General features: G+C 44.1%; 1 protein-coding gene across 2 annotated transcripts; it reads right to left on the bottom strand.

The window, feature by feature from the left end:
* Positions 1-25,723: 25,723 nt before the first annotated feature.
* On the bottom strand, positions 25,724-84,976 carry ERG (ETS transcription factor ERG). Of its 2 annotated transcripts, XM_021527469.2 has the most exons (10): positions 84,848-84,976; positions 53,986-54,206; positions 41,792-41,943; positions 40,227-40,430; positions 39,278-39,358; positions 37,337-37,408; positions 31,986-32,054; positions 31,595-31,651; positions 29,954-30,001; positions 25,724-27,247 (listed from the first exon to the last, which is right to left on the bottom strand). In XM_021527469.2, the coding sequence occupies exons 1-10, from the start codon at positions 84,863-84,865 to the stop codon at positions 26,727-26,729; spliced, it is 1,443 nt and encodes a 480-aa protein (XP_021383144.1). In that variant the 5' UTR covers positions 84,866-84,976; the 3' UTR covers positions 25,724-26,726. The 2 variants fall into 2 exon arrangements, with proteins under 2 accessions (XP_021383144.1, XP_021383145.1); XM_021527470.2 differs by lacking the exon at positions 39,278-39,358.
* Positions 84,977-144,179: the final 59,203 nt, after the last annotated feature.

Raw genomic sequence — 144,179 nt, 5'->3', positions numbered from 1 at the left:
TGGGCAGGGTCACCTTCCATTAGATCAGATTGCTCCACATCCCATATGGGGTTGAACTACCTCCAGGTGCAAACTGTGGGATTTGTGGGCATTTCAGACAAAACTCCAGGTATTTACAAGAGGATAGAGTGACAGGACAAGGGGAATGGCTTCAAACTGACCGAGGGCAAGGTTAGATTGGATCTAAGGTGAGAAATCTTTGTGATGGCAGGGAGGCCCTGGCACAGGATGCCCAGAGCTGCCCCTGGATCCCTGGCAGAGCCCAAGGCCAGGCTGGACACTGGGGCTTGGAGCAGCCTGGGACAGTGAAAGGTGGTGTCCCTGCCCATGACAGGGGTGGCACTGAATGGGCTTTGAGGTCCCTTCCAGCCCAAACCATTCTGGGATCCTGTGAAAACCATCAGACCCATGGGAACACCAGCTGCAAGAGAAAGCTGTGGCAACTCTGCTTTGCAGTATTGGGGGGCTACTCACTTGCCATAGGTCTTAGCCCAGTATCTCTGAGTTCTGCCTCAAGTTTTGAGGTGGAGAATGACCTCACTGCTGCCAGTAACTTCCCCTATAAATTTAATATTCCTCTGTTCAGGAGAAAATGGAACTCTGGGAGCTGGTCCTGCACCATGAAATCATCTGGACACATGAGTTGTGAGCCCTTGTCACCCTCTAATATACACACCAAGAGGAATGAAAATATTAAAAAATCCCAAAGTGAATCCTGGAAACCCTGAAAGCACAAAATCAACACACAACATTGCACAAGTCATTTTTCCCCTGGGAAAGGAAGGCCATATGCCCCATATGTTAATTATGTGATATAATTTACTTCTGGAGTCACATATGGCTCCTGAGCAGACAAAAAGCAGGATAATAAGATTAATCCCCAAACTGTGGATAATAGAACAGCCTGAACAGAACTGCTGACTAAATTCAGAGGGTCATTTCCATTGACCTGAAGTAGGAATGGGTGAGACACACAGAGAGGTTTTTCTGTGTTGGTGTTTTTGTTTGGTTGGGCTTTGTTTTTTAATCCAGAAGAAAAAATCAAACCTTTGGTCAACAGGAAAAGCTGAATGAGGGGTCTGTGGAGGGCATGGCTGAGAAGCAAGTCACATAGACAAACTCACAGTAAAACACATGGTCTTTGAAGCAGAGGTTAAAATAAAAGATCCCATGGGGTTTTTGACCTGCAAAAGAGGCTCAGTGCACCATGGGCACCAGCAGGAGAGAGGACTTAGGGATGGAAGCTTCCTGCTCCTCCAAGACAACAGGATGAGAGTCCCAGCACGGCCCCAGGCATGGCCAGCACTGAGATAATGTCACTGCTGCAGCCCCTGAGCCCTCCCACTTCCTCCAGAGGATAAACACCTCTGCTTCCTCTTGATTCTCCCAACAGATATTTGGCAATGCAGCTTCTCAATTTCCTCAGGAGAGATGAAGGAAAGTCTAGGTTCTTCCCAGTTGCGTAAATCCCCCCCCCCCCAACCTCGATTATAACCTTGGCATGCAGCAAGAAATTATTTCCTTTTTCATCAGTGAAACCTTTGCACAAGCATTCCCCGGCTCCTCAGTGGGCAGGAAAGGCACAGGAGAGGGCACAGCATGCTCTGGGTCGGTGCAGCCTTATCAGTAACTAAATATAAGCAGCAGGAGGATATTTCCTGGCATTTACGCCATTCGTACTCCCGATGACTCCGCTGCGATTCGTTGCAGCCCACCACCTCTGCCCCCTTCTCCAAAAAGGCTGGACACAGAGTCATTTCCAAGGCCTTTGCCACAGCAAACCTAGAGCAGGATGCCAGTAAAGGCTGCAGAGTGAAGGACAGTGTGACTGTGTTTTTTGGAAGGTTGGTGAGGCAGTCTGCCGGGAGGAATCGCCATAAATCATCAGCATCTCTCTTCCCTTCAGCTCAGCAGGCCGTGCAGCCCTTGTGCAAGAAAATCATTCAACATCCCATTTCCCTCTTTTTCAGGGCAGGGAGGGATATTTCAGCCCCGTGAGCTGCTCTGTTTTCCACGTGCTCCTCTCTGGTGCAGGACTCATCCTTGGGGATGTGACTCCACTGCGCCGGCCCAGGCACCTGCGCGTGTCCCACGGGCCCCTCAGCACCTCGTGGAGCGAGAGAAGGACTCTGCTTTAGGAACAGCAAGGACAGGATGCTGTGCAGTTTTTAGCCTTTTGTGTATTGAATCTCTGCTCTGCACAATGATGTGTTTGGGAGCTCGCAGTCCCTCAGGAGGAAAACACACCGGAGGAAGCATTTCCTGCTGCGGGCAGATGACAGCTGGCGTTGGGAAAGGGCGTCTCGAGTGATGGCGAGGAGGCTATTTTGGGGTGGTTTTGGTAAAATATTGTTCTACTTCTCTTGTCAACAGCGCTGGTGGTTGCCATAACACAAGTGCAGTGACAGATCAAAGGGGGAAGGTGACAGCAGAAGGGCCTCAGGTCAGCGTGTGTGTCCCAGGCAAGCAGAGTTATCCCCACTCAACTCTTGTCCTTATAGGGTAGGTTGGGTTCCTCCATCACCTGCCAGTCCTATTTGCTGAGCAGGGGTGGAGATGATGAGCACAGAGGTGCCACAAACCCTCAGGTACAGAATGCCTAGCATGGATTATGTCTCTGAAGAGCTGGGATTGCTTGGGGGGGTGCTCACAGTGACAATGCAGAAGAGCATGGGGTGAATTCAAGCCACTTATATGTCCTGGAAATGTCCCAGACCAGGTTGGACAAGACCCTGAGCAACCTGGTCTAGTGGGAGGTGTCCCTGCCCATGGCAAGGGAGGTTGGGACTGGAGGATCTCTAAGATCCCTTCCATTCCCTTCCCTGATATTGCATAATTCTATTTCTGTGGTTCAGTCAGCTCTTAAAAGAGAAGAGATTTCATAGTCCTTATTTTCTGCAATGACACAAGGACAAGTTGGAACATACAGGTCAGGATGAGGATGATTTTGCTGAAGTCCTAAAAAAAAATGACCATTTCAGTTGGTAGTGGGAGTATGAGAGGAAGAAACAAAGGAGTGGGCAAAGAAACACATCCTCTGAGCTCTGAGGGCAACAGAATTGCAGAGCTGGAGGAGCTGGGGAATCTGAGGGATGTGAAAAGAAATGATAAATTCTATTAACTGGCAACAAAATGTTTTATGAGCAAACCAAGGTTGTACATCTAGTACAATCACATGTTTCTAGCCAGTAACAGCCTCCACAAAACCCATGGCACAGCTCAGCCAGGCAGTAATATAATTTATTTCTGGGAGAAGGAATTTGAAATAAAAATCATCTAAATATGAAAAAAAATTGTTTTGGATAGTCATAGTTTCCATGAGTGAAAGTGCCTGAAACAATTTCTAAAAAAAGGGTATAACTAAGAAAAATACTTATTTTAATTGACCAAATATTTTGTTGAATTCCTATCAAATTCATTGAACTACTTCAACCAGAAAGGGCTGAGAAGACAAAATGTTAACCAACAAAATATTTAACTTCAAGATTCTCAAAAAAAAATATTTAGTTTTCCACTTTGAATGTGAGGGTAGCTTTCCAAAACAAATCTTTGTATAAATGTATTTTTAAGATTAAGGCAGGTGGGCGAGTGTTTGTCTCTGAAGTCATTTATTTGCAGATTGGGGCAGCTTTGCTGGAGATGCAAAAGGGCTCCTGCTCCAACCTCCTGGCATGTCACACACCACATTTTCCAGGACAGCTGCACAATCCTCTTTTGTCCATCCATCCCCTGGCATCGTGACTGTCATCACTTCTCGTGGCTTCAGCTGACAAAAGGAACTTTATAACACAGATGGGCTCATCCTTTGTGCTGCTGATGGGCTCACCCATGGCTACCCCGGCATGTCCCTTGTGCCACCACCCCTGGAGGTGTCCAAGGAAGGCCTGGAGGTGACACTCAGAGCTCTGGGCTGGAGACAAGGTGGGGATGGGTCACAGGTTGCACTTGATGACCTTGGAGAACTTTTCCAGCCTCGGTGATTGTGGGATTCTAGGATTCTGTCACCCCATGGGTCACAGATCCCCTTTCCCCGTAGCGCTGTCAGAGCACAACTGGTTGCCTTTACTCCTTTTCTTCGTAGCACTTCCTTTATTATTAAAAAAAATCTAAAATAATAGGCAGCAAGCTGAATGTTTACTTAATTATTGGTCAGGAGTTGGCCTCTGTGGAAATGTTGGCTAAAGGCACTGCTGTACAACACAGTCCCTTCCAGGAGAGTGCCAGAAAACCCAGGGGCAGGTGGCAGCTCTTGAACAATGGTTAATTAGACTTTTTAGGCAAATATTTGCTCATGTGTCCAGACAATAATGTCTTGTGGAAATGTGTTTGCACAATGTCCTTGACAAAGGCTTGTCTATTAACCTGCACACAATCAGCTGCAGCCCTGGAACAGCGTTTTAACACATGAACTTCTCAGTTCAAGCAACAACAAAACGTCACGAGTCCAGCCCTGAACAAAATAATCAGCCCAAATCACCTTCATATAGGAGGAAAAAAAGTCTTTTAAAGACTATTTACTTTTAACCTATAAAAGCATCCAGAATGTGCTGGGATCTGTGACTCAGTTCCCATAATTTCATGTGCTTCCAGTATAACCTTGGCCAGGCTGCTCATGAATGGAGTTTCCAGAGCCTCTGCAGGGTACCTATGTTGAGTTGTGCTATCAGAAAGGGATTTTTGGGTGGTCTATAGGGTTTTACAGAATAATCCTTTATGGTTAATGCTCATAGGACTTATAATATCTATTATTATATTTATTATTTTAATATTTTAGCCCAATAATGCCCAGATTTGGAGTGTGGACTGTTCAGGAGGGTCTCTGGACTGCAGCTAGATAAAGCCAAGCCGACTTTTCTATATTTCTCTGAGTTTGGGGGCACACAAAATGAACAGCCTCTTACAGGGGTGACAGCCAAGAAGCATTTGGGAATTGTTAGCTTAGCCCTTTGGGCTACAAATAATCCCTCAGGAGCTGCTGCTCTTTGTGAATTCCCTAATTTGTAGCAGTGCTTTCTGAATGTTTTGGCTGAAAACTTTGCACACCACATGTTCACCTCATCCCAATGGTGATTCAGTATCCACGAGGTGTGTGAGTCACCTCAGGGATGTGGGATTGTGTCTCGTTCCCTGACTGACGTGTGGACAACTTTTACAGGGCAGAGCACATCTTTTGTGATAGACAGAAAACAAATAAACCAACGAAACAGCAACAAACACAGTAGTGGCTGAACTTTGGCAGGAACACACGTTTGGGCTAAAGCTGATGAAAGTGGCAGAATTCCTGTAGTTTTTTTTCTGGATATTAATGAAGAAGTATGAACCTGTTCCCTTAGTTCATTGCAGGAATAACTGGATGAAATGGTGAGGTTTGTGTTGTTGAAGGAGGTCAGGCAAGGTAAAGATCCGGGCTCTGCTGACCTCCAAGCTGAATGAAGGAGTCACAGCAAACTCAGCTTGACTTGTTTGTTCCTAAAAAGTATTCCTGACCCGATTGTTTAGGCTTTGTCCCTCTTGACAAATGATAAAAAAAATCTCAAATTCCTACTGCAGCATTCCTGATGGTGAAATCACACTCACAATCATTTTATTGTGATCATTATCTTATCCCTCTTTCCCTCCCCAAGGTTATCATTTTCCTGTATTTTTTCAATGCTTATTTTTCCATAGGCTTTTAAAAAATCCTTCATGTGCTAAAAGTAACTTTATTCTTTTAGGAAGGTAAGCTTAGGTTTGCATTGTGGGCACCACAGAAGGAGACACTTAATGAACAACAGTTATGATGGATTCAGTTCCTATAATGCATCACTTTTTCTTTCTTTTCAGTTGAGAGTTATAAAGCAATGCCTCGACTGGAGGCACATTTGGTTCTCCTGTGGTGCCCCAGTTTTGACCACTAATGCATATAATTGAAGAGGATCTAAGCAGATAAGTATCAAACACCAGGACTGGTTTAAACTGCACTCAGAATATGTCTTGGGGTCGTGGGAGAGTGGCCAAAACTGCTGAAATGGCCCAAAAACTGGAGTCAGGAGTGGTACAGGCTGGTAGGATTTCATGTGCCTTAATCCATGGTGGCACAAAGGAAATCTCCCAAGGAGTTCTTGTTCGGCCTCCCAGTCTGCTGCAGGCACATGATGAAAAGTAAACCATCACTTCAGAAGAGTTAAAAAATCATGCTTTGAAAAACCACAATTAATGGCTTATCGCAGAATCTCAGATTTCCTGGGGCTGGAAAAGCCCTCCCAGCCCATGGAGTCCCAGCTGGGCCCACCTTGTCCCCAGCCCAGAGCACTCAGTGCCACCTCCAGGGGACACCTGCAGGGATGGGCACTCCAAAGCTCCCTGGGCAGCCCCTGCCAGGGCCTGAGCACCCTTTCCATGGGGAAATTCCTGCTGCTGTCCCAGCTGAGCCTGCCCTGGCCCAGCCTGAGGCCGTTCCCTCTCCTCCTCTCCCTGTTTCCTGGAGCAGAGCCCGACCCCCCAGCTGTCCCCTCCTGTCAGGGGGTACAGAAGGATTGTTCCTTTCTTAGGCCCTCTCCTCCTGATCTCTTCTTTCCAAAACTAAAAAGGAATCACTGAAGGATGACAAATCCCACACGAATATTTGGGACTGGATGTTGGCTCATTTCTTGTGTCCACAGGGACAACCAAGTGTCTCCCTCCTCCTGTGCCCAAAATCCAACAGCAGAAAGTTCCTTGGCCAGCATCCTCTGTTGGAGGAGCCAGAGGCAAGTTTGACGACTTCTGCAGCTCATGTGAGAGGGAAAGGCAGGAATTCTCCTTTCTTTCTGTCTTTTCCACACCAAAGCAGACTCCTGCAATGGGAAAAGGAATTGTTCATGCTGGAGCTGCCCCGTGGGGCTCGAGCCCACAGGAGAGGCCTGGGGCGAAGCCAGGCTCCTCATAAGACAGGAAAGCTGGACAGGACAAACGCACGGCAAACTAATATGGTTAATTAAACGTTCTCCGTTTATTACTGAGAAGATGGCACTTTATATACACTTCTATATAGTTTACAGTTTACAAAGGCACTCTCATTGGCAAACTAACATTGTTTGTCTTTGTTTTAAGGTGGACTAAACTTCACATTATAAACCTATACTCCTTCACATCCAGACAGCCCAGTGCTTCCCATCACACCTTAACAGAATTTCTAACTGTGCCACAAACTCTTAATTTCTAACTGTGTCCCAGGCTGGAAGGCCTCACAAGGCCCAGATCTGACGCCTGGACTGGAGTAGCTCAAATCTCATTCCAGACATAAATCTTCCCTCTCTCTCTCAGAAATGCTGCAACATTGGGGGACATCAGGTGTGCTCCCACCTGCAGCTTGGCACTTCATAGCTGTGCCAGGAGTGGAAAAATTGGAGAGAAAACAGATTGTCCAGAACCACACTTGATCTGTGTCCTCTCACTCCCTGCACTTGGAGAAGGTGCTGGATAAATGATGGAGGGCGAGTATAGGAAATCAGGAGGAATTCTGATTTTACTCCCCGTGTGCTGCCGTGCAGCCTCGGAAAGGAGAGGAGCTTTTGTGCACGGCTGAAGCGTGCGAGTCCTCCGGGAGTTCCAAAACCATTCTGAAGCCTTGGACCCAGCTGGTGGTTTTTCCCTGATGCTGCTCAGTTTTGCTTCAATGTTCCCAAAAGGAAGAGGAGCACAGGAAACAAATTTAAAAGTTGCAAAAGACAAGAGCAACAAGTGACGGGACTGTGTAAATTTTTGATAGCCCAGCAGGAGGCTCTGGCGGTGCCGCTTCTCCAGCTCGGCCCGGTGCCCGGGCACGGCCCCGGCCTCGGGGCTGCCCCTGCCCCGCTCGGCTGCCCGCGCCCTGCCCGGCCGCCGAGGCCGCGCTCGCTGCCCCCGGGTGCCGCTGCTGCGGGCAGGGCCGAGCCCCGGGGCCCGGGCACAGCCCTGAGGGACACCCCTGCTCCCCGGGCTGCCGCGGCTCCTGGAGCCGCTGCCCACGAGCCCCCGGCACGGCCGTGCGGCCAATTCCTCGTGCCCTGGGCAGCGCAGCCCGCACGGCCAGGGCTCGGCACTGCGGGGCCGGGCTGCCGTGGGCCAGCGGGGCCAAAGCCTCGCAGGGCTCGGGGCACAGCAGGGCCCGCCAGGACACCGCTCCGGGGATGCTCCCGGCCGGCTCCTGCCCGAGCCCCCGGAACCCGGGCTGGCTCTGTGCGCTCCGGCAGCCACGGCGGGACCGGCCAACAGCCGGGGACTGGGCTTTGCCCACGGCTGAACCTGCAGAGCTGCAAGCTCTGCCCTGCACGCTGTTACAGCCACGGCAGGGACCAGGCCAGGGAGGAAGGAGGAGCCTCTTTGCCTTCAGCTTCCAAGAAAAGTTTATTCGAGGTGCAGAGAGCAGGATAACAAAGAGCCCCTCACCCTCGTTTGCAAGGGGTTTTGCTCAGATCCAAGTCAGGCGGTGGGCACAAACAGCGAAGCAACAGGGAATCCTCAGGGCAGGAGTGAGGGGATTGCATCAACACTGTGGGACCATCAGGATCAGGGGAGCAGAGGGAAAGGCACAGGGGCCAATGGGGCATCCTGGATTAGGGGATTTCCAAGTGGGAGTTTCAATCAGGGGTTGGCCGTGGGGCTGAGTGGCAGGGAACATTCAGGAAAAAGGGGCAGGGCTACCTGGATAGGCAGGGAAGGGACTGGGACAAATAGAGGGGAATAACTTGAGGGACACCTTTAAAGAGAGTGTACAACTTAGGGAAAAAAACAGCTTGGGGAAAATGTGGGGGGGATAACAGAATGAACAATTTAACAATAAATTAATGAAATAAACATAAACCACAACAGGTTCCTGTCTGCTCCAGTGCCGTTCGGGTGCCGGGGGTGGCCCTTTGTGACACGGCACATGGTGTCACGGCCCTTTGTGATGTGGGCCGTGATGGTGGCCAGAGACCTTTGTGACATCAGGGAGCCCCGCCCAGGCTGAGGGTCTTAAAAGGGCGCAGAGCCCTGGGGTGCCCAGTCCCAGGAGAGCCGCTCTCTGAGGAGGACGCAGCTCCCTGGCTCTGTCTGCGCCAGACGCCAGCAGCGACAGCGGCCGACAGCGACAGAGAGTGACAACAGCGAGGAGAAAGCCAACTCCACCTCCCGGTCCCACAGCACCTTGCCCATCTGGCAGGAAGCACCAGCGAGCCGTGGTCGAGGGCAGTGGGCAGCTCAGTCCTGCCACTGTCACAGACTGAGGAGGAGGAGAGGCCCTTCGCTGAGATGGACTGTGAACTTCCCCGGAATGAAGATGTGGAAGCGACCCACCAGAGAGAAGTTCCAGGACACCAAGAAGTGTCCTGGCGGGGAGCCTGGAGCAGCCAAGAGCTGTACCAAGGCCAGGTTCGTTTGAGAGTTTGGGAAGTTTCCCAGTACAGAGGTGGGACACACCAAGATCTCTATGAACGGGAAGAAACCATCAGAGCTCTGGAGCTGTCCCAGTGGGAGGAGGACAGTGAGATGTACCAAGAGGGGTGGGAGAGGGAAGAACGTGTGACAACCCAAGATATTTCCCGGTGGGAAATAAATGTGAGTGGGCGGCAGGAGATGGGATGGGGAGAAGACGAGAGGTGCCACGAGCTGTCCCTGCAGAGAGATCTGAGTGTACCAGAGGATTCCCAACAGGATGATGCCCAAGAGCATTCCCAGAGGGAAGGTGAGAGGTACCCAGACCTCTCAGCATGGGGACAAGGTGTGCACTCCCACATGTCCCAGTGGGAAGACAGGAGAGAGCTGGAATTGTCCCAAGCGAGAGACAGCAGTGTCAGGGAGCTGTGCCAAGGACCAGACGCTGCAGCCCAAGAGCTGCCCCAGTGGGACGATGTGAGTGAGCGAAAGCTGTCCCAAAGGGAGGAAGATGTGAGCAGGCAGGAGCTGTCCCAATGGGGACACAACATCAGCTCTGAGATCTGGGACAGACCCTTGTGCCCAGTGAGGGACGAGGAGCCTCAGCCTTGTCCCCCAGAGGGGCCCAGCTCTGCCAGCCCCGTGGGCACAGAGGCAGCAGCAGAGGCAGCGCCTGTCCTAACCAGCCTCTCTCCTGCCCCACAGAGTCCCACGGAGCAGAACATCTACTGGGACATCCTGAGCCAGGTGCTGCAGGAGGTCCAGGCACTGAAGCAGCAGCTGACTGACCTTCAAGAGGTGTTGGCTGGGAACAAATCCCTAGTCACAGCCAAAAATGAAGAGAGCTCAGTGCTTTCCCCACAGAGCACCCCCAGCCCCTTGCCTGCCCAGCTGAGTTCCCAAGCCCCCAGGGAGCAGCAGCAGGAGGGGGCAGCATCAGCATCTGTGCGGGCAGAGCAGGAGAACGAGAACGGGACCTTGTCTGGGGAGGACACAGACTGGGATGATGACATCGATCCAGAGCTTTACCAGTGGGAAAATAAGGAACAGGCGGAGGTGTCCCACGGGGAAATGAACAACTCCCAAGAAGTGTCCCAGGGGCAAGAGTGCCCTGAGCAGGAGCTGTCCCAGGAAGAGCTTTCTGACTGGGAAGTGAGCACAGAGGAAGATCTGCCCCAGGGAGAGGTCACAAGTGAGCGCAAATGCTGCGCCTGTGAAGGATACGTATCTGATGATGACCTGTCCTTCACGGATGTCACCAGCTGCTCAGACCTCTCAGACTGGGGAGAATGCACTGAGAAGGGGATCAGTGGAGGAGAAGGAGGAGTAGAAGAAAGCAGTTGTGAAGATGAAGAAGAGTGGGATGAGCTGAGCCTCATGGAGCTGCCCCCAGAAGACAGCACAGACAAAAAACAGAAAGTTTGTGTGTCAGAGGGGCTGGCAGTGCCCGTCCCTCGGGAGGCCGGGGCTGAGTGCCCGGCACAGGAGCCGTGCAGCCGAGGGCCGGCGCCTGCCCCGCACAGCCCCCCCAGCCCCCGGCCTGCCCGGCTGGGAGCCCCGGCCCTCCGCGGGCAGCCGGCTGCCCCCAGGAAACGTCCCTCCCGCTTCAGGCGGGCGCTGCGGGCGCTGCGGGGGCTGCTCTGCTGTTCCTGCCTCAGGCCACGCTCTGAGGAGTAAAACAGACACGGAGAAAGGTGAAGGACATGAAGACAAAGAAGGCGAAGACAGTGAAGAAGATGAAGACAAATAGGATGAAGAATATGAAGAAGACAACAAAGAGGAAGAAGACAAAGATGAAGACTAAAAAGACAAGACAGAGAACATTTATTTAAGAATAGATAGAAGAAGTATAGTAATAAGTATTTAGAAATACTTAGAAGAAGACTACTAGGAATAGGAATAAGAATTTCAAAATACATAGAAGAAGAAGAATAGGAATAAGAATTTTAAAATATGTAGAAGAAGAAGAAATAGAAGAATAGGAATAGGAATAAGAATATAAAAGTACGTAGAAGTAGCAAAGAAGAAGAAAAATAGTAAGAAAGAGTAGGAAGAAGAAGAAGAACCATAAGAAGAATAAGAATAGAAAATTGAAGGAATAAGTAAAATTAGCAAATAATTTATTTTTATTACATATTGTATATTTCTATTTCAGTCTATGAAATAAAAAACATTAATCTACAGTATGTTGTAATTACAATATATTTTATTGTCCCCATGCTGTTCCCGTTATTGAAGAATCTGTGTTTTTTTCCCAATAAAGTCTGTAGGGCACCAGAGCAGAGTGCCCGGATCCCATGTCCTGTCTCCCCGAGGTGCCGATGGATTGTCCCAGCCCGAGCCCCGGAGCGCCCCGCGAGCAGCGCGGGCTCAGCCCCGGCGGCAGCGGGAGAGTTCCCGGCCGGGCCGGCGGGGCAGGGCTGTCGCTGCTCTCTGCAGGCAAACGGGAGGCGCAGGCTGAGCCCGGCTGGCAGAGAGCTGTGCCGGGCAGCCCTTTGCAGCAGGGCTGTGCCGCCAGCACAGCCAAGGCAGCAGAGCCCCGCTCTGCCGCTGCCCGTGGCCGGGGAGCCGGGCCGGGGCTGTTCCTGCAGCCCTGCCTGCCTCCAGCAGCCCCGGGCCGGGCGGGAGGGGTTCCCCCGCTGCAGCCCCAGCTGAGGCAGCAGCAGCAGCTCTGTGCTGCTCCTGGCACATCCCTGCGGCAGCAGCTGCACGGGGCTGGGCAGCCGCAGAGCCCAAAGCAGCGCAGCAGCAGCGCAGCAGCAGCGCAGCAGCAGCGCAGCAGCAGCGCAGCAGCAGCGCAGCTCTGGGGCTCTGCTGCTGCTGCTGCTGCTGGGCAGCCCCACAGGGCTCAGGGCTGAGCAGCCGTGCCTGGAGCCCGCTCCTGGCTCCTCCAGCCTCGGGGCTGCTCCTCTGCTGCTCCAGGGCAGGGCCTTTCTCCGGGATTGGCTTTTCTTTCTGCTGGGAGAACTCTCACAAACCCCAGGATCCCCGGGGCTGGAAAAGCCCTCCCAGCCCAGGGAGTCCCAGCTGGGCCCAGTCCCCACCTTGTCCCCCGCCCAGAGCACTCAGTGCCACCTCCAGGGGACACCTTCAGGGATGGGCACTCCAAAGCTCCCTGGGCAGCCCCTGCCAAGGCCTGAGAACCCTTTCCATAGGGAAATTCCTTCCAATGTCCATCATGAGCCTCCCCTGGTGTTGCTTGTTCTGTCCTTGTTCTCTCGGAGCCGAGCCTGACCCTGCTCGGTCTGCACTGTCGTGCCAGAGAGATGTAGAGAGCAAAAAGGTCTTTCCTGATCCTCGTTTTCTCCATGCTGAGCCTCTTTCCCAGCTCCCCCAGCCACTCCCTACTTGCTTTACTCTCTAGACCCTTCCCCAGCTCCGTTGTCCTTCTCTGGACCTACCCCAACACCTCAATGTCTTTCCTGAATTGAAATCCCCCAGCCCTCAAGGTGGGACAATCACTTCCCTGCTCTTGCTGGCCACTCTATTTTCAGTACAGCTTTCCAAAGAAGCAGCTGAAACAGATCCTAAAAAATTCCCTCAACTTTCTGCAGCTAAAATAAATCCCCTGTTAATTACCACTCTCCAGAATGTGCGTTTCACACCACCATGACAAAACACAGGGCACACACAGAGGCAAAAAACATCCATCCCCCTGGGCCAAAAGCTGCTTTCAGCTACACCCAAAAACCACATGAAAGAGTCTTGCTAGGGAGCGAGGTGCCAAGGAATCCTCGGAGCTGCGTGTCCCCTTTGCTGCCATTGACTCCAGCGAGCATGGCGGGCACCCACAGCTCCCCATGGCACCTCAGCCCGTGCCAGCTGTGGCTCCAGTGCCCAGGAATGGCCCCAGATGTGGAATTCAGGATTCCACAGATGTGGAATTCTGCTCCCCTGGCTGGTGGCACTACGAGCTGGACTTGGAAGCTGAAGGAAATCAGCCCCCACGGCAGAGCCAGACTCAACCCAGGGCCTGTTTTGGCACTGGGGCTTGGCTGCTGTCCTCTGGGGATGATTAATTTCGGTAATTAGCGCGGCTTTTCCTGCACTTTCTGGGCAGTGATGCTGTTAATGGAAGCGGAGGAGTGGAGCTGGGGTGGGACCCGGCTGGCAGAGGCAGCTGAGCACCTCTCTGAGCCCTGACCCGAGACCACACGGCTCCTTCAGAGCCCGGTGCCCCTGGAGAGGAGCTGACAAACATGCTCCATCCTGCCAAAGCCCGGGACGAGCCTGGAATGTGCTTCCAGCGGGATCTCCGGCCAGGAGGGATCTCGCTAACCCATCGCTCCATCTAGTGCCAGCGCCTCTTACAGCAGCACCCCGTGCCTCCGCAGCATACCAGACTGATGCTCCTTCACCCTCGGGGGCTGCTTTGGACAGCATTTCCTTGCTGTTATTGGTTTTTTGGGGTTGGTTTTGTTTTGTCAGGGGCCTCCTGAGTTTATAAAAGGCAGCAAACAGCTGTTCTAAGGAAGGGTTATAGGTGAACTCTACCTTCCTGGAGGGATTTGGATGAATCCTGTCCTCCAGAAGGGGTGAATTCTGCCTTAAGGAAGGGTTATGGGTGAATCCAGCCTTCCTGGAGGGATTTGAATAAATCCCGCCCTGTGGAAGGGGTGAATCCTGCCCTAAAGAAAGGTCATGGGTGAATCCTACCCTCCTAGGGGGATTTGGATGAATCCTGCCCTCCAAAGTGTCCATGGATAAATCCAGCCCTCAGAAGGGCTACAAGTGAATCCATCCTGGAGCAGTCCTCTCCTCCAAGTGTGTGCTACCACTTTCCTGCTTAATTAGCAGTTGTGCTGCAATGAGTGGCATTTTGTAAATCACTGAACAGCCCCAAAGACACCAGCAGCAAAAATGGGCTGCAAAGCACAAAAATATGCATGAGTGGGATGTGCAGATCACTGTTAAAACAGGAAAATGGACAGGGATAGAAAAGTGCTGGACAGACACCTCCAAGCTCAGGTGCTTGGAAGAAGCTCTGCACTGCAAGAACATCACCTTCCCCAGCTCTGCCTTGAGGGCTTTCACACCAGGGCTCAGTAGAGTCTTCAGCTGCCTCTCACACTCATGTTTTTAATCACTCTTTAGTGCTGGTAGCACACAGAGGAGAAAAAAAGAACTTTTCTGGCTGCATGCTAAATTTTGGCCTCAAAAAACTTTGGGAGCACGTGGAAATCAGGCACCTCTCTTTCAGGAGACACCAACCTTTGCAAAACAAAAGAGCAAAAAGTGTCACTGCTGCAGTTGTTATTGCTAATGAGCAGGATTTTAGAGCAGCTGTAGGATTCAGTGGTCCTTGGATGCTGCTGAGCTGCCCAGGCAGGTGAATTACTTGGACAAGGTGCTCCCTTCATTATTAAATGCACTGAGACAGCACTTTCAGCCATGGAATTCTGATGTCTTTGGAAATCCTTCATCTGCACACTTTAAGTTATTTTCATTTATACAGCTGTGATCCTATCATTTGCTTTAATGAAAAGAAAATTTCCACTTCTTCAGGTGATAGCTTCATCAGAGATGTTAATGAATACAAAAAGTCCATTATCTTGGAATGGGGGTTGTTTTTCAGGGAAAGAAATGATTGCTTCACTGTCAGATATAAAGCTCTCTTCAATGGGTTATAGAGATTGAAAGGAAAAATAATCTCACCAAAAGTTACTTTCATTAGTTGTATCCTTTTAATCATGGAAATATTTCTATAATTATCTTTATGTAGAGACATTGACTTTAAAAAAACCCTTAAAATGTGATCTAAATTACCAGGCAGATTCTCTGTTCATAAGTTTATGGGCTATGTTGCTCATGTGAAAAAAAAAAAATTAACTTCTGAGTAAAAACCTTAACGTTGTCAATTTTGCTACAGCAAATAATGTCAGCGTGCAAGAAGATTAATTCCAATATTACATATTTGATTTTCTCATTGCCTTGAAAATAAAACACAGGATGTAAAGGGAGGGAGAGTGGGGGAAAGAATATTTGCATCCTAGCAAAAGACATCCCCTCCTGCTGCACACTGAGCGGGTGATAACTCGATTTTCACCCTGCTGTTGTTGCCCATAGCCTTGAGCCCAATTAGGGTCTGCCCAGGGCAGGATGCTCCACAGGGTTATGGGACTGAGGGATTGCACTGCCTGGAGGGTCCTGGTGGGATTTCTCTCAAATATGAAATATTCAGGGAGCCGAGCAGCTCAGTTTTGGTGAATCCTAGTGCCATCTTTTGGGAGAAATGGGAATATGCCTTGGCCAGCAAATGTGACCTGACACATCCGAGGAGAGGAAGCTCTGGGGAGTGCCTGGGGTGAGCACACTGCCACCCTCACCACAGGGACCTGCTGGGGGGACAGGAAAAGGGCAGGATCCTCAGAAGGAGCTGAAGTTGTACCTGCATGACCACAGCAGCAGCAAAAAGCCAGCCCAGGGCACTGAGTGTGGCATTCCCAGCCCTTGCTGCCTTCCTGTCCCACTCCCAGGCACCTCTGCCTCTCCTTCAGCTGCCCTGGGGGACGAGGCTCAGCCCCACAGCCAGGCTGGGAGCAGGGACAGCCCAGACCTTCATGGAGAAGCTGCAGGGAGCATCCTGAAATGTCCTGCTCAGCCAGCCCTCAGCAGCCAGGGGGGAAGAGGTGAGGGGAGAGAGGCTGAATAAGGCCTGTGCTGCAAGACATGGCCCAAAAACACCTCTGAAAAACCACTTGGTAAAACCCTGCAGAGTGCTGGTGTGGGAATCAGGAGATGATGGGTAAAGGAGGGCACTGGGGCATGGAAACTCCACTTGTGTGTGCCAGTGTCACAGGGACATTCTCTCTCAGGATTTTTCCTAAAGGAGCACAGAGAGAAGGAAAACAACTTCTATTTCTGCTCCTTGCTTTTCCCATGTGGAATGTGTTTGGAGAATTGTTTCCCTGGGGTAATTGTTTGGTTGGATTCTGGTGAGGATTGTTTGAGCCTGATGGCCAATCCAACCCACCTGGGGCTGGACTCTGGAGAACAGTAACGAGTTGGGAGTAGTTATATATGGTAGTTAGGAAAAGTATGTTTGTAGATTTAGTATCTCCTTTAAATAGTATATTAATGTATTTTATCATAGTTATAATAAAGAAATCATTCAGCCTTCTGAACTGGAGTCACACATCAGCATTTCTTCCTACCAGATTCGCCTGCATTTTACGATATGCCATGTTTTCCAGACCCTTCCCCAGCTCCATTCCCTTCTCTGGACATGCTCCAGCCCCTCAACCTCCTTTTGGAAGTGAGGAGTCCAAAACTGGACAGGAGAAGTCACGGTGTGGCCTCAGCAGTGCCCAGCACAGAGGGACAATCCCTGCCCTCTCCTGATGGCCACTTGTCCACCCAGGCACACACTGGCTCCTATCCAGCCAGCTGTCAGCCCACCTTTGCAATACCACTCCTGTGCTTTTTAAAATGTATTTTTTTTTATTGTACTTGCTGAATAGAAAAGTTCCTGGTGCCTTGCACAGCCACAGCTCCATGAGAAGCAGGGATTGATGAATCAGGAGCTGACTGATCCCATGGATAGGACAAGAGGACAGAGTCTCAAGCTGTACCAGGAGAAGTTTAGGTTGGACATTAGGAGCCTGTCTGAGGTCAGGAAGCATTTGGACATACTCTCAGGCACATGGTGGGATTCCTGGGGTGTTCTGTGCAGGGCCAGGAGTTGGACTGGATTATCCTGGTGGGTCCCTTCCAGCTCAGCCAATTCTATGACTTTTGATGGTGGCATTTTCCCCCCAGCCCCAAGGCTGCCTTTGCTGGAGGGAGGGTCACCTCAGGGCTGTGCACTGAGCTTCAAGCCCTTCCAAAGGAATGTGACTTTTTAAATGACAAAGCACCAGGGAGGGATTTCTGGAATGTCCCAGGAGCATAAATCTCATCAGTCTATCAGATTTGAGAGCCTAGCTTGCTTTTGGATTATGGAAACTTTATTATCAGGCAGCTCACATTCACTTCACTACATTTTGTCAGGTATTCTGACTAAACACAGCTGCTTTACTTCTTTGAATTTCTCTCCTTTTACATTGTGCCAAAATAGGTGGGGAAATGCATGGTACAATCAATGATTCTGTGTAGCAGAACTCTCCCCCTGTGCCCCACAGGTGAGATCCCACCTGCAGAGCTGCCCCAGCCCTGCCCCAGCCCAGGAGGAGCTGGAGCTGCTGCAGAGAGCCCAGAGGAGGCTCCAGGATGAGCAGAGGGATGGAGCAGCTCTGCTGGCAGGAAAGGCTGGCACAGCTGGGATTGTTCACCTGCACAGGAGAAGCTTTGGGCTGAGCTCAGGGTGGCCTGGCAGGGCCTGGAGGAGCCCCAGGAAAGCTGGAGAGAGACAATTTCCAGGGCATGGAGGGACAGCACACAGGGAATGGCTTCAAACTGAAAAATCCCAAGTTTAAGGTGGGATACTGAGAAAAAATCCTTCCCTGGGAGGGTGGGCAGGCCCTGGAATAGAATTCCCAGAGCAGCTGGGGCTGCCCCTGGATCCCTGGCAGTGCCCAAGGCCAGGTTGGACACTGGGGCTGGAGCAGCCTGGAACAGTGGAAGGTGTCCCTGCCCAGGGTAGAGGGATGGAACAAGATGAACTTTGGGATCCCTTCCCACCCAAACCATTCTGAGGTTTTATTCAGAATAAAGCCCACCAGACATTTTTGAGAAATAGATGTCTGAGTCACAAACCAAATACCTCAGCTTTTGTCCAAAGTAGAGAAATAGAAATCTGGGAGCACCAACCTTGTCTCAGCTCAAGAGCTGTTCCAGTAGTGACAGTGGAATATCAAAAATATTAAAGTAGTGATTGGTTTCCCACCTCAAAGCCTAATGTGCTAAAACCTTCCTCTGTGATCTGCATTAAGTAGGAAAAGGAGAGAATATTGGATTTGGCACAGAGCAGGAGACACACACACACACACAGAGAGTATGAATGAAACTTTCCTTTTTTTTTGGTGTACAATTAAAGGAACAAGAGTGAACAAAGCTGTTTGCAGAGTCCTAAGCCAGCACTTTGTACAGCTCATGACAAAACAAGAGAGATGTATGGTCTGATGCTTTTATACAGTCTGCAGTGACTGATTATATACTACCCATTTAGCACTGCAATACATTTAATTGTTGAGGTAAGTGGTTAAAGAAATGAAAAATGCCAGTTAGCTCGTTCTGCACAGCACTCGGCAGCGACTGGAGCTGGAAATTACATTCCCAGTGCAAATTACCAGCATTGGCAGGGCTATTTTACAGCTGTTCCGTCTGCAGCCTGCATTGTAATGAAGTCGTGACATGAAATGTTTGTGGAAATTGTAATGAAATGTTAGCTGAAAATATATTAAAGTGGTGAGTGCAGAAAGAGAAATGAAGTACATTTACCCGCTCCAACGTCTCCTCGCCCAGGCTGCTGCTTCAGCCCAGATGTGCTGACCTGCCTCCTCCTACTGAACTGCACATCACAGCTGCTCTGCAGCCCATCCTCTGGGCTCACTTTTTGAGCTAACCTGACCTTATATTATTCTAAAGGCTCCTTTTTTGCCCCCTGAACCTCTAAATTCCCTCGGGCTCACAGTCATCTTTCCTTCCACTTTCATCTCTCTTTCTGCAAACCTCTTTGTGGGAATCCAGGGCTTCCCCCTGGCTGCCCTGGCAGGTCTGGGACCCTGGCAGGGGTCAGGAACCCCCCTGGACAGAGCCCCCAGAGACACTGGCTGTGATCTCTGTCCATGGAAATGAGTTTTCAGTCTTACAGGATGAATTACCAGCTCTGAGTGTTTGATAGAAGTAATAATTAAGTGTGGCATGGGTGCAAAAGTAAAATTTTAGGATTCTAGATAAGGGGTCCAAAGGGCACAAGATGGAGGAAATTGGGTGTGCCTTGTCCTTTTTCTCCTTCTTCATGCCCTCCATGTTTCACTGTGGTGTTGGCATTTTTCTGTTGGTTCAGGCTGGGGACACACTGTCCAATGTAGGTGACAGATATTGGCACGTTATTGTAAATGCAGCCCAGGGAGTTTCTGGTATTTAATGTTTGTCACATCCCACTGAGGGCAGAGCCCCACACGTTGCCCTGCAGGACAGAGCTGGGCAGGGCAGCAGAACATGTGAGAGATAAACAGAATAAACAACCTGGAACCAGCACAGACCAATTATGGCTTCTGCTTTGGCAGCGGGGCTGACAGACAGAGACTTTCTACAATCTCGGGATCATCAATACCACAGATTCTGACACCTCTTGATATCCACTTGCTGTTTCCTTCCCCACGTCCCTCAGATCCATCTCACTTTCCAGGTTAGGCAGGAAAATGAGCTGTTTGGGTTTCCCTGGCCATTGGAGCCTCCCTGGCATCCCCTGTCCTGTGGAATTCCCCTTTTCCTACGGATGGGGGAATTTGAGTTAAGCCAAGCCCTTTGGCTGCTGCCCTCATGTTCTCAGCCCGTGTTCTGGTGCTCTGGTTGTCTCCCTGTTTGCTGACAGCTCCGAGCTGACCTCATGTCACCATCACTAAATCAGGTCCAACATCACCAAGCGACCCCTGCAAGGATGACTTAAACTCCACTTCCATCCCCTTCCATAAGTTGTTAATCAGGGTGTCAGTGTCACAGCACTTTGCTACTCCTCTGACAGCACTTCAGAATTCTTTTTCTTCTTCTTTGCATCTCCATTTTTGCCTCTTTCTCCTGTTTTTCCTTCCTCTTCCCAAGCCCTGCTGATAAAAGCTCTTTCATATCTCTGCATCCTTGGCTGTATGTCCCCTCCCCTGTCACCTCCTGGAAGAGCCAAGGTAATTTTCACACTTGTTTTGAGACTCAAACCCTCCTCCAAAGGCTGTGTTCCACTTGCTGTAGTCCTAATTTTCTGGTTTTTCCTTGAAACCTGTGGTAGGAGGTTTACAGCTTGCTCACAGCCATGCAGAGGCACTTGGAATTTTTCCATATTTGTAACCAGCAGCCATTCAGACACTCCAGTCCCTTGGGGAGCCTGGCTATGTGCTGTGCCTCTGTGCCAGGATATGAGCCCATCACAATGTCCAAGGACCTTGCACATATTTCCTGGATTTAGCCTCAGCATATGCTGGAAGAATTAAAAAAGAAATTCCATCTCCCCCCCTCCTTCTTCGAAGAAAGAATGGAAAATGTTCAGCCTAGTCTTGGTAGAAAATACAGAACTTTCCAGCATTTATTAGCCTTGTCTATTTAAAGATAGGAGCACTTCAAAGCAACATCTGTTAGTCATGATCTGTATTTACCCTCTCCAGCACAATGGGATCCGACTCATGGCTGGGTCATCCGAATTCATTCCTATCCCAGAAAACCAAAATGTTTGGATGTACCAGACCAGTTTCTGGGAACTAGGCAGCATGAGGGCATTTTTCAGCCATAAAACAAATGAATATTTTGATTTTCCCCATTTTCCCCCTTGTATTTTGAGTACAATAATGCACACATATCCATCCCCAACTCTCAGGGAAAAGGGACATTATTTCTAAAATTGACCATTTGAGTGTCAGCGTGGTTGCAGAAATACTGGAGAACTTCACAAGGCCTCCAGCTCTTCTCCAAGGGGATGAAGAAAAGTGGTCTTTGAAGCCTTCTCTCATCCCTGTGCTCTTGTGTCAGGTGGCCAAGGGATCTACACAACTGTTTTGTGACACAAACTGGGAATTTTGCAAAAAATATATGAATGAACTGAGTAAAAGACGTGCCTAAAACTTAAAACTTGCCTTTCACATCCTTTTAGACCTGCTTGGAAGCCTAAAAGTATCATGGCAAGCCTTTAGTCCAGGCTCTTCTTCCTGTTTTAGAAGCCTGTATCCAATCAGGCATGTGAATATGGAATTTGGGGGCACGGTTTTGGTGGGACTGGATGAGCTTGAAGGTTTCTTCCAACCTTGATGATTCTGCAACCCTTTGCTTCTCTGCAGAGCAGATTTTAAGTTTTCTGTGGAGAAAAGTGACACCTTCAGCATGAAGAAAATTGGAAATGAAGAAGCACTTTTTTGGGGCAGGATGAGCTGGTGGAACCAGAGCAGCAATTTCACTCCAAGAGTTTGGAAGGACCTTCCCAGTGGTCTGCTGGTGGAGACACCTGAGGAAAGGAGGCTTTTCATCTCTAAAGAAGGGAACTCCAAAGAAAGAACATTTAAATACATCTTTTAGCTGCTCAAGATGCTCACCTTTCATCCAGGTGGGACTAAAAGTGCATCAGACTCCAGTGGGATGGAGGTGCAGTCAAAAAACTCCTAGATGGGAATGGTTTAGACAGGAGGAGTCATTAGGCCTGGCAATGTGCAGGGGAGATGGTGGGGGGGGAAGAAAAGTGAAAAAAAAAAAAAACAAAAGGAAAAGAAGAAGGGCACATTAACAATTGTCAGAGAAGATGAGGGATAGGCTTGTGAAGTGGAATATGCCTAAGCTTGGCAAACACCCAGTCAAAGGGAGCGTGATAACAAACCACAAATATTTGGAAAGCTGTAAACACTGAGGCAGGCAAAGAACTCTGGAGGGTGATGCATGAGGAGTGCAATCACAAGGAATTGCAAAATACAGAAATGGCAGGAAAACAAACAAACAAAAAAAAAACAAAAAAAGATAAAAACAAAAAAAACCACCCACCTCTCTTTGCCAATGAGATATGTTGGGCTCTGTGTAATGGGAATGGGTGGAAATACCCTGGAATTGAGACCTTTTCAAAGGAGGAAATTAAGGAAACATCAGTAAGTATTCTTTAGAAAATAGTTTTGTTATAATGAGTTTTGTTATCATAATATAATAATAATAGTTTTGTTATAATCGTTTTGTTATAATGGATGGATTTGGTTTCCCAAGCAGAATTCCTCACTGCTTCTAGGATCGGGCACAGAAAATTATTCTGCCCCTTAGGTTTTTATAAAATATATATGGAACAATATTCTGGCAGGCAACCCCAAAATTTTCTGAGCCTGGTTTTGAGAAGTCCTCAATCCAGTGATTTTAAAGGACATCTCATCCATTCCTGACCTAAGAACCCTGGGTGTTTTGTTAGTTTTCTTGAAAATATGTGCCCTTTAAAAAAAAATGATGGGGAGGGAGCTGACAAGAAAGATGGAGGGGGACTTTTTGCAAGAGCCTGAAGTACCAGGACAAGAAGAATGGCTTCAAACTGACAGAAAGGAGGGTTGAGTTGGATATTAGGAAGAAATTCTTCCCTGTGAGGGTGGGGAGGCCCTGGTATAGGATGCCCATGAGTCCCTGGAAGAGTCCAAGGCCAGGTTGGACACTGAGGCTTGGAGCACCCTGGGATAGTTGAAGGTGTCCCTGTTGGAATCTTTATCTCCCTTCCAACCCAAACCACTCTGTGATGCTATAAAATGAAATTTTGAAATAATTTCCCTATTTTAATTGCCAAAAATAACCTCCTTAGCCAGCTAAAAATATTCTCATTAACCTTTGTTGAAGCAGAGCTCATGCTGGGTCATGCTCTGATGTCCTTGAAGCTGCCAGTGCCTCCAAGGAGAGGTCACAGCAGCCAGGGGACAGCAGCAGTGCCAGGACACTTTGGAGGATGCAGGCAGGAGCTGCTGCGAAGATATCCAAGCATTCCCACCACTGCCCAGGGAGGAAATGAAGGATTTCATTCACAGGGTAAAATTCAGTCAGGAATTAACCAAACCCTTTGGATGGATGAGGTGCCCTTCTGACTAACCAGCATTGGGACCAAAACTTGAGAATGTGGCACAGAAAAAGATCATGGGATGACTAATCATATGACATAGGTAAAAATGTTTCTTCTACCTTTAATGCACATATAAGAAGAAATTTATTTTAAAATTATATCTTAGCCGGGGCAAGAAAAAGTCTGAGATAGAAAAAAATTCAGAAGAGAAGTCTGAATCCCTGATGGTCTGTAGGCAGTTTAAAAGGCTGGTGGAACTTGAGGTATCAAGTACAAATTCTTTGGAACTGGGTAAGGTTTGCAGCTTGGCTGACCATTGACTTTGAAAGAAACTCTAATTTAAATAAAGGGCTAAAGTTATTAATATTACCAATTTCTGCAAATTTGGGCACATCAGGGCCATGCTGTCCAGGTGCTAAGTGGCAAAGAGAAGATCCAGCCAAGGTCCTGGGTTCTATCTGAGCTTCACTGAGCTGTCTCATGGTGTGGACATGGAATTCCTCAGCTCTGCCTGCACTGGGCTCATCCCTTGCCAAAGTCACAAGGAGACCCTACAAACAACCCCAAGGCAGCAGAAGTAGGGTCTGTCCATCCTTCACTCCCCTCTTGCAAAATCTGTGTTTTCCAAGGCTCCTGGAAGTGAGGGAGCAGGTCCTGAAGGAAGGTGTAACTCTACAATGGGTGACCACAGGTGACAGTGAGCTTCCCAAGGCCAGCTCCAGGATTTTACTCTTCACACCAGGGTGCTCCATCAGGGCATCTGCTCTGGCTCTGTCCCTGTCCCAGGATCTGGAGCCCAGTGCCAGGATGTTGTTCCCATTGCACAGGACAGCAGCCAGGCACCACAATGTGGAAATCCTGCAGGCAGCCCTGTGAGCACTGGGGATGCTTTGGAAACCTCCAGGCACGTCCTTGCCCATCTAAACAAAGACCTTATTTAAATCTGGATTTTTAGTGTTTAGTTAAAAGCTGGATCAAAAATGCACTTGCCATTTTGGGTTGGAAGTAGACATGAAGCAGATAGTGAAGATCTATGGATTTATTTCCATTGAAAGGCAAATTATTATCTTTATAGTTGCACTTAAGTGTGTCTGCCTTAACTCTATAACTTTCTAAAATAGTGACTGACCTTTTCCAATAGTTCATATTTTTCTTTTTCTTTTTATTTTTTTTTTTTAGAAATACAGATTTACACAGCTTATTTCCCTGCTCAGGTCTCACGCATTTGTAACACAATCCTATGCTCATAAACTGCCACCAAAACACTCCTAACACGAAGATTGGTGAGTTGGGACCCATTGCTCCCCAAAAAATGGATATGCAGAATGTTTCCTATAAAACATGAAACCACACCCATTTAGTCTGGGAAAAGGACACAAAAGAACAGCAAAAAGGAGGGATACAGAGGGCTGAGCTGTCTGGGATTCCTGCAGCAAACACTGTGGAGAGCCACTCATAAATGTCAGGGATGATTTTCCAGGCCAGTTCTTCAGATGGTGTTGGGAAAGAATGGATTTATGCCAGTAAGCACCAGATGCAGTTTTGGGGCCCAGGGTACAGAGTGGGAAGCCTCTAAAGCTAGAAGAGAAAAATAAAAACCCCTGCCCTTTGCAAACAGCCAGGATGGGCTGCAGTGCCAAATGAACAAGGCTGCCATACACTCCATTCTGAAGTGGGGAATAATGGAAATTATTCATTATTCACTTTATTTACTAATAATGATACAGAATGTAAGGGGGCAAAGCAATTCAACACATGCTTCAGGAAGAAGGTACATCTCAGGCTGAGATTTTGCAGCATAACTTCAATAAAAGATAATTTCTGAGTATGAATACTCTTCCTTAGATTCCTCCCTTAGGCTTCATTTCCAGCCTTGGGTGTGGAGCTGTTGATGAATTCATTTGGGATTAATTCCAATTAATTCATTGGAATGAAAGAATCTCTGTTGCAATCTCTGGGCCAGAGAAGCTCAGCAGAGGGATGGCAAGGCAGTGTTGAAGAAGGACTGGAAGTGTTTCAGCAGAACTGTCTGGAAAAGAAGATACACAGCACCTGTGCACTTTAAACTTAGGCTCTTTGCTCCTATGTTTTCACAGCCCAAAAGTCCTGTCCTGTTTTAACCTGATGAGTAGCAGATCTGGCATGGGTGTCACACACAAAAAATGCAAACACAAATGCAAACCACAGTGTCAATCTGAAATTGCCATGCTAGGCCAAGCTTATTTTATTACATACATTCTGCAATCTAAGGACTAATATGTTCATAATGTAAACATTAAGCATACAGAGTTAAAATTCAAGGCCACGATAGTTTTTTTGGATTGTCCCTTTTTTTTTTGTTGTTTTTTGTGTGTGTGTGTGTGTCTTTGGTTGGCCGAGATCAACTCGTAGTGTATAAATGCATAAGTTATATAATAATTATATAAAAAGGAAAAAAAAATAACATTGAACTTGTATACTTCATTCTGACAAACGCACAGCGTTCGCGACTCGGTAAGAAAAACTGGCGCCCACCTAACAAAAATATTCAGGTGATTTCTGATTCTGGCAGTCAGGGGTTGTCTCTTGCTCTAACCAATAGAAAACAAACTCCCTTAGTAATGATGAGGTTCTAACTGGTAACTTTTAAATATCAGACACAATTCCAGTTTTGCTTATTTTTTTTCCTAAAAAAAAAAAAAAAAAAAAAAAGAGATGCATATTCTGATTCTGCATATTCTGATTTTTCGCTCATTCTGCTTTTCCCTTTTCCCACTTTTTATTACCACTGAGTCAAGTCTGTTTCTCCTGAAATACTGGGAATGGTATAATACTGAGCAATATGTTTCACAAGTCCAAACAAGTGTTTCTTCATAGTCCCGACACTACAAGGTTTTCAGTCTTTTCAGTCTCTACTGGTCAAGAAGTTTCTTTCCTCCCCTTCTCACCACCTTCATCCACCTCTTTCTCCTTCCTGCTTCCTCTGACAGGTGCAGGCCTCTGATCTAGTCATACACTTGCCCTCCAGCACATTCTCATTTCCCACGTTTGGCTCAGGGTTCCTGTAAAACTGTCAAGGAATTTGAAAGTTTGGGTTGTCTTCACAGTTTGAGTAGCTGATTCGCTCTGATGAGTGGATCTCCTGTGACTTTAACTACAACACTGCTGTTCTATTCCAAATCAGCTTCCACACTAACCAGTCTCTTCTGCTGATATGTTTCTATTTTTTAAATACAGATAGGCTTTTTTCCCCTTTTTTTTTTTCCCTTTTCCCTCTCTTTTGTAATGATCCATATACTGTATGTTAGGTCACTATAGACTTATCCTTATATTGCTGTAGTATAGTCCCAGTTTTGCTCTAGCATGATATCAAACTTTACACACAAGCTTATCAACTTTTTAAGACCAACAGCTTCCATAGGTTTTCCTTATCATTTCATGCTTCTACCTACAATAGTCTATTGTTGTTTGGTCCACAGAGTCGATGCCCATATACATTACATTTTAGTATCTTAATACTTCTTGGGTATTTCCTTTAAATCCCTACTACAAAAAGTCTTTTTGACATCTATTTTTAACGTGGTTTTGGGTTTGTTTTTTTTACCCAGCCAAACCTTCACTTGTCTCTTTAGGCACTTTGAATTCGAGTACTCCAACAGAGTTCATTTCGACTCCTCAGGGACCGAATCCCAGTGAGAAGCGTCTTTGCTTTGCCTGGCGCTTATTTCCCCCGCCCCACTTAGTAGTAGGTGCCAAGATGAGAAGGCATATGAGCAGCTGGCAGCCTGGTGTTGGGGTAAATCCCTCCAGTGGGCGAATTCCAGTACGGATTGGGGGCAGCAAAAAAGCTGGAGGATGTCACGGGCAAGGCAGGGGGGTGGGGAGCCACAAAGTTCATCTTCTGCGGGTGCGCGTGGTACGAGCTCATGTAGGGCAGGTCCGACGGGTATTTGTACATGGACGACTCCGGGGGGTGAGGCTGCAGCGCCTGGGCGATGCCGTGGAAGTCGAATTTGTAGGCGTAGCGCTTGCCGTGCACCTTGGTCATGATGTTCTTGTCGTAGTAGTAGCGCAGGGCGCGGCTGAGCTTGTCGTAGTTCATGTTGGGCTTGCTCTTGCGCTCGCCCCAGCGCCGCGCCACCTCGTCGGGGTCCGTCATCTTGAACTCGCCGTTGGTGCCCTCCCAGGTGATGCAGTTGGAGTTGGAGCTGTCCGACAGCAGCTCCAGCAGGAATTGCCACAGCTGGATCTGCCCGCTCCCTGCGGGGAGGAACACAGAGGGAATGTCAGGGCTGGCATTAATAATGTCAAGGCATCAATTCTGCGGGCTCTCCCCGAGGAGCCCATTAGGAAATGTTGTGATGTTGGCTCCTAATTCTTTCGATTAGCCAGTCCCCCTTCTCCCAGGACTGCTCGCGAAACCCTAAAGAGCAGGGATAATTGTAATGTGTCGTGTTTTCCCTCATGTGAGTGGCAGAATGCCATTCCATGGAGATTTAATTGTTACCTAATGTCATTCAGCGCAGACAATTGATGGGGAAATAATACAGCGCTCATTTAGGAAACTAATCGCTAAAGTTCAGCACAAACAGCTTTCACTTGCGTAACACTCTGCTTGTTCTCACAGCATTATGTTGCAACTAAATGTTCCCTGCTATGGAATGAGCCCACACTAAATGGAGAAGTTTAGAGCAAGCTGGGCCCATGCCAAACCATATCATCCCTTTGCAGCATTTGGGGAAATGCACAACGGAAACTTATTAGCTTGCTGTTACACTGCATACAACCAGAGGGCAAAACAACTGCAAGAACAGTGAAAAGGTCCATAAAATACATCCTTGTCATCATTCTGCTTCAAATGAGTTTAAATGATTATTTTACATTAAGACGTAAAATGTTGCTGTTGTATTTTTCTCACTCTCTGCCAATTCCACCGCAAAAAGAAAATAGTCTGCTGTAAACTTTGCAAAAGTGAAGTAGGGCAACAAAATTTGTCCATTTTAGACAAGTGAAAGTAGATTTCAAAGGGCCTTGCCACTGATAGTCATGTTAGAAGCTTAGCATTTCTTAACAAAGCAACACTGAAATGATGCAAAATGCAGCTGAAGCAGCTTGCGATGCAATCTGTTTCACAAGCACGGTGTCAGCAGAATTTGCCAACCAGCCTGGATGTGCTAACTCTGAACTATGTCTCTGACCAGGAATCGGTTGGGTTTCTTTTTTTTTTTTCTTATCCAAACCAGCTATGTGGGTATAATAACAAGCTTTTCTTTAGAAAGCTTATAGTAGCAATTACAATATCAAGCTAGAACAGCATCTGAAACCCATTAGCAGTTTATACTTCAGTGCAAGTGAAACCCATATTCATTTAAATTGTATTTATCCAAACTGGCCTTAATGAATTTCTTCTGTTCCATTAACATGCATTAAATAAACAAACAAACAAAAGAATCCATGGTATGAGCAAGGCATGCAAGTTTTAATACACGAAACATAACAAGAGGATTAGGCTTTGAAAATCAATAAACAGTTCAGCACTGGACAAAACACAAATTTTTGAATAAGCAATCCAACATATGTTCTAACATAAACACTTGCCTTCCAAATGTAATATATAGTCCTATGAAAATAAATGGTTGCTGTCAATTTCCTTTTAATGAGAGAGTAATTCCACCGATTTATAAACACACAAAACATGTTAAAGCACAGGAATGATGGCGTGGAGGAATTCCATACCCAAATGTTAAAAAAGCATCCCAATCCAGATCGTGTTAATGTCATTCACAGTAATGAAGTCAACCAAATGGACACTTGATAAAATTTGGCAAGGCATGATTTATGTCCAAATTGAAGGGATGTGAGCCCCCACTTCCAGTCAAGACTAGTGTTGCCTGGAAATCTCCACCACCTCAGGCCATTTGGAAAATCCTGTTCTTAACACTTACTTAATTACTTTCCTCTGCCACACAAAACTGTTTAGAGATTCAGCTAATCTAGAACTGTGCTCGATGCCACTTGGGAGAAAGAGAAAGCAAATTGATCAGCATTTTGGCAATTTCAGGCCTTGAAAAGCTGTAATATTATTGTAAAAAGAACCATTGTCACTTAGGGCTGAGAAGATCTGTGTGGAACAAGGAATTTCGTGCCCTGGGACTGTCCAGGCAAGGGACACAAGTGGAACACACAGTGCCAGTCCATTGTGGTGGGCTGTGCTGTTGAGCATGGGGCTGTACAGCCACAGCATCTCCTGCAGACTTGGAGCAGTGAAATCTGCACAATTTCCAAGCAGAGCTACTAAATCACCCAGAAAATCCCTTGTCTTTAGCAAAAACATGCTGGTCCAAGGTTGCACTCGATGATCCTTGAGGTGTTTTCCAACCTGAGTGATTCTGTGAGCCTGTGATTTTGTTCTAAGCTACACATCCCTATCCATAATGCATCCCATTGCCTTCTTTAGGTGGGAGAACATTTTTGAAGTGTTTAACCCAGTTATTATTTGCAAATATATTATACTTTGCCGTTTTTTGTTTTCTTTTTCCTATATATTTCATCCCAAAATTTTGTATTCATCAAGGCCAGCATGATATTGTGCTGTGGATTAACAGAATCTGAGAAACAGCTGATGAAGACTGGTTAAGAGACTTGTACCCTCCTGGAAGGGCAACTAGAGACCAGATGGGGTCTCTTACACCTCTCAACCAAATCCTGATATTCAGAAAGCTGAAGTGAACTCCAGCTTCAAAGGCTGGACTCTTAGGAGGTCCTTTCCAAACTTAATGATTCTAAATTCCTCAGTCCCACCCTTGTGTAATTCAGAAATTCTGCAACACACTGGATATCATCATCTCCCCCTGAGGAGTGGAAAAATCAGGGACAACCCCTTCCAGGTCTGGTCTTAGAGCTGAAGTGGGAAACTCAGCAGTGAAAGGAAGGAAAGCCTTCCAAATCAGCAAAATCCCTTCTCACCTGGATTTGCGAGGCGGCTGCTGGTCGGTCCAAGAATCTGATAAGGATCTACAAAATTGTGAAAGAAAGATTTAAAATCATGCAACAGCATTGTCAAATATTTCAGGTATCATTTCTGAACCTTGTAAGGGGCAGTGTGCACTGCCTGATGGGACAGCAGGTCCAAAACCTGAACAATTTTCTCCCTCTGCATGGCAATATTTGCATGTTTTCTCTTCAAACTCTGTGTGCAAAGACATACGTTTGCTTTTTGTACTGTAATAATGTTCAGATGCATGTATTCAGAATGTAAACTTTGTTCTGAAGCATTCTGGTGGTGGAATCCCTATCCCTGGAAGTGTCCAAGGAAGCCCTGGAGGTGGCACTCAGAACTCTGGGCTGGGAACAAGGTGGGGATGGGGCACAGCTTGGACTCGATGACCTTGGAGGTCTTTTCCAGCCTCAGGGATTCAGTGATTCTCTTTTGTCACTGGACTCCAGTGAGGGATGCCATGGATTAACTGCAACTGGTGTTTTCAGATGAGTCTTTGTCAGCCTTACAATGCCTGTAGCATCTCAGTATTTCCCTCTGGAAATGAAAACTTACTTTGGCCAGAAGTCCAACAGGGAAAAAGGGAGGGCTGTGACAGCAGAACCAAAGCCAAAGCGATGGGCTGCAAGCACTGAGTGACCCTGTGGCTTTTACAGCCAAGAAGACAATCAGGTTACATTCCTTACACATTTGAACAGTCTGTGCAGCTCACACACAGCCATTAAAAGGTCCTCAGGACTTAGATAAATCATTGGTATATTTCTACGAAGATTCTTGTGGTTGGAAGGCCAGATTAGATAAAACACTGTTTGGGCAAAATTCAGTGTAATACTTCCCAGGCAGTCTGTGCATGAGTTAATGAGACCTAGTCATGCACAGTCTTGTTTAGCTCTAACAAAAACCAGAATAATGATTTAAAATCCATGTGATAAAAACTGGCTCAGAGTCTTCTGAGCTAAGAATATCCTCTAAATCTCTTTTATTTCCTCCTTCTAACCTTTTGCTGTTAACAAAAGCCATGAGTGACTCAGGACCTTTGGAGTGCTCTCCAGCTACCTGTCCAAAATACAGCTGAATTTGCAATAAGGGGTTAGGTCCCACCCCATGGATTTGCTGCTCTGAAAACACAAAAGGCACCCATTTTGCTAAACCATTACTTTACAAACCCATAAACTTCTGTTTTCTCCTCAGTTTTCCAACAGACTGATAATCTCTCTAACATTCCTGTTGTGTTTCAGGAGCCAAAATCAGATGGGTTTCTGTAGGCTGTAATCCAGCCCTTTTTTTTTTTTTTTTTTTTTTTTTTTTTTTTGGCTCATGCACATTTTCCAGCTGCTAGCATCTCATCTACTGGGGTCATTTCACATCTCTACCTTCCACCTTCTTACCCAAACTGTAGATGGATTGTTTTAATAGTATTTTTATTCTGGAAGGTTGTCACTGCCTTTAAACATTACACTCATCCTAAATCCAGCTGCAGAGCAAACCCCTTTACATCTGGGGTTTTGATGGTCTCCAGCTGGAGAGGTCTGAACCAGATTGTGCAGTTTGGGTGCCCTTCTCATCATATTCAACAAACCCAGGCAGAATTCAAACCAAATGACACCCACCTAACTGAGGACGCTGGTCTTCTGTTTTGGGAACTGTTGAGGATGATGGCTGAGTAGCTGAAAATGGAAAAAAAAACCCCATGTAGTTATTTTTCCAGTTAGGAAGTTGCTCATCAAACCTATGAGAGCTCCCTAGGCCTGGAGCTCCTGCTGCCCTCTGCTCCAGGATGGACAAAAGAAGATTTAAAGCTCAAAAAAAGCTTTTTAGGGCTCTGTGGTGATGGGCTTGATGAAGTTTGAGTTTAAGGAAGGATGTGGCTGCCCAGTGACACCTCCCAGAATTACCTATACAATTTGCTTTCCAAAAATGCACAGACAAAACCCCTCCAGAGCTCCTGGAGTTCCCTTTGGAGTCTAATCCATGCTTCCCCAGCTGTGCAGATGATTTTACCTTTTGACTGAGGGCTGGGGTGGCTGTGACTTGTCCATGCTGATCTCCTGGCTTGCTCATAAGGCAAATCTGTGAAGGAAAGAGACATTTATCCATTTAGATATGGCCTAAAGTGGTTATGTCCAAAAAGGGCACATTTGAGGGGCTCAGGATTTGGAAAATTACTGAAACAGGCGAGGAATTCTTTGTAAAACCTTTATCACTTTTATTGCCTCTAACAACAACAGTAAAAGCAAGATTTGTGCTCTGCACTGCTCTGCAGAGGTGCCTGTTGTCAGAAGTCTGAGGGGCACTGAAATAGGGGTGCAAAGAATCTTCAGAGACAATACAGAGTTCATCACTTCCAAAGGTTCAGGGAACTCCCTTTAGTCCCCTTCCTCAGCCCAGCACACCAAAGAATGGCACGCACTGGCATCATGAATAATCTGTGCTAGAATCTTGCAGGAAAAGTCCCCCAAGAGCTCATTTTATGAATAAACCCTCCCAAATTCAGCATCTAACCGTGTTCTCCTTTAAAAAGACAGGCTTTCGTTGATTTATTCCTTTCTGCTTCTTGGGACAAGCTCCTTAAATTCACACATCTAAATTTTCATTTCCCTTTCTTTCATTTACTCGTTACTTCTATTTTATTTCAGTGCTTTAGCATATTAAAAAATGAAAAAACTAAACCATAAAAGCTTTATTCATAAAGCAAATGTAGTAAATTCAAATGTTTGGTTTGCCCTTAGAAATCTTTGGCAGTTTCCTGTGCTTTTCCATGGCTGACTTTAACACATTAGCTAAAATTACTGCTAAAATCAGAGACTTCTGTAACTTCCAGTGCCCACCTGGTGGAACTAAGTTGGTGCAGATGCCTTGACTCTCAACACTACTTGTGCTTTATTTCAGAATTCATGTTTGGAAATGAAAACAGAAAGCAAAGAAACAGCCCCAGACTGGCTCTGTGCAAGGCAGATGTATCTGCCCATTTCCAAGCCCTGGGAGAAGCAGCATTGCATGGAAATAAAGTGTAATGTAAAATGCACAACCAAATTGCCTTTAATTTATTTAGTCTGGCACTGCCAGCTCTGCCACCTCTTAGAATCCTACACTTCAAAGCCTTTGCTCTTGCTGAGATTTGCAGCTGATTTTTGTACTGCATTTTCATAATTAATAACCTTATATCCCTGATTTCTTGAGAACTCTTCCACAGCTTCAGAGAAAATAATGTGAATTTTACAGGTGCTCATCTCTGAGCAAAACATGAATCAATGTGACATGCAGATGTCCTACCCAGAAAGGCATTGTCAATTCCACCCTTTTCTTTCTGTTCTTTCTCTTTTTTCTTCCCTTCCCTTCCCTTCCCTTCCCTTCCCTTCCCTTCCCTTCCCTTCCCTTCCCTTCCCTTCCCTTCCCTTCCCTTTTCCTTTCTCTCCTTTTCTTCCTCCTTTCTTTCTTTCTCTCCTTTTCTTCCTTCTTTCTTTCTCTCCTCTCCTCTCCTCTCCTCTCCTCTCCTCTCCTCTCCTCTCCTCTCCTCTCCTCTCCTCTCCTCTCCTCTCCTCTCCTCTCCTCTCCTCTCCTCTCCTCTCCTCTCCTCTCCTCTCCTCTCCTCTCCTCTCCTCTCCTCTCCTCTCCTCTCCTCTCCTCTCCTCTCCTCTCCTCTCCTCTCCTCTCCTCTCCTCTCCTCTCCTCTCCTCTCCTCTCCTCTCCTCTCCTCTCCTCTCCTCTCCTCTCCTCTCCTCTCCTCTCCTCTCCTCTCCTCCCTTTTTTTTCCTCCTATTTTTGGAACCCCCAACCATCAGACACCTGTGCCCTGAGAGCACTGGGAGATGCTGGCTGTGCTTGTACTTGGTGGCACTTGAAACATCCTTGGTACAAATTCAGTACTGCAGGAAATACGTCTTGCCTTTTAACTCATCGCATCACAAGATGGATCTTTTGACTACACCCTCTCCATGAAAAGAAAAATCACATTATCAGCTTTTCTGGAAATAGAGCAAAGCTCCAGCTTCATGCTTGGTTCAGCATCATGCCTTGATAAACACATTGTTATTGCAGATAAGCAGATCTGTTCTTGTCCATGAGACATCAGCACAACATGTCCTTATCTGGGACAGATCCCTGATGGGAATGCTCCTGTTTGGTGAGACAAACCCCAGCCAGGTGTCCCAGAGCTCCTGAGAGCCTCACTGCCACTGAAACCCCACGTTCTGTTGTAAAAGTGACTGAGAAATCCTCCCTTGCACTGCAAGCCCTGCTCATTTCCCATTTTCTATTGTAGTGCCTTAACAATGGCAGTGCTTAATTACTCACTCCAGAACTGCACCCCAGGATTTGGCTGATTCCCACTGAACGTTATTTATTCCCCCTGCTCCTCATTTTTGACCTTTTTCATGTCATCAAGTGGCTGTCCCCAGGGTCTCCTTTCGCTCTCACATGAACAGTGCTTTGTTATGGGAAAGCTTCTTTGCAGTCTGGTTGAAATGTGACATTTAACTCAAAGGAAAACCACAGAATAAGCCAACAAAACAGTTTCCTGAAAGAAAACTGAATTTCTGCAGAAAGCCCTTTTTCTCTGAATAAAAATTCTGACTTTGAAGACATCCGTCAACTTTCAATTGCAGAACATAAAACAAAACAATACTTCCAAAATCACTACAGTTCTTTGAAGAAAATGTTTAGTTCTGCACAGAACAGAGATGCCCTAAAACTAAACTGCAATTCCACAAGTAATTGTGTGAATGCAGAAAGATGCTGACACAAAGCATTTTCTTACGTGCCATTTCAAATATAAGTTAGATAAAAACGCTGAAATGAAGGAGCTCATCATGTCTGATGTGTGGTTTAAGATGTTTTCCTTTAGAGAAAATTTATATTCATTTTCCCATCACACATAGGATGAAACAAATATGGGTATCATACACCTTGTCAGGAACAAAAAAATCCCAATTTTCATTCAAGACCAGAGGAAAACAGACTCATTCCAGCCTTTGCCTGAAATCCTCTCCATTGGCACAGCTTTCCCTGCAGGACACCAGGTCTTTCTGGTCTTATGTTACATGTTCACTACTGCTGGGAATTACCGAGAGTTTGGGGCCTCTGGATTTATGTTTGGTGATTGTTTCCATAATTCTGCTTTGCTTTCTCATCCCTATTTGTGCTGACATTCCCCAGTGTCCCTGACAGCTCCTGGGTGCCCCAGTCTGCTTTAATGCTCCATGAAAATGTTTAATTTATTTGGAATATCCCTGCCTCTTATACTGACACTAAGCAGGTGCTCTGTCACTCTCTTTGTTTTGATAATTATATCACGTTTCCTCAACCCCAGACTGTGATTTGAACAATTTCAAACTTCTGTATGTCTCCACATGCTCCAAAGATTTTTCCATACTCCCATGGCTTTCCCAGGCGTTTCTAAGCACCTCCAAACTCTGCAAAGAGCCTTTTTGATAAGGGGTGATTGACACAGCTTTCCATGCAAGGCCACACTGCTGGGCTGCTCAATGGCACAGCCTCAACTCCCATGGGATTCTCCACCGTGGTTCTTCATTTGCTCACATCTTTCCCTTTGCCCCACGAGCAGAGCAGAGCTAATTTGGAGTCAGTAAGAAATGCAAATGACTTGTGCCTCGCGCTGCATTTATCAGCTCGTGTTTTCAGCTGTTAATAGATTGCCAAGTTGTTTCTCCCTAATGAACTTCCTGGGTACCTGGACAGGAATCCTGTACAGGAATCTCTGGGTTTAAGTAACAACAAAATCATAGAATCATGGAATGGATTGGGTTGGAAGGGAACATAAAAATCATCCACTCCCACTCCTGCCATGGCAGGGACACCTCCCACTGTCCCAGGCTGCTCCAAGCCCCGGTGTCCAACCTGGCCTTGGACAATTCTAGGGATTCAGGGGCAGCCCCAGCTGCTCTGGGCACCCTGTGCTAGGACCTGCCCACCCTCCTAGAGAAGGATTTTTTCCCAATATCCCACCTAAAGCTGGAATTTTTCACTTTGAAGCCATTCTCTGTGTCCTGTCCCTCCATCCCCTGCAAATTGTCTCCCTCCAGGTTTCCTGTGGCTCTTTCAGGCCACAATTCCATCACCCCAAAGCTTCTCTTCCCCAGGCTGAACAATCCCAACTTAACTTAAGATGTCCATTACTGATGACAGGATAATTAGCCAGTCCTTAATTTGTTTCTTATGATACACTGATTTAATTTCTGTTGTAAATAGTTGTGGAATGTTTTGGTGAATGCCTTATGAAAGCCAAATGTATGTACTGGATCAGCAGTTCCCTTTTTAGCCATTAATATAAACAAACAATTCTAACAGAGTTTGATTTCCAAGGATTCAAACAATTTGAATTTGTTGATGTAATGGTCTGGTAGTTGTTTCCCTTTCTCTCTTTTCTAATTATCAATTACCAAATCTACAGACATGCATGTATACATGTATATAAGGCTATATAAAATAATATCTCTAAGTACCCTCCTGCACAGTACCCTAGAGCACAAATAAAATAATTCCTGTTCAAACTCCCCTTTTTAATGTGCCAATATCTCTTTTCACCAGAGCTCAGCCAATTCCAGTGCATGTCTCTTCTAAGAACTTGGAGTTTTGCCTCTGGCTTAGAAATGGATTCCTTTAAATTCAGTATTTGCTGCAACTCCTCTTGATGTCCCTTAGTACTCTGCACTCATTATTGGAAAAGCAAATTACGCATTTTTTCAGCATTTTTTGTGGTGAAGGGTGATAAAAAGAAAATCTTTGGCTTCATAGCCACGTCCTCACCTTCTTTAATTATTACCATCAGCCTTTCAGAAATCAGCACATTCACAAAACTTTCACCCATTTCAAAATTTTGAGCATTAAGAACTTCCTTATGTTTTGATTTTACTTAAGACTCTGAAACTCATAATCAGATTGTTGTGGGTTCTGCTTGCTTCAAACATAAATAAAATGTAGACAGCAGGAAAAGCATATATCCTGCATTTTTAGAGTATTTTTCCATAAAAGACTTCAAATAAAAGGGAATTTTAACCTCATTTTACAGAGAACCGAAGGGCATTGACAAGTGACTGTGCTGGGATAGTGCAACAAAACCAGTGAACACAGCTCAGGTTTCTGATTCCCTGGTGCTTTAAAAAATTGATACAACTGCTTCAAAGACAGAGATTTTTGGAAGAAATGGATGTATTAAACTCTACTTAATTACTTCACTCTACACAATTATATAGACACATATATATGGGACATAAGTATATAATGTGTGTGTTCAAAGTAGAGCCTCATATTTATGGAAAGGGAAAAAGAATGAGATATTTCAAGAGATGAAATCAATAAGATCACAGCACACAAAAAGTGGTCATTGTTCATACCTGGCCTGGTTGCAATTCTTTGTGTTGCTTCTGGATAAACTGATGTGTTTGGGAAAATAAAAGTGGCACCTCCTGAAGAGAAAAGAAGAGGACATAACACCTAAATTCATTTCCACACTAATTAAATCCACCAATATTTTCCCCTCCTGTAAAGTGAACGAGTAAAGAATCTGAATAAATAATTTCTGCCTTTGGACTGTTAGATATAAAAGTTCATTCCAATAATCTTTACATCTACGTAAATCCATTCAAATTACTGGATAAAAGTCTGTGCAAAATCTGTTTTAAGAAGGAGACAGTCAAGCTCAGGAAATCCCTTCTACCACAACCACCTCCACCTGGGAAGGTGGCTTTGTATGCCCTGAAATAAAACCCCTTTGCCTTCATTAGTGCATTCCCAGAAAAGTCCATATTTTCAACTTTTGGGTCAGACCCTCAGATATCTCATTAATCTTTCCCGGAGTGAAACAATGAGAAATATTGAGCTTGATGAAGGAAATGGAATCTCCTTTTTCTCAGGCACTGAAATTGCTCTGACTGCACCAATGGACTTCTCATGATCCTCTCCAGGAACATTAAAATAAGTCAATTACTGCAGATTTCAAGAACTTTTTTCCTAACTCTTTTGTGACCCACTGAAAACTGAAAAATTGACTTCTCATATGCTGATGATCAGTGTGACACTCTTCACACTCCCCAATGACAGATAATCTCATTTTGGTGAAATGAATTTCAGAATATCATTGTCAGTGCACACACAGAGAAAAAGATAACACACAGAACTGCTGAACAACACTTGGATATCTACAAATGGAAGCTGCTTGGCAAATGAGAATCTCTAAAGCCAGAGATGGAAAAGACCATCAGGTCCATCTATTTTTAAAAAAGTATTTAAATCTTATCCAAACCGTATCAAAGTAATGGAAACTTTTTTTGTTGCCTTTGGTGGGGTTTGCAGCAAGCCTAGAGCCCACAGCAGGACTTTGTTTGCCACTATGACCAGTGGCAAAAGATCTTCCAATCCACTGAATTTTGGTACAAAACTCAGAGTGAAAAACAAAATAAAATATGAAAGAAACATTGCCATCCAAGTTTTGTTTTCTTTTTCTTTCGCATTATCCTTTGCATTATCTTTTTCTTTTCTCATAGAGAATTGTTATTTCTGGTCACTGTAGGTAACTAACACCCTCAGGCATGATCATGCAAGATTCCAAACATCTTTTGTGGGGATATAAACCACGTTATTTGTATAATTCCATGCCATCCTCTGCTGCACAACTGTTACAGCAAGTTAAAAGAGATTCTGAATTATTTTCATAAATACTTGAAATTGCATCCTGAAAGACAGATGAGGCATGTGTCATTCTCTGGCCTACACTCAACACTTTCCTGGGCCAAATTAACAGAAGGGTGAATATCAACAAAAATAATTTTAATTTCAGATCAGATTTAGTGTAATTCCCAGCTCAAGTCCCACAGCAGCTAGAAAATGAGATGAACTAACTGCCTAAAGAGCAATTTTATTGATTTCCACATTTATCTCATGGGAGAGGAGACATCCCCATTCCCCAGAGCCCAAAGCACTTTTGAGCTCCGAGAAGCTTCTAGGGATCCATGAAGTAGATCTGACAGCAGAATGGACAGAAGGACCATAAAAATCCTCAGATAAAAGGCCCCAAACCTGCAGTTTTATGCTGTGTCAGGGATCCCATTCTTTTGCAGGACACCAGAAATTTTTGCACCATTTTTTGCACCACCTGGCCCTGCTTGATCTCACCTTTTCTCTGTGTGTCTGTGCAGAAAACACACAGACAGCAGGGAGGGGATTCTCCTGCCTCCCTCCTGATTTACCACTTCCATTTTTTTAGCAAGCAGCCCATGGAAAGGAATCCTGTGCTTTTAGAAGATGACCTACAGCAGTGGGAGCAGTGCCAGCATTACCTGTGTTTCTAGCATGCATTAACCGTGGAGAGTTTTGTAAGGCCTTATCAACATCATCTGAAGTCAAATGTGGAAGAGGAGCTACAAAACAAAACAAAAAGCAACACCAAAATGTAAAAAAAATCGTGAATTATCTTTTTAAACAATATTTTCCCCTGACAGGATTGTCTGAATGCGAATCTATCAACAGCCTGCAGTTTGGAAGGACGTGTGTGGGCTACAGGGTAAATTAGGGCATTCATTTATCCAATCTCATAATTTATTGTTATGAATGCACAAAATTTCTGGCTGATTATTGACAGTGTGCGTGTGGAGGAGACTGCACCGCACTGGTGTTGCAATGCTTGGTGTTTTTTTCTCTAAAAACCATGTTCATTTTAATTTCTTTAAACTTTAAGTTTTCCTCAAGCTTGGGTGAAAGTCCTCAATCCAGGTAATCCCTAGTCCCTTTTTTCCCACTGAAATTCTAGCCATGCACTACAGTTAATTTGCATTTGGATTTCAGGGACTGTTCCTTTTTTTCCATAATTTACAGAATTTTTTTTATTCAATTCAGTTGAATCTTCCCGGTCCTACCCAGAGCACAGCAAACTGCTGCCAGTCCTTAGAATCATGCCTGGAATTCACTTTATGAATCAATATTTGCACTCTCATTTAGTTAAAATGGAAAGAAATGAGCATGTGACCAGAAAAAACATCAGCACTGAACCCCATGTGATTTTTCTTCCTGCTCAATATGCTTCGACTCAATTTTTCTCTGAGATGGATACCTAGAAAGAGTCACTAATCCTTCTCTTTGATAAACACGAGTGAAATTAATGGGAATCTTTCCATCCAACTCAACAGGATTTGGGTTGGCCTCCCTGTTATGCTCTTAGGAACAGCAGCAGACATTTGCAAACCCGATCATTCACGGCGCTAAATTGGGACTGGCGGAGGGCTGGCTTACTCTCTCTGAGGTAGTGTAGGTGTGACAGGAGGATGTCTGCGTTGTAGCTGGGGGTGAGCCTCTGGAAGTCATCCTTGGTCATTTTGCAGAGCTCCTTGCCGTCGATGTTCTGGAAGAGCAGGATGTCCACGTCCGGCAGCCCGTACTCCTTGACCGCCCACTCCAGCCACTGGCGCACGTGGTCGGTGCTCCACAGCGTGGGGTCTGCATAAAGTCAGGCAGGGAAAGGGAAATCTGAGCCACTGGACCCGTGCAAAGTAATCCCCCCTCCTTTACTGACTGCTGGAGGAGTTAATTTGGTGTGCTGAGTGCAAGGGAGAACAATTGTGGAGAGCTGTGAGCTCTGAGTGTCAACAACAAAGCCTCTGCTGCATTTCTTCGAGTGACCTCAAAATGGCAAGCCTGTGACCATCCTGCTCTTTGATAGTCATTCAAACCCACCTCAAAAACACCTCCAGGAATACACTAAATAAAAAAATCCCTTGCTGAGCTAACCATGCTACAAATTACTAAAAGCCTTTTTTAAAGAAGTGCCAAACACCAGGAAGAGAAATGTTTTAGAACATTCAAAAGCTTTGTATTTTAGTGTTGGCAGGACATTTATTATTCAGAGCATCAATTTCCAGAGCAGAATTGACAATACCATTGCAGAGGACACTGCAACAGATTTGTCCACACCTTTCTTGACAAATAACTGAAATAATCACAGCTTGCAAAATTGGCCACAGTCAGTACTCTTGCATGTCTAAGCAACTGAAAAACTGTAATAATATTAAGCAACATGGCAGAGGCAGAAATATTTCACACAAGCACCTCTCTGCTGGAGAGGAACCAGCAGCAAAACATTCCCTCCTGGCTCAGGTGTCGAGTTTACCCTGTGGTTTAGAACACCCAGAGATGCCATGATGCTCTGTTTTGGAAACAAGCACTGCAGAATATTCCAGGTTTATTTGGAGGACAAGGCAGCCAGAAGTGACAAGAAGGCAGCTGCAGCCTTCTTGTCCCATCAACTGTTGAATTCCAGAGCCAAGCCTGTCAAGGCTGACCAAGAATTTCTCAATTGTGCTCTTACATTACAGTGGAGTTGTCAGTTTGCTTATTAAAATGTTTTATGCTGCCCAGACTCAGGGGATAACCCACATAAAAGCTCTTCATGCCTGTTTGATCCCACAGAAGCTACTTTGTGGTGTTTTCAAAGATAACCTGTGCTACAGTGATCCTTTTTCTCTCTCCCACACACCCCGCACCCAGCTTGCCCAAGGGATAAGAAATGGAGGTGCTTCTTCCTTTTGCTCACTTTAGGGTGAAATCCTCCAAGAAGGAGCTACAGGTGTCAGATAAGATCTGAGTGCCTCTTATCAGCCCATTCTGCTGCTGAAATGGGAAGAACAGATTGAGGAGGTGTCCTCACTGATCCTCCTCAGCTCATTCTCTCAATAACCCCTACAAATTACTGCTCTTTTCCTCCTGATCACTACTTTTCTCCAAACCCTCTCAAATAATCTCAGTGTGCTTGAGGGAAATGCAGTTTTTTTAGCTTGCAGTTTTGGTGTAGAGGATCTAACCTGCTGGCACAATGACTCTTCGTTCGTTGGTCGTCATGTTTGGGGGTGGAATGTGCTTCTCCTCCATGTAGTTTCCATAGTTCATCCCAACACTGTCTGAGCTGCTAACCATCTTCCCTCCTTTTGCCACGCTGCAGTCATCTGGAGAATTCCTAGGCAGACAAGAAAGGTGTGCTTCCATTATTATTCCAGTCCTTATTAATATCACTGGCAGAGAATCGCCTGGAATGAAATGGAAAACTGGGAGTGGAGCACCTGGAAAACCCAGCTCCCCCCACCCAGTGACTCTTCAGATTCCTTCACTTGTCTAAAAACACCACCCAGGTTCAATGGACCATCTAGTTATTTCTACCACCGAAGGATCAGGCTCTCATATCTCTCCAGAAATTATAAACACTAATAATTTAACTCCAGATTTGGAATGGAGGCTTGGTCATGAGCTTGTTCAGCCTGGTGGCTGCAAGGAGCTGCATTCCCTCTCCAAGCATCTCACAGACAACTGAGAAACACAGCAATGCACTCATTGCATATTTTCTGGGGGAAAACTATTCTTAGTTGCCATTGTCCAAGCAGTCCAAGGCTTGGAGAGATGCCCACCTCCACTGCCATCACTGTTCCACACTCACTTGCACTTCATGTCATGCAGTGTATTCACATTTCTATGTAAAGCTCACAAAAAAAAAAAAAAAAAAAAAAAAAAAGGAACATTTGCCAAAGCCATGATTTAAAATACCACACGCATGACTGGAAAAACCTTTCAGCTCCTGACTAGCACAGTCTCCATGGTACTGCAGTCAAGACAGGGAAATCTGCAGAGGATCTGCAACCAGACACCTCTTTAATTTTGGCTTTGCTTTCTGAATAGAGTCTTTAGGTTTAACATCCCACAGGGGGCTTCCTAATGGCATTTTAATTGCATCACAGTTTTCTTTCTGGCAGACACAGACATATTTGTCCCTTAATTTAATGTCTACAACGTGTTTCATCAGAGGGAAAAAAATTGTTACAAAAATCAAAAAAAAACTCAGCCACGGGGAATACCTTTAAATGTAAAAAGTTTGTTTGGCAAGGGAAGAAGAGTGTTAGCTGGGGTTTGGTTTCGTTAGCAATACCTCATTACTAACAAACTTTCCTTTAGTCCTGCCATTTAACTCCTGAAATTGTGCTGTGGCCTCACTAAACAAGAGGCAAGTCATAGATCCATGGAATCATGGAATTTCACAATGGGTTGAGTGGGAAGGGAATTTCAAGATCTCTCAGCTCTACCCCTGCCATGGGGACACCTTCACTGTCCCAGGCTGCTCCAGCCCCAGTGTCCAACCTGGCCTTGGGCACTGCCAGGGATCCAGGGAAATCTGGGAATTGCATCCCAGCCCCTGCCCACCCTGCCAGGGAACAATTCCTAATTCCCAATCTCCCACTCAGCCCTGCCTTCCTTCACTTTAAAGCCTTTCCCCCTTGTCCTGTCACTCCAGTCCCTCTCCAAAGTCTTTTTCTGGCTCTCTTGGAGCCTCTTTTAAGCCCTGTGACTCAGTTGTGTTGACTGCCCAGCACCACCATGGTTAGGGAACCAATCCAGTTATAAAACTCACAAGACTGTTTTAAAAAGTAAACCAGCACTTGGAAAGCTGAAAAATTAGTGTGTATCTTAAAGACTAAAAGAAAATATGAAGTATAGCATTTTTTTCTATGCAGTACTTCTACTAATTTTACCCGTCTGTGTTAAGGTAGATATTCAAGAAAAAAAATCAACTGCTGCTGACTTTCAGTTAAAAAATAAAATATATCACAGAAATCATTCAATGGTTGTCAACATCATCTTTAGGAGAAGGAAGAGGGCCTTCAATGTTGTCTGGAAAATGTTGGCTTCACACACTTTTTCCAGGATGCCTCTAAAGGCGTCCCCTATGAAATCTGCCCTGTGTGAAAGCCCTGCAACTGCTCTGTCAGCCCCAGGACTGAAAAACAACCACGAGGGAAAGCACAGCCAGCACCTGCCACTGCCTGGTGGTGAATTCAGCTCTTCCCCTCACAACCAGAGCACTTGGGCAATATTTTCTCAGGTTTACTTTTGCTCTCCTACCACACACCACTAAATATAACCCTGGGGTGCAGCCCATTTCTGTCCAAACAGAGCAAAACAAAGCTGCTTTTTCTTTCAGACATAAACTCTGAAGGAGAGCTTTTGTGATGGTTCCTTGTGAGTGAAATGTTGCTTTTTTCTGCTTCGCTTCCACAAATACAAATGGCATAAATGTGTGAGTGAGTCTGCACTTTAAATTATGGACATTTGGAAACATCCTTCACCACCTGCATTTATACCTGTGCAGATGGGGACCCCGACCCCAAAAGCAATTCTGTTACAAAGAACTATTTGGCCCATACACTGAATTTTTAGGAAACAGAGAGCTAGCAACATCCTTTAGTTTAACTGGCACGGTTATTTAATTTTGGGTTTTTTTTTCTGGGGGAAGAAACTTGGGATAAAGGGACTCCAAAGTAAAATATCCCATCAGTAGCAGCCTACAGCACTTCTACAAGCAATGGTGCATTAAAAACAGCCTTGTAAACACTGAGCAGTAAATGATGTGGAAGATCCAGTAGCACAGAGCTTCTGGCAATCTGACAGGGCTTCTGAGATGGTTTTCTGATCTGAATATAAACACACAGGGGTGGGGAAGAAGATCATAAATAAGTCATAACTTTTCATTGAAATCCAGAAGCAGATGGTCAAGAATTTTGTCCCTTGAGCTCACTGGGTGGACCAGCAAATCCCTCATCCATCAAATCTCCTAAGGCCACGCTTAATTTCAGGCATGGAATCAAGTCCATGGGATTTAACAGGACTACTCTGGTACTTCAAATTGAGTGTGTGCCCTAAACCACTGAGCCAGGGCTTAACTCAACTGCCTGGAACAAACTTCTACAGTACAGAAAGCAAAACTGAAAATGCAAGCAGACGCTAGAAAATGGTGTTTCTAGTGCCCAGAACAACAAGAGAGTGATTGTCTACAAAGGGGTTTTTTAGGACTTTCTGTGTGAGTCTGCTTTATTTCTGTACCACCAGGGGAGCAGGGTGGAAAAGCAGCTTTTGGAAAGGGTCCCCAGAATGAAGGGTGCAGCTCTGCAGTGATTCATCCCCAGCTCCAGGTCTGAAATGAAACCAGAGATGTTTTTCTTCACAGCCGCCTGTTATTTTTTGCCCTTTGTAAATATACTGTGTTACACCTGGAATTTACAAAAAAAAAATATTCAAAAATTAAAAAGAGGTAAGACTACACAGAGTCATGCTACCCAAGAACACTTTGCCCAGAGCTGATAAATGTTAGCTGAGGACATATTTTCTCCTTGGACCTGAAAGCCTCACCTCTGTGCAGGGTTACTTAAAATCAGGCTGATTTGATAGTTAAATTTATCATCCATTCCTATCAAAGCTGACTGGAGTTTTGCCAGTCATTGACTCTGATGAAAGCAGATGTAAGTTCATAAATAAGTGTATGAAACACATTTTTTCCTTTTCACTATGCTACTATTTTCCCCAGGTGACATAAAACACCTGTGTTGTGCTGAAGTGCAAGGTGTCAGAGAAATTCAGATTAGGAATGAGCAAAACCCTACATATGTCATTCCTGTAATATAAACTCTTCTGTTCAATATTTCTGAGTTTCAGAGTGAAATAAATGAGAAAAAAATGTATTTTCCAAATATCTACATGTCTTCAGAAGTTTATTTAGCAAGCACAGCTTGGATTGCAGAGGCTGCTACAAGGTTAGCTCACACTAAGGGCACTGCAAAGCTTCCTCAGCCTCATCCTCATTCACTGCAGCCTCTCAGGGTGTGGTAAATTTGGTCAGTGCTTCCTCCACAAGGAGTTTGTCACTGAAAAAGCGGCCCATAAAATAAAAAACCTGAAACTTCCTCAACATTTATAATTTTAAAGTACACTGGGGACAGCCAGATGATCCCAGGTGAGAAGGAGCCTGTGCTGAGACTCTGAAAAGCATTTCCAGAGTGATTTTGGAGGCCTCAGCACTTGTCAGAGAATCTCAGAATGGGTTGGGTTGGAAGGGAACTTGAAATCACTTATTCCCACCCCTGCCATGGCAGGGACACCTCCCACTGTGCCAGGCTGCTCCAGCCCCAGTGTCCAACCTGGCCTTGGGCACTGCCAGGGATCCAGGGGAATCTGGGAATTCCATCCCAGCCCTGCCCACCCTGCCAGGGAACAATTCCCAATTCCCAATCTCCCACCCAGCCCTGCCCTCTGGCAGTGGGAGCCATTCCCTGTGTGCTGTCCCTCCATCCCTGGAAATTGTCTCTCTCCAGCTTTCCTGGGGCTCCTCCAGGCCCTGCCAGGCCACCCTGAGCTCAGCCCAAAGCTTCTCCTGTGCAGGTGAACAATCCCAGCTGTGCCAGCCTTTCCTGCCAGCAGAGCTGCTCCATCCCTCTGCTCATCCTGGACTCCCTTCCGAGACTTCCTGTGAGAGCAAAATCTCCCACAAAGAACTCCAGTGCAAGAGAGGCATGGAAATGCCAGAAAACTCATTTTGGTTGAAATATCCCTGGGGTGCTCCCACAGGCTCTTGCCCAGCTGCTCAGTGAGCTGGGCTGGGGAGCTGTACACAAAGAATTAAATAAATGGGTGAGTAAGTAACTGGAAAAGGGGTGGCCAGGGTGGGAAAAAGCTGCCAGATCTGTGGACCCAGGGTCCATGGGGTCACTCAGGGTCACTCAGAGATTGGAGGCACCTCTGGCTCCTTTCTCCTGTGACAGAGCTGATGGCTTTCTGTAAACACAACAGAAGGTGCTTTTTCACTGAGCTCCGCACACAGCAGCCACTCATCTCCAATCAAACAATAACTTTGGCTAATCGAATATTTTCATTTTCTTTTTTTATTTTCTTCCCCTTAGCTTTCCCCAGCTATCCTGCAACCCACAGATGCTTCCAGCCTCAAGGCCATGGTGGCAAATGCAGGCAGTCAGAGTCTGGCTCACTAGAGGCCAGTCAAGCTATAAATATTCCCAGCCTGGCTCTTTGTGCTCCCAGAATGGGGAAACAGCTGGTTTAAGTTTGACTGCACGTTGTCATTTCTCCATTAGTGCAAACACTTCAATATTTCTTACGTGTCAGGTTGGAGTGAAGAAAGGGAAAGCAGGGAAGGGGGTCACGAAAAGCCAAAGCTAAGAAATGATGTTCTGTATATACATAATTTACAATTAGATTGCTGCCTGGGACAAGGCTGAGGTTTGACATGGTGATAGCTAGGCCAAAGCCACAACGACTTCCCAGTTGGCCTATAACTTTCAGAACCTATTTTCTCTTGTTTTCCTTTTATTATTTTCATAGAAATTCTATTATGACGGTAATGGATTACATTTCTTAAATTGTATTTCATTTCAAGAGCTTTTAAGGCTGTTGTATTTGTGGTTTGGTAAAATATGAAATACCAGGAGATGGGGCCCTTCCCAAACCACACGTGCCTTCTTTTGTGGGCAGGGATCATATAGAAAGTTAGGAAAATAGAGCATGCCAGGCATAAACAGAAGTGACATCTTGTATGGAAACCATAATCCCCCACGTCTGTGGAATGTCTGCTGATTTTCATGATTAGCACTAAGGGGCTGTGAGGGTGCAAAATGCTAAAGCCCATGATTGGCCACTTTTCCTTACCTTCTGTTTTGTCTTAAAAAGCTATTCCTAAAACTTTAAATACTGAACAATCCCACTGACGCTGCCCTGATCAAAATGAAACACCCACTAATGACAGGGCAGAGGAGAAACCTCACCCCCAGCTCTAAGCACTCTGGACACAGTAAAAAGGAAATAAAAAAGCAAGGATGGCAATAGTCTTAATAATGACAGTAACCACAACTCTTGTGGGGTCCTATATCATTATTTGAAGATTATTTTTATATTTCACTGCCCATCTGAAAGCCTTTGGTTGCTGGGAATTCAGTGGTCAGTCTCAAATGTAGCAATGATAATTATGAATGAGCTCATTATCCCAGACTGGAAAGCTTCTTATTTAGCACCTGCCAGCCCAGCAACCCCTAAAAAACTTCCAAAAAAATAAAATACTTGTAGTATTAGTTATCTGAGTTTGTTTTTCCCCTTGGCAACATGTTTGCCCCAAGAACAGATCCAAACCATGCCCACACACGCATGCAAGTGCTCGTGTTAAGCTGGTAGATTTTCAGAGCAAAGAGAAGCTTCTTGAAGCAGTCACACATCCTGACTTTGCCATTTTTCCAGCTTGGTAGGCAGCCACTCCACCAACCACCCAGTCAGTGGGAAAAAGATTTTCAGTCTGAGATAATCAATGTCTTGTTACCCCAAATTAGTAATATTTTACACAGCAGAATCATCCTTTTAGGGCACATCTCCCAGCTCAGCCAGTAGGAACTGGCTCTGCTGGTGATGCCTTTTCTTTAGTTTTAGTATTGAGAGTTGTATATGGCTAAGGGATAAAAGGTTTTTATTTTGGTATTTAACAAGGATTTTTATGGTGTAATAATTTGTTAAGGTGGAATATGTTGAAATGTATATATATTGTAGATTGCATATACAATAGTATAGATTTTGTAAATTAGCATATTTAACAAAGATATTTTAATGAAAGACTTAAATGAATAGCGTGACATTTTTCTAATGTAAAGGGGTTTTTTTTAAGATAGGCTTAATTTTAGTTTATTTTATATTTTTTAGAGGGGTCTTTGGGAGACAGCATACGTTTTTTGGTTTTTAATTGTGAGGTTTTTAGGATGCTTGGTGTTTTTCCTTAGTAGAATATTAGGGTTATGTTACGATATTAGGTTTAAAGAATTACAAGTATGTATGTTAAGGGTATCAAGAATATATAAAAGATAGATAAAAAGAAAAGGTAAACAATCATCATGGCATCACTGGAGAGAATCCCATGGCCCGATGGGGGCTTTGGGCCAGGCTTATTGTTTAGTCTGAGCTGAGGTTTCCCAGGAATGCCAGGCTGGATGCCACCCGATGGGGAGGGGATGTGGCACTGTGCCCCCACCGTGGGGCTGTGCTCCAGGGCTGGAAAAGCCTTGGGAAAACCAGTGATCTCAGGGGCTGGATGCAGCCAGCCCTGTCCCTCCACTGGCTGGATGCTCACCAGGTGGGGGTCAAGAGGATGGGGCCAGAATTTGCAGTGTCAGGATGAGGAGTGATGGCCATAAAAGGAACCACAAGAAGTTCCATCTCAATGGGGGGAGGAATTTCTTTACTTTGTGGGTGGCAGAGCACTGGAACTGCTGCCCATGGAGAACAAGGAGCATCCCTCTCTGGGGACATTCCAAAGCCACCTGGATGTGTTCCTGTGTGTCCTGCTGAAGGTGACCCTGCCTTGGCAACAGGGATGATCTCCAGAGGTTCTTTCCAATCCCAGCAAATCCATGATTCTGTGATTCTGTGGAGCTGCTTAAATGCTCTGATTAGAACCACCAGTATCACACCATGATGCAGAGGTGCCTCCTACAGCTTTCAAGCCTGCCAGCCTGGATCCTGGGAGCAGGATGGATCTGTTGGAATACACATGGATGGATCTGTTGGAATACAGAGCTCCACATGGATGGGTTCTCCTTCCCCAGTGCCCTGGCACAGCAGCTGTCACACATCCTCATAGCACAACGTACCTCAAGGGTTCCCCATTCCAATTTGCTGGCTTTTATAGCACAAAGAATCTACTTCTTGGGAGACTTTACATCAAGGGAAAAAGAAAAAAAAAACACCAGCAAAGAAACTCAAGTTCACCCTGGACTCTGAAAAGTCCTCCAGTGTGTCAGACGTTCTGAACCCAGAGAGTACAGAGGCTCTTTGATGAAAATTCAGGCACTTACATGCAAAGAAAAATGGTATTTCCCAAAAGAGCCAGCACAAAAGATGTATTAAGTGATAATTTCATTCTCAAATGGTTTTCAAGCAACAACTGGTAGCACTTAAATCAACATTTTGCACATGATTAAATCCTAAGGACAACTAATTATTTCTGGCATTTCTTTAAAACTTCTTTATCAGCCAAGCTGATGTTGGAAGGCTTCTGCTGTGCTCTCAGTGCAGTTAACTTTCAAAATACTTCTTCAATGAAATCATCACGCTGCTCATGGCAAGAGAAATTTATCTGTGGCCTGAATAAGACTCTGTCTTCCACTTCAGCCTGCCTGAAAAAGATGGATTGCCTACAGTAAATGTCATTATTCCAAGCTACCTTTGTGTAGTGCCACCCATGGGCATGGCAAAGCCCCGTGGGTGAGTGTATTCCAAGTTCACTGGGAAATCCATGGATTTATAAATGCTGTTTAAGCAGTACCCAGAGCCTCATGAGAGCATTTCCACGGGGTGAATTTCTCTCCAAATGCATGACATGAATTGCACTCATTGTGGCAGAATTGCTTGTGCCTGATTTGATTGAATACATAAAGAATAATAAAAAACAAAGTACCAGTGTGGCATATGCAACTTCCAGATTTACATTACAGGGTGAATCTTTTGCCTGACCCAGAAGCAATAAATAGCAGCAAACAGGATTGTTTTATTCAGGTGAAAGATTGACTGTAGGGCAGCACAAAAGGTCTCATAAGATTTATGTACCTGGGAGGAACAGAATTAATGTACTTAGAGAAACTCCATTTGATACCACCTGTGAAAACCTGTATTATATCTGCAATAACAGCCAGGTAAATGGCAGCTTTAATTCAAACTTTTCTTGCTTTATTTAATTTAAGGTGAGCCCCCAGGCTGTATTTCGTGGTGCTGGGCTGCAGGGTTTATCTTGAAAAATACTGTTATTGTTAAAGAAAAGTAGGTAGCTAATCCCTGTGCAGCACACTGAAAATAACCCTTTAATTTCATTCTAGTAGCATTTCTCTGGTATTCACAGGAATGCCAGCTCTGAGACTGTTAAATTTTGGAATTTAATGTAGGGCAATTGCAGCCAAAGTGTGTCTGGGGAAAGTCCTAGCAGAGGGGGCACATTCCTTCTCTGAGTGGGTGCTAAACTGGGGATGTCTGAGGGGTTCAGTATGCTCCCAAAATTTTATACCCTCCTCCAAAGCACAGAGCATGTGGCCAGGAAGCACTGACACAGGGAGAAGGGAGAGCTGAACAACAGAGAAATTGCAAAGTTAATTTCTCCTTGGCCACCAGTTTGTGGGATCTCATTCCCTGCTTTGCATCCTGAATTATTCAGCTCTGCCCTGGAGAACCTCGGGGCAGCACTTGCACAGCTCTGCAATGTGAGGGCATATTTGAGATTCTTCTGGGACAACTTGGGTTTTAAAATGGGTCGAAACAGAGCAGGTACAGTTTTAATAAAAATGAAATGCAGTTCCAAGAGCTCCAAGTACTGCTTGTGGCAATATTGAACATAAAAAGCATTTTAAGAAGTGAGGAAATATTATAATTTAATTATATAATTTAGGGAAATATGTTTATGGACTGTAAAGGAGTGAGAATGGGGAAGGCTTCTGCAGAAAAGAAAATGCAAAGTAACTCACAGAAAGGCAAGGTAGCACAATCTGATATACACTTTGTTTTCTCTAAAACTGGCAGGAATACCACATTTCAATTCCCAGAGTGCAATAACATGATATATTACATACCCACATGTACGTGAGATTTAGAAATGCCACAACATATTTATTTTTCCTAATTAATTGGCTGTTAGTTCTCTGTTAAGATCTATTTTTTCAGGCCTGAGTTAGGCCCCATAAAATAAAACTTCTCTGATGAAATAAACAGTGTCTTATAAAGACAATGATTTTTAAAATTGTTTTTTGTTTAGTATGAGCATGCAATATTTTTTTGTTCTTCTGCTAATCTTTTTTATAGCTTGTAAGCAATTTTTTTTTTTTCTCAGCAAGTCATGCCTTAGGACATGTATCAAAGTGAGAATTTTCCTTGCTGCCTCCATTTAGGAACACTGCATTGATCTTTCAACAGGGAAGGCTGTAAAAAAAATCAAGATTAATAAACAAACACCTTCCACTGCCCCAGGCTTCTCCAGCCCCAGTGTCCAACCTGGCCTTGGGCACTGCCAGGGATCCAGGGGCAGCCCCAGCTGCTCTGGGAATTCCATCCCAGCCCTGCCCACCCTGCCAGGGAACAATTCCCAATTCCCAATCTCCCATCCTCTGGCAGTGGGAGCCATTCCCTGGGTCCTGTCCCTCCAGTTGCTGATGAAGGGTCCCTCCCCACAAGCACAAGCATTTCATGAGGATGGTGCAGGCAGTTCTGAAGGAAATGAAGGCACCTTTACTCAAAAAGGGGAATTTTGGGAGCTGAAACTGCAGCCACCTCCTGCTATTGACTGTGCAGGGAGCCACAGCATCCTCCTGAGTGCTTCAGTATGTGCACATACTAATAGAAAATAGCAAAAAGAAGGAGGAAATACAGAATCATGGAATATCCTGAGTTGGAAGGGATCCACAGGGGTCACTCAGTGCCACCCCTGCCCTGCCCAGACCCCAAAATCCCACCCTGGGCATCCCTGGCAGCGCTGCCCAAAGGCTCCTGCAGCTCTGGCAGCCTCGGGGCCGTGCCCATTCCCTGGGCAGTGCCAGCACCTCTGGGGAAGAACCTTTCCCTAAAACCCACCCTAAACCTCTCAGCGACAATTAACTCTGATTATCTGCCCTAATGCACTTTATGGAATTTATACTGAGGGAAACTGTGATCAGTTCTCTTACAGAAATGCCAGCACAAATACTTCAGAGGCAATTTTAGGCATCAAGCAAGACTGATTTTGAATAAATACACAATTTATGATTATACATGTGCATTTGCTTAGCACAAAAATAAAATTAAAAATACGTTGGAATAGATTAAAGACATCGGAACTTCTGAATAAGCAACCTTATAAGAAGACTTCTTCTAATTCTTGGTAACTTCAGCTTCCCATTTATTTCCACATATCTCAAATCTTTGACTACTCACTGGAAATTCTGATTTGACTTCAGCACAGTTTCCATCCTCACCACAGAACAGAGGAGGTGTGATAAGCTGGCAGACCACTTTGCCCTGCCTGTGGTGCTCATCACATCAGCACAGCAAGTGTGAACAGCAACCACAGAGCCCAGGGCTGAGGTTTTCCTGACCAACCGACCCTGGGAGATGAGATTAAAGCTCAGGTGTTTGTGACAGAGAGATGTGAAGCACGGGCTCCACTGGTACATCACCAGCAATTGTCAGCAACTGACTCTTCTGGACCTCTGCCCTCCAGCAACACCAAAGGAAAACTGTTTTGACAGGCAGGCATTTTAAACAGGAAAGCACTTGTTTGGATAGCTTCCTTAAAAATAAAAAATCTTCATTGTGTTTCTTCAGGTGTGCCAAGCTCCTAAGCTTGGGAAAGCCATCAGCCAATATCCAAAAATCCACTGCAATACCTTTGCAGACTAACTGATACAAGCCTCCTTTATGGTGACATTCCCCAAAAAATGTCCTGAGACAACAGCAATGCACAGACTGACTGTGGCTACTGCCTGTTGAGTTATTTATTTTTCTGTTCCTTTCTTCCCCCCTGCCTGCCTCCATATTTATGTTGTTTTTTCAGCATGAGTTCTTAAATTCAACTCCACTTTTTGGCATTGCGTTTACAGTAACTACAAAGGGAAAGATCGACAGTTCTCTCCCTCTGCCATGACAAGATTTTGTTTCCAGTGTTTCCCTATTTGGTTATCTCTGGAGCAAAGACAACTGCCCAAATTGCTGGATTTGACAGCTTCCATGGAGTGTTACATCACACACACCACACCCTTCCATGGATCAATGGTGCAGCTCCAGGCTATAGCAAATCCCCGTTTTATTAACTTTAATATGCGCTCTTTCACCTGGTGTGCAAAGCAAGTTCACATCCAAAATTAAAATTATTAACTTTAATATGTGCTCTTTCACCTGGTGTGCAAAGCAAATTCACATCCCAAAATTATCAGCAGTCAGAGGAAAGGTTTTGCACAAGCTCATGAGAAGTTTGTGCCCGTAGCACCAATTTAGACTCTCTGTAACACCTGAACAAGGCTGGCAGGTCAAGGTAGGGCAACCTGGAGCCTTCTGGGATGGCAGCAGTGGCCAGGTGGGATATCCTGAGGCACCTAAAATGGTGCTAAATACACAGATTTGGACAACTGAGGCACACCCATCACAAAAATCCCTGTTCTTGAGCCACCACCAGCCTCATTACCTTGACCCATTAACCTGGTTGGGGTTACACTCCATCTTGATGGTGACTCTGGCCGGGGGCTGTGACAACCAGTCCTGCTGGGGGACACGTGGGCTCATCTTGGAGGTCTGCCCATATTCACTGGAGGAGGAGGAGGCCGTCATCTCTGTCTTGACGAGGTGGGGTGATCCGTAGGCACACTCGAACAGGGACTGGTCTTCGCTCACCACCGATAACGCTTCCTGCAAACCACAGAAAGGTCAGGGCAGCCACGTCTCAGGGCAGGCATCACAGTGCTCCCTGAGGAAAAAAGGGCTTGTCCATCTCACAGGGAGGTGGACAGCCTCGTGCACCATGTTAAAAATAGGTTAGATGTTAGGGAAAGGGTGATAAAGTACTGGAACAGGAGGTGGTGGAGTCACCATCCCTGGGTGTGTTTAATAAAGCCTGGATGTGGCACTGGGTGCCAGGGCTGAGGCTGGGTTGGACTCGATGATCTCAAAGGTCTCTTCCAACCCAGTGATTCCGTTCTGTTCTTTTAGTTTTCAGGCACTGTTGCCATTGAAGGTGAGGACCTGTGGGGACAGATGTTGCCAGCAAATGACAGGAGGACAGGAGAACTTCTCCCTGGGAGACCCTCCCAGAGCAGCTGAGCAGAAGCACAAATGCTACCAAACATTGGGAACAGAGGAGAGGGCAGGGTGGGCAGCAACGCCCAGGTCTGTGGGGTCTCAGTAGAGATGCAGAGGGTGAGATCTGCTGAATGCAGCAAAAATTGCTGCCCCTGAGAGGAGCAACCGAAAGCCAGGTTCTGCTGACCTGCTGGGATCCTCCTTTCCTTCCTCAGGGACCCAGCCAAATCCTTTCTGGACCAGGAGCCAAGAGATCTGGGCACAAGCTCTAATCCAGGGACACCGTGCCCACCAGCCACTTCCCTCTCATGGCAACTCTTCCTGGTGGAAACCCCACTCTGGAGCTGTGGGAAGGGCTCTTCATGGCAGCACGGGGTCATTGAGGGCAGCAGGATGTCACCACATCTGTCTGGAGGCCACACAGACACCAGAGGGAGGGACAGTGACCCTCTATCCCCGCTGCCAAACGTTCCTGCTGGCACCAGTCCCTTCCCTGAGCTATCTGGAGCTGAGTCTTGTGAGTGAGGCAGTGCCTGTGGCCACCACGTCCATCAGGAAGTGTGGGAAGAGCTGAAACCTTGAAGGGACACATCCCACTTGAGATAACTCCCCAGCCATGAGAGCAGGTCCAGGCTGCCACACTCCTGCTGTCCTCCAGCAGTGCACAGGCTCGAGGGGAACCCTCCAAAAGCAGAATTCAGAGGAAACCCACCTTCTCCAGGGGTCGTTTTGGGGGGACAAGGTGCATAAGTGTGCAAATTCAAGCACTGGAAGTGTGAATACCCCACTGGAAGGGGCTGCCCAGGGAGGTGCTGGAGATCCCATCCCTGGAGGTGTCCAAGGAGCACCTGGACGTGGCACTCAGTGACAAGGAGGGCATCGGGCACAGCTTGGGCTTGGAGGGCTGGGAGGGCTTTTCCAGCCTTGGTGACCCACTGTGTGACTCCATCCTGCCATCCTGGCTGCAGGGGGGCAGCCCAGCACCTCCTCCCTGCCCTTGTGGGGACAATCCCCAGCCCTGGGCCGGCGAGGAGGCTCCGTGTGAGCCCGGGGGATGATGGCAGCTGAGGAGGAGGCTGGGCCAGCTGGCCATGGCTGCGAGCGTGGGGGCCAAGGATCAGGGGGTGGGGGGAATCCTGAGCCAGGCTCGGGGCAGGGAGCTCCGTGAGGCAGCGTGGGTGGGCTGTGCTCCTGCCAGATCTGCTGCTGAAGGCCAGAAATGCATGGTCCTGTCGGCAGAGGAGAAGGGAGAGAGAAAAAGGGATGGGAGTTCCCCAGCTCTGGGAGGACGGGTGGTTGTCTGCAGGCTCCCACCCTCTCTGGCTGCTGGAAAAGGGCTTTGCCGAGCTCCAGCAGTCACACGCTGCCCTAAAAATCAGTGTTTGCTCATTTTGAGACCCATGGGGTGACCCTTGCAGATGTTCTGTGCAGAGGGTAAGAGCTGGACTTCCTCCTTGTGGGTTTCTGTTCTGTGATTCTGCATTCCTCCTTTTCATCCCCCTGGTTTGGGAGCCCCTGGGCTAATATTCATAATTTGCTCTGCATTTGCAAAGGTGAGGACGTCACTTCTAGCTTCTTACTGCTTATGAAAACTGAGATCACCCCTTAATCTCAGGGTTTGGGGAGTGGGATCTCAGGCCCTTCAAGCTCCTTGAGACTCATGATTGAATTACTAACACTAACACAGGGTTCAGGCAGCGATCTGCACCTTTTACTGCTGATTTTCAGACATCACCTGAGTGCAAAGATCAACACTGGGCTGCCACCAGTGACTTCTCAGTTGCCACCTTCTGGGTTCTGCACAGTCTCCCACCAACCTGCAACCAGCTACCTCAGCCTCTTTGTTTCTGTGAGACAAAAAGGATGCCAGGATAACACCTCCCCTTTTTGTCATGCCTCTCATGGCAGAAACCTTTGCTGTTGGTGGGCTGAAGGTTTTCTAAAGAGCCTTTTCTGAGAAAACCTGCAGACCAAGGAGGGGAGATGGCCTTTTGAATAAATACAAAATATGAGGGATGGGAGATGGCCACTGGTACCTTGGTGTTTTAATTTATCTTTTTCTGGTTTTATTATTTCCTTGCTGAGAGGTCTACAGTCCATGATACAGAGAAATGGTCACTGGCAGGTGAAAAGCAATAATGTGGGTTAAGGATGGATTTGAAAGGGGAGGGTCTTGATGGTTGGCACAGTGGTGGTAGAAGGTTGTTTCAAGGACATGGGAAAAGCTCACACAAAGGATAAGGGGAGGAGTGCATAGAAGGAGAAATTAAATAGAAGGCACACTAGTAATAAGAAACCAGAAAGAGGAGGAGAGAAGAATCCAACAATTTGAGCATGAAGAATTTTAATCTTGTAAAAGACAAAGATTTCAAATGAAAATGAAGAAACTTGAACAGTTCTTTAAGGCCTTCAAAAATTGGGATAAAGGGAAAGGAAAATAGGGAGCAGAATACTCTGTAGATAAGACAGGAGTGACCACAGTATCAAGAGGTGAGAAAATATGAGGCAATGTATTTTAGCAAGAGAATTACCAAAAGACTCAATTGAAGAGTTAGGTAGCTAAATTTCAAGAAAATTATTTGTGGGAATTGAGTAGGGATAAATACAAAATATGAGAGATGGGAGATGGCCACTGGTGCCTTGCTCCCCAAGGATTTTTCCCTGGCTCCACTGAGAGACAGCAGTAAACTTAATGTGCTTGGATAGTAAAGTAGCAGGGATCACGTAACAAGAACTAAAGCAAGAAGATATTACACTGGAAGGAAAATAAAGAGTTCTTTCTCAGCAGTCCATGAGATTTTTTCATCAAATAACTCCCCAAAATTAAATATATATGTGTACACAAGCACAGTCTGGCCAGATGATCACAATGCATCCCATGCCTGACACTACTGAAAGCACAGTTCCCTCTTTTCTGCCCCAATCCATGAGATGAAAAACACATAACAAAATGTTAATTTTGAAACAGTTAGCTCCAGTAAATATACTAAAGTGTGAATTATGCAGGAGACAGCTTATACAGATTGCAAATAAAACATTATTTAAATCTGTAAAACAGTTGCTAATGGTCAGGCATCAAGCACTATCTAATTTATTTATTTCTCATTCTCCCCCACAAAAGTGACACAAAGCAAAGTTTTCTGGTTCCTATTAAAAATGACTCCACATAATGGAAGTTAATTTATAGATATTTAGGGTAAGTAAAGATGTAAAAGACAAGTAAAGATGTAAATGTAAAGAACAAGAAAAAAAAGGTTTTCTTTTTATTGCCATTACTAATGACAACAAACACTGCTTGTACTGTGGGTGTCCATTATGCTGCCTGAGAGGGAAAATGCAAACTTCTAAACTTCCTGACGAGCATTGTAAATGCTGGAAATACAAACCCAGTCACCTAGAGCTGTGTGAAAATCTACAACTATGGATACAAAACAAGACAAACATAAATGAGCCCAAGAGACAGACTGAAACTTCACGCTTCAGAGGAGAATTCATGGAGAAAGCAAGCTCAGGCTGAGTTTGGCTGTGGGTTAGCAGCACTCATCTGCTCTCCATCCTGCTGGTTATCAGTCAGTGCTCGCTGACAGGCCTGGGAAGGCTCTGGAGGAATCACGGAGCTCCTGCCAGCTTTGTGTGCTGTGGGTCGGGCGCTGTGTGGAGGCTCATTACTGTGCACTCCACAGCACCCTCTGACATTGGTGGCCGGTCTGGAAGGACAGCAGGACATGGACCATCCTCCCTGGGTGACAATAACTGTACAAATCCTGCATCGAAGCCTTTTTGCAGGATGTTGAGGAGTCAGCACAATTACAGAATGTGGCCCATGCTGGGGTTACCCTCATGTCCTCTTCAACCTCTCTTTCCACTCAGTGATCTTGAATCAGAGAATCAAAGAATGGTTTGGGTAGGAAGGGAACTAAAATGTCACTTCATTACACCCCTGCCATGACAGGGACACTTCCACTGCCCCAGGCTGCTCCAGCCCCAGTGTCCAACCTGGCCCTGGGCACTGCCAGGGATCCAGGGGAATCTGGGAATTCCATCCCAGCCCTGCCCACCCTGCCACGGAACAATTTCCAATTCCCAATTCCCAATCCAGCCCTGCCCTCTGGCAGTGGGAGCCATTCCCTGTGTCCTGTCCCTCCATCCTTGTCCCCAGTCCCTCTCCAGCTCTCCTGAAACCCCTCCAGGCCCTGGTAGGGCTCTGAGCTCTCCCTGGAGCTTCTCCTCTCCAGGTGAGCACCCCCAGCTCTCCCAGCCTACTCCAGAGGGGCTCCAGCCCTGGGATCAACTTAGACCACTTGAAAGGTGAGGATCTGTGGCCCAGGCTGTTCTGAACCCACTGCTAGACCCAGAGATGCTGAACAACCAGAACCCAACCTGGCCGAACCACCCCTGAATCTCATCCTGGAGAAAAGCATGGAAATAGTAGCAACAGGAAGCATTTCCCAGTTCCACAGGAATGTCTGATAATGGGCATAACTTGGTGTCCCCAAACTGTGAGCTCTGAAAGGAAGGCTCCAACAGCAAGCTGCTGTGCTGGAACAGCTGACAGAAAGCAGTGTGGGTTATCTCTTTCCTAAATACAGGGACTTCAAAATCTGTTTTGTGTTATAATCACAGATGCAAGCTCCTGGACCAAATCTAATATAAAAATTGTCAGAACCCACCAGCATGAAAAAAATAGCGGCATGGTCTGGCCACGTGTAAATGTAAACAAAGCTATTAATGCTGACAATGTTTGGCAAGGTTTTATTACATATGGATGCCAGTTCTATTCCTAGTAAATGCTTTTCATTACTCATTTACATGTTAATCTCTTTTTCTCATCCATATTAATGCTGTCTCTGGAGCAGTTTGGCAACATCAAGCCATAAGTGGGATTAAGAAATGTAAACATTAACAATTATTACAAAATAGATGCATTACAGGCTTCTTTCAGTTTTGCAAAGGTTTGGACCTTTTTGACAATAATTTTAGCAGTGAATGGGTCATCTTCCTGGATTTCACATGATGCAACATATTCTCATGACATGTCAGAAATAAAGCCTTTAATTACTAGTACTTAATAATTGGAGTAAAGGGATATGAAGAAAAGAACACATGGAGCTTAAAGGAAAAGGCAGGAAGGGTCTTTCATGGAAGTCTGTGAAGTAGAGCTGTTGGTATTTGAGGTCAATATTGAACATGAATTTTCTTTATTTCATCTTCCTTTCTCCATATATTTCCCCTCATGACATCACAGGAAAAAAAAAAAAACAACCAAAAAAACCCACATAACCCAAACAAACTCGCGTTCCTTCATTATATTCTTTTTATATTTTAATTGCTTGTACTATGGCAAACCTGGCCTCTCCTTTGGACTTTCCGTACTAATGATAAAAGAACAAAACGATTTCTCTGTTTGGTTTTGACTTACACTTCACTGATAAGTTTAAAAAAAGGAAAAGAATAACAGACTGACAAATCTGTAGAACAATAGGTACAGCAACGCCTTTAAAGTAGGCATAAAGTCATTAGGACAAAGGTGTTTACTTAATCAAATGCAAGATTACTTGGCCTAGAAACATGAAGTTACAGGAAATGTGATTGAAGTAGTTCCCATCATGAGAAGCACATGCAAGCTGCCCTCTCCTTCAAGTGCAGTGTCAGGAACTCAGGACAAAGACTTTTTTTTTTCTCTAAAGTTTGGTCAAACTTAGAGAAAAAAACTTAGAAATGGCTACACAAGACAAGAAGGTGTGTGGCTGTGCATTAGGATTTGCTTGGAATGAGGGATATTGGGGAATAAACATGGTAGCAGGATTTTAAAGTATTTTAGAGGCCACTCTAACCCAGGGGTTAGACTGGACAATGGTTTTAAACTGTGATGTGTTTTGTTGGTATTTTTTTCATGAACTGAAGGGGGGCAGGTTTATGTTATATTTTCAGGAGAAATCCTTGGCTGTGAGGGTGGTGAGGCCCTGGGACAGGCCACCCAGATAAATTATGGATTCCCCATCCCTGGGAGTGTCCAAGTCCAGGTTAGATGTGGTCGGGCAAGAACTTCCACCCAAGGAGGAGGATGAATGAGGGGACACAAACACAACAAAACCCCCCATTGTACATCGAGATGCTAGAGAAATAAAATGCATTTTTTGCTTCTTCAGACAGCATTCCCAGACTCCCAAAAGGACTTGTTACCCTTCGCTTACAACAACACTGCAATAAAGAACTTTTAATTAACTTTGCCATGTGCACTGCATTTATACAATCTATTTTTTGACACCAGTTTTATACTATTTCTCCTCAATGATGTAAACACATATTTCTTCTCTAATCTGATTTAATGATAATACATAGGTAAGCACAAGCTTTGACCTCCCCACAGCCACAGTCCATTCAGACATGGGCTGTTTCTTATAATTTCTCAGATGTCCACAGGTCAGAAAACCCTCTCTGTTCTACAAAGAATTCTGACATCCTGCAACTTATTTTCATTCTAAATTAAACCAAAAGCTGTTATACAAAAACTTTCACCAAACTGTTTATTATGAGGATTAATTGTAACGCACCAGCGTGTGTTTTGCAGATGTTAAAACTTTCTAATGAGCAGTCACATTTGGAGAGGACCTGCATTTTCTGAGGGAAGATTGTTCTCATCAAGGCCGTGCAATTAGCTCCTTAAGTGTTTCCATGCTTTAGTGCTCTCAGTGTCCCTTGTATACCTGATACCATTGGTTATTGAAGGTTTGTTGATGGAACTTAGGCTTGGTTTAGGGGTTCTCTGTGGTGGCAAAGTTTCTCTTCTAACATGTGCTTTTAAAGAAAATTTAGCAGTTTTTTGTTGTTTGGTCTTAAGGTAGTTTATTGTAAGCTATCTAAAAGATTATCTTCTTTGGTTACTGTGGTTTGGTTAGCAGCTTAGGCAGAGGCACACACACCTTTGACACTCTTTTTGACTTTTTTTTTTGCTCTTTGGCTGCTGTTATTTTTTTATATGATACATTACGTGATAAATGTTTACAGGTTTTTTTAATACTTATTATTTATATTAAATGGTGCTCTTTTATTCTAAATTAATCTATGAGTGCTAACATTATCAAGAACATGGAGGCAAGGAAGAAGAAAGAGGAGGAACAGGACTGGCTTATATTCTTCCATCTTAAAACTTCTGACCCTTATGTACAAAGTAAAAACCCCCCTGTACAGGTATTAAAACCTCCTTGTATAGTACTAAAATATTCTTCCCTTTACTTTGTAACTACTTTTACTATAATATCTAAACTTTTGTGACTTCTTGTTTTTCCTGTAAAGTTGGTAAATTATTCTATGGCTCAAACTCAAAATCACAGCTGTTTCCAGCTGCCTGCCAGGGTGTCAAATGCTTCTGACCTGGGCCCGGGACCTCCAAAAATGTCTGAGGGACATTTTGATTTCCAACAGTTTGTAAATTGAATTACAGCTGTTGCTGAAAGAAAGGACAGGTGAGAGTGTGGAGGAGAGTACAGAGGGCACACGATTTGAGCAAGTCACTCTTCTTGCTTGCTGCTTTTCTACCCTATCCTCCCTCAGACTGCATCTTCTGATGTAGCTGCTCATCTGGAGTGAAAACCTAATTTCAAACAGGCCAGGAATGCCATTTCCAGGCTGGAGGAGAGGCTGGACACCAGAACCTCCCCGAGCAGTGGGAACTCTTCCAGCCTGAGACTCTGCTCACGTCTGCAACAGGCACCACTGCACGAGGAAACAAGCTGGGGTTGAACTGCTTCAAGAGCCAAAATTTGCAGCCCTGCTCCAAAGCCGAGCCTTTGAGCCTCAGATTCATTGCATCCAGCAGCAACTGGGTGAAACAAAAAGGCAAATGATTGATGTTTTTGCCTTGCTGTAGTTTATTAATCATGATGCTTGTACAAGTCTGTCCTGACCGTTTGCAGAAGAAGGATATTCAATATGGTGTGGGGAACATACTGGAAAAGGTTACTGCTTAAAATGCAGTCACCTGAGTCAGGAATTGCAACACACATCTGGAATATGTTTTCCTTCTAAATCTCCGAGTCTTGGATTCATTAGATCAGACAAAAACCCACATATTATATTCATGAGGAGAGTTCAGGAACAACAAAAAGCCTTGGCAAGTACAAGATAGGAAAGACAGATGTTGTCCTCACCTCCACCCATGAGAATCTGATTGCCAGCTCAGCCAACATCCTCCAGCTCCTTTCAGGGAGCACTTGGAGACTCCGTGTTAATCCAAACACAAGCCTGGTGCTGCCACTTATCAGCTCTCCTCACCTCTTGCTGAGAAAAATACAAGGATGTTTGGAGGCCCACTTGAAAAAAGGAATAATCAAGCATCCATCACACTGATGTTATGGAATTGCAGGCTAGATTAATTTCTGGGAAACGGCAGCAGATGTTTTTGAGGCCTGATCCTGCAGCGCTCTTTGCGTAACTCTGACTTCAGCGCTAACGTGGGCAGAGGCCTCGTGGCTAAGCCCAAAGGCTTAATATCTTCTGTCTTAATGAACAAGTTCTGAAATACTATAAATTTAAATGCAGACCCTGGTGCCTTATCACAATTTCTAATAAACTGTCATTCCTGAAATGTCAGCAAACCATAAGGTAATATTCACAGCATGAGCCATTCAACTCCATGTCTGCAAGTGCTTCAGAAAATAAATTTTAAAAATCACCATTTTGTTATTGCAGATGGTGAAACTGTGGGCAGAATTACTAAAAATTGGTCTTAGAAAACATATCTTCCTCGTGCCAAGCTGTGTGCTGTGTTTGGGACTACCCTGTATTTCACACATTAAAATTATCACACTGAGTAGAGCCCTTTCCAGAGCAGGCAGGAGCACCTGATTTAAAGAGTTACCATTTCACAATCAGTTATTTCATCTACAGTTTTTATCTGTCAGCAAAGTGCAAATAAATAGTTTAGCACCAAGATTTAATATATGGAAGTAGGAAACTCTTTTATAGATGCCACAGAGATGAAAACTTCCACCCTGCACCTATTTCAGCCCTTCTCAACACCTGAGTGGGCTTCAAGCTGCTTGGAAGAATCTCTGCCCATTCACAATGACCAGAGAATTGCAGCAGGCTCCTGAGTGAAAGTGAACCTCAAAAATCTCATCCTGCATGAGCAAAGTGCAGGAAAATTATTTAAAACACTGAGGCAGCAGCAGGTTTTATCAGCTGCACCACGAGCTGAACGAAGAGGGTGCAGGGTTGCAGCAGCACAATGATCAGAATACGTATTCCTGAATGATTGTGTCAACCTTAAATCACCAGGGCTGGAAACAATACAAATATATCCTGCAGATTGTATATTGCATACAATATATTGCATTTTTAAAGAAACTGGAGCTTTGTATGCTTATTTTAGCACTTCCATCCATGGAAAGAGCTCGAGCAGTGATGTTTGAATGACTTTTTTTTCAGTCAATACAATAGACTTCTCATTCTTTTCATCTTGAGAGTATTGTCAATTATAAATGTTGAAAGCTTAAAATTTTTGCTCCTTCATGCTTGGCTGTTGCGTTCTAGGCCTTCAAAATGCCTAGAAAACTGAGGAAAATTTGATATAGAACCCTCGAATTCCTATCTCAGCCCAGGGCTAGTCTGTTTCTGCTACTTTGCTTTTCTAGTACAGGACTGTATCAATCTGAAGGAGCAGCCAATCTTCTACTTAATTTAAAAATAAAAACATCTTGAGTAGTTTTTTTTTTTTTTTAAGTAACCTTTGCAGCAAAAATTTGTTTTGCAAAGCAGATTGCAGGTTTGTAAAGTGGCCCAGAGCCCAACAGGAAGGGAACTGAGGCTGCACACACCTGCTAGGAGCTAACAGATCAAAATTATACCAGGAAAGAACCTTGGGAGAGAGTCTTGGGACCAAGCAGTGCCCAAAACAAGGCACTGATCCCATTCTAGACCATCAGTCTTATCCATTTCTTTATTCCTTTTAATATCCTTTACTGGGGTTTCTTCAAGAATTACTGTGTGTTAATCAGAGTTATTCTCTGTCTAGAATTAAAGCTTTTCCTTGTACACAGTAACTACCCTCAATAAAGTTTGGAAACTTTACTGAGAAAATTTTTAACATTATTTTTTTAGCCTTATTCATAGATCTGCCCAGTATTATGGTACCGTGTGAAACTCTTTTCTCTACTATTTAAAGAAAATTATAAGGTTATATATTACATTTATAATTTGTCCTGCTACATTTAATATTTGTTCATGGTGGTGGGTTGACCCACCACAGATAAATTTTATGTATAATTACATAGTCCTATTTTATATATGTTATATATATATATATACACATTTATATTTGTATGTTTATATATGTTATATATATAAATGTACATGTATATTTGTATGTATATATATTATATATACATATATACACATATATATGTACTATAGATATTACACATATATATACATATGTAATATATATATTACACACATATATAAATATATATGGGTTTTTTTAAAGTATATAATATATATTTATATACACACACTCCTAAGTATATGTACACATGAACATTTTTAGACGATCCCACCCTCAATCTCTAAGGAAATTTTAAAGTAAAAATAACTGAGGCGTTAAAATACATTTCCTTAAAGCATAGCATGCACCAAGGACAAGCTCATCAGCCAAGTGATTAAACATGTATGGGAAGGAATGAAGAGATCTTAACAACCACTGAACTGAGGAAACCTGGGGAAAAAAAAAATGCATCCAAACGAGCTTCCTTTGCAGTGAAGCTTCGTTTTTTAGGAATGGCTGAGAGCATTAGGGAAGCAGCACTTGGATGGGGGCCAGGAGCTGAGCTCCTCGGTGACCCATCACTTCCCTGCGGGGTCTGAGCGTGGTGTTTGTGCACGTGCACACGCCAGGGTGAGCGTGGCTGTGTCACCCGGGGGTCACTCCTCTTCCTGCTGGGAATTCTGCACTTACGGGGCAGCCTCAGCTCCAAATATCCCCTGGCCCAAGGAAATGGCAGGGAAACAAAAGGGGGTCTGCTGGGTGTGGGAGCAAGCCCAAGCAGCTGGCAAAATCTCAGATGGTTCAGGGAATTCACAGAATTACCAAGTTGGAAGAGACCTTAAAAATCACCGAGTCCGGCCCATGCCCTAACACCTTCACTAAACCTGTGTTCACCTTCACATTATTTAAAACTTTCAATTTGCTATTCAGACAGCACTGACCACATTCAACTCTTGTGAATCTCCTTGCTCAAAAGCCTCTGGACATGCTGCTCGAGCCATCTTTATTTTTATGGATGTTTTCGTTCACTTCCAAGTGTATTTTGTCTTGATGTAATTCTTCCCTGGCAGGGTGGGCAGGCCCTGGCACTGGGTGCCCAGAGCAGCTGGGGCTGCCCCTGGATCCCTGGCAGTGCCCAAGGCCAGGTTGGACACTGGGGCTGGAGCAGCCTGGGACAGTGGGAGGTGTCCCTGCCATGGCAGGGGTGGGAAAAAGATGATTTTTAAGATCCCTTCTAACCCAAACCATTCTGATTCTATAATTCTATATATTTTACTGATTTCTCCACATTAGACAAATGGAATTAAACCACAAATTGCTATTGTTTTAAAAAAAATTTACTCTGTTAACAGTGCTCTCCATCTTTGCGCAGCACTGGAACAGAAAATCTTTTGTTTATGTTTTTCTCCCTTGCTTTTCCTCAGACACCTTTTACTCTGGAGCTCCCATGTATACACTGGATATATACATATGTACTATTGGATGCCTCTCATGGTATTCCCCATTTCAGGAGCATATGGAATATTGCTCAGATGGGTAATCCTTTTCAATTCAGAATGAACTTTCCAAATATGCCCACTGTGTATGTAAAATATGACTTCCTGTCACGATAACCTTTGCAGTGTATAGCCCAGCATACTTTCCTATAATTGTTTATAAATGAATATCTTGATTCATACTTCTGCACACATTATTTTAGTCATCTGCCACAAAACATGACTAATGAAATTAAGACAGAGTTGAATGTTGCAGCATTAAGTAATTTCTTTGGGTGCAAACACAGGAGAGTGTTTAGTGAAACAGCAATAAAGTTAAGTGCCTGCTTTTCTTCAAGAGTATTTAATTTACTCTGCTGAACCAGTATAATGTAAGAGTGTCGTTATTTTAGCTCAAACATTAACTACAATCAATCCAAGAAATTGATACTGGTTTTGATATATTGCATTTAGAGAAGTAGCCAAACCAATGGATCAGAAGAAATTGTTTTTTCATATCTAAGGCAGACAAAGTGAACATTCTTTGTTTGTCAAAAATAAATCAAAACAGAACCATCCCAAAAAGAAACTCTCACATACGCGCACAAAACAAATTGCTTTGTGACAGTGTAAAAAAAAATATCTAATCCCATTTACACCTGTGCTTTTGCTTTTAAACTAAGTCCTTATTACTTCATTTAAGCAATGTCTTTCTAAATAAAATCTTCAAAATCACAAACTATAAACAATTACGTCGGAAAAATTTCAACTGTTTCATTCTTTTTCCTTTTTTTTTTAGAGATCTGCCTGGCAAATTTAACCTTTATATTCCAACTCAAACCATTTTATGGTTGTAGGAGCTTGCAGCTCTCTGCTGAATCTCACATGCAGCAGAAACAGCTCGTGGCCCATTTTTAATTTTACATGTGAAGAAGAAAAGGAAAATGCACGTGGCACTATCTTTGATGTGGTGGCAAGAAAAATCCTGCAGCTTTTCCCTGTGGCAATATTTCTTCCAAAGGAGTAATTATCAAAGTTATCAGTCAAACTCCAGACCCTGCAGTTCTGACATTGACTGATTTTTGAAACTGCATCAACATCAGCTCCAGAAAGACAAAAAAAATCAGCTGCTGCCATTGATGGAAAAGTGAACTGAGAACATCAGTGCAAATGAAGGGAATCTCCTGTCCAGAACTGTGATCTGCATTTACCACAGCAATAGAAACCTTCAAGATGGTTTTATAAGGTGGTTTTTCCCCACACCTCACAAACAAGTGTTGAATACACATTGCAACAAGAAATGAAGCTGGGTTGATGCAAAGCTTAAGATACGCTAAAAATATATTTTTTTTATTCGCTTTTCTTTGGGCTGTATTGAAAAATGACCCCAAAAATGTCTTTCCACACTGTAATCCAGGCCTTCCAACATCCAGGAGAGGCAGAGAGGTATGCAGGCTGTTTCTCTTTTATTGTTTCCCCAAACAAACCCATTTCCTACAAGCTGTTCCCATATCTTTCGTGCCACGTCCAGCTTCCCAGAAAAACAGCAGGAAAACAAAGTGTGAACTCCAAACAACCCATTTCCCCAGAACAATGTGCCACACTAAGGGGAGAGAGAGAGATAAAGGGGAGGAGGGCTGGGGGAAGAGCAGGAGGGAGGCAGAGGGGCTGTGGTGATGCTGCCAAGGGACCTAGAGAAAAAAAGGAAGGAGGAACTTTTAGAAGTCACAGAGGGGAAGAGTCGTGAGTTGTGTAACTGTAAATATGCAACAGGCAGGTTGCCAACTATTTCAAAGGATTTGAGGTTTCAAAATCGTCGAGGAGGCTTAACTGATTTGCACTCTGGGTCTGGAGCTTCCAGGAACACCTTTACACGTCTGAGAGCCAGCAACGACCCCATTTTTATAGACTCCTCAAGCCATACTTGGTCAGCATTTCAAGCTGAATCAGTAAGGAATGTAAACAGACACCGTTTATGCTTCTCTGCAATCTAATAAAATCAAAGTATGGACTAAATAAAGCGAAATGATAGATGTTGTTTGGTACAAAGGGAAAACCAGATGAGTTTGTTCATTTAGTTCCTGGCTCACCTGAGCAATCTCCAATGCTCCTGCTATTCAGAAGGCCAAGAAAACTGATGGACTGAGCTCCCACAGGAATAAAACCATTCATTGAGACACGTGTGATAAAAGAAAATGATAAATGTTACCATGACATTTTAAAATCCTGTTCCTGTATTTGAGGGAATAAAAATAAGGAAGGAACAAATAATTTCAGCCTTTCTGGCCATGAGCATTATTCAAGTAAGAAAATAACTAGTGTGGAATCAACGCAATTGGAATGATCTTCCCCAAAGTGTGGCTTGGGCTGATCCCCCAACTGGGGCAGGAGGAAAGGGATGAGGATTCTGTCTCTGTGCTCAGGTGAGAGCCCTGAGACCTGCAGAGCTGCCCCAGCCCTGTCCCAGCACAGGAGGAGCTGGAGCTGCTGCAGAGAGCCCAGAAGAAGTCATGAAGTTGATCCCAGGGCTGGAGCCCCTCTGCTCTGGAGCCAGCTGGGAGAGCTGGAGGTGCTCACCTGGAGAAGAGAAAGCTCCAGGGAGAGCTCAGAGCCCCTTCAGTGCCTAAAGGGAATCCAAGAGAGCTGGAAGATGAAGATATGTAGTGACAGGGCAAAGGGGAATGGCTTCACACTGAAAGAAGGTAAAGTTAGCTTAGATTGGGAAGGAATTGTTCCCTGGCAGGGAGGGCAGGCCCTGGCACAGGGTGCCCAGAGCAGCTGGGGCTGCCCCTGGATCCCTGGCAGTGCCCAAGGCCAGGTTGGACACTGGGGCTGGAGCAGCCTGGGACAGTGGAAGGTGTCCCTGCCCACAGCAGGGAGTTGGAATTGGGTGATCATCAAGGTTTCTTCCATTCCAAACTATTCTCTGAATCCATGAAATCAAGAATCTGACCAGCTTTGAAATCTTTGGGTAGATTTTTTCATTGCTTCTGCAATAAAAGAGAAAAACATGGTTCCTTTCTTCTGTTGATAAAATATGCAAACCCACAGATGTTGCAGTCAGTGCAATGAAAACCCAAACACAACATTTGTCAGTGGGACCTGACCATGAAAGGTGCACTCTGCAGAGAGGGAGATGTGGGGCAACATTCATGTCACAATGTGCTGACTTCCTACTGTGCACTTGCACTTAAACTGCTGCAATTCTGCAGCAAAAAGGACATTTACAGTGCCTCAAAAGTATCTGCTAACCATGAGTTTTATGCAGTGATAAATGCAAGAAATAAATTCTGCTCTCTTGGGCACAGAACTGAGGCAAAGGATTAGACAGACCTTGGCAGAAAAGGCTTACAGCTAACACAGAAGACACACAAGCTGAGGGAAACAGATACAAAGCAGAAGTTCAAGTGTGAGCAGTGTGATTGCCACAGCCATGCCAGAGGTTATTTTTTTCAATTTGAATGACCAGAAAATAATAAATAATGAAAGGCTACTATGCATGACAGGCAAGATGTGGAATGAAGGTAAAGAGAAAAACCTGATCAAAGGGGAAGGAAAAACAAAGTTTCAGGCTGGAATGGATCTTAAAGAACATCTAATTCAAACTCCCTGCTGTGGGCAGGGACACCTTCCACTATCCCAGGGTGCTCCAAGCCCCAGTGTCCAACCTGAGCTTGGACATTGCCAGGGATGTGGCAGCCACAGCTCTGGGCACCCTGTGCTCTCTTGACATGACAGCAGGAAGGGAGCTTTTTGTGTTTTATTTTCCCCCTGAGAACTTGGCAGCCTAAAGTTTGGACTTTGACCAAGAAAAGATTTATTCTTGTATTAAGAGATCATTCAGCTCACCTGGAACACATGCAGGTAATGAGGCTTCTGTAATTGGGTGTGATTGATGCAAGGCAAGGAGTTAATTCTGATGCACATGGAGGTGTCCAGCCTCAGTCCCAGAATGGTTTGGGTTGACAAGGACCTTAAAGTTCATCTCATCTCACCCTGTGCCATGGCAGGGACACCTCCCACTGTCCCAGGCTGCTCCAGCCCCAGTGTCCAACCTGGCCTCGGGCACTGCCAGGGATCCAGGGGCAGCCCCAGCTGATCTGGGAATTCCATCCCAGCCCCTGCCCACCCTGCCAGGGAACAATTCCAGCCCAAAATCTCATCCAGCCCTGCCCTCTGTCAGTTTGAAGCCATTCCCCCTTGTCCTGTCACTCCAGGCCCCAGCAGAGTCCCTCTCCATCTTTCTTGTTGGCATCTGTGTCTGAACTGAGCATCTGTTCAAAGAATCAGTTTTTCAGGACCGTAATTTTTCAGCCAGCCAAACACAGATTGTTGAGGATTTCACATGCCAATTTTACCTAAACAATTAGCAAATTCACTTTGCTCCATCAGAGTTAACAGAAACACTTCACTGGTGTAATCAGGGCAACTCTGACTCTTCAGAACATCTTTTAAGCATATAAAAGCTTTCTTATAAGATACTTCCAGTGAGACTTAAATCTAAAACAGACCTTTAGAAACCAACTCTTTTGTAAGAATATGGAAAACAGATCTAAAGCTTCAGTAAAGTTTTTTGCTTCCTCATGTGGAGTATTTCATCACTGACCACGCGTGTTTTAAAGCTGTTTATGACCCTCTGAAGCTTCAGGCTTCAGACACAACTGTGGAGAAAACATTTGCTAGAAATATTTAACATTCCTGCCACATCTTCTTATATTCTACTTTTTTCTACAGATAGGTTTTGTATGCTGAGTACATTAAATATTGGGGACTGTGCCAATATATAACAAAAAAAAAAAAAACACTATAGTGGCATGTACAAAGAATATTTTTAAGTCAGTTATTTGAAAAATTAGTTCTTATTTATATCAAACTCCCAAGCTCCTGATTCTGTATTTCTAGGAACATCTCTTAGGATATTTTTATAAGCTTTACAGAATTTTTGAAGTGCCAGTGAAATCATCATTCCTTGCAATAAAAACCACACTGCTCATTTTAAAACTTGGTAGCTAAGAAAAATTCTGCATTACAAATTTATCTTTCATATGAGCACCTCTATTGCCATAAGTAGAACTATTTGCAAATAAGAGCTAAGAGCATCTAATTAATAGATATTTCTCAGAGCACTAGAAGAACTTCAGCATTAACTGAGCTTGGTGGCAGCCCATGCAATTTTAGTAGCTGAGCAGAACAGTGTCCCATTTCCAGTTAGATAAAAAGCTCTTAAAGGCCATTAATGAAAATTCTGTGGGAAATAGAAAAGCTTTGAAAATCACAATTAAAGTGTCTCAGATGGAGATATGAAAATAAACCAGCTGTTTCTTAAAATACAGAGTGGTTTATTCACATCACGGTGAAGATGTGTGGATGTAACTGAAAATTGTCTCTCCAGAAAATTGTCTGCCAGAGTCAGCACCCATCACATGGAAATAAAAAAGCCAAAATGTCCCATCCAGCAACAACAGGATCAAACAAGAGGCTGCTGATGGTACATTTGGGACTGTTTCCCCCCTTTATTTTCATTATTCAGAGGGGAAGATTTTCCCTTGTGAGCAAATGTTAGAAATATTTCAACAGGACCAGAATTTGACAAGTTGGGTGAACTGTGTTTCAGCTGGAAAGGGGTGTAAGATGGGTTGTGTGGAGATCATAGAATTATGGAATGGTTTAGGTTGAAAGGGATCTTAAAAATAATCCAATTCCAACCCCTGCCATGGCAGGGACACCTCCCACTGTCCCAGGCTGCTCCAAGCCCAGTGTCCAACCTGGCCTTGGGCACTGCCAGGGATCCAGGGGCAGCCACAGCTGCTCTGGAAATTCCATCCCAGCCCTGCCCACCCTGACAGGGAACAATTCCCAATTCCCAATCTCCCATCCAGCCCTGCCCTCTGGCAGTGGGAGCCATCCCCTGGGTGCTGTCCCTCCATCCCTTGTGAAAATTCCCTTTCCAAGAGAGACAAACTGTGTAAAACCATCTCTGTCCTTCACAAATGTTTGTTTAGAAGTTGAGGGCAGCTGAGGATTAAATGAAGCAAAGTCACTGCAATCAGAGTGAAAAAGAAATCAGAGGAAGAGATGAAGCAGTGCAAAATGAGACTGAAGAACCTGGTGAAGGAAAGACCATGAGTGATGAAAACCAGGCTGAAGTCTGTGATGCCAGGGGGTTCTGGTGGCTGGAGCACGGGGCAGGTGTGGAATTCAACACTCAGCCAGGGAATCTGGGAACCCCAGAGGTAACTGAGGCAATATTACAGAATCACAGAATCCCAGAATAATGAGGTTGGAAGAGACCTCTAAGATCATCAAGTCCAACCTATGCCCCAACACATCGACAATAGCACCAAGTGCCATGTCCAGTCTTTTTTTAAACACATCCAGAAATGGTGATTCCACCACCTCCCTAGGAAGACAATTCCAGTATTTTATTATTCTTTCAGTGAATTTTTTTTCCTAATATCCAACCTAAACCTTCCCTGATGTAGCTTGAGGCTGTGTCCTCTTGTTCTGCCAGTTGCTGCCCAGTGGAAGAGACCAACCCCACCTGTGCACACCCTCCCTTCAGGAAGCTTGTATTTGTATTTTGCATAGCAAATATTTAGCACAACACTTCTCTGTCTGCAAATCCAGACTTGTTTTTGGAAGTTTGGGCCTCTGTTCTCCTCTGCTTGGTCACTTTCTCGTTCATTTAAACAAGCCTGGTGATTGTAAATGATCTCTGGAACACTGGGGATTATACTTTATACTGACTTCCATGAAAATTCACAATATAATGACTTTGGTTTTCTTTTCTGACAGTGTCTGTCTAATACGAAGCTGACAGCTTCAAAAAAATTGAAAACTATGTCTTCCTTAGGACATTTAATTTCTCAAAGAACTTCCTCAACAGATTTTGTTTACCCACCTTTCACATTGGTTTGGGTTTTTTAGCAGCACTGACTGGCACTGATAATTATTGCTTCAGTTGTTCATGGAGTAGTGGGAAATTTATTTAAAATAAAATTTAAATCAAGTCCCTCCTTCTGAGAGTCTAGTTTTACTGTCTTTATCAGGCTTAGAAATTTCATTTTCAGCATCATCCCAATCCTATTTATCTAGGATTTCCAAAGAGTTAATTCTCAGGATTTATCAAGCTTCCTTTTTAACAATGGTGGCTGCCAACTTCCATGATCTTACTGAACCTTATGTTCCTCTGAACCTAAATTCTGGAGTCAGCTAAAAGCACTGTTGGTTTCCATTTTCAGTAAAATATTTGTGAATTAGAAGGCAGATAGGACAAGCAATATACATATTTTTCCCTGAAATTCCATTATTTTTAAAGTCATGTCATTGTGAATTCTGAATATTTTTACAGAAAATTTAGCATTTTTTCTTGTCATCTTAATTACTATATCACATCCCACTGCCTTCTACCTCTACGATGAGACTTTAATATGAAACTTTTTGCAACATTTTAAATCAGCTTTTTACTCAACTTTTTAAATTTCTCTTTTTTTCACTAAGGAAAGAAACAGAGAATTAGGAGGGGAAAAAAAAGCAAAGCAATGCCTTGGGTCTCACAGACCCCACTTAATGCTGACCTTTCTCAAGTAACCTAGAGCATCTTAAATTGATCCTCTGCAGTGTAATAAATGACTTTAAGCCCTAAATTGCAATATTTGGAGGGAAAAATTCTACAAAAATATAAATAGAAATGCATTTTCTTTACTTGTGATTATATAATCATAATTTTGTGATGCAAAATTTGAATATTTTCAAGCTTTTTTAAATATGAGTGAAGCTTTTCACAGTTACTACATAGCAAATACATTTCTCCAAGAGGCTAAACTGCCAACTTTATTTCTTGACACCTTCAGGAATGAGATTTAACCCCATGACAAGAAAACATCTGAATCGCAGCTTACAAATCAGAAACATGACCAGAGAGTTTTGGCTCAGGCCTTGTTAAAAAAAAGTACTTAACCCAATGAGTTTTGGGTCTGTATCTTGGCTTTTAAGGTAAAATTTTTAGAACTGGAGCCTTTTGTCAGTGAACACTGAAGATTTAAAATGTTCATATAATTCAGGAAAGCAACCCTCAGTTGCTAAGTATCACAATATTCCCAATAAAAACGCTGAGAGCTGGTGAGCATTGCATCTTCCAAGAAAGAGATGAGATGGACAGAGGCTGAATTAAAAAATCTACAAAAGAGGCGAACAGTTTTATGAAGACCCAAGCTTGGAAGAGAAACATGTTTGAAACAGAATTTGGTCTGGTCTGAGTCCTAAATGGTTACATTAAGGATGGGATGAAGGTGTAGGGAAAAAGAAGTGAATTTGAAGACATCAAATAAGGGAGACCTTGTGGCTCTCACAGCTCCTGCCAGGAGGGGACAGCCGGGGGGTCGGGCTCTGCTCCAGGAACAGGGACAGGAGGAGAGGGAACGGCCTCAGGCTGGGCCAGGGCAGGCTCAGCTGGGACAGCAGCAGCAATTTCCCCATGGAAAGGGTGCTCAGGCCCTGGCAGGGGCTGCCCAGGGAGCTTTGCAGTGCCCATCCCTGCAGGTGTCCCCTGGAGGTGGCACTGAGTGCTCTGGGATGGGGACAAGGTGGGCATGGGGCCCAGCTGGGACTTGGTTGTTTTGGAAGTCCTGTCCAACCTCAATGATTCTGTAATTCTGTTAAGATTTCACATTCATGCTGATTGAAAAGGATCTGGGCACCATTGCAGAGAGAAAATTCACACAAAATGAGTTTAAAGTCAGTAATTTGCATGTATATTTCACAGATTGTGCTTTAGCTCAACATATTTCCAACATCTATTTAAATGATTTTTTTTTCTTAAGATGTTGCAGTCATCAAATCTGCAACCCACTTGCCCAACAAGCAGCTTTGGAATTCGTAGGTGAATGCCTGGATCTAAAGCTTCCAGTTCTACATGAAAAAACCAAATAATCTCAGAATCATGGAATGGCTGGGGCTAGAAGAGATCTCAAATCCCATCCAGTGCCACCCCTGCCATGGGGACACCTCCCACTGTGCCAGGCTGCTCCAGCCCCAATGTCCAGCCTGGCCTTGGGCACTGCCAGGGATCCAGGGGCAGCCACAGCTGCTCTGGGCACCCTGTGCCAGGGCCTGCCCACCCTCAAATTAAAGATTTCATTATTTTGTTAAACAAAGATCTTTAATTGGAAAGAAAAGACCTGACCACTTAAAATTTCCTTTTTCTAGAAAGGTGGTATTGACAAGGAGGAGTTTTCTCACATCAAGTAAGTGGCATAACAACAATTCCTAATTGTGTGTAAGCTTCCCTCTCCTAAAGCATCTGAATTCTCTCTGAGCACAGGCAACAGGAACTCTCAACTCGATCAGCATCTTGAAAAACAAGATCCTTATTCAGGGCTTTAAGCAGAGATTTAACAACCTCTTAGGGACTCTCTTCTTTTAAAAATAATTCAACCTGGCCCATTAAAAAACTTTCTACTAAACTTGCCTCCTTTGGCACAAAGCACCAGTGATTTAGTTGGCATTGTAAAGATTTACTATGCACTTTTCCTATCTTATTAGAACCAGTAATGGAATTCATTCTCCTGAATTGCTTTGGCTCTGCATGCATAGTGCTGAAGAGGATGACATCCAGAGGTTACATTCCTGTCTACCTTTCATTTCAGCTTTATAACTGGAGCAAGTAAATTTCCCTAAACCCTGTGGATTCTAAATCAAAGGAAAATGCATTTTTAATCTTGCTAGTATGAGAAACCCTAAGAATTCAGCAGTAATGGTATTCAACTACTTGATGATTAAAACAAAATTTAAAAAAGAAAATTAAGAAATTGTCAGAAACTTGCAGATAGATTTTTTTTAAACAAAACTTGGTTTTTTTAATATAATTTATTAATTTTGTTGCATGTTTATAAAACAAAAAGAAAATAAATCATCCAGTGAATGCTGTGCAGCCCAGGACCCTCCACAGAGCTTGGTTTATTGGCTGGGACAACCCAGACCGAATCAAAGTTCACAGAAGTCCATGAAGAGACTCAGCACCATCGACAGGATGGAGCTGATCCCAAGCCAGGACAGGAAACTCGAAGGAAACATCAGAGCTACCTTGTTTGTTGCCTTGAATATTTGTTTAGTGTTTCGGAACTTACTGACTAAAGCTGCGTGGCAGAAACCTGGCAGCCAGAGCCTTCTGCCAAGTTGTGTTATTTTGGTTGTATCAGAACTCCTGAAATAAACCCAAAAACTCCAGCAAGACTTTTGCGTTCGTGCCGCAGCCTCCTTGAACTCAGTCCATCCCAACGCTCAGGATGAGCCTGGACTGGCAGAGCTGCTGCAGCCTTGGCTAGAAAGGCAATATTGTGCTAAGAACATGATGTGCCTGGTTCTCCTCACACTTTACATCCATCTCATACCTCTGCAGCCCAGTGGATCCATCTCTGAATGACTCCAGCTTGGAAAAAGAGGAAAATTCAACAGGTTTGCTTAGAGCCCAAGACAGAACTCCCAAAGTTCGAGATTTTTTTCCAGTGGTCACCAGGGTTTACTGCCTCTCATTTAAGCACAAACTGAAAGCCTCGTCCATCAATCGACTGGACAAAAGCATGTGGATTCCACATCTCACCGGGGGTGCCTTGCTGCCTAAAATTTTCACCAAAAATACTCCTTTGCACCTCAAAAAACAAGTCCAAAGAGATGAGGAGGGGCTCTAAAAAGGAGCCTATGAGTTTGCGTCCACGAGGAGGGTTAACACAAACACTCCTGATTGTTTCTGTTGTTTATGAATCTCGACCTTCAGAAGAGCTCTGAAATGTGCTGTCTCCTAAAGATGTTCCCCGCCGATATGACACACGCTCTTGCATTGTTTCGCTGCTCACAGGCATTAATATCCCAGAGGTAACCCACCCTTCTCTTAACGGCTGGTGACAGGTCCAATGGCTGAGCAAAAATCAGTTGGAGGAAAGGGAAGTCTTGTCGGAAACGAGATTAATCTTGTAACGAGTGTTCAGCCCTGATAACCCATCTGTGCAGAGAACTGCTTTAACTGGAGAGCAATTAACCTTCACCTGACAAGCTCTGTCCAACCGTTATAAACAACATTAAAGGCACAGGACCCCCCTCGTTTTCCCCCTTTTACGTAGACTAAACAATCGGATTCTGAATTCCATGAAAACAGCAGAGGTAACGATGCCTCGATGACAAATCGTGGGGAAATATTTTAAAAGGTAATGCCTGCATGGAAATAATATGAAAAATGTCTCTGCCCACCACTTTAGTGAGTTGATCTGATTAGCAAAAAGCAACAGTTTTGAGCACTTCCAAGGGAATACCTGACGCATGAGGAAAGCTGCCGTGGGTACGCCAAAGATTAACAATAATAAAAATTTATGTGAGCAGATAAGAGTTGACTAAACCACATCTGAGGAACATAACTTTCAGGACAAAGTGTGCATTTCCCCAGCACCCCCGTGAGTCCAAAGCCAAGGGACAACTTCCTAAAGCTTCTTCACCCATGGCCTTGGGAAAGCCACTTGTCATAATCAATCTCCAGCTTGCAGAACCCTCTGTAATATCTGGAGTTTTGGGTCAGGTGCCCACAGGAGCAGCCCTCCTGTCCCACAGCCAAGAAATCTCCAAGGGGTGTGTTCACCATGGTGTCTGGAAAGGCCTGTGAATCCAGCCTCAGATTCCCAGCCTCAGGAAACCCAACCAGATTCTCAGATCCCAGATACAGAGCACAACACGAATTTAGCAACCTGAGGAGATAACTGAATGTGGGACTGCCCATCCCAGATGAAAAGGTGGGGTATAAATGAAGCCACAACAGCAAAGGACTTCTCAGTTCTGCAGGGAAAGGCCAAAATACCCATCTCAGTCACAGTGGCAGAAACCTGGAATAACTCCAGCAGAATCACTGGCAAAAGAACACAGAAATTTTGGGCTGAATTCCTGAATAACTTGAGTGAAAGCCTGGCCCCAGTCAAGTCATACTGTTGACTTCATTTTGGCCAATTTCACTCCAGGTTTCATAAATCCTAATTCATCCTGTTCATGCGCCTGAAACAAGCTACCCTGAAGTTACAATTAGCAATGGAGGTTTTCTGTCTTTATTTCCTTGCCCTTAGCTCTGAGTTTCTCTTTTCCTTAGCAGAGGTTCAAACACACAGGTTAGCCATGGTTTTTATTTCCCAGCACAGTGAGGCAAAATTTCTGTTTCAGTCATTTTGGCTGAATATGTAAAGCACTGTGGATTGCAAAAAATGGCCATGAATCTCCAAGGTCTCCAGAACATGCTCTGAACTCTTTGTTGGTGAAGTCCACCTCAAGTGCTATTGAAATGTGTATTTTACTTGGAGATGTACAGAAATGAGCAAAGGATTCAGGCAACAAGGAGTTTGAGGGAGGGTTATTTTTCATCTGACAGAATGACAGGGGATTTTGGGGCATCCTGATTCCCAATTATGATAAAATGCAGGGGCCCTTTTCCTACCACTGCAGAGAAAACACTGACATTTCATAGTCCAGGATAACAGGTTTGAAATTTATTACAGCAACAGATGCATTAAATAGCATCAGGTAGAGCATTACCTTTAGATGAAACAAGAAGGACTTAGATCTTTTCAGTGAATTAGATATTAACAGATAGGAAGTTCCTATTGAAAGCATTTCCTGTATTGGTAGTCCCTGATTTTGGCAGCTTATCTGGGTAGGAAATGAAGGCAGGAAATATCTGTCTACAGACCCTTTATCATCAAGGTAATTGCTGTGGCAGCATTTTGCTGTTTATCAAGGTAATAAACAGAGAGTCTAAAAAAAGATGTTTTCCAGCTCTGAAGAATGAGGCTTAAAAAAAACCCTCCTGCAGTTATGCAAAACCTTCCACGTAGAATTAACGTGCTGTAAGGAGGGATTTGTCAAACAAAGCGTTTCCAGTCTCCCGGGGGTTTTTTCTCCACTTGTGGCACCGTGCCTTTGTCTGCCCCCATCTCACCCCTGTTAATCAGGCAGGTAGCTTTAAAGAATCCTGCCACTTCCCGAAAATAGGGACCCACCCCTTCCTGCAGGTATTTGCATAAAGCCAGTCCCTGTCATCTGTTGGCAGCGCACACCTTTGACTAAGCAAGTCAGCTCCTCTCTCAGGGTGACGAGGTCACGCCAGCCTGGTGACACCACTTCCCACCCAGGGCTGGAGATGCGCACCGCAAATGAACCGCGGTGCAAGGGGAACACATCACATCCTAGGCATTCCTTCCCCTCAGGATTCCCAAAAGACCATTATTTCCCTTGTCCACTCTGAGTCCCTCAACCTAGCCCTTAAAAAAAAACTTCAGTTACTCATCGTTCTTTTTTAACTTGTAATGTTCAATGACATTCTTGTGACAAATAATTGGCAATTCGTTCGTTTTGCTTTGAAACTAATACTGGGTGATGATAATTACCAGAAGAGGTAATTCACTGCTTCATACACAGCAGTTATTAAAAACCACAGTGAATTTTATTTATTAACCATTCTTTCCTGAAAGAAATGTCCAATCTTTCTCTGTGAATAGTAAAAACTGGTAACCCAGTGCCTAAATACACATTTCAAAAGGTAGTATTTGCAAGCCAGATCTCACCAGATTTCCCAAAACTTCCCCCTCTGTTCATCATTATATATTATTTACAGGATTATACAGTCCTTCTAAGGGAGCAGGAATAAACAGAGGGACACAGCACTCTCCAGCCTCAGGCAGGCTTGGTTACAGCATTTAAAACAACCCCTTCAACCACAGACACACATCCATTCCTTAAGGAAAGGACTGATGCCTTTTTCACATAAGTGCTTCAAAGTTTTCCTATCCTTGTTGATGTTTTCAATGCAGAAATTTCTTCTGTAATACACAAATATATGGATATATACACATATATCAAGGACGGTAGGGTGGCTGTATAATTATCCATACAAAGAAATTAATTTTTCAAAGATGGATCTGATAAAAATCACATTGCAGTCAATGAATTAGTTACCCTGACAAAGTTTTGCACTGTGATATTTTCTACTGCATCACCCTTACTTTGCTAAAAATCGTAACACAAGTGATACAAAATAAAATTTTCTTTTTTTCTTTTTCTGATTTTCTAAGTAATTATCTTGGCTTGATTTAAAAACTTGCATTACAAAGGCTACTTCTTCCTGAGTAAACAGCATTATATATTTTTATTGAATTATAAAGCGTCTCCTGGAAAACAAATATCTTTGTTTTGGCATTCATATTTTGCAAAACTGCTTCTGTGTTTTTCTTCCATCAAGTCATTCTCCAAGAGCACTTGTTTCTTTGAATATTATTTCTGAAAGGCCTTTTGTAACATGGGGAACTTGCCGAAAAACATTTTCTTAAGGGATAATGTAGTTCTTGTTCAGGAAAAACAAACAAACCAACAAACGCAGACAGTCAAACATATGCATTTTCCAGCTGTTGTTCCTTGCCTGGGGACTTAATTCTAGAAAGCAAAAGCCTTACATTTCACTTGGTTTTGGCATATGAAGACAGAAACCAAATTGAGTTAAATGACTGCTGATTAAAAGAAAAAGAAAACAACACAAAAATCCCCCCAGAATAACTTCTGTTCATTTCTGCCTTGAAATTGCTCATTTGTATTTGAGTCAGAAATACTGCTTTACCTGGAAATGATTATAGCTCTGACTCTACCGCCTTTATTGGGATAAAACCTTCATGAAATTGGTGGAAGTTTGGAGAGAGGAGTGGAGGGTCAGGGTAAGTGCTTTAAGGCTCTGTTGCTGCCTCTGGTTCACCAGAGCACTCAGGTGTGTGCTCAGCAAATTTAAATGTTTAAATGTGCAACAGCACCAAAGCCAACGGAAGGATTTACAGCCTTTGATAAAGTTAACGAAGTTAAATCTGTCCAAAAGCTAAACAAGTTAAATATGCCATTGGATCAGCTGCTAACTGAGATGAGGAAGAAAATAAAAGATAATAATCTTCATAATTGTTCTAATGCAAGGAACAAATGTACAAATTACTGTGTCAGCTCGGCTGGACTCAGTGCAGATGCGATCCTCCAAACAAAGCCTTAAACATTTCCATACGCCAAGAACAGATTTATTTCTTAACTGTCTCCAGCTTTCAGAAGCATTTGAGTGACTACTTGGACTTTCTAAAAGAAAGTGAGAGGAAAGTAATACTATAGAGACAAGCACGGCATGAGATTCCTCAAAAGAAAATTAATCTTGTCTCCTATATTCTGCTTTAATGAGTGCATCCACGCCCTCAAGCCTCAGAAACCACAAAGATTCTCCTGTCCTTTATCAAACACACAGACTTTTTCTCCCTGAAATCACAGATTCCATGTGCACATCACTTCAGAAATTAATAATGAAGAGTGGATGTGAATGTATTTGGGTGTAAGTTAAAGAAATATCCACAAATATATCCAATAAATCATTATAAAGTCAACTTACTGAAGAGTTTTTCTAAGAATAAGCATAATGGCACTGGCAGGCAAAGAGAGAAACAGAGCAAGGCTTGAACATAGCCAGGAATTAGTTGTACTTTTCTATTTAATGGGAAAAAACACTAAAATTACCTCCAGGATAACTATTTTTACTGCACGTCAAGGTAACTCTTAAATAATTTTTGCTCCAGTCTATTAAAAAAAAAAAAAAGGCAAAACACAAACAAAAGACTGATGCCTAATTCAGGTATGTTCTAAAATTATATTTACAGTAATTAGTGTGACTAATAAATATAAATAATTGCATTTATTTGATAATGTTCAATGCTCTGTGCTGCTGTGCCACCACAGAGCTGTCAGACACCACCTGAGCCAGAGGGGAACCTGTCAGCACTGAAATCTTCACTCTAAGGGGTCTTTTTCCACTTGAAAAATCATGTTTCATCCTTAAAAATACCAAAAATACCTAACAGAGAGCTCAGTTGAGTGTGCTCCAGGTATTGGGATATGAAATATCAACCCAAAATCCTGGCTGGGCAGGCACCTTCTTGCACCACCTTCCTCTCCACAGCTTCTTGCACTGACCTCTCCCCATCCAAGGGAGAGATCCCTGGCCTGGGCAAGGCTGGTCCAGTGGGGAAGTCAGGATTAATATTATTTATCCATGTCTGAGCTTGGGGAAAAGGTGCTGCTGCCTCATCCTCCTCTTCCTCCTCCTTCTCTTTAGGACCATGGTTCTTTCCCCTTTCCAGGGAAAAAGGAGCAGGGGGCAGCAGGAGGAGGGCACGGGGTGAGGAGAGAGTGATCCCATGGGAAAACCCTGCTCAGGATGCCAAACCCAGCACCCAAAAAACTGAGAGCACCCAAAAAATGACAGCACCTGAAAACTGAGAGCACCCAAAAACTGAGAGCACCCAAAAACTGAGAGCAGGGTTTGCCTGCCCTGACCCCAGTGAACCCAGCCAGGTCCCTGCTGAGCCCCAGTGTCCCACGGGTCTGCTGCAGGGTGCTGAGAGGCAAAGGATGAGAGACACAAGCCTTTATATTAAATACTTATATAATTAAATATATATATGATGTGTAACACTTTAGCAAAAGCTAAACACACACCTGCCTGGCCTTCAAATGGAGGGTCTTTATTTCAGAAACCCTTCAGTTAAAAGGCTTTTTTATCCACTCCCCATAGAAGAGGAATTGAAAATCTTTGAACCGACTCAGCCTCATGTCAGAGCACATTTCCTGCACCTCGAGTACAAAGCACCTGTCATTTCTTTCCAGTCATTTCACATTTTGCACTTGCATAAATAAAATTTTAATTCTTGCTACAGCATGTAAGGCCTTTCCCAGCAGCCTGGGCAGTGAAATCCTCAACATTTTGGTTTGTCTGGGACCTCCTGCAAGATTCACACTCCAGATTAGGAGAGAGAATTTTTCCATTTTGCTGAGTACATTGTATTACCAGGCGGTATAAAACACTTCTCTAAGTGTAAGGAGGAGGTCAAATAACAACAATTAGATCTAATTTAACAATCTTCTAGTCTATTAAAATTCAGTCAATATGAAACATAAAGGAAATAAATAGCAGGAGTTACCTAAAATGCAAACGGCATCCGATCTTGTGGGTGCCATTATTTTTGAAAATAAATCTTGTATCAATATTCTGATTAACAGAAGCAAATGAGGTTTTCATTATGAAAACCTCAGCACACAGCCCTCCTTTAAGCCAAAATTTGACTCCCTGAAACTCAAGATTTTCATTAAGTGCCTGTCATGTCCTGCATGCTCTGAAATGCACGGCAAAACCAAAGGGAATTCAGTTTCAGGAGCTACTTAGCATTTAGCAGATGCTGGCCAGCAATGCAGAGGAGAGTCAGATCTATGTCACTATTGATAGCCCCATGAAAACATCAGTGATTACAAAAACAAAAGGTTCATTCGACTTTTTAATCACACTGCCCTCGGGCACTACTGTCAGATTCCCAAAACTGTAACAAAATGCACCAAATGATCTTTAAAATGTAAACACTGGAGCCAAGTTTACTGAAAAATCCAACTGCAGCCCTACTTATCCAACAGCCAGGCTATTCCATACCCCTCATTAAATCTCTGACATAATTAGAAAAGTGCAGAAACACACAATGCCACGAAGAAAGCAAATACCTCAGTCCTAAATCCGATAATACCTTGATCCCAAATCTGATAAAACAACACCGCAGAGTCCTCCCTGTCCGTGCTCTTTATGTAAAATTAGTTTCACTATCACAAATCGCTTAATTACCGTTACATTCTGCAATTAATCACAGTCATTGCCCTATTGGCAGATGCTGTCCAGAGAAACAAAACGTAGATAGACAGATTTATTCAACCTTATAAGTGACACAGCCACAAAAAACTCAACAAAGCCATTCTTAAAAAAAACCCCAAAAAACCCAAAGCCAACAAACCATGCACCGAGATCAACGTTATGCACCAAGAAGAGATTTTTATTGTCCAAAAAATTAAAAGATTAAAAAGAACACGCCCGTGAGATCTTCCCACCACCATTAAAATAACATTCAGAAAGGTCCCGAGTTTAAGGATACGAGTTTCTAGAAAAGCACATAATTAACACCTGCGTGAGAGAGAGAGAAACAAGAGCTGGTGCCTCTCCTTCCCATTTGTGTCCCCATCCGCAAGAGAAACATTTCAAAGTATCCAAAATTTAGTGCCCTTAGGAGCCCGGTTTTTCCTTCCAGTGCACACCCTCTCCCCTCATGGCAGAGCACAAACACATCCAAGTTGTCCGAGGGATACCTACAAGAAATTTCAGAAGCTCTCACAAAAGGGCTTCGTCTATGCAATCCACACCACTGAAGAGTGAATTTAAAAAACCCAATTTTTTTCCGAGTTTGAAGTTTTTAAGCCTTGCGGATGGTTGGAGTAGGAAAAAGGAAATTTACTAGGCAGTACAAAGGAAATCTTGTTGTCCTCTATTGTGGCAGTGGGGGTGTTGCCCAATTCTAACTTATCTAGGTTGATAAAGGAAACCAAAGAACGCGGCAGTGAGAAAAAAATTCCAGCAAAAAAAGGTACCCCCTCCTTACCTTAATAGTGCTTGCCATAATGTGATCAAGATTATTGATCGCTAATAATTGCTAATAATAATTATTGCTTCGCTCTGACCAGAAAGAAGTTTTGATGAGGTTGTTTAGAGCGGATGAGATTGTGCTAACTCTGGGAAATGAAGTCAGCCAATGGCAGGAAGAGGTTTCTATTGGTCCTGGCCACCGCAGCTCGAAGAAACAGGATATTTGGGAGTGAAGAGATAAGAGTCCTAAAACAATGTTGTTTTTCTTGATGATATGCGACTGAATTTTTTTTTTTTTAATTTTTTGGTTGTTTTTTTGGTGTTTTTTTAAACAAAAAAGTCAATTGCCCGTGGCCGCCTGGGCAGGTGTGATCTGATGTGCAGTAAGTGTGACAGGCCACTTCGAGGCAGGATGCAGATGTCAGATGAAATGGGCCAAATTCAGCAGTGGTTTGATGCAGGCTGTTCACTGGGGAATTGCTGATCCAGGGCCAAAGCCAGGCTGGGTAAAAATGGGTGTAACTCCAAATATGTTAATGAGGACTGGCCCTGCTTACTCCACATCTATATTTGTCCATGAACCTCATTCCTGCATTCCTGAGCTATTGACACTTTCCAGCCTATCTGATTTAGCACATTTTTTCCCTTAGAGAAGAAGCAGATAGGTTGGGGACAATAATTTCTTTTTGATGTCTCTTTCTTAGTGAGGAGAGGAAGTCACAAAATGACATAAAACTTCAAAAGCAGATGCCTGAATGACATAAGCAGTCCTAAATCTTCCATGTTCTTCCCTTAATTCACAGCTCTATCCATGAATGGAAATGAGATGGTTTCACTGGCAATTCCCTTCCTGCTTAGAGTGTGATGACTATTTTTTATTCAATGTTATATTTTTATTTGTTCTTTTGGAGCCCTTGGCAGTCGTGGGGCACCCCAAAATTTCCAGGTGTGCAGAAAAAACACTGTCCCTGTCCTAGGCTTTTGTATAAGAGACCAGAACTTTAAAAAAAAATATATGTAAGAAAGGCAAAGTGCTTCCACAGTACCAGCCAGGGTATTCCACTGAGGATTCAGTGCTGGCACAACCTTTTCACACTTAGGAGCCTCACAGATTTTTATGTTTTCATAAAAGATACAATTCCTGGTGTCAGGAGATTCTGAGCTTTCAGCCTGAAGAGAAAAGCTTGAAAATAGAACCCATAAAAAAGGGAGGAAAAATTAGAGCAAGTCAGAATTCATTCACTTTTTAAAAAACAACTTTATAAAGCTGGTCCTACTCTAACAGGTTTATAATTTCTCATTGCTCCCTGTGACAACACCTAACCATGGACAGGTTGCCTGGAAGATAATTCCAGTTGTAGTAAGGTCCTGACCTCTGACCAGGGACTCTGGTACAATAAAAAGAACAAGAAATAGTGAATGGCTCATTGCAGCATTATTTAGTGGAAGCAGATGACCTCACCCTCTCCCAACACTGCCTTTTCTTGCTTCTTAGGAAAAAAAAAAGGAAATGGGAGCGTTGTTCTGTAGCTGGTGGTGACTGCTGGCATTCAACACACAGTTTTTCTACACAAAGACAGCAGAAAGTCCCAGTTCACTTTTCCCCTCCTATCCTGAGCCAAGAAAGGTGAAATGCATTTTTCCGGAGGTGCACAAAGAGTCCTTCACTCATTTGTCCTGCAGGTGCTGCTCCATCTCCCCCAAAGCAGGGCAGAGCAAAGGCTCATCCACCCTCCCTGCTCGTGGGAACAGCCCTGCCAGATCCAGAAAATTCCCATTTCCAGGTGTCCCGTGGGGAGCACAGAGCTGGGAATCCCTGGATGCAGCAGTGACAAACAGAATCACCAAGGTGGGAAAAAGCTCCAAGATGGTCAAATCCAATCTTTGGGACACGGGATCAACTCCCTGCACAAGATCAGTTTGATTTTAGAGTTCACTTCAAGAAGCTCTGGATTCTTCCACTGTAAAGATTATTTTTCGTGGCTTCAGAGCAATCTGGAGGCAGCACTGCTATACAATATTTTATATTCTCCACTAGCTGGTTCATGTAGAAATGCAGTGTTGCACTGCTGAATGTGCTCTTGCAGTCTATATCCACCAAATTATGGCGCTCCTGCAGAGTAGGTAACTTTCCTATTTTCATTATGAACAGTATGAAAAGAAAGCAATTTATAGTAATTGTATTTCATGGGGATGTTGATTTCCTCCCTTTTCATCTCCAAACAATGAGCAAGACAGCCAAAAGATTAGAACCTTTCTCTTGAAATTTCAAAGCATTGTATAATGTTTCAGTTGGGTGACTTCCACTCCAGTTAAGCCCCTGATATTTTGGGCTTTTCCTCCAATATATCAAGAGGTTGCAAGTATCAGTTCCAGCTCCCCAGTGGAGAGGATCTAACAAATTCATCCACAAGCAGTTTTTAGTAATGATTCTTCTCCATCCCACCTCCATTTACACAAACCTCCTCTTGGTTTACACAAGGATTTTGGAAGCATAAGGAGCACCGCTGAGCTCTATTATTATTATATAAGTATTACAGAGCCCACGGCCCAGTAAGGATTTTGCCATTTTAATCTGGCACACATTTTGTGCCAAAGAATCCAGTGCAGTTTATTTGACTTTCAAACTAATACCCACAGGCAGATTTCTGAGTGCTTACGCTGAGGCTGATCCAATTGCAAGCAGAGCCTTGGTACTGTGAGGCAAGGAAAATATTGGGTTATCAAATCACCATCATCCAGTTGCAAGAGAAAAAAGAGAACAAACACTTCCATAATTTTTATCTTTTCTGATTTTTTTAAGGTTAAATAGAAAGAAAAAATGCTTTTGTTTTGTTAGGCAACTCTGTATTATTGTCTGAAACAACGCTCTGTGAGTTTGAAAAACTTGGTCATCAAACAGAACAAAAACAGGAAAAAAAATCCACACAAATCACCCAATGCTCCCCTCAAATTTCTCTCTGAAGCTTGTCACCCTAATTTGTCCTGCCTCCTTTGAGCTGGAATATTGTCCTACCTTCAGCCTGCACCTGGAAACCATGGAGCAGCAAAATTTCCCAACATGTGTTAACACTGAACATGTGCTTAAGTGTCTTGATCAAAGCAGGGCAGTTGCACATACTTTAGAGTTACAGCTGTGCTTAAACTCTTTCCTGAACACCCTTAAACTCTGCTTGAAGTGTTTTCTACCTTTAGGACTCAAGAGTTCCCTCTTAAGTGCAAGATCTTTTCAAGGAAGGATCCAATCTATGCTGATCTGAGCCTGCTTAAACCAACAGGGCCCTGGACAGACCTGAAGATTTGGTTTGATCATGCAAAAAAAAAAAAAAAAAATCAGACAGAGTTCTAAATGAAGAAGATGGAACTCCAAATAGAAAAGCTGCTTTGCTTGTTGCATCCTTTCTAGGATGTACTAGAAATATGCTCACTATGTGTGTACTCACCTAAACACGTAAAATGCATTTTACATGGGTTCAGATGAGTGACTTGTCACAAAGGCATGGAGTGACAGGAAACAGAGAATGGCTTCAAACTGAGAGCAGGTTTAGATGGGATGTTGGGAATTAGGAATTGTTCCCTGGCAGGGTGGGCAGGGGCTGGGATGGAATTCCCAGATTCCCCTGGATCCCTGGCAGTGCCCAAGGCCAGGCTGGACACTGGGGCTTGGAGCAGTCTGGGACAGTGGGAGGTGTCACTGCCCACAGCAGGGAGTTGAAATTACAAGATCTTTAAGATCCCTTCCAATCCAAACCATTCCAGGATTCCATGAAATATGAAGGAAATACATTGCAATATTCCCTGTGTAAATAGATCTGCAATCCTTCTTGCTGGGAGGTAAAGCAAGAACTCTGCTCTGGGCTAACACACTCTGCTGTGGTAATAAGGTGACCTTCATCCCTTGAACTGTACAAAAATCTTCGGGTAAATAGTTGGAAAACTGGAGACACATTCACCTTTATGTTGTGCTTGGTATGGTACATACCGTGTCTGCAGATGAGGGTATTAAAAGACAAGACAGCAGAGAAAAAAAAAAGAGTTTTGTTCCTCTCACCAACCTTCCACGTAAAAAGAAAAGAACACTCTCCTCAAGGTATAACCAGTCTACAAAGCAGAAAACTGAAGGCAGAATAAAAGAATTTGCACTGCAGCTTTTGGAAGCAGATTTTAAGAAGTCCAAGCAAATTACTGGTACTTCATGGCACATGAAGACACATGTAAAGGTCTCAATCCTCTCAAAAAAAATCAGCATTTTGCTCAAATAAAGCTCCCAACATCAGTTTGGCCCTGCCCAGTTTGCTGTGTGAAGGTCAAGTACACTCTTCAGCCAGGTTGTCTCCCTTTAATTCCCAGTTTTCCATGGGCTCTGATGAAAATATCAGTGAATCTGCTCACAGAGGGGTAAAATCTCCTCTCACCACAAAGAAAAGTCTCACAATCAGAGTTTTAACAGTGAAACAAATGTGTGCCCAAGAGAGAAAGGAATTCCAGTATGGGGCTGCAGGATCCTGGGAAAATTCCATCCTGGGAAAAAAGGGATCAAGCTCTGGGATGGAGGTCAGCTCCAGGAGGAAGGCACTTGAATTCCCCAAAATCCAAACACCACGTGGACATCACCAGCCCATAAAGGCACATCATTAAAATAATTATCACTACCTGATCACGGGGATGACACGACTTGCATCCCACAAAAAAATCTCCTCTGGCACTGCTCCCAAGCTTTTGTGCCTCTCCATTCCCTCCCTGGCAGCACAGAGGAGGGGCAGGGAATGTCCCCATGCCTTTCCCTGTTCCCTGCCCTGTGGGCAGCCCTGTGGTCACTAGATGGTGCTCCCTGCCCCTGAAAGGAGCATCCTCCACTCCAGGCAACGAACAGCTCTTTCCCAAGTCAGCACTGATGTCTTTCAGTAAAGAAAATGCTTTAAAAAAGGATTTTTTTCCTGCTGCCCTGGCACCCCCCATCACTCTGCACCCTGTGCTCAGGGCTGGTTGTCCTTAGTGCATTCCCACTTTTGCTTCCCTTTAACTGCTCCAAACCATGTGGACCATCAATCCCTCCATGACTTTTCCCCCGTCCTCACCTTCCCTCCTCTCACAATGAATTCACTCACCGGCAGAACTGAAAACATGAGAGAGAACATGATCTGGGGACACCTTTTTTATTTAACATGACTTCATTAAATAACAGCAGTCAAGAATGGGTTGTTTTCACACGGAAAAACTTTACAGAAAAGAAACGCTGGGAGTTTTCTGAGTGAAAATCAAAGTATTTTATTTACCAAGTCTTTATCTGTGACCCAAGCTACCTAAGGTTTTACCAGCCAAAATATTTTTGGTGACTACACCACTGCTTGCCCACCTTTTCTGGAGACCAGCTTTAGTGGCTACATGAAACAAACACCACAGAGCTGGGAAATGAAGCAGAAGCTTTGTTTAGATGACACTGGAATTATTTTCAACAACCAGTGCATGTCCTCCATAACAGGGAAGTGCTGAAACTCATTTGCAGATGGGGAATTGAATTCCTCTCTGCTGAAGTGGGATTCACTCCATCAGACTTGAAGGGTTTTAAATGCAGGTGTCAGAAGTACCTTAGCTCTCCAAGATTTCTGCAATTCCCAACACAACAACCTTCATAATTTTGTTCAATCTCACCTACAACTGCTACTTGAAAAAGATTAGATGAAATACACCTTTAAAGTATTTCTCTTCTCTTCCCTACAAAAGGAACCTTTGCTACTCCCAGCTTTTGGATAATTCGGCTTATATGAGATGAATCTCACCTAAACTTTCCTTCCTTTCTTCCTTAATTTCCCACCTCTGAAATAAGTTGTACCACCAAATGCCAAAAGGGTACTGTGTGGATCGATTAATTAATTGATAAATTGAAGTGTACTGAAATTTTCAGCTCAAAGTTGTCACTGATAGGAAAACCTTTACATTTGATGAAAACCTTTATGAAATATGAAATATATATTAAAACCTTTATATCTGATGCTAATCTAAAGCTGGTTAAGTGACAATGATAATGCAGGACAACCAAAAAAATCCCCAAAACAAGACAAAACACCAAACCCAAATACTTTTAAAAAAAGCAACTTCTCTGCATGGAAAAAAGAAGCAATCTCTAGGGCAAAGGTCAACATTTCTCCTCACTTTCTTCCAAATGTTTTAGGTCATTTTAGCTGAACTACACAATGGTTTGAAGTGGTTATTTGTCAGTGTCCTTCAAAGTCCTCCCATCCTTGGATTGATGGCCACTTCACACAGCAAATATGTCTGGAATATTGGATTTCTACCCTGTATTAGTGAGGCTGCTCCAAGATTTTCATCAAGAATGGAACCTATTAAAGTGTCTCTCACACTCTGCTGTTTGGGACTCTCTTGATATTGTACTTCTTTGTTAGTGGCTGTGAACAAGAAACAGATGTGGAATATCAGTGTTTGAAATTCAGTGACCCCGAAAGACCAGGGCTAATCCAGATCATTCTTAAAAACTGAAATCTGCCACTCTTTGAGCACTTTGAGGTCCATGCCCACACTCAGGGCTAAACCCATCCCCACTGCAGCAGACAGAAACAGAAACCCTCAGGACTGTGAAACACCTTTATGCTAATTGTGAATTCAGGTGTAGTCTAAATATTTGCAAAATGACAAAAAAAAAAAAAAGGATTTCCCATCAATCTTTTTCCTCGCTGTCAATCAGCCTTTTTCCACTTAGACAGCTGCCCTCCACCAAAGGGAAATTCTCTATTTTGCCATAAGATTCAATGAGCTCGTTAGAAATTAAGCATTTGGGAAGTGTGATGTTACATCTTCTAGGAATATTCCCAAGACCAGGCTGTGTGATCCAAAAAAGATAAAATTCACACATTTCTGTAGCTGTCTGATACTTCTGTCTCTTGCTAAGACCCACTAATACCATATGCTCTGTGAGGTAAAAAAAAAAAAAAAAGGTAACAAATTCACTTTTAACTAACACTGCTTAGCTACATGGTTTTATAATAGTTACAAAATTAAATTAAAATACTGATCACATTGGATCTGTAAGGCCTGGTGTCAAATACCAACTATTCCAAACACACAAGAAATTCCATGTTAAGTCCTACCTGATCTGATTTCTGTATTTTCAAACCTCAGTACATCTAGAGAAAGATATTTCCAACAGCATATAAGAAAATGAGATTATTATCTTTAAAGTACTACAGTGAAATCAAAGGACTTGGCAATGATGAACGAAAATATTTTCTCCTGGGGACTACTCATTTACTTCAATGGATAAAAACTGTGGGCATTTAGAAAAAGAATACTGAATATAGTTAATTGCCAAGTTAAATCTAACTCAGAGCTTTTACAGACCTGGAATTTGTCACGATCACCACAACCTTTTTACCCATATCTAAAGCACTTAGTAGGTCACACAGTGTTTTAATAAATAGAATAAGAATAAGAATAAGAATAAGAATAAGAATAAGAATAAGAATATAGTATCAAGAAATTAATACATATAAATTAAAAGAAAGACAATGTCCTGCTGCCACCAACATGAATGGCAAAACTTATTTTGCTCCAATGGGAAAAAAGTATCAACCCACTGGGAATTCAACCAAATGACAGAATGTGACAGTTTTCTGCAAATTGGAAATTCAGAGTTTCAAAGGGCTCTAAGCTTTGTTACAAGGTAAAAAAAAAAGTGCTGCCCAATAACAAAAAATGAGCAGAAGTGAAAACAGGGAGGGAACTAATAATTGATAGGATTTAATGCACGATTCATGACTTAAGGCTGGGGAAAGAATCTCTAAAGCCTTCTCCTACTGTGAGAGACTTGCCAGACATGTGTGAAAAGCTTGCTACAACACGTGTGTTGAATTACCTTGGTAGCCCATGACTTTCCCAACAACCACTCACAATTAGCTGGGATCCAGTAGAAAAATAATTAAATTCTGTATGCAGCATTATTCCATGGAATGGGGCACTTACTTTGACAGGATCTGTGTTTTGGGCCTGGCCCTAGGAAAAGCCAAATTTTTCATGGCAGGCACCTGGATGCTGTGTCTGCATCCCATTTTCAAATTAAAGGTGGATTTTCAAATAAGCCAGTCTGGATCTGACTTAGAATCACTGAATTTTACTCACTCCAGAATTAGCCCAGAATTTCTCATACTGCAGGATAGCGACTGGTCTGCAGAAGAGAGGTTAAAACATTTGGATCTAAATTCCTACTGCATTTCCCCAAGAGGAGCAGTGGAAATCTGTACAGGATGTCCTGGAGGAAGGTCTGTCCCAGACTGTCCCTCCAGCAAGATTTGAGGATCTTGATGGAGGGTGATCCTCTTTTCCCCCATGAAGTTGTAACCGGCATCCTACACAATTCCATTTTAACAACCAAGACAGGAGGAAAGGCTGGGAGAATTTGGATTGCTCACCTGGAGAGGAGAGGCTTTGGGCTGAGCTCAGGGTGGCCTTGCAGGGCCTGAAGGAGCCCCAGGAAAGCTGGAGAGAGACAATTTCCAGGGATGGAGGGACAGGACACAGGGAATGGCTCCCACTGCCAGAGGGCAGGGCTGGATGGGAGATTGGGAATTGGGAATTGTTCTCTGGCAGGGTGGGCAGGGCTGGGATGGAATTCCCAGAGCAGCTGGGGCTGCCCCTGGATCCCTGGCAGTGCCCAAGGCCAGGTTGGACACTGGGGTGGAACTGGATGGCTTTAAGGTCCCTTCCAACCCAACCCATTTTGGTTTGTAAGTGGCCAATAGGTTATGGTAGGAGGGCCGAAAAAATATTACTCGTGCCATCGTCATTTTATTTTTATGATATGGCATTAAAAAAATAAAACATAAGAGAACAGGAAAGAAAAAGTAGAAATAAATTTCCTTAGACTTTAAAGAAACTAAGATTTATGTTTTAGTTGAGTGGTAGTATTTCATAGCTTTTCAGTTCCTAGGTTCAACAAAGGACACTGCTGGTACCTGTGATGTGTCACTTGGTGACTGTAACTGCTGGATTTCTTCCTAATGATCTCATTTTGGGTTTGAAAATAACACCATGGACATGAACTGCAGTCCTGCAAAGACTCACAGCTGGCTTATCTTTACACAACGCTACGTTCTCCCTGAGTTCAGTGAAGACTACATAAAATGTAAGGAATGAATTTATGGATGTGGTTTCACAGGTTTGGCGCGCTATTTTTTTTTTAATTTTCACTTTTTATGAGATGCTTCATTGTAGCTGTTACTAAGCCTGGTTAGGTTCCTTCACACGCCACATTCATGAATTATTGAAGCCACTGGTCTTCTGTCCAGTGTGAGTCAGTCACCTGTGAGATTTATCACTGCCATCAGAGCTTCAGGTAATTTAAACAGCAGGTGAAAAAAATGCAGAAAAAAAAATTCAGAAAACCTGGAATTTCCTGCCTGATGTGGAAAACAGACCTTCTACCCTGAGCTGCTGACACTACTGATAGAGCCAGGGCAGCCCCAGGAGTTTCTCAGCAGATCAGCCTATTTTGCCAAATAAACACAGGTATTTAGGGTGGCCAGGTTCAGGTTTAACACCTGAACACTCAAACACAGAGCTCCTTCCCCTCCAAGGTTCCAGACCTCTCACCACTCTGCATCTCTTCCATCACAGCTCAGTGAAACCATATTTAATTATTCATGAGCAATGCAGTTATTTACCAAAGAATGTGGTTTTGGGGACAGCTGAAGACATTTGTTAGCTGAGGACAAACTTGCTGGTCTGAAAAGAAATAACACAGGCTTTGAAAACACCAAGCATTCTCTTGAGCTGATGTTTTTAAGTGGTTTCCACACTTGGTTTTCAGGGTGGAAGAAAAGGAAGGAAAGAGGATGACTCTCAAAGGAAGGAAGGAGGATGACTCTCAAAGGTTTCAAGGAGGAAAGCCCCAATCCTTTGCCCACAGTAGCCCAGGACATGCTCAGGCTCAGCACTGGGATCATCTGCATCCCTGAACTTCCAAGCCAGCAGTGCCAGGAGAAGATTCACCACTCAGTGCCTCCCTCCAGAGCTCAACCTCCCCCTTGCTCCTCAATTCTCCTGGGAGAAGTGGGACAGAAGGAATTGCAAACACCAAAATGACAATATGTTACTTTCTCAGACACTTTCCTGAATCAGAACCTTCAACCCCAAACTTCCCCCGGGTCCTGCAGATCAGCAGCCCCAGGTCTGGGGGTCAGGGAAGCTTTGTTTGCCATTGGAATATCAGCAGCACAGGGGAATAAAGTGATGAAGGAGTGCATTTCTCGCCGAGCTGTGTTTGTGCAGCCTTTGTTCAAGCCAAGCATGTGCAGAACCAAAGCATCTGCCAACATCACAAGCAGGATCCAAGCAAGTCCATGGAGACACTGCCAGCCACACAGCTCTCTCCACGAGGAAAGAATTTGGAATGCCTTATTTGACACAGAATCATATAACTGCAGAGTCAAAAATCGGACTCAGTGGTTCTAATCAACTGCCAAAAAGTGGGGTATTTTTTCTGGCTTGAGCTTCTAATAGGAATATAAAAACACACAGAAAAGTTATAGCAAGGCTGATGTTACTCGGCTGTCATTCCAGAAATTGTCCTTTAAAAGAATTGCAGGGGATAACAAATAAGATGACACAAATTAGTTCAAGTAAGATAGGTAAACATTGCTTTTTCAAGCTTCCTATACCAAACCACAGAATGCTGTGCACCATGAATATCCAAAATCATGTGTAGTGACTTATGTTATTAATCTAAATACTGTAAAAAAAGAACTCAAAGCAATTTACTCTTCAATTATAAAGATTATTTTCCTGTGCTCAGCCCTTAACAAAATGTTCAGCTGCTACAGGTGAAGGCTCATTTGAAGGGATTTTCTCCCTCAGGTTAATTTTCTTATTGAGTGGGATGCCTTTTTTCCTACACTTTAAAAAAAAATTATTTATTTATATATTTTAAGTTATTCAACCATTTTTAAATTGGAACACCTCCAGATTAAAATTAACCTCTTGCACTAAAGTACTTTATGGAAATGATACACATAAATTCATGCTCTAATCACTGTGTTATTTCAGGCTTCAATCACATGGAGATTCCCTGGGCAAGACAATGGGAAGAGCCTCCTTCCCCAAATATTTAGAATATCCAAAGAAGGGGATGCAGAGGATACAGCAGGGTGACAAGCATCTTCATGCCATGGGTAAATCAGGCTGCATAAAACAGATCATTAGGGACAGGACTTCACTGGGGGATGGTTTTGGAGAACTGCTGACCAACGATATCAAAGCAGCAGACTGAAAGTGAAGGAAACTTGTGGTTTCTTTATGACTCGGAGATGAATTCTTTCATCAGATTAACCACTTCTGAGAGCATCCGGCGTGTCTGACACACTCTGGGGACAGCCAGGGCCTATTCTAAGGCACTGCACGCAGGGGCTGAGTCAGGAAAACATCTTTATTCAGGAAGGACATTTAATTTTAGATTTCACTCTAAGCAGATGCTCAAACCCCATTGCACTTGGTGTCTTAGGTTGGAAATGGGGATGTGTGTTCTATTCCCATCTGTCAGAGGTGGGGCAGCTCTCTGCTGCTCACTGGGCAGTTTTTTCTTTATCTCTTCTCCAACCAATGCTCCCCCCAGGAGATCTCTTCTGTCCATGGGCCATTAATTATTAATTATCTTCTGTTCATGGTCAGTGAGTGTCCCTGCATGGCTGAGAAAATTCCATCATCCATGGGGAGATGCTCTGCCCAGGGGAGGAGCCAAGAATTCCTACCTGGATCCAATCTGACCTGGGCACAGCACAGCAGCCATTGCCCCCTGCATTCCCAGAGGAGCAGCTTTCTCCCCACTGCATTCCCAGAGGAGCAGCTTTCTTCCCCCTGCATTCCCAGAGGAGCCCAGGCCCATCTCCCCCAGCCCTGGAGCTCCAGAGGAAAACTCCCCCCTTGTGCAGGATCCTGCTCCAGCAGAAGCACAGCTGGCACTGCAGGAGGGCTGAGCCACCCTGGGATGGGGCTGAGCCACCTCCCTGACACACAGGGTGCCAGGGCATGGTCTAACTCTGGCAGGTTGTTTTTTGTTTGGTTGGGGGTTTTTGGTGTTTTTTTGTTTGTTTGTTTGTTTGTTTTTGTACTATTGCATTTGTATTTTTAATTTTCCTAGTAAAGAACTGTTATTCCTACTCCCATACCTTTGCCTGAGAGCCTCTTAATTTCAAAATTGTAGTAATTCAGAGGAGGGTCTTTATATTTTCCATTTCAAGGGAGGCTCCTGCTTTCCTTAGCAGACACCTGTCTTTTCAAACCAAGACACTTGGTGAAAATTTTAAGCTTATCCTCAAAGTCAAGCACATGCTTTGGCTGCTTTCTGAATCCAAGATTGGTAGGTAAATGCAGGTAAAGGACATGGAACTGCAGGAATCAGTGGAAGAAACAAAAATCTAAGATGGGGAGCTAATAAAATGTTAATTATTATACAGAAAGTTTCCAGAAAATGAGGAGCAGTACCAGCAGAAAAGTAGTCTCCCACCCCAGGTCTTGGGGGACCAGTACCTCTCCAGGTCCAGCCCTGGGAGAATTACAGCTGGGGGCACAGATAAAAGAAAAATCATCTCTGTTTCATAAGAGCCAGGCTTATAAATCAGAACTTTTTGTTTCTGGGAAATGCTCAAATTCAATGCAGGCTTGGATGTGGAATCAAAGAATCATTAAGGCTGGGAAGAAAATCTCCAAGACAAAGTCCAATCTTTGATTGAACACCACCCTGTCAGTTGAACCATATCACTGAGTCCTCCAAAACTCTGAACTTCAAGTAATCAAGTGCATGTATTCAGAAGAAAAACTTCAAACACTCCAATGGTAGAGTTGGAAATTCAGACAAACATTCAGGTTAAGTAGACAAATTCATCAAAAATTGGATATGAAAACATGAAATAGTCATTAGGGAATCAGTAATTAGAGAACAGCCGTAAGATTAAGGATGGGAGACTGGGGATTGGGAATTAGGAATTGTTCCCTGGGAAGGTGGGCAGGGGCTGGGATGGAATTCCCAGAGCAGCTGGGGCTGCCCCTGGATCCCTGGCAGTGGCCAAGGCCAGGTTGGACACTGGGGCTGGAGCAGCCTGGGACAGTGGGAGGTGTCCCTGCCATGGCAGGGGTGGCACTGGGTGGGATTTGAGGTCCCTTCCAACCCAAATTATTCTGGGATTCTATGATTTATGGTATATCAAACATCCACAAGCCAAAGAAATAATAATAAAAAAACAAACCCAAAAAAACCAAAACAGAAGTGTGTTCCCTAAAAAAGGTCATGTCAGATTTCTTTTGCTCTTGAAGACAACTTGGGCTGCAGAGAACCAAAATCCACCCTGACAGTGTGAGAAAAACACTGAGAGGCTCCTCCAAGCTGTGTCAGGGCTGTCTGTGGGTTGTCCCAGCCCAAGTGCAAATGAACCCACCCAGCTGGGCACTAAAGCAAAGTTTATCCTCCAGCATTTCCACACAGGAGCTGTCATCAAGACTGTCTTTTGGTGAAATTTGTGATGGCTGTGTAATCTAATCTAATCTAATAATAGGCAACCTAATATTGTACAAATCTCTCCTTGTGAGACTCAACTTTGATGAACATCTACCACTTGGGAAGGATGTTCCACGTTGTTCTCATTTTCAGTGGCTTCCCAGAGCTTTGCTTTATGGAATAATTACAAAGTGCAAAGATATTTGCCAGGATAAGTCAATGCTACTTTTGAATCAAGCGAAATCAGTTTGGAAAATAATTAAGAAATGATCACACTTTTCTTCTCCAAGCAAGCAGGAAAATGCCTCTAGTCTGCCAAGAGATCCAATTAGCTGAGGGAAACCAGTTTTGCCAGGTTTTGGAGAAGCACAACAGGATTCCCTGGCAAAGAATGGAAACTGGTGGTCAGGAAATCATTTGGGGAAATAATCACAGAAACTACTAAAATTTATTTTAAAGGATTTGCTGGTGGGAAAGAATATTTCTGTGCTGGCACAAGGATACAAATATTTGTGAAAAACTTAGGGCAAAGTTAATGGAGGAGAGCTCAGAGTAAATGTTTTGAAGAAAACACTGTTGGAGGAGGCAGCTTTTTGTATTACAATCTTCATTTCTTTTAACCTCCAGGAAAGGTCATTGATCTAATCAAAAGCTTTCTTTTCCCCCTTTGGTCAGACTCCCAAATGCGCATACCATCAAGATCTGGTGCACAGAAATAATTTGAAGCAAATCTTCTAAAAAAGGTTTTGAAGATGCCTGCCAGTAGAACATTGTGCCTCACAGCTATAATATCAGAAAAAGCCATTCAATTTAAATTAATATATTTGGCCAGACAGCTATATTAAAATTCTTGTTGTTTTTTCACTTATAATGGTAGCCTGTGGTATGACTAGCCCCCCTCAAAAATCTGTGTAGTTATTGCCTTTCTCTTGCCTAGGGTGCATCAGATGTTTTTGATTTGGACGATCTGCATTGCGCTACCTCATTAAAACAAACATTTATGCAAAACAAAGGCCTTGTATCACAGGGCAGGGCTCGGGAGCCAGCTTTGAAGGCTGCAGCCTTCCAAGAGCATCTTCCAAAGCAGAGCTCCCAGCTCCACTTGTGCTGAACATTTGCGGATGATGTCAGCCACGCGCGGAGCCCCCCGAGCCCCCGCCAACGGGGAGGCTTCAAAAGCGATGCTGGGAGCAGCTGTGGAGCAGGGAAGGGTTTGCTGGGAGCATGGTAAAAGTTTCTCCTGTCCCCTCTTGGAGCAGCAGCCCTGCCCTGAGGAGCTGGAGGTGCTGGACAGCTCCGCTTCTCCAGGGCCACCGCCCCGGGACAACCCTGACCTCCTCCCAAAGGCCTCCCACCCCTGCAGGTGGGGAAAAACCAGGGGGAAACCATTGCCAGAGCATCTGTGCAGGAAATCAGGAGGGTTGTTCTGGAGGAATTCTGTTTCCTGGGTCGTTTGCAGCAACTGCTTTCAGCTGAGGTTATTTTGGTCCTTAGAAATGTCAGGTTCCCTCCCTTCAAGTGAGGAGGAAGTCCCTCACTTCCAAGAAAAAAGACATTGAGATGTTGCATGTCCAGAGAAGGGAATGGAGCTGGAGAAGTGGTGGAACACAAATCTGATGAGGAGAGGCTGATGGAGCTGGAAAGGGGCTGAGCCTGGAGCAAAGGAGGCTCAGGGGGACCTTGTGGCTCTCACAGCTCCTGCCAGGAGGGGACAGCCGGGGGGTCGGGCTCTGCTGCCGTGTCCCAAGGGAAAGGAGGAGAGGAAATGGCCTCAAATGGCACCAGGAGAGGCTCAGGCTGGAGATTGGGAAAGAAAATTTCCCTGGCAGAGTGGTCAGGCCTTGGGATGAGCTGCCCAGGGAGGTTTGGAGTCACTGGATGTGGCCTTGGGGACAGGGTTGGGGTGATGCTGGTGGGGCTGAGGTGGCACTGTGTGAGCCTGGAGGGCTCTTCCCACCTCAATGACTCTATGATTCTCCCAAAAGAGCTTCAGATAAAAACTTTAAATGCAGACATTACAGATGTCTGAAGGCAGGTGAAATTAAATGTAACAAAAAATCCCTCTAAGATATATTAATTTGTGTACACATTTTCTTTTAAAAAAAGCAAACAAAAACCCCTGAAAAAAAAAAAAGAAAAAAAAAAAAACCTTAAGTGACAAGGTTAATGCTTTTCATCCAAATCTCCCAAGCCTTCCATATGTCAAACTACATCACTACTAATTCAACAAAGTTTACACATGCTGGATTTTGGTTACAGATGTTACAGAACCTTGGTGATTATAATAGTTTTGTATAATGTATTCTTCACATTAATGCTTTATCATTATGTGTCAAAATATGCAGGCAAGTATTTGCATACTGGAAAAAATATGTACTGTTTGGCATTTCTGACACTTCACAAACTCATTTTTAATCACTTATCTTCATGAGTAAACAAACACTGCTAGTAAAAATTCAGGAGAATTTTCTACATACTCCTTTGAAACGTGGCACAATTAGTGACTGTATTTATAACTCCATACAGAAAGCAATTTCCAGCCTGTGTGCTACCTCAGATTTCCAAAATAAGTACGGCCAACCCATATACTCTACTGTTGTAAAAAAAATAAATATTTTTAGTTTTTGATGTGGCATGTTTTGAAGTGACTGACATGAAATTATGGCAAGGCTTTGATGCTTTGGAGGCTGAGGATACAAATGACTTTTCACTGAGTATTTATTTGTGGGAAATTCTGCACAGAATGATTCCAAAATGAGCCCTGCTGGATTTGTTTCTAGCCCGTAACTTGGACAATTTCAATCATCCATTAACAAAATCTACTACAGGAAATGCAGGGAGCTCACCAGTCCCACAGTTTGAGTACAGGTTTTTAAATCAACTTAGTAAATTCAGGCTGGGGCTTGCTCAAGTCATGAATGGACTGATGCAATGTGTGAATTACTTCAAAATAATATCTGTACATATCTGTACAAATATGCAGAAAAGAACTCCATGTCTATGGATAACTATAGAAGAAAAACAAGACAGTATTTAGAACTTAAACAGCTTGTTAAAGTATACTCAAACACTTGGCCTTAAGAGCTCTATGCACCAGTTTATCTTGTCATCTCCTCTGGATGACTCTATTGCCTCCTTTTTTTTTTTTTTTTTTAATAGACTAATTATGCTTAGAAGTGAGTATTTAATTTCCTTTTACAAAGCTAGCAACTTGACTTTTAAAAATACATGCTATTATCTTGCATTGAAGCCTGCCAAAATAAAATAGCAAGGAGCGATACAGTTCATCACCAATACAAGTATATACAGAGAGCTAAAAAAAAGAGGGTGAGGGTTAAATCCTGTCTGTGTTAAAGCCAGGGGAGTTTTATCACTGTCTTCCTCAGAGCCTGCACTTCATCCTAGCTACTCATAACACTTTTCATATTTGATAGGGGACAATTTAAAGTGATAAACAGCAGCCAAATTGCACGTGTGTGTGAGGAGAGGAAGATTTCAAAACAGCCTCAGTGTTGAAACTGAACTACTTCTGTCAGTTTGAAGATATTTTGGCCTACCAGGCTAAAGCTGAGTTTAGGGGAAATATTTCTGCTCTTGCTGGTTATCTGAAAGCTCCAGGCTGGTCAGACTGGCTCCTTCTGGAGCCACCTGCTCAGATGTGAAGCCCATATTTCAAAAGGGGCTACCAAGCTTCACTCAGAAAATGAATTTATGTCTATTAATGTGTCCATATATCAGTTTAATATCTAGTTTCATGCAGAAAGAAAAGAGGTCTCACACAGCTCTAAAAAAAATATGTTTTTCCCTCATTTCCTGTTGATAAAACTCTATTGCAAAGTCCTGAACCAGAAGCCACATTCATAATGTCTGCAGCTGTGTCCAATCTGAAACATGCTGTAAAATGTCACCTTTGAAATTTTGGTACCCATGGATGCTGAACCAACCATCATCATCATCATCAGCATCATCATCATCATCATCATCAAGGTGGGAAGAGGCTTTCAGAATCATCCACTTCCAGCTTTCAAGGTAATTCTCCTACATTACTTCAATTTTATTCCCTTCAGAGAGCAGAACTCTTCAAAGCAGGGAAGTTTAGGATATTGTATTTCTTTCCTGACAGTGGGTTCATTAATATCTTTGAAACAGCAATATCATATCCTCAGTCTCTTTAAAAGATTTATAATTTTTTTGCTTCTTAGAAAAAAATATCCAAAACTCTTTACAGATATTTCTTAGAGAGTTTTGCTCCCGGATATAAATATACAGAATGGATAAGAAAACATGCTTGGGAGAAAAACAGCCAAGAGACTATTTGAGGATGAATTTCTACTGATTTGCTACCTGAAAATCAAAGTCATTAAAATGCAGGCTGACAGCAATGAAAATTATGTAATTACAGATTCCTTCCGTTCTTTAAAGCACCTCTCCCTTCAAAAATGTTTCCTCTGCTCTGTCTAGTGAAATATTTCAGGAAACTCCCTCACAGCTTATCTCTGGAAGAGGGAGGAATGATTTGTGTGGGCTCTGCCCACATGTGTGAAGCTGATCCTTGTCTCCCACATGCAAGACAATTTTTAGCCAAAACTGTTTGCTGGCCCAGAGGGAATAATGGTTTCATGTTAAAGCCACATGCAGAGCAAGACAGAGAGAAGAGATGCTACCCCCTGTCAAGCCTCTCAGATGTCTGGCTCTAAAAATACTTTTCTCATGTCTGCCATGCCAAAACCAGTAATATTAATAGTGCTGCTATTGCAGCCAGCACTTCCAAAACTGCCTTCTCATTAAAGTCTCTCATCCAAAACAGTTTAAATGCTCTATATCTAAACCACATGAAAGTCTGTAACAGTGGGGACAGGCATTATCTGAGCCTCACCCAGCCTGGTTTGCTCATCAGGAACTAGTAAAGCATCTGAAATCACAGGCCCACTGTCCAGTTTCCTGGAAAAATGCTGTCAGCCACACACTGTCTCTTGCACAGCTCCACCCAGGCTCTCATAGCCCTCATTTTTATCATATTTTTTCCAGAAAGCCCAGCTGACACTGTGGGAAGCCCTGCAGTACCAGATCCCAGTGTTCCCATTAAACCTGTCTAGGAGAGACTCTGCTTAAGGCATGTACTTATAAGATCTGGAGAATTTGCACCCTTTAAAGACAAATCCCATCATTTTGAAACTGCTGGTTCATTTCTTCAGTTTGAGATTTCCCTCTGCTGTGAAGGGCAATGGATGCCAGGCCTGACCCTACATCCCTGACTCAAACATCCTGTAGATTTTAAGAGGGGCATGAAAAAAGAAATTCCTTACAGAAACTTTCACAAAGGAAAATTATTAACTTGATTTATCTTAAATTATGTCAGGAAGCTTTCATCTTTAAAACTGGGCATCCAACAGGGTGCCAAGAGGATGCACCAGGCTCTTGTTAGTGGTGCCCAGCAATGGCCCCAGAGCCCCTGGCAGGGGCTGAGCCCAGCAATTCCCTGCACAGGAGGCACAACTTCTGCCCTGGGCAGTGCCAGCCCTGAGCAGAGCCCAGAGAGGCTCGGGGCTCTCCTCCCTGGGGTATTCCAGAGCCAGCTGGACACAGCCCTGTGCCCTGTGATCTGGGATGGCCCTGCTGGAGCAGGGAGTGGCACCAGTGACCCTCTGTGAGCCTTGCCAACATCCTCCATCCAGTGATTTTGTATTGTTTACCTCAGAAATGTTTCTGGTTCTTTGTTTTTAACTTCTGCATCTGCGTGGCATCTCTTTCCCTGATAAATTCATCCTCCTAAAGGATGCATGAAGTGGGAAAATGCTTCTGCCTCTTTGCTGACCAGCTGCCCTCTCCTCACTGCACAGAAGCTGATTGAAGCAGAGGGAGACCTCAGGATGGAACAGGCAACAAGTAGAGATGTGTGTCTGTCTCAAGATGAAAACTGAGGAGAGGAGAGAGGCCGAGGTCACTTGGTCAGCCCAGCTGGAGCAGAGGACACAAGGCAGATCTCCCTGGATGCTGCAGCTCCTCCTGAGGGACATCTCTGATCTCTGGGACAAGGACAGCACCCAGGGAGGGCTGGAGCTGGGCCAGGAGGGATTTAGGGTGGATTTTAGGGAATGGTTCTTCCCCCAGAGGTGCTGGCACTGCCCAGGGAATGGGCACGGCCCCGAGGCTGCCAGAGCTGCAGGAGCCTTTGGCCAGCGCTGCCAGGGATGCCCAGGGTGGGATTTTGGAGTCTGGGCAGGGCCAGGAGCTGGGACTGGATGGTCCTTGTGGGTCCTTTCTGTGGGAGTCCAGGACATCCCTCTGGCTGCCCTGGCTGTCTCCAGTCCCTGGCAGGGAGATCGGAGACCTTGGCATGAAGTCAAAAACACCTGTGGCTTCTATTTTAACCTGTGGAAAAAACTGCCAACTCTGTGTGAGGAATTACAAGCCACAAGGATTTCAGTAGTGTGATATTTGAGTTAACACAGGGTGGAAAAGTAGAAATTTGGGGATTTTAGAATGTGATTCAGGGGGTCAAGATGGAGGAATTTGGACATGTCTTAGCCTTCTCCTTCTTCTTGTCCTCCATGTCTTGCTGTGATGGTGACACTTTTCTATTGGTTTAAGGTAGAGACTCATTGTCTGACATAGATGATAGGTATTGGCACAGTACCTTAAACAGACTATACAGAACTTTTCATACAAAATGTAAATGTTGCCTGAGAGGGCAGGCAGATGGCCATGGCCTCCTTGCTAGCCAGAGCTCGGCAGGTCAGACAAAGAATGTTATAGATGAGGAAAAATAAACAACCTTGAGAAGCCGACCCTATGCATTTCAGACTCCTTTGGCTGCACAGGCTGGGAAACAAGGACTTTTACACTCCTGGGGTCATCCCAGCACAGCAGACCTGAGACCTTCCAGCTCAGAATATTCCATATTTCTATGGAACAGAGACCATCTGGGTTGGTACCTCCACCTGGTGTTGGCTGCAAGCATAAGCCAAGACCAAACTTGTTTTGTCTTCTCTTCATCCTGAAGTGAGAAGGGTGAGGAGCCTGCCTGGGCTGCAGTTTATTCATGCCTTGTTTATTCACACTGAGAGCCTGGCCTCCTGTGACCACCCATCACAATTACCAACAATTTGCAGAGTGGTCCCAGTTTTCCAGAAGTGCTGCAGACTTTTCCAGAGGCTGTAGGCACATGGCAACCATTTCCTCTGAGTGGTTGCCACATCTTCCCCCAGCACTGGCTCCGCTTCAGCCATGAGTGAAGGGACTCCTATAAAAATTGTCTGAAATGCACTCAGGGATTGCTGCAAGATAAAAGCTGCACTTCTTCACCATATGGTGCAAATGGCCAGGAAAAAAGTACCTCCCTTGTCAGGAAAAGCTGAAACCTTACAGATGCATGGGGATTCTAGCTAGGAATGATACCATGGTTGGAGGGTTGTGCACCTGGACCTATTTTAAAGGACATTTTTTTGTCATGGGGAAAAAATAAAGATAAAATTATTTCATTTTTAGGGAGAGCCAAGCAGACACAAAGTGTTAAAGCAAAATATTTCACTGATCTCCTAGAGAGACACAATTAAATATATATTTTTAAATTATAAGTAATTCTACAAGTACTAGTGAAAGGAAAATTAACATATAGAAGGTAATTATGAAACTTTAAAATATCACAGTCACATGAGAGACTTTGTCCCTCCTAGCTCACATAGAAAATATTAAAAACAAATACTCTGACACCTTTAACTAGATGCTAAAACTACCAAAGACAGCCATTTGAAACATATTTGGTAGAACATTTGTTCCATCTGATTCGTGGTTATAAAGGTGGCATAAAAATTTTATTTTAAGGGAACTCTTCAAGGCTGTGAATGCCCCTTTCCCCTACAGAACCAAGAAACAACAATGCAGCAAATCCTTTAGAGAGATTATCTTTACCTTAGCTGACCAAAAATTTAACATCTAGATTAAAAATTATGGCCTAAAATCCTTTGAAATCTATTTTAAAATGGGATTAAATACCCTCAGGATATGCCAATATTTCTATGAGCTCTCAAGACAGGTTTATCTCTCAGAGTTAGGGGAGATGTATCTTGATCCTAAAGACATAAAGTCTCTTTCCAGTGGTGCCCAGTGACAGGATGAGGAGTACTAGTCATAAACTAAAATTGTAGAAGGTCCTTACCAGCATGAGGAAGAATTTCTTTCTATGGAGGGGGAAAGTCTCCCTCTGAAGACATTCCAAACACACCTGGACACCCTCCTGTGTCACCTGCTGCAGGTGACCCTGCCTTGGCAGGGGGGTTGGACTGGATGTGATGCCTCAGGTTTGAGCTTCTCTATGTTTCACATTCTGTGCTGCTTTACTGTGTGGGTCTGGGTTTCATATAGGGGATGGTGAGCTCTGTGCACAGAGCAGGGAGACAAAACAATTCCTGCTCCAGCTGGGCACCAAGGACAAATGATCCAAACCTCAGCCCAGGAGCACAAACAGCGTGGGCTGGAGAGAGAAAAACAAGCAGGGTGGGACTGCCTGGGCTGAAGCTGGAATGGGACAATGAACTCCAAGGTGCCAATGGAGCAGAATTTATGTAAAAGTGAGAGACCCTGTGACTGGTAATCCATTTTTGTGGCCATTTCGGGTTGTGCCACCCAAGGTGGATCTGTTGAAGCCTCTTAATAAATCCCTATTTTATTCTTTAGCTCTGTCTAGTCTCTGTTCTAGGTCAGCCTTCACAAGATGATCTCCAAAGATCCCTTCCAACCTCAAGTAATTTGGGATTCTGTGACAGTCATGGCATAGAATTTAGAGCAGGGCTTCACTGTCCTCACCTGCAGAAATAATTGGGGATGGGAAGGCAGAAAACACATCCTCCAAAGCACACAGCCCTGGGCAGCCAGTGCAGCTCCTGATCCAAGGGAACTCATGGCACCCTGGGATCTCACTGGCATAACTGAGAATCAGCTTGGCTCCCTCTGCTCAACTGGTACTGATGGAAACTCTCAATGAAGCATGCGGCCACTGCTTTGTGCTGATATATCTGAGAGCTGAGCAAGCTGTAAACAGGAATTGGGACATCCACACCATTGATTTAAATGCAGCTCAGCAGGCAGGTGCTTATTTAATGGTGGGTTTAGGCCAGGCCCAACAAAACAAGGTGTTGTCCACACCTCGGGTCACAGCCGTGCCTTGGCAGTCTCCTCTGGAAAGGAAAAGGCTTCCTCGAGGGACAGGGACCAAACCATTCTCTCACCCTGAGTCAATGTCTGTCTGAGGCTGTGCTGGAGGTGATGCTCACATGGATCCCTCCTGCTCCACACAGTTCTCCCAGGTTAGAGGGATCACCAGTCCCTTCGCAGCACCCAGTCCACAAGCAAATGTAGGCATGGAGCCTGAGCAGAAATTTCACTGCCTAACACAACAACTTGCAGAGGCCACAGCTAACCCTGAGGCTCCCTCTAAGCATTTATCCAAGGACACCACTTGATGCTATGGCCAGAGACCTTTATTGTCACAGTCACTGAACAAATTACATTTCCTTGGCCAGGAGAGACTTAAAAACGGATTTCTAATGCATCACTGACCACCTACTCTTCTGTGGTTTGTTTTTATATTTCATTTATTTATTTCTGGAATCTGTTCACTCTGGAGAGGAGTCCCAACTGACAGGGACCTCAGCCCAGTCTGTCCCAGTCTGTCCCTGTGTATCCCAGTCTGTCCCTGGGTGTCCCTGTGTGTCCCTGGCTGTCCCAGTCTGTCCCAGTCTGTCCCTGTGTGTCCCTGGCTGTGCCTGTGTATCCCAGTCTGTCCCTGGGTGTCCCTGTGTGTCCCTGTGTATCTCTGTGTTCCCTGTGTGTCCCAGTCTGTCCCTGGCTGTCCCAGTGTGTCCCAGTCTGTCCCTGTGTGTCCCAGTCTGTCCCTGTGTGTCCCTGTGTGTCCCAGTGTGTCCCAGTCTGTCCCAGTCTGTCCCTGTGTGTCCCAGTGTGTCCCAGTGTGTCCCAGTCTGTCCCAGTCTGTCCCAGTCTGTCCCAGTGTGTCCCAGTCTGTCCCAGTCTGTCCCAGTCTGTCCCTGTGTGCAGGAGGTCAGAGCAGCCCCAGGCTCTGCTCCAGGCCCAGCGATGGCCCCAGAGCCCCGGGCAGGGGCTGAGCCCAGCAATTCCCTGCACAGGAGGCACAACTCCTGCCCTGGGCAGTGCCAGCCCTGAGCAGAGCCCAGAGAGGCTCGGGGCTCTCCTCCCTGGGGTATTCCAGAGCCAGCTGGACACAGCCCTGTGCCCTGTGCTCTGGGATGGCCCTGCTGGAGCAGGGAGTGGCACCAGTGACCCTCCGGGGTCCCTTTACCCATTCTGTGATTGTCTGATTCTAATACAAATCAAACCCCCCAAGCATTTTTACTCCATCACAGCAGCTCCAAAACCTGATTATGGTATTAATTACAATCCCTGCCATTTATCAGCCACTGCACCACATGGATCACTGCCTGGCCCAGACAGAATACAAGTGTACCACAAGCTTAGGACTTTGTGCAGAAAAACTTTTAAGATGGTTATCAAAGAGAAATGGTTGTCATAGGATGCAGGTTCATATTTCACTATAAATTAGAACCTGATAAACAGAGAACTAAAGACCAGTTTTCAGCATGAGAGAAGATGAATGTAGTGTCTCAAAATGCTTTTCAGTGATTTTTAATTGCAGTGATAGTTATTCAATAGCACAGGTTTTTTTTTACATTACTTTCTCAGATGGATTTGTCAGAGCACAGCGCTTTCTGCTTGGCTTGGTGAAACATTCTGTATTTCCTTCAGTTTGTCCTGAATAACCTAAAAAATACATGACCATGGATATAATCTCCAATCTGACTGGGGTCTCACTTCCAGTTTTCCAGCTCATTATCAAATGGATTAAACAATGCCAGACTTAGGATGCGATTTGAGACACCCTGCTACTGATCTTGACTGCCAGCCTGAAAAATCAGTTTTGACTATTTTTTCATGGCTTCTCCTCGTTATTTTTTCTTGTTTCTTTCCTATCCATTTTTAATGGCTGACCAAATGTCACTTTTTATTTTGACCAGAAAGCTTTTTGAGCTGTTTTTTTAAAAAATAAACCTGTTCTTTCAAATCGGCTTTTTTTTTTTTTTGGTACGGCCTAAAAAATGTGCTACAACAAAGACTTCCCATTTTCCTTTAGAAAATACATCCCACTTCATATGGTTGATGGAGGAGGTATATTTATAACTCTGCCATTGTTTATTATTGCGACTGGTTAGGTGTTATTTTTGCCCTGCAGTCAGGCTTGGAGGTGCTTCCCAGCTCTGCTCTCGTGTTTGTTTTTAGAAGTAAGTACAAAGACTGTCACTCTTAAGTTCCCCACTTCCCCTGAGTCCATACATTTGTGTTGTGAGCAGCTCAGGCACTTCATTCTTCAGGCCTTTCAAAACTCCTGAATTAATACCATTAGGTCTGGGTAACTTGTTGCTATTTAATTTATCAGTTTGTCCCAGCGCTTTGTCTGTTGATCCTGGCAACAGAACCAAAATGCTTTCAGGGCACCCTTAGAGCAGATATCTAAAGAAAGTCACACACACATATCCCTAAAAAAACTCCTCCCTCCAGCAGGCAGAATTGGAGATTAGAGCCTGGTTCATGGATGTGAGCCACACCAAACCAAACGGGGGACCCAAATAATTTGGGTCTTTCTGCTGCTGAAGTATGGAACCACGTCAAGGCTCTTTATAATTAGCGCAATTCGTAACAGATTTGTTTTTTCTCACAAGTAGTAAACATTCTCATGCTTTATTCAGCTGAGGTGGCTGCTGCTCTGCTCCCAGCTGTGTGTGTGTGTGCAGGCACACGTATCCCAGAGAGTAAGCACAGTGTGCTACAGCTGAGAGACAATCCTGATCCACAGCGCGGAATCACGGAACCGTGGAATCACTCACGGTGGGAAACACCTCCAAAATCATCAAGCCCAACCTGTGAAGATCCTCACCTTGGCAAACAGAGCACTGAGTACCATGTCTAGGTGTTCCTTGGATCTCCATCACCTCCCTGGCAGACCCACCAAGGCCTGAGCACCCTTTCCATGGGGAAATTGCTGCTGCTGTCCAAGCTGAGCCTGCCCTGGCCCAGCCTGAGGCCGTTCCCTCTCCTCCTGTCCCTGTTCCTGGAGCAGAGCCCGACCCCCCGGCTGTCCCCTCCTGGCAGGAGCTGTGAGAGCCACAAGGTCCCCCTGAGCCTCCTTTGCTCCAGCTCAGCCCCTTCCCAGCTCCCTCAGGAACTCTCCATTCCCTTCCCAGCTCCCTCAGGAACTCTCCAGCCCCTTCCCAGCTCCCTCAGGAACTCTCCATTCCCTTCCCAGCTCCCTCAGGAACTCTCCAGCCCCTTCCCAGCTCCCTCAGGGATTCTCCAGCCCCTTCCCAGCTCCCTCAGGAACTCTCCAGCCCCTTCCCAGCTCCCTCAGGAATTCTCCAGCCCCTTCCCAGCTCCGTTCCCTGCCCTGGACACGCTCCAGCCCCTCCAGGTCTCTCCTGCAGGACCAGAACTGGGCACAGCCCTGGAGGGGCCTCTCCGAGCCAGCCCAGAGGGACAATCCCTGCCCTGCTCCTGCTGGACACACAATTCCTCATCCAGCCCAGCTGCCAGCGGCCTCTTGCCCACTTGGGCACCTCTGGGCTCGTGTCCAGTCCCTGTCACAGCAGCCCCAGGTCCAAACCCTATTCCAGAAGGACTTTAGGTGACACAGTCACCATCCTGGAGACAGATGAACCAGGGAGGGAGCTGACCTGGCAGCAGCCCCTCATCCCTCTCTCCCCATCCCAGCATCATTAGGGCTGCAATGGGATCCATGTGTGACCGCCCCACATGTGCACGGTGCTTCCTGCGCTCCCAGCCCTGCCGGGGCTGGGTTGAAATGACAGCATTTTATTTATAAATCTGCTGCCAGAGGCCTGCAAAGGCTGGGCTAATTCTGGACACCTGCAGGGTCCATTCAGGGAGCAGCCAGTCGGGAAAAGAAACAGGAGACACAGTGGGAACAGAGCACTGGAGGTGTGAGCACTGGGAGCAAGGAGAGCTGCTCCCCACATTTGCTTTGGAGTATGTTTTTTGAGACCAGACAAAAACCCCATTAAATTTGGGAGTTGTTTGAGCCGCATGAGCACATCCCATGGTGTGGGGGCTGCAGGTCACATTGTCCAGGCGTGAAGCAGTGACCAACTCCCAGGCTCCACAAAAACTCTGGGATTTGGTTCCTTTCTATCTTGAGCACATTAAACCAAGCACAGCCAAAAACAAAGGTGGGGGAGGATCAAATCTGTGCTACAGCAAACCAACAGAAATGCTTACTCCAAAGCCTGCCTGGTAGATTTAATACTACTGGTTTTTAGAGGCTATCTATCATTTTCATTTGGTGTGAATATAAATCTGAAAATCCCTTGATCCCAAGAAGGCACTGAGGAGACTCAGTCAAGATTTCAGAAGGGATGTGCTCCTTAACTTGGAAAGTTGGCAGATGATTTAATTTTGTTAGCAGATTTGACAGTGCTGTAGGAAATTTCCAAAATCAAAGAGCCCTTTCATAGGCTTCCCTACCCAGTACTCAATCCAGTGTCTAAGAATAACATCCAGCCCTCATTAATTAATGATATCAGTCCGAATAATGTCAGATTGCCTCAGAGGCCTTGCCGGGAGGGATGAATCACACCCAGCCAGCTCCAAGGCTCTCCCTGTGACAAACTCCAGTGTGTGACGATGGAAAGCTCAGCCTGGAAAGCTCTCACCCACGGAGCCCCAGCAGCCCTCACATCATCTGAGGTGTGTGGGGCACACCTGGAGATGTCACCTGTCTGTATCACAAATGAAAATATTATTTTCACCCTGGTTAAATGGTGCTGCACCATCTCATGCACTTGTGTGGTGGATGCAAGAAAGGACTGCAGAGGTCCACTCATTTTTGGGATTTCCACCAGACTCAAGATCATATCCAACAGCAAAATACCACTAATAAATCTCTATCTGTGATTCTGTCTTTTACCAAAACTACAAACTGGGATTTCTCACAAGCCCTACTCAGCTGATCCTATTCCAACTCGGGAAAAGGCACACCAGCTGTCTCTGTAAATGTACAATTTTACTGAAGCCATGATTATGTATGAAAACATCCAGACTGCTTCCAGAGTGCTCTGTCCTAATATTGACATAAAATTGCCTCGTTTCTATTTGCAACACGATTGCAAATCCATGATTGGAGTTTTCGTATATCCACACTCCTGCAACAGCTGAACGCAGTGACTCTGTATGTCATGAACGTGAAATTTGGTAATATTTGTGTATCACCATCTTTTCACGTCAGTGTTGCATTCCTGAGCCTCATGAAAGATCTTCAGGCAAGAACAATCACATGTTTAACGCATTCACATAAATATTTACCCACAGACATTCTCCCTTTCCCTTCACAATGGCCACGGCTGGCCGGGCACAAAACTCATCCCCAGTGTCCCATGGAACACCCCAGTCCTGCCACAAGGACAAGCCCAGGGTTGAGCCTGGCTCAACCTAAACACGAGCTCAGCAGAAAGGCACATGTGGCCCTGGTTGTGGGACCCTGGTCACAGAGGTGAAGTGTCAGGCAGACAAAGCTGGGACTTGTCTTTTTTTTTGTGCAGTGTTTGTTTATCTGCCGCACACGTCGTGCCCGGTAACACGAAGCCACCAGTTTCGGATTACAAATATACCATAAATGCCATAAGTGATTTATTTTTCTGCCGCGCCTGGGAAAGCAAATTTGGCGTTTTTTAAAAAAAAATCTTAACTTGACACTGATGTATTCTGATTGCCACTGCAAATATAGATGTTTTTGTTATGCACAAGCACCGTTTTGATGTGACGGCCAAAGCTCTCAGAGGGTTGGATTCGGAGAGATTGAGCCTTGAGAAAGATCCATCAGATTTTGGGACCCCCGCCACAAACAATTTTCAGTTCAGTAGGCCTGGTCTGAGAACAACTTTAATGTGCTTTTTACTCTGAGGCATGTTGGTTCTAAAAGCCACTGACAAGTTTCGCACACAAACATTTGTGTTTGGAGGAGGCGCTGCCAAGCAAGCCTGTAAAAACCATTAAATTTAAAATTTGTTATTTAGCTAAGGCATTCTGAAAAATCACACCGAGCGGCTACATTTTGCAAAACCCAGAGCAGTTAATTTCACCCCTGAAATGTGATTTGCTTTAAAATCCTTTTTTTCCTCTGTAGTCCCTGCCATAGGATCCACCTCAACATCTGGAGAGCAGAATCCAGGCTGACAGACTAATGCACATGTGGAGCAGTGTGTTTGCTCCTTTGCTGCTTCTCAGGACAGACACATTGTCTCCCTCTCCTCCTGCCTGTCCCCTCCTTTTCTTTTCCTCAATTTTTTTTTTCCACCCTTCCTTTAATAAGGCTCCACATGTCTTGCAGCTCTCTGCTGTGAATGTGACCAGGATGTGATATTGCCTCGCACCAACACACAACGTCTGGCTTAGGTGATACCAAGTTACTGCCCTGGCTTTGAATGCCTGCAAGGTTATTAACCAGCACATCTGGCTCTCTCCCTAGGAGGGTGAGTTCTGCAGTGCCCCAGGAATTTCTTTCATACACCACTTTTATTAGCTTTTCAAAAGAATACGGATTACCAGTGGAAGGGAAGACTTAGGTCGTTTGCGAGCATATTGGTCGCCAACCTGCTTGCCATGTTTGAAAAGCAACAATAACCACAGCTCGTTATTTGATTTTCAGAAGTAATCCTCTGTCGTTTTAGCACACTCTTGTTGCTCTTGGTCTGCATTAATGAAAAATGGCTGGTGATTTGTGATAAATATAATCTAAAAAAAATATATATTACAGAAAGCCACAAGGATAAATTAGTTTGGAAACACAGCCCCCAAAACATGAATTTTTAATCCTATTTTTCCTGCAGACCTCACTCCATGATCACAGAAAGGGAAGAGAAATGTGTTTCAGGCTTAATCAAAAGAGAGAAACACACGTGTAGCTCCAGAAAGCAAATTTATCTCCTTTGCCCACACATGGAAGTTGCACAGGACGTGAAGTCTGAATGCACAAGTGATATTACTGTAATTTCCCATCTGGACATCCCTATTTCAGTAATACCAGAGAGGCCTTTTCTGGTTTCATTTATGTCACTTCCGAAGCAGTTTAAGACAAATGGGAAAACTACGGAAAAAAAAAAAATCCATGTAGGGTTGTTACAGAGGGAGCTCCCCAGGGTTTTCCTTCTACCTGCCCAGCAAAGTTCAACACTCCTGAAAGTTCAAGGCCGAAGTTCTCCTGAATAAAAACTCTGGAAACACCTGCCCAGCTCCCTGCCTGCCTCCCAACCCACCTGGAACTCCACCTTCCCAGGAGAAACCTCCACCACCTGCCACTGCTGAGCACACTTCAAGTGCAATATTCTCTATGCAGAATTAAGTAAGACCAGAAAAAAAAAATAGCTGGACTTGCTAATTTATCTCCTTTTGAAGCCACGTGAGGGCAGATTTTCAGAAGCTGCACTCAGCAGCTCCCATTGTTCCAAGTGGGAGCTGTTTGGCACTCCCAGCTTTTGAAGGGCTGCTCCTCCACGTAGGTGTTTAAATGGGAGCTCTGCTCTCCTCTAACCTTTCTCAACTGCTTTTGGTCAGGCTGATCCTCCAGAAATATCCCACTGCAAAGAGCAGTGCAAGCACTCCCAGAAAAGTCTATTTTAAAACCAAGCATAAATAGCCCATATTCCTCCAGCCAGGGAAAAGAAACAACATTCTGTGATTTCCCCAACCAAGGGAGACGGCCAGGCAAAAAGTTCACAAACTCCACTAAATTCATACAATGAAAACAAAACAAAGATTTCTAATTATGCAAATGAAAACAGTGAATGTTTTCAAGAATGTCACAACCTTACGCGGGGATTTCTGCCAAACAGAGCAAGAATTTAAATCCATCAGATAAAAACCTGATTTCTTTAGGTTAATATCCAAACAAAAGGCATGCCCGGTTGAAACTCTAACCATAAATTCTAGTATCAGATAAATTACAGCCAACAGAACATAAAGATCTTCTCACCTCCTCAGGTTTGTATCTTTTGAAAAGCCCACCTTGGCAGCCTTAGACTTGGCATTATTCAGTCAGCTCCAGCCTTCAAAAGAACCACGACTCGTTTGGTCCACTAAGGCTCATGGAAATCCTTACAGGGATTTTTGTTGCGCCTGCCTATAAATTGCATTGTCTTCTAAAGGCTTCCTGTCCTGTAAACAGAGGCACCAGCACAGAGATTCAACTGAGATCGTTTTCCCCTTCTTCTGCTGCTTTTATTTAACACAAAAAAAAAAAAAAAAAAAAAGGGTGGGGGGAGAGAGAGAACTGGTAGAAGTTCCTTACAGGAGTTGGAAGAGGACATCTGCAGGCAATTTAACATGAGGGTTTGTTTCTGTGTCAGCTGGCAACCCCTGGATAACTCTGTCATGTAACTTATATGCTAAAACATGATGTAGGACAACCAGTGAGACTGGGTAAATATGGCAGCACATCAGTTTTATTTGATTAAGATTTATACTTTTTTGAAGGGAGCAGCCTTGCCATAAACTCTGAAAACAAATACAACCCTGGAGCTGTGAGAGTGTCCCACCCTGATCTTCAAACCCACCTTCTGCTGCAGCTCAGGCACAGAAAACAGGTTTTTTTCAGGTGAAAATGGGAATTTTTCCATTCCCTCCCAGCTCAGGAGTGATCCAGCTCATCCTCCTCTGCAGGTGACAGCAGCAGAATGTGGAAGGGCTCAGGCAAACACGAGGCTGAGCCCACAGTTTGTGCCTCAGTTCTTTGCTCCCTGCCCATTCCAAAAGGAACACAGATCAGGATCCAAAGGGAGCTCTGGAGATAACCCAGCTCCCCAAGTTTCCCCACCCCATGTGTTTAACTTCCTCCCAGCCAGAAGGATCTGGTCAAGTGAGGAAAGCTCATCCATCCTGGTTCCACTTCTGCTCTTGCATCAGATCTTACGTATTTTGACATTTATAGCCACACATTTGAAGGGAGGCCCTGATTAGATTCAATTGGTAAAATTACCTTCCTCCTCCCCCTCCCTCCCCCTTCCTCTTTGTGTGTGTGCACGCTTTGGTTTAGATTATTAGTAATTTAAAAATCAATCTTACAGTTAAATGTTTAATGGCATAATTGCTCCTGTTGCCTAAATTTGTTTAGTTTGTGCTTTATTAGCATGTAATAACTGAAAGTATATTTTCCTCTGTCTCAATTAATAACATCTCTGCCATGGCTGATGCACTGTGAGCTGGCTGTCTGCAGTTCTGGGACAGCTCTGGGGGAACTGGAGAGATTTCCTGAAGCTTTAACTCAGGAGTCAGTGGCTTCCCTTAACTGAATCCTCAGTTGGCCTCCACTTGGGTTTTAAAGCAAATTTTGTTCATTCTGAGTTCATTTTGAGGACCTTTTAGTCCAACTGTTGGGCAGGGAAGCTCTGTTGTCCCTGACCTGGACAGATGTGCCAGCTGTGTCCCACAGGATGGGTCAGGCTGGAAGGGACCCCAGAGGGTCACTGGTGCCACCTCCCTGCTCCAGCAGGGCCATCCCAGAGCACAGGGCACAGGGCTGTGTCCAGCTGGCTCTGGAATACCCCAGGGAGGAGAGCCCAGATATTGCTCAAAGTAATTGAATGGGTTGGGAAGGAACTGGATTACAGACCATCCAGTTCCAACCATGGGCATGGGCAGAGACACTTTTCACTGTCCCAGTTGCTCCAAACCCATCCATCCAACCTGGCCTTGGGTATTTCCAAGAACTGGGCAGCCACAGCTTCTCTGGGCAAGCTATGCCAGGATTTCTGCCACATAATTCACAGTCTTGACATGCCAGCTTTCTGGGATCTTGGAAAATCTCTCTCTGTGACCAAGGATGGATAGAAACCTGTGTCAGCCCACCCTGGAAGGCTCACAGCACACCTCAAATTTACCTCCCTCCTTCCCAGTGTAATTTGAATTTGCAATAGCAGGTTACAGCATCCTACCAAACATTTACTGCTGTTCAAGGAGGTGATAATGACTGCCAGCAAGTTTATCTCTTTGATCCAAGGCAATCACAGATGATATGCAATATACAACACACATGCCAAACACTCTTTTAAGCCTCAGCAGCAGAAGAAATTGATCCCTTCCATGTCACCAAAAACAAAAAAAAAACAAAACCCAAAACAATGGAAGCAACAGAAGCACAGGCCTAGAGATGTAGAATAGGGTCAGATGGGCTATTAGGAAAAAATTCTTTCTTGTGAGGGTGGGCAGGCCCTGGCACAGGGTGCCCAGAGCAGCTGTGGCTGCCCCTGGATCCCTGGCAGTGCCCAAGGCCAGGTTGGACACTGGGGCTGGAGCAGCCTGGGACAGTGGGAGGTGTCCCTGCCATGGCAAGGGTGGCACTGGATGGGCTTTGAGGTCCCTTCCAACACAAAACATTCTGGGATTTTATATCTCACAGTAAAAGTCACCCATATGAGTTGAATTTAAATATTGCTGTAAATCTGGAAGGCAACATTTGAGGTTTATAGGTTATTAGGCTGCAAAAAGCTGAATTTCTGAGGACATGGTAGTGAAGAAAGTACTATAGAACCGCTTGGGAACAGAACTCACTGGCCACACAGACACAGGATTTTAGGGGCACAGCAGTTACTCTTCCTGCTCTTCTAAATGAAGACAACATTTACTTTTTTGATAAATAAACAAAATTGCACCAGGAAAACACATATTACACAGAATCAGTTTTTCTTTCTAATTAAACATGTATGGAAATATCCAAATATTCCCTACTGACTTGAGCCAAGGAAGATTTTCCACAAAAAGAATTTGAATTGTCTTGGGATACAACAGTGGGAGCCTGAAAACATCCTACAGAGCAACAGGGAAAGACTTATGGCAAATGATAAAAAAGCAAGTTGGGGAAAGGTATCTAATCAAATTCCCATAACTATTTATGAGGTAATGTCTGTATTAACAATTTAAAGAAGGGGATAAAACAACACATCAGCCAAAGATAGTGTACCCCAAAGTCAACTTTGAGACACCAACAGGATTGGGGAAATAATCTGAAAAGTTCTTGAGATAAGAACATGGTTAGGAAATAATGAAGCAAAAATTCAGATTTAAAGAGGATGGGGCTTAGAACAAATTGAAATATGAGATTTTCTAAAAAGGGAGGGAAGAGAGAGAAGAGGAGCAGAGAGAGTGAGGGAGACAAGAGATTCATTTTTGTACAGATGAAGCTCATCACCAAGTCCAAGGGAATCATTTATCCCTGTCTGGGCTGCTGGAGCAGCAGCTCCTGGAAAATGCCTTTCAGCCCTAGAAGGCATTACCAGAAATGTAACAGAGTGGTCATTTATGACCACATTTGTGACCAAAAAACCAGGACAGCTGAAAGCAGGGCTGGATTCAGAGGTGAGGGGCAAAGCTGCCTGATCCCCACCGCCCAAAATGACCCTGAGCAGAACTGATGTGCTTGGCAACCTCCCCTCAGCTCTCCCTATAAATCTCCCCCTTTAGGAAGGTGAGGAGGAGCAAAGTCAGTGGAAATTAAGGATTTTGAATCCATACAGAGTAGCTGGATATGAGGAAATACTTCACAATGATGAGTCATGGGGAATCATCCCTCAGGAAAAGTGAAAAATGCCCGATTGCTTGGGATATTTGTGGCCAGATGAAGGCAAAATACAAATTAATTGTCTATTAAAGAGTAATCTTGCTCAGGGATCATCTTCACACATCTTTAGCATTTGCTTGGCAGATCTGTGCGAGGACAGTCCAGGGCTGGTGGTTTCTGTAGCCAGTTTTCAAGGAAGAAGGGCACAGTCCTTTAGAGAGCCCCCAGGCTGCTCCAGGGCCAGACTTCCTTGCACCCCTTCCTGTTGCAGCATTTCTGAGAGAGAGAGGGAGGATTTATGTCTGGAATGAGATTTGAGCCACTCCAGTCCAGACCTCAGATCTGGGCCTTGTGAGGCCTTCCAGCCAGGGACACAGTTAGAAATTAAGAGTTTGTAGCACAGTTAGAAATTAAGAGTTTGTGGCACAGTTAGAAATTAAGAGCTTGTGGCACAGTTAGAAATTAAGAGTTTGTGGCACAGTTAGAAATTCTGTTAAGGTGTGATGGGAAGCACTGGGCTGTCTGGGTGTGAAGGAGTATAGGTTTATAATGTGAAGTTTAGTCCACCTTAAGACAAAGACAAACAATGTTAGCTTGCCAATGAGAGTGCCTTTGTAAACTGTAAACTATATAGAAGTGTATATAAAGTGCCATCTTCTCACTAATAAACAGAGAATGTTTAATTAACCATATTGGTTTGCTGTGCATTTGTCCTGTCCAGCTTTCCCGTGATCTGAGGTCCCTGGTTTCACCTTCCCTTCAGTGATCTCCACGAAGCCACACACAAAAATTACAGCCGTGGAGGCACAAAGCAGCACTGGACACTTGGGCTCGTGGATTTGCTGACCCCACATGCCAGGGTGGGCATGACCTAAGGAAGAGGGGACAAATATTTTGGCAGTGGGCTTGAGAAACCTTTACAGGCTGAATTTTGGGAGCCCTCAGTGCCACTCCAGGCTCTAGAACACAGCAATAGGAACAGGAGGATCTTCTTTCTCAGGGTCCCCAAAGTATAACCGGTTTTGTTCCCGTTCCAGTTTGTCCTGTCCATCTTTCCCAACTTCTTGTAGCTTCTCCCCACCCTCAGCTTCCCACCCTGGCTCTCCTTTCCAAGACCATCCATTTTATGATTTCTACCCATCACCAGACTTTTTTAACTGTCTGGCAGACTGCAGAAATGAGATTTAAACACGTCTGACTCCATGTAACAAAGGGTTTGTGTAAAGCACATCTATCAGCCAGAGCTCTGAAAATGCATTTGGTACTCTTTAGTTTGCTCTTTCCTGCTTATGAAGAAGATAATTTTTGTTTAAAAATGGCCCCACTTAAGGAATTATCCATGCCATTAGTCCCTATAACAATAGAGATTAAAGTCTCTAGACCATCCCTATCAAAATAACATACTCTTCTTTGAACATGTCATTAACACTGTTTTCCATCTGGTTGTTGGCAGCAATCTTGGATTTGCTCCGAATTGCTGCAAGTTCATCAATTATAGCACACAGAAGCCATTATCTCTCTTTTCCTTTACCAAGGAGGTATTTGCTCAGGCAGACAGAAGAGGTAGAGTTCAAGAGCAAAGAAAAAAAAAATAAAAAGCAGGAAGAATTTACTCACTGGAACTCTATGGCAATCATTTGGTTACCATCCAGAATTTTAAGCTGCTGAGAAATGAATCACAATTTCTGCCTAGGAGGGGATGCTAGAGTTCAAATCCAGTAGTGATTCTGGCATTATTACAGGTAACTGATGTGTGCTGACACAGGAGGGAAACGGAGCAGCAGATCTGAATCCTGGCAGTGTGGGAGCTCTGAATGAGCATGAGAGGGGAGGAGTGCCACCCACATCCATGGTAAACTCTGTTTATAAACTCATCCATGGTAAACTTTATTTTCTGAGGACTCAGAATAAGCTGTGGTGACCATTCAAACAAGATTTAGGGGCTCTAATCCAGCACAATGAGAAAGAAGAAGAGTGAAACTCAAACTGTGGTTTTACCCTGTCAGTACTAGAACAGAGGAAGAGCATTTGAAGTTTCACCAGAATAATGAATGAAGTCCACAGTGAGAGGTAAGAAAAGGGGATGGAGCTACAACTGTTCAGCTTTGGGGGCTGCTGATACTAAAACCTTTTCACATCTATCATGAAGCAGGCAGCAGTTATTCCTGAGCTGCCAGGCACCAGTTTGCAGCCCAGGTAACATCCAGGAGCTTGTTCACCTCCGTGCCCCAGGGCTGAAGGCACCTTCTCCTAGCAAGAGGCCCCTGCAGGACTTCTGCCCATGGGGTCATCACTGAGTCACACCTGGAGGAGGCTTGGCTCCTTAGTCAGCTGCTGTCAGGAGCAGATATTCCATATTTTCTGGAAGGGATAGGAGTATCTTATCACCTGGTGGCAGGCTGTGATTCAGCAGAACTCCATGCTCCACACGGATCATCTCCTCATCCAGGCTGCTGTGGGTCTCAGTTTACCTCACGTGGGGCTTTGGGCCAAGCTTTTTGTATCCTTGGCTCGGATTTCCATGCTCTCACTCCCAGCTGAGCTGCCCAAATATCACTTCACAAGCAATGAAAGAAGTGCTTTAGCCATGCAAAGAATCCATAAAGAACAGGCTTCTGGCTCAGGCAAGACCCCAAAAAGAGGTGGGGGTAAAAGCCAGGCTTTATCCTCCTAATCCTGGAGGACGATAATAATAATAATAATAATAATAATAATAATAATAATAATGTTGGTAGTAGTAGTAGTAGTAGTAGTAGTAGTAGTAGTAGTAGTAGTAGTAGTAGTAGTATTTTGTTGTTTTTGTTGTCTTTCCCTTCTTGTCCCCCTGCCTGTTCAGGCACAGACTGTATTGTGCATACAAAACTCCCAGCATAACAAAGTCTTGTATCCTATTTAGAGACTCTACAATTACAGGAAAAATAACAGATTATATCAGACCCAGAATATACTCCTTAACAAATAATACCACTTAAAAAAAAAAAAAACAAATTTAACCATAACACAACAGATTAGGTACATCCAGCAGCATCTCTACACTGCCACAATTTGAAATCCAACATATTCTTTGCCCAAAAAAAGGAGTTCTGAGGTCAGGTTTTGTGATACTTCCAGCAACAATATGGGATGCTGTGCATGGAAATGTGGATTTGCCACCACAATCCCGGCAGAGAAGTACCAAATTCAGGAGTGGTTTTCAGAAACTGCTAGGGAATAATTATTTTATTTCTTCTAAGAAACCAGGTTTTCATCCATTGTAGTACCAGGAACAGATTCCAGATTTGATAACCCAAAACTGACAGATTCAGAGGCAACAACCTCAGTTACATTCACAGAATAAATGAGGTTGTACAGACACAGACCAGCTGAGCTTGGCTTGTAATGTTTGATGCCCTTGGAGTATTTTTTATCAAGACTGTCCTCTTTGATTAAGCTGTCTGGGGTGAACATTGTTCCCATTCTTCACCTTCTTCAATGAAAAACCAGACTGTGCCACCCACAAGCTGCTGCCATTCACCCACCTCTTCATCCCCCATCTCAAAATCATCACCAAAGAACAAAAAAATCAGACCAACTAAATGTGAACCGACCAAATCTTCCAGCAGCCTTGATTCAATGGAAATCACACCCATTATCCCAGGATAGACACCATTACTGATGAATACAGTCTTTTTTTTTTTTTTCCGACACCATGCCTTGGATTCTCCTCTCCCAGTGAGGCCCAAAGGAACAGCAGTAACATTTTTTTTTGAGAATTGGTTCCACAAAATCCCCTCACAGAGATGGCACAAGCTAAAGCCAAACAAACAACTGACCTCTTTTGAAACCAGAATTTAATCCTTAAAAAAAATACAAGGTTTATTTAAAGGTCAGTATTTACAAAGCATAAATCCTAAAAACAAAATATGCAAATCTCAGGCAGCATTTTGGAGTTTTTCTCTGACTGTGGTTGTAAGAACTGGAGTTTAATGATAACAGAACAACAAAAAAATCACATTAAAGTGTGTGTAAATGAGTCTTGCCTATACAAAGCCACAATTTTATCAGTGTGAGGAGGTTTATTTATTTCACTTCTCTTACGGGAACTCAAGTGTGTGAAGCCGCCCAAAGATCAGGGTCAGAATTCCCCATATTTTGCTGAACTGGGAAAGAAAATCTGAGAACATCCATCCTTTTTCTTGTCCATATCAAATGTTTCTTTCTTTGTGCTTGGACCAAACACAAGGTCGTGACTCAGGTGAAATTACACATTAGGGAGCCACAGGGTCACCAGATCAATGTCAGATGCTTCATTCAAGCTGAAAAATGTAAAGCTTAATCTTTAGTATATATGCAATGAATCTGCCCAAACAGAAGGAGGACACACACTTTGAGGCTGTCCAAACATTCCCAAAATTGGACAGGATCTGCCTGCCAGGGTGCAGAATGGGTGATCTTGGGTAAGAATCCAGCTCTTGTCCCATTCAGGGATGGAGCACAAGAACATTCAGATTTGTTTAATTTTCCTTCTGGTACCAGAAAAGGTTGTTTTCAAAACAGAACACACAAAAGTCACATGATACACATGAAATTCCTCATTTCTGAAAAAAAGGTACCTCTGAGAATTCATCTTTCCATGTTCTTGTATATGTTGCATTATTTTAATGCACATGTTCATGCAGAAAACTTACATCTTGAAATCTGCCAGATCTTAAGAAACCATAAACTTCCCAGAAGGTGAATTTTCAAAGTTTCAGCTCTAAATGTGCGTGGATGAAGCTGTGTCTGCTTGCTGAAGGATATAAACACCACTATGTGACAGAATACAGTTAAACAAAACCTTATCAAGGATGATTGTCATGAACCCACTTTGTCTCTTCTGCATCATAACAGCAATGAGAGATCATTAAATCATAAAATCATGGAGTGGTTGGGTTGGAAGGGACCTTAAAAGTCATCCAGTGCCACCTCTGCCATGGCAGGGACACCTCCCACTGTCCCAGGCTGCTCCAAGCCCTGTCCAACCTGTCCAACTGCCAGGGATCCAGGGGCAGCCACAGCTGCTCTGGGCACCTGTTCCAAGGCCTGCCACCCTCACAGGGAAGATTTTTTCCCTAATATCTTCACCTAAATTTCCTCTGGTCCAGTTTGGAGCCGTTCCCCTTGTCCTGTCACTCCAGTTCCTGATGAATTGTCCCTCTATGGATTCCCTGCAGCCCCTCCAGACACTGGAAGGGGCTATGAAGGCTCCACAAAACCTTCTCTTCTCCAATCCCAACCCTCTCATCCTGTCTCCACAGGTGCTCCAGTCTCTCTTACCAACCCTGTGGCCTCCTCTGGACTTGTTTCCATGTGCTTCCCATGTTGGGGGCACCAGAGCTGTAACCAGTGCAGACAGAAAATCCCCCCACACCGAAGAGTGTGGCTTTCCCACATCCCCTGCACCACTTGATCCCTTTTTTATTTTCAAGAATGCAGCTATGTCCACTTTTAAAGCCGAAATGACCCGAGCATCCGTGGCTGCTTTCCAAAGAATGTGTTTAGACCACAGCAGGCCCTAATGACATAAACAGAAATCAGAAGGATTTGAAGTGGAGTTGGCCAGCTTTCCTGTCCCAAACACAGCATTAAAGTAATTGCCTTCCTCACACCCTTTTTCAATAAAACAGCAACTTTGGGGTGATGCTCTGCTGAGAACAGACTCCTCCAATTCCCTTGAACACACCACTACAGAGATTTTTATGCAGCTCTCTTGCTGTAATAAGATACTTTCATACCCAGCCTTGCCCTGTCCCACTAACTCCTGTGGTTACAGAAACCTTATTTGGGCACCAGTTTTGGCAGAAAGGATGGAACTGAGTTATTCTTTATGTTATTTTTGCTGCTGTGGGCATTTAAACAGCATGAAGATGTGCTAAATCCCCTTCAATGTTTTCAAGTTATACTGGTTGTAACCAATATTGAGGCAAAAGCTCAGTTTTCTGAGGGGAGGAGGATTTGTTTTTCTGCTCTTTCCATAAAAACTGAGGACCAGAAGGCTGTGGAAGTTCTGGGTCTAGAAAACCTGGAGAGGGGGAAAGAACAAGCTCTCCCACTACTGCAACTCATCCTAGTAATAAACACAGCCCAAAAACAACAGAGGGATAGAGAGAGAGAGATTCTTTCATTCACTGAGTTTTACAGAAAAAGGGAGCTGTTTAAAATAATATTTCATTTTTATTCTATGCTTCAGTTAAAAATAAGTTGTACAGTGAAGCTTTTTCTAGAGAGAGCTGCTGACTGGTAGATGGCAGCCAGCTGAGGAGGAACTCCATGAAAGAAGTTGCAAAAAATACAACTTGAAAGAAAACCAGACAGAAAGGCAGTCAGAAAAAATGAAAGAGTCCTTAAAAGTCATCCAGTGCCACCCCTGCCATGGCAGGGACACCTCCCACTGTCCCAAGCCCCAATGTCCAACCTGGCCTTGGACAATTCCAGGGATCCAGGGGCAGCCCCAGCTGCTCTGGGCTCCTGTGCCAGGCCTGCCCACCCTCCTAGAGAGGAATTCCTTCCTTACATCTAACCTCAATTTCCCCTCTTTCAGTGTGAACCCATGACTATTTGTCCTATCACTCCAGTTCCTGATGAAATTTGTGTGCAATTCCCCAAAATTGCTTGTTCTCTGCAACAGGTCTCACAGGTTCCATAAAGAAGGATTAGAAAACCAAAGTAATAATATTAATACTAATAATAATACTCATAATACAGTAAAAACAAACATTTCCTTCTGAAACACACCAAACCAATGCTGGTTTTAGGGTATTTTAAACGTTGCAATGAATATATGTAAGAGATGCTTGCTTGGATCTGAATTTTTGCATTTTGTTCATTTTCCTTCTGCAGTTGAATTTAATATCGGAGCAGAATCATGGACATAGAAATCCAGTATTTTTCAAGGAGGTACATTTTATCAAACACACCAAATATTAAAGGATGATCAAGGAAAGTTAATTTTAGAACAAGTGATCTTTAAAATATCCACATGCTTCAGAGCAGATCACACAGGTGTCAGCAACAAAGACTGCAGGGCTGACTCAGACAACAGCACGTAAATATTGAGGAATAAAAAAGCCCATGTTGGGCAGTAGCACAATTTATAAACATGCAAGACAAGCTGTGGTATGTGTACACATTCTCTAATTTTATGGCTCTCCAAACATCTGAGGACTCACAATAAACAGGAAACTAACCTTGATGTGAGCTGCTGGATCAGGGACAGTCTGAATCATGTCCTTTAACAGGCCAGCGTGTTCACCAGGAGCTCAGATCCCAAAGCAGCTGCAGAACCAGAGAAACAAAAGGCATATCATTATACTTCAAATGTTTATTTCCAATAGAAATATCTTTTAATAGACTGATAAGCATCTTTCCTTCCCCAGAGCTCCTTGAGACTCAGCACAGCTGAATCTCTAAGACACTTCTGCCTCCATAGGGTCTGTTGAGGATTAATATTGATTTATATCATGCAGGAGAAAACACTCAGCCCTGAAATTTTCATGGAAAAATGCTCTTTATTTGCAATGTACAGTTCTCCCAAAATAAGAACTTGGGACATGCTCTGCCCTGCCCTGCTCCATTATTCACCCAAGATATCAGAGATTTCCACAAGCCATTCTTCCCAATTTAGTAAACACACAACAGGACTGGGACAGATCTGCAGCTGATAGAAAAAAAAAAAAACACCATTTCACTGAAGCTGTGCCCGTTTACAAGAGCTGCAAATCTGGTCCAGACCCTCAATTAACAGCACTTCAGAGCAGGGATGTTCTGGAATCCCTTATCCATGTCCAGTAATGGAGTGCAGAGGGGCTGGGGCAGGTGGGGTGCATTTGTCTGCATGTGTATGGGGTGGAAAACCATTAAAGCTCTTTAAAATAACAACAGTTTTTAATGTAAACAATGTGTAGCTGTACTCAGAAACTTAAACACCAAATAACTGCTATTAAATTGGGATAAATAAATCAAAAAAGCAGAAGACGTGGAAAAATGTGGGAACATGAACATCATTTAAAGTAATCTTGTCTTTTTCTCCGTTCTCCCTTAAAAGACTGGAAATCCCCATTTTTCATACAAGAGGTTTCCTTCTGCCCATGATCTTGAACTCAGCTTTTAAAGCAGCAAGGCACTATCAGGAAAACAGAAATTTTCCTCAGCATCAGCTTTTTTATTTCATTATCTGCTCTCACATTTGCACTAACTTGAAAATGAAACTGCATTTTTACCTATTGATTTAGGTAAATATTGCCTGGCTAACACTGAGCTGCAGCTTGCCCCAGAGAGAGCGAAGGGACGGGACCATCTATGAACTATTCAAGACTAATTTGCATAAATTGCACTAAGCAGAGCAATTAAAGGTATCACCATTTAGATTTTTGCACACTTCCCCCTTGCTACTTTAAACAGCCAACTTCCCTTCAACAGCCCTTCACATCCATGAAAATAAAGTAGTTCATTTGAAGGCCTATTAAAGAAATCCCTAAACAAGCCAAATTCCCATTTTGTCCACTTTTCGCAGCTATCTGGGGATGATCAAATGGGATAGTGACGTCATGGTTTTAAATGAAGATTTTTCTTTCCACAAAACTTCAAAAGCAAGAGATGCTTTTTCAGTAAAAGCAAAATTTCACCAGCAACTTTGCTCAGATTGAAGTCAGACAGAAACACCAACAGCACTGATGTGCTTTTAATTCCCTCCCTTCCCCAGTAAATCCATGCCTGCCACATCCTCACTGGATTTATGGGATTCATATTTTAAGCTCTCGAGACATCACACACAGGATCTGGAAGCTGCGAAGTTTCACATAAACTGGACAGAAAAGTATTTTGAATCCAGTGTTAGATCATGATTTCAGTGTTTTTATACTCCCAGCACTGTGATCCCACAACTGCACCTCGCCCCCAGTTACAGAAGCCCACCCAGGAAAGGGGATTTGTGCCACACCCAGATTTATTTTCGTTTCTCTAAAACCTTTGCTCAACTTCCAACAGCACCTAAGCTTAGAAAATCTGTGTTGAACTCCATCCCCAAAAATTCCCTGTGACACTCAAAGCAGATCTTTCTCTCAGAGCTCAGTCTTGAAGCTCTCAGGGTTAAAGAGGAATTGTTTGAGCTATTCCAGGCCACTCATTTCACATCTTTTCCCTAGAAGATGCATCCTTTATGGAAGACAAGATGACAGAGAGCATTTGCAAACTAGTTGCCAACTCTGCACCACAAGGAATGGGAATCAATGACAAGCACTGCTCTGGACATTTGACTTTTCCCTTGTACTGCTATGAACTTAAAAGTGGGAATTCTGCTTGGAACCCTAAACTGGGATAAGTCCTTCTATGCAAAATACACGATTTTTATCTTTTCACCTCTAGAAATCATGGCTAAAAAAAAAAAAAAAAAAAAAAATCTGTGACAGTTTTCCTTCCTCGTTCCAAACAGAAATACAATTTTCATTATTTCAGCTCCACCTTTACAGGCTGGAATTGGAAGTTTCCAGACATTTGGTACTAACTTGCTGGAGCAGATGGTATCTATTGCCAGACCCTCCTCCACCCCCACCCCAAATTTCATGCTGGTCATGTCCGTGCTGGATGATCTGTGACAGGCTCTGCTTGTGGCTATAGGGTTTGCCCTGCATCCCCTAAATTAGCAGGACTCTAAGGCAAGAGCCAAAACTGACACTAAACCCTGGTTTAGCAAGACATCTCTCTCCAGCAAACTGAAATAAAGTTATTACAACACAAACTGAAAAGTTAAACACTTGCTTAACAGCCTTCCTGATTTAGGGTTATCCTGGAAGGATATCCTGGATAAGACTCTGAACAACCTGGGATAGTGGAAGGTGTCCCTGCATGTGGCAGGGGTGCAGTGAGTTGATCCTTTCCAACCCAAACCATTCTATTATATTCTGATTCTATAGAAGGATAAATTTGTAGCCACAGAGCAGGTTTTCTTCCTGGCATCCTGAGTCAAAAATAGCATTTACTAATCCAGCTGTAGCAGCACAGGTTTTTGGGACTGGTTTCCATCCTCTGTCACACCCAAAGTGTCACACACAGGATGCCACTAGTGAGAAGCAACAGTACTTGAGACAGGAGATGTGAATTCCCCTCTGATGCTCAGGACAGATTAAAATATCAAGATAGAAAGAAGTTCTTGTACAAAACCAACCAGAGCTGGGTGTGCCAGTGCTACCCCACACAGAGGAGACAGATAAGCTCTGGGACCTGTTGTCTTTCTGAGCACACATTTGGAGAGTTCTGTAAATACATCAAAGGGTTGGAGAATCATGTACAGATCTACAGCTCACCAGATGGGATTGCATTGTTCTTTCTTTTCTATAGATGTATCAAGAGGAGCAAACTTTTTAATGGACACATGTATTGCCAACTTACTGAGGCTGAACGTCCCCTTTATATGGGGGCTGAATACAAACCTCTCTCATGCATTTCCTCACATTAGGTGCATTTTCAGTAACTTGGCATGCTGTGCTCACCTAAAAACCCCAGCAGGTTCCTCTGGATGTGTCCTAAACCCTGCACCAAAGGGATGACCGGGCAGTGAGCGAGGCTGACAGAAAAGGGCTCCAGGCCAAACTCCAGCATTTCTCTGCCTCTCAGGATTTTTCACAGAGGTGCACAGAGAGAAATGAAAGAGAAAACAATTTTTATTTCTGCTCCTTGCTTTTCCTATATGGAATGTGTTTGGAGAATTGTTTCCCTGGGGTGATTGCTTGGTTGGATTCTGGTGAGGATTGTTTGAGCCTGGTGGCCAATCCAACCCACCTGGGGCTGGACTCAGAGAGGGTCACGAGTTGGGAGTGAGTCAGAGAAAGTAGTATGTAGTTTTAGTATCTTTTTATATAGTATATTAATGTATTTTAACATAGTTAAAATAAAGAAATCATTCAGCCTTCTGAATTGAGTCAGACATCATCATTTCTTCCCATTGGGTTCACCTGCATTCACAATACTCCAGCCCACATGGAGCAGAGCAGGGTGGCAACAAACAGAAACACAGCCTGTGCTGCTCTTTGCCAGGAATCAGCGTGGCCCAAATCACAAATAAGAGGATCACTGAGGCTGGAAAAGCCCTGCAAGGTCACTGAGGCCAAGCTGTGCCCGATGCCCACCTTGTCACAGAGCTCTGAGTGCCACCTCCAGGGGACACCTGCAGGGATGGGCACTGCAAAGCTCCCTGGGCAGCCCCTGCCAGGGCCCGAGCACCCTTTCCATGGGGAAATTCCTGCTGCTGTCCCAGCTGAGCCTGCCCTGGCCCAGCCTGAGGCCGTTTCCCCTTGTCCTGTCCCTGTTCCCTGGAGCAGAGCCCGACCCTGCTGTGGCTGCACCCTCCTGTCAGGGAGTTGCAGAGGCTCCCTTGAGCCTCTTTTTACCCTCTTTAGCCTTTTATTTCCAAGCTAGAGGTACTTGTCTGCACAGGGAACAATAGTCAGACTACAGCCACAGTTGTAGCCAATTCTGGCTGATGAACAATTCTGGCTGATGTTTAATCAACAGCAAACGAGGTGCCAGAATGGCTGGGCCTGACTCCTGGTGCTCCAAAGCAAGGAGAAGATTAAATGGTGATCCAAGCACAGGCTGCCTGGCAGACACAGCTCTGCCTGCAGGCTCTCTCCAAGGAATCCTGTGTCCCTGCTGCCTGGGATGTGGATATCAGCCAGGAGAGCAGCTCTGAGTGCCACTGACAGAACAATCAAACACAAAGCCCCCTTTCCTGCGCCAGCACCCAGCACTGGGGCTGGCACACACACACAGGGGTGCACACTCTGCTGTGCTGAATAACCACGCTGGCATCACACCAAATTTCTACCAGCATGACTCGGGATGTTTACCATTACTCACAGGAGGTGAATCCCTGAGCAGCTATGCAGAATATCCCAAGTCAGTGCCAGCAGGACTTTCAGACCCCCTCACGCTGTCATGCAACTGGACTGGTCACATATTTTTAAAGAACTGATGGTTTTCAGCTGTTGGAAAACTTTTGAGACATCCCTTGCTGGATTGTTTTGTCAGGAAATCTCTTTTTGTCTGCCTAGGTCCTACCAGCACTGGTAAAACAGTGTGTATGTACCAGAGAGAAAATCTGGGATATTCCAAAGGCAGAGCATTATAAACCTGCTCTCAATGATGTGCAGAAACAGCATAAGTTCCTGTTGCTGCAGGTTAGAGCTGCACTTCTTAGGTAGATAAATATGCTACATGTGAATTTCAGCCTTTCTGGACCCCTAAAATAACTCCAGTTATGATGGGAGCCCTCGTGTAGTGAATTTAAACCAAATTTAGGCTTGCTGCACTTTAGAATTAGCCTACACATTCAAGGATGCACTAAGAAAACCAGAGTGCACTTATTGCCCCGTGCTGCTGCTTTATTCATACCATAGGGCTTTACTGAAATTATTACATTGTTATTAACTTTTTTTAAATTAGTTTCTTTAACAAGAACAAGAAATAAGAGATGAAATCCTCATCTACTGAATAAACTGAAATAAATAAATCACCCACCCTGCCTTTCTTGATGTGGGCAAAACTCAGGAGCGGAAGATCCTTACAAGCCTGCAATTTGGGAACTGTTAAGCAAACAAAATAACTTCCCTGCCAGCATGGTACTGTAAGTTTGTGCCTTCCCTTCTCTAATATCTCCAGGTTTAGAAGAAAGTGCTGCAGCTCCTGCTGGCACCTGGGGCTTGCCAAGAAGCCAAGGGCTGCCCCTCGGTGCCTGCAGGCATGGATTTCTGGAAAAAATGGCTCCAAGTGCAGACTCCAGCAGTGTCCAGGGAAGAAAGGCCACAGAAATGTTTGTAATTCACATTTTTAAAGCAGATAAGTGTGACACACCACAACTCTTCCACTGGCAGGCAGCTATGATACAGCAGAGCTGCATGACACGAGCTCAAAGCTTTTATGTTTAACTTGTGGTTGGGTAGAACCATTTCAATTTTTGGTTTTTTTTTTTTTTTTTAAATTATTATTTCTTCTTTCACTGTAACCTCTCAGTATTTTAACAGCCTCAATAATAAAACCTTGATGGAAGATCAAGAAATGCACCCTGAAGAAATGCTACTGCCCAGGCTGTTCACATGCTGTCAGTATCTGCTGTTAGGGTCAGATTTGACTGCAGGTGAAAACCACAAATAAAACAACAGTAAAGGACAAGAGAACCAAAATACAAAAAGATGTGCCAAGCCAGGAAGTTTCTTCAACTTTCCATAACTTTTCCATAACTTTTTGTACTCACCCTGACCTCACAGGACAGAACCCACTGGTTGTGTTGTGCACTGTCTGATGTGCTTAGTTCTTTAAGAACAATTTAAACAGAAGTATAACTCACTGACAATTTTCAAATTACATCCCCTGATAGTTTGAATGAAGGATTTTTTTTATTAATATATGGCATAATTTATTTAAGAAAATCAGTGGGAGAAATAAAAGCTGAGTGGGATTGGTTTCAATTCTGGCAGCAAAATAAATCACCAGATTTTTCACTTTCATGAAACACCTCCAGAAGTTAATCATGGACTTATAGAAAAATTGGGTTGGAAGGGACACTAAAGCCCATCCAGTTCCACCCTTGCCATGGCAGGGACAACTCCCACTGTCCCAGACTGCTCCAAGCCCCAGTGTCCAGCCTGGCCTTGGGCATTGCCAGGGACCCAGGGGCAGCCACACCTACTCTGCCCACCCTGTGCCAGGGCCTGCCCACCCTCACAGGGAAGAATTTTTTTCCTAATATCCCACCTAACCCTGATCTCTGGCAGTGGGAGCCATTCCCTGTGTCCTGTCCCCTAATGTCCTTGTGAAAAGTTCCTCTTCAGCTCTCTTGGAGCTCCTTTAGGCACTGAAGGTTCTCTTAACCATGAAGTTTTCCCTTCTCCAGGCTGAAGAGCCCAAATTTTCTCAGTGTGTCTTTATGGAAGAGATTCTAAATCTCCATATTATTTTTTTTTTAATTTTTTTTAGATTTTTTTTTCTGGAAATAAGGAAAACTCCCCCACCCAGCCTTCCTCCTGAAATCCTCCCAAGGATTTGGTTTCATGGCCATGCTGACGAGTTCTCTCCCTCACACAAGGTTAACTCTATTTCTGTCACTCAGGTCATCAATGCTGGTCTAGCTGGCAGCAATCCAGCAATCCCACCCTTTTCTGGTGGGATTCCCTTCCAGCTGGAATGCAGAAGTTCCTGGTGGCCCTGGAGACCTCAGGACAAGGCAGAGGGAGCTCAGGGCTGCAGGCAGGTAAGAGCTGCCCCTGTTGAAGCAGCTGTGGGTTCAAGCTGACCATGACCCCCCACCTGGAATATCACCAAGTCAGTAAGTGAGGGACAAGGCACCATCAGCACCTGCTGGAAAAGCACAGCTGGCCAGGGTTTAGCTGGCTCTGGGCTGACAGCATCACTCCCATGTCCCCAAAGTCTGTGGGGACAAAGGGATGCAGCAATCTGAGAGCATCTCTGCCATCTGTGTCTGTGTCCAGCCCTGCTGGAGTTCACTGACACTGAACATGGATTTTCTTCTGAGTGCATTGTTCTTGGAAGGGTCAGTTCTCCTACAGAAATTCCCTCTCCCCGTGGTTGAAGGATGGAGAAGTCACGTTTCTGTGCTGCCACCCAAAAGTGTCTGTGCAGCTACTGCTTATCTCACATTCCAGCCCATGATCTCAGGGCAGGATACGGCCCTAAATTAGCTCATTTACAGTAGGAACTTTAAACTACAGCCAAAAATATTTGGTTTTATTAGTACTCCCTATATAGTACGCCTCTGACCAATAACTTGTTTTATTTATTTTTCTGGCGAATTACCATGTTCTTATTCAAAGCCATAATGAGGATTATATATCAATGTGGAATGCAGAGCAGCCATTCCTGAATCTCCCAACTGCACATAAAAGAGGTTGGAATTCCCCAAACTCTATCTCTTCAGCCCAGGCCACTTACAAATGTGGTTAACATGAATGAAGTAATATCTTCAGAAAGGAAGGAGACTTTTGAGTCACGTCTGACACATTTAACTGCACCAACCACTTTCCACAGCTCAAGGTTTTGACTGTGTGTCTTAATTCCAGGCTGGGGTGTTTGATAATGATTACTCCCCGATGCTTATCCTGTTGCATGATATTTGGACACACACATGGGATGCCAAGGGGAGAGCTGAGGCAAGAATTCAAGATTTTGTGCCCTTCCAAGTGCAAAATCACAGAGGTCACCAACAAAGTTCTGAGATCCAGTGAAATTTCCCACCTTTCTGTCCCATGCTAGAGCTGCTCTGGCAGATTTCTGTGTTTAATTATTCAAACTCAGCTCAAGTCCCAGCTTGGCTGAAGGTGTGCGCCACCCAGCCCCACCACGTTATTCCTGACTACAGGTTGTAATTATGGACTGTCGTTCTCTACTGAAATACAACTTTCCAAAGAAAAATATCACATTGTGGAAAAGCAGGATGACACCAGGGGAGATATACAGTGACAAAGAGCAGTTTCTAGTTTATATTCATTCCACTGGTTAAAGTCCAAGCTTGTTTCAAACATTTTACCTGGTGTTGCACTTAAAATTACATGTGAGGAAAGATACACAAACTGTTAGCAAAATAATGAATGACTAATTACTTTGAGGTAAGGAAAACTCATACCTCCTTTTGAAAGATAAAAGCAAAAAAAAAATGTTTTAGAAAGTGAAACAACAAGATCTAATTCAATAGTAACAAATTACATATAAAATCATGGAATCACAGAAAGGTTGGGGTTAGAAGGTCCTGAAAAATCACCCAGTGCCATCCCTGCCATGGCAGGGACACCTTCCACTGTGCCAGGCTGCTCCAGCCCCAGTGTCCAACCTGGCCTTGGGCACTGCCAGGGATCCAGGGGCAGCCCCAGCTGCTCTGGGAATTCCATCCCAGCCCCTGCCCACCCTTCCAGGGAACAATTCCCAGTTCCCAATCTCCCACCCAGCCCTGCCCTCTGGCAGTGGGAGCCATTCCCTGTGTCCTGTCCCTCCATCCCTGGAAATTGTCTCTCTCCAGCTTTCCTGGGGCTCCTCCAGGCCCTGCCAGGCCACCCTGAGCTCAGCCCAAAGCTTCTCCTGTGCAGGTGAACAATCCCAGCTGTGCCAGCCTTTCCTGCCAGCAGAGCTGCTCCATCCCTCTGCTCATCCTGGAGCCTCCTCTGGGCTCTCTGCAGCAGCTCCAGCTCCTCCTGGGCTGGGGCAGGGCTGGAGCAGCTCTGCAGGTCTCAGGGCTCTCTTATCACCATCCCAAGGTGGGTGTTATCAGCTCCTTCAACCTTTCTTGGCTTGTGCTTCTTGGACTTTAATGCTATTTTTAAAAGAAAGATTACTGGATTGGCCAATGCAGGCATTATGCATTCCTAATTCCTGAATTTTCCAGACCAGGAAGGTTCCTCTGTGAACCTGAAACACAGCTGATATACAGAAGTTTGGACTAGATCCTCTAGGGGCTCTTTAGCTGTCAGATACCTCTGCCTCTAGTTTTAATTTTGTTTACAGAAGATCTGTTTCTAATAACCCTGTGGAAAATGGGAGTACAGAATGAGGACAACTTTCACAGCACATGCAGCAATTCATACTTGCAACCACATTTAAGCATGGAGTACAAGTTGATGGCACAGACGTAAGCAAACAGTAGTAATTAGAAAAAGTCATGATTAACCTCACAGCTTTTTCGAGGATAACTACTTGACTAAATTTGCATAATTAGAAATTACATACACCATGCACTTTCAGTAATTACTGAGTACATTAGACCTGTATATTATTTACTGCAGATCATCCAACAGTTCTGTCAAACCCAGAAAATTCCTGAATTGTTACAATGAAAAACAGTATCTAAAATTTGGAGAATCTTCATTTTAGGGAGACCTAAAGTATAATGATAGTTTAGAAATACATGAGCAAGGAAAAAAAAAGCTAACATTTTCTCTGCTTTCAATAAATTTCTTCAGTTGTCATATTCAAGAAATGTATATGTTGTTCAGGAACAGAATGTACTGGCACTGAATCTGTTGCATGCAAGCACTCACTTTTAGGGATGCAACAAATGTTTCTGTAATCTGCCCTGGAAAGTTGTTCTCCTTTTTCTTCCCCCTGGTTTCTGGGGATGCTTCTTATTCTAATGAGGAAAATCACTGTTTTAATGAAATATATATATATATATATATATATATATATATATATATATATAATTGTTTGTTCCTCTGCTTATGGAGTCACTTTTGTTGGTCCAGGGGTTGCAGAGTGGAGGAGTCACCCATGAGGCAGCTCCAGTGAACACCCTGGAATCTATCCCAAGAAAAGTCCATTTCTGGAAGTGTTCAAGGCCAGGGGCTTGGAGAAATCTGGTGTATAAAAAATGTCCCTGCCCATGGCAGGGGTTGGAACAGGATGATCTTGATGGTCCCTTCCAACCCACACCTTTCCAAGGTTCCATGATAAATTGATGTTGTTTCCCAGCCTCGACCTGCACACCCCAGCCATGACCTAAAAGAAGAGAAGTTAAGCTGGACCTAAGGTGCTCCAGGGAGTGTGAAAATTCTCCCATATGAAGAAACTTCCCCAAAAAGAAGCCAAGCACTGAAGCATTGGGAAGGATAACCTAGAACAGAGCTACAGAATAAAGCAGGGATTTATTCAAGGATCTCCTCCATGGATCCACCTTGGGCAGCACCAGAGCCCAGCCAGGGCTGCACCCAAATGACCCAAAATGGTCCCAAAATGCACGAGCGCTCCCGGGGCTCTCCCTGGGATCAGTTCTGCTCCATTGGCACCTTGGAGTTCATTGTCCCATTCCAGCTCCAGCCCATCAGTCCCACCCTGCTTGTTTTTCTCTCTCCAGCCCACGCTGTTTGTGCTCCTGGGCTGAGGTTTGGATCATTTGTCCTTGGTGCCCAGCTGGAGCAGGAATTGTTTTGTCTCTGCTCTGTGCGCAGAGCTCAGCATCCCATCATGTGAAGCCCAGACCCACAGACTAAAGCAGCACAGAATCTGAAATATAGAAAAGCTAAACCTGAGGCATCAGCACATCAGTGGAAGTGAAACAACACTTGGCTGAGGTGTCCTCAGCACAGCTTTGTCTCCAGAGGCATTTGTGGCACCTTTTCCCTCCTCCTGGCAGGTCTGGGTGTCCCCTGCACTGGCAGAAGGACCGGGATGGTTTGTGGGGTATCAGGAGGGATGAAAAGTCCTCTGTGGAAGGATAAACAAGACAGAAGTGTGGAAGATCCTTCCCAATCCCTCTGCAGGGTTCTTCTGTTGTTTTGAAGCTCCACCCTTCACAGGGAACATTAACACAAACAACATGACTGGCAACACCATTTTTTTTCCTTAAAGTATTCTTAAGACAAAATGTAAATACTTGTGGTGATCCTTCTTCAGGATATTAGTAAATACAGCCAGCTTCCAGTGGAAATAATCATCTGACCACAGAACAAAACTAAACACCCTCTGAAGTTCTTCAGACTAATCCTCCTTTCTGTCACTAAAAGCTTTGTTACTCCTTTTGAACATCTTTGGCACAAAATACTTTTTTTTTTATTATTTCTCTTTTTACTTGTGACGCTTTCACTGATGTTGGAAAGCAGAAGGAAAAAAAAGAGAACAGCTGTATAAACACAAGGTATTTAAGAAATAAGTGACTTCCATGAAGTGTTGACCTGCAAAAAAGGTTGAAATATAGAGATCAGAAAGACTGGCACCTCCACTGCAGCTTGAATCTCACATTATCAATAAAAATACATCACAAAAATAGAAATATGCCACGTTCTTAATAAGAAAGTTCCTTGGAAGGATATAAGTCAGTTCCAATAATGCTTTGATTTGTGGTCTTCACAGATTTGTTTTTATTTTTTTATTTCTAATGCATTTGAAGAATGTCTATAAATAGCTTATACTGACTGAATGCATAATTTTAGGCTCCTTTTTTCAGCATCTGGATTTTGAAATACTTTGCTAGATGAAACATGGACCTGTCATCCATGAAACTGTAAAGTCCAATGTTTAGAAAAATAATATTTTAAGGATCTAAATGTATTTGCTAATAGTGAGTGTAAAGCAGTAGTATTAAATTTGTAATATATTACTGAACCTGAAAAGCAAGTTTTTAAGCAAAAATACAAGTTTTACTTATAAATTCAAATTAAAAAAAATCACACTGAAAAAAACCCTCATTATTTCTATTTATATGGCAAGGGAAATGCCTTTGTTCCTCCTCACACACTAAAAACAGAAGGAAGAGGAACGCATTTAGTTCACCCAACCTGAACTGACAGCAGGCAAAAAAGCTGCAGGAAAAAAAAAAAAAGGCAAAAAAACAGCACAGAGGGTTTTGCAGGTGGATAAGTGAAAAAGAAATATTAACTATTTTATTAACTATAATAACTATATTATAGTTATTATAGTTAATAAAATAGTTAATATTTTATTAATATTTATTTCCAGATGGAGGAGAAAAGTGATTCCAGGGTTAAGGCAGGTTTCAGTCCCTCTTTTCCAGCAGAACCTGGGAAGGTCCCAGCATGGAAAAGAGATATAGATGCAACCATTTCAGAAACAGTTCCCCCAAATCAAATGGGAATAGTTGTAAAGTCTAAAGACATGGAATACCAGAATCCCAAAATGGTTTGGGCTGGAAGGACCTTAAAATTCATCCAGTTCCATCCCCTGCCATGGGTAGGGAGGGACACCTTCCACTATCCCAGGCTGCTCCAAGCCCTGTCCAGCCTGGCCTTGGGCACTGCCAGGGATGGAATATCCACAGCTTCTCCAACTTCTCCGTGCAAGAATGAATAGAACTTTGCAAGGAATAGGCTGCAGTTTCCTTCTTGCTTAGCTTGAATTCAAAATCAGGGTTTAATGGAACAAATACTATCCAGACTTTCCATAGATGTAATAGGAAGCTCAGGAATGGGATACAGGAGGGTTTTCTTAAGCAGTGGGGCCTTTTATATTTAGTTATTCTGTAATTAGCTGTTTTTATTGACATACGGCCTACAGATGGGCTGAGCCATTGCTGCAGAAACAGGGCCAGGGTTCCTGATGCTCCTCCATTTATGACAATAAATGCCTTCCACGAGGGCTCACAAACACCCAGCAAGCACAGGGCTCCATCCCAGTGCTGACAAAGAGCAAAACTAGCACAGATTTCAGCCACTAAGGATCAGACTCCAACCACTGCACGGGCACACACACGTGTTTCACCCACTGCTGAAGGGCTCATGCCTGGAAGGAAGCAGCAATTCTTCCAGCCAGGAATTCTGATGCAGAAAATCACTAATTCCTACCACCAGCAGAAAAATAGAGGGATGTTTCAGAGGCAGGAATCATTCCAATTGTTCATTTAGCAGGGGAAACACAAATAATGCCTTGCCCCATGAAACTGGTGTATTTAGGATGGTATTTGAGGGCTGTGACACTGCATGGGAATTTTGCCACAGGAATATAAGACACTGCACCCCAAGCTGGGCATCCACCCTTTATTTTGGCCCAGCCATGTACTGGATTCTTTGACACAACAGACCCAACCTGAAATTGTTTAGATTCTTCCAGTACTTTCATAACCAATATGTTTCCTTTGTTTTCCCCCTCCAAAGCAATAGATCCCATCTCAAATTTGCCTGCTAAAAGAAAATATGGGACATAGACACATAATAATGTTGAGATTTTATGGTGGTTCCAAACCTGACTGCAGAGGTTGAGTTTAAGGAAAAAAATTATGCACTTCCATGCATTTTTTTGGTTGTGTTTCAGCCCCTCTTCCCCAAAGATGCAACTGTATGCAAGATCAATCAGTATGTTTTAATACTACAAGTAGTTCCCATTCTTTTTTTCCTTTTGCCCTCACCTGGGTATTTCCCCAGCTCCCACTATACCTTGGAAGGACATTTCCCCAGCTCTCATTATTACCTAGGAACTACTAACATTTTTTTTTTTTTACTTTTGATGTCTAAAACATTCTCAATTTCCAGGTCTCACTCCCATCCCTATACTCCACAAGAGCTGAAAAATGTTTAATCCAAAAACAATTCAGCATTTTTTTAATTCCAAAACCCTCCTGTGCTCATTCTGACCAGTTCCAACAGCAGTGACAGAACAAGGGGGAATGGCTTCAAGCTGACACGTGGGAGGGTTAGAAGGGGAATTAGGAAGAAATTCCTCCTTGGGAGAGTGGGGAGAGGCTGGAATAGAATTCCAGGGCCAGGTTGGACACTGGGGTTGGAGTAGCCTGGGACAGTGGAAGGTGTCCCTGCCATGGCAGGGGTGGCAGTGGATGAATTTTAAGGTCTCTTCCAACCCAAACCATTCCATGATTCTGTGGTGATTCCATGAATTACACCACTGCTTTGGCCACCTGTTCCAGCTGTGGCCACCCTTGGAGCAATCTGGTTTTTATTCCTATTCCTAGTCACAATTTCCACTGTTGGAAGTTAAACTGCAGCCCTTTGGACTCTGCTCTCCTCTGAGAGAAGTGTAGCTCTGTCTTCTCTGCACCTCCCCATTACACAGCCAAGGATGGTAATAATAGTAATAATAATAATAATAATAGTAATAATAATAATAATAGTAATTTTTTTGTCTATTCTGCAAACTTTGGACTTTTTTCATTCATGCTTTTGACCTCTTTCCTCACTGCTGCACTGGCTACTACCTGACTGTTGTAGCAATTTGGAACAGCTAGAAAATGAGATTTAATGTCCCTCTCTGTGGGGATATCTGCACATTGTGTGGTGTTACAAGTGAAGGCATTATTTCAAGAGCATATGAACCAATTAAAATAGGTACTTAGGTTATGCTCCATTTCTGAGGACCAAATAGGTATCTCCTATCGGCTACATGTTAAAATATATTTTTGCCATCCACCAGTACATTAAAAAAAATTGGCATGTGGCCATGGTGGCCTCATCAATTCTTCAAACTACTGACTTGATATGTCAGAACTAATGTATGATCACAGCTTTAACAGGATTCAAAGCCTTGATGAAGCTCTAAAACTTTGGTTTGGGTTCCCTGAAGTTATTAACTATTAGAAAAACTCAGGTATGTCATCATTAAAGATCTTGTATTAGGCAAGTTAGTATGTAGATAAAGATTTATGTAACATCAGTCTTGCTGTCCCTTGAACAAATGTAGCCCTAGAAGAAGGAAAAAAGCAATCTCCAATTTCAAAGAACTTAGTGACGCAAAATATTTCCTTTAAACACAAATCTAATTTCTTCCACTTTTTAATGTTCCAGGTGTGTATAAAAGTCAATCCTCAATCTCTAACAGCAGTGACTCTGCCTTTTCAGTAGAAATAAAAAAGTAAATTACTGTCCTCACCACTCCAAGCTTTGACTTAGCCTTGTGCTAATGAAATAGAGCTGGGATGATAAGAACAAATCAGTACTGCCACTTCCACTCACTGTCTGATGATTGCAGTTGCAATGTGGCACAATTTTGTAACAAAGCGACTTGGAAGTTCACTTTTAAGAGTGTTTCCACAATGGGCTGTGTATAATTCATGTGCTTCCTCACAGAACTGCTTGGAGCAGGTGCCTGACTCATCTCAGATATTACAGATCCTCCATTCACTCCATCTTGCTGCTCCCAACATCCTTTTCCCCCCTCTCCTGGCAGAAAGGCAGGAGGAGACAAGCTGGTCCTTCCAGAACTGCACAAAGCAAAGGATTTGACAATCTTCATCCCACTTCTGAGGTCTGGAGGGCAGCTGGGGACCCACAAAAATCCCCCCTCAGGGAGACCATGCTCACCATCCACAGAAGAATGGCATGCTCCAAATATCTTCCCTTTTCCACTGGCTGCAGGGGGAGTTTAATGGAGATAAAAAACCTTCACAGCAGTTCTGGGAGTAAGCAGGGCATGTAGTCAGGGGGTAAGGAACAATTAGGCCTCGTTTATATTTGTGAAACAATTAGTCATTAATTAGGCCGGTTTCACATTTGGAAAAAGGGAATAGCTTTAATTAGAGTGGAATTACATCCCTCAGACAGACTTCAGAGGGAACTCTAATGGCAGGATGCAAACTATAAACTTTGCCAGGCTTTTACAGCATTTAATGGCTTATGGAGCATATTGGAAGGATACAGTCCTTTCAGTGTGTATAACAACCATCTGCCACAAAACCCCACATCCCTGCCAGGATCACAGCTACTAAACGGGGGGAGAAAAAGACTTTTCAAACAGCAACCAAATCCCCAGCTTGGATCATAGCTCCATTTGGGCAGCTTCTCTCCCTAATCTAGAAACCTCTCTCCCCATGGAATTCTTGCCATGGAATATAAAGAAAAAATGAAGTGACATTTTTAAGGAGGTAAATATTTAATGTATAGCTGCAAAGTACACTTTCTCCTCTCCAGTCATGCTGTTAACTAGAGGAAGGGTCTGCATATGAACTTTCAGCCCTGAGTAAAATTGATTTAATTGATGCCTTCTGTTCCTCACACTGGGGCTGAAAATGGGCGTTGCCCTCAACATAAAAGTTTCTTGGGATCTGCAATTGTTCTGCAGCTAAATTTGCATTGCCTTAGCTTAAAATCCCTTCCACAGGGATAAACAGCAAATCTTCTATTGCAAACTGTGGGATCACTCCTGTAGAGTCCAAGGAATTCTTTCTGGAGCTTGGCTTTGAGGCAGGACAATCCAACCAAAGATATTTGCCAAAAAAACACAAGCACACTCCCATCCTCTGAAACCAAAAGTGAGCAAGATGGAAGCAGATGATGTTAAAATCCTAGCAGGGACTAGAATGGACGCATCCTATTTCCCAGGTATTTCCACCCTGTGATTAAAGGCTTTATTTTTAAAAACCCCAAAACTACTACTCTAAGTGTTTTAAAGCACAATTATGGACAGCCACAGTGTCTGCGAAACAAATGAAATTAATTTAAAAATAATTTGGGCTTAGGAGCAAGAACTCTTCACAAAGAATTTCCTACACTTGTAAATACTCCCCCTTCTCATCTCAACTATGGAAAAATGGGATACTTGTGGTAATTGAGTATCAAAGGATTTGGAACTACAGGTTTAAAGCAAGAGATGAGGTACCAGAAGCTTGTTGGAAACCAGCACAGGTGATGCCTCACCAGCCAAATATCTCTTCCTGCACACAGTCATACAAATTAACAGGTAATCAGTTCACCCACCATGCAAAAATGTTATCTTCCACAACCTCTGGGGAAAAAAAAAATCACTCTGGGAGCAATTTCATAGCCAGATTTCCTGGTCATCTAACATTCCCTCAGGACACAGGCTGCCTCTAACACAGTCATCAGGTAAAAGGCAAATAAAAGGGAAAAATCTTCATATATGAAGGAATGTACAGGCAAGGACACAGCTTGTTTCTGAAATGTTGCTTTCCACAGGAAAGAACAAGAGATAATGGCAAAAGAAAAGCAGAATAAACATTATGTTTTGTCAGAAAATCAAGTTGTGTAACTAATATCCTGCTTTGTGCCAGTCTTCAGTTCACTGCAGGAATAAAGTAACAGCAGCACACACAGGCTGGGATGCCCAGGTTGCCCAAAGGTTATAATGACACCTATGACCTTTTAAATCCTCTTTTATCTTGGAATATTTTATGGCAGGCCCAGGTTAGTTGATCATTTTAACCCAAAATATTTTTTCATCTGATTTTTTTTTTTTTTATATTGTCATTGCATTTTCCACTTTTATGGTACAATTCTCCTAACTTTATCACCATCACCTGCATGCCTTGATGTACCATATTCATTTCTGGAAAATGAAGCACAGAATATCATTTTGTTGAGAACACTCTATTACAGTCATTCAATTATTGAGAATGTTCTCAGTTTTCTCTATTTTATTATTGTTGAAGGTAATAAAATAGAGGCATTCCCTAATCAGCTTTGGTTTCCATGTAAACAGTATCTACCAGTTACTTCACTTCAGGACTGGTGAGACAGCAAGGAAAAGAAAAGATAGTATAATTATCTTTATATATAAAAAATATATATATATATATATATATGTATATATATAATCTGATATGATGTATCATATATATATATATCTGAGATATAATGATTTTTTTCCAGGTTGCATGAGGCTCTGAACAACCTGGTCTAGTGAAGGTGTCGCTGGCCTTGGCAGGGGGATGGAACTGGATGATGTTTAAGGTCCTTCCAACCCAAACCTTTCCATAATTCCATGATTTACCAG

The sequence above is a fragment of the Lonchura striata genome, chromosome 2 (assembly GCF_046129695.1).
Source record: "Lonchura striata isolate bLonStr1 chromosome 2, bLonStr1.mat, whole genome shotgun sequence".
Taxonomy (NCBI): domain Eukaryota; kingdom Metazoa; phylum Chordata; class Aves; order Passeriformes; family Estrildidae; genus Lonchura; species Lonchura striata.
Note: the sequence above shows the minus strand (reverse complement) of the source record. Positions and strands in the feature narration are given on the sequence as shown.

Coding starts and splice junctions, on each gene's coding strand:
- ERG (XM_021527469.2), bottom strand. Junction 37,409..39,277: donor AATGCATGCTAGAAACACAG/GTAATGCTGGCA, acceptor TTTTCTCTTCAG/GAGGTGCCACTTTTATTTTC. Junction 30,002..31,594: donor AGACCAGCGTCCTCAGTTAG/GTGGGTGTCATT, acceptor ACAATTTTGTAG/ATCCTTATCAGATTCTTGGA.